Raw genomic sequence first — 110459 nt, 5'->3', positions numbered from 1 at the left:
GTTTAATACCTGGCAGCCTTTTCTGCTCTGTCCAAAAGAGATAACTGTGTACAGGCTCACTTAACACAGCCAGTTTGAGATCAGGGCAGGAGCCTCTCTAGACAATGCTGTAGCTGTGCTGTAATGGTTCATGCTCAGCAGGGGGGTTGGAACTAGATGATCTTAAGGTCCTTTCCAACCCAAACCAGTCTGTGATTCTATGATTCTATGGCTGTTCTAATCCATTTTGCTAGAAGGCTGGCACACCAGCAGCAACCAGGTATCCCGTTTTGTGGAAAGCCTGTGTGTCCCAGTGCAGTAGGAAAACATTTCTCTGGGAGAAGGGTATCCCTGGTGCCCTGCTGCTCTCCCACAGCTCCCATGCTTAGGAGGCAGCCAGAGTTCCCGGACATCCTTGGCAGGGCTCCTGGCTGCTCCAGGGGAGCCTGGCTTCTCCCATAGCCTTCCCTCTGAGATGCCCCACCAAGGCTTTGTCCAAACCTGTCTGGCTGCTGAATGGAAATATTTCCCAATCAAAACCTGCTCCTCAGAAGATTCCTGGCTGCCTCTAGTCACTTATTATGTACTGGAAACACTGCCCTTGGGACTCGTTTTCAGGTTAGAGACATGGGATCGCTGTTGCTCTTTTTCTCACAAATCCACTCATGTGCGAGAGCAGGTTGCAGTAAATGAAATGGATGCACTTGCTCTGATAATGTGCCAGCATGGCCCAAAAGCAGTGACCTGCTTATTGCTGATTGCTTCCTTGCAGTTGTAAGAGTTGGAGATAGAAGAGGCATATTACAAATCCATCTGCCTATGGCCCTTCAGGCCTGTTCTATGTGTATTTACTGGTGGTGTGCTGGGTCTATTTTTAAATGCCCTGACACCAGGGTTATTGTGCTGTCCTTTGGGAAATTGCTCTGTAGTCCAAGTCAGAAGCTGCTATTAGTATTCCACCTGCATTTCCTCTTGAAAGTTCATTCCGTTATTCCTAGTGATGGATGCTCTTCAAATACCTGCTGCTCATTATGTCCCAGCCAGGCTCCACCACTCAACCTGTACTCCTCTTTCCTCCTCCAAGAACTTCTCTGTATCCCCGATCGCTGCTGCTCCCTGTCCTTCCCATAGTTTGGCACAGAATGAGCCTGATAGTTCAGCTGTGCAGAGTTTTACCAGGGATCCGACTGACCAGGGAGCAGCCAGGACCTCTGGCAATGCCTGGTCTGTGGAGCTGCTCTTCCCTCACAGCACATGGAATGCAGGAAAGGTGCAGGCACAGAGACATGTCTGAAAGCATTGTCAATGAGCACTCCTACCCTGCGGGGAGTGAATGCCTGCCAGGGACAGGACACAACAACATCTCCATCTCAGCAAAGGCCAAACTGGGCAATGGAGGTGGGTGATGCTCTAGTATTGCCTGTGCTGCTGTACTGGGGATGGGTGAGGGGCAGAGGTCTGTGCTGTGGCAGGGAGCTGTGGTCTGTCCTGCCTGGAAATCATTTCCATGAGTTGGAGCTGCAGCTCTGCACAGAGGGAGCCCCATGAGCAGCACGGGGGCTCATCGGGTTCAACGCATGCTTGGGGAGTCTGTGTACAGCACTTGGCTGGAGCACCATTGTGATTGTAAGAGCTCTGTTCTTCTCACCGAACAAATCGTTCCTACCAATAAAGAATGAAAAGTCCTCCTCTTCTTTTTCTATGCTATTCCATGCGGCACCAGAGAAAGGGATGACACTGGGATGGTGGGAGCAGAATGTCACTGTGCTGCTGCAGATGCCACAGCAGCTGTGGGGAGGATGCTGGGGCTACCTGGGGCAGAGGCTGGATGCAGGCAGAACATCCAGGGATTTGAAAAAACCAAAGTGCTCCAGAGCAGGTTCCAGGGCTTCTCCACAAAGCCTGCTGATGCTGATGGGTTGCAGTATCTCCAAACATTGTGATAATAGGGCTGTGTAGCAAGGCAGTCTGTGTAGGTACCTGCAGGTACAGTGGAGCAGAGCACAGAAACCAAGGGGGAGAAAGAAGACAGATGAGAGTGAAGAGACTTCTAAGGGTTTTGCTGTATGACAACAGAGGAATCCTGACTCTCTTACATAGCAGTGTGTCCTGAGGGCTGGTTCCTTGCCCAAACTTCAGATCAATGATAGAGCAGAAGGTTCCTTAATTCCTCCTCTCTATTCTTCCCAGTGATGTGGGGCACAGTGGCAGTGCTGCAGGCACTGTGGCAGACAGCATCACAGGTTTCAGAAGCAATTGTCAGGGGAAGATTTCGATCCCCAAACAGCAAAAGAATCAAAATGACACATTTCCAACAGAATTAATGATTAGAAAATTAATCATTCCAATTTAAAACATTGGAGGGCCTCGAGTGCCCTAATGCATAAAGATACTCAAGGCAGTGGTTGTGTACATCCATCAGCATCCTGTTCTCTGGCTGCCGGTGAGCACAGGGCCTTGGGGAACACACACACTGCAGGACCACTCTGGAGGACCTGCATGCAGAGCTGCCAGGGGAATCTGGTATGGCTTTTGTCATACCAGAGACAGCTTTGAACTGCTACATGACTGTATGCAGGTCCCCAAGGTGCCATACCTCCAGTTTTCAGTCTGGCTGAACCACAACACCTCAGTGTCTCATCCCTGCTTTCTAAGGACATTTCCAAAGTCACTTATGGTTCAGACACGTGCCAGACATGCACACACAAGAACTTGCCCATCAACATCAAAGAGGCTTGTCTAACCTCTGCAGGCCTCCAGCAAGCTAACAGGGTGGATTTTCTCTATCTCCCAGACTTGGTATCTGGATTTATTGAGCTCTAGGGTCAGCTTTGGAATTTGGAACTGGATAAATCCTGAGCCTTATTTGCTAAGAGCACACGCAACCACACTGCCCCCAGACATCCCAGGATGTGTCCAAATGCCTTCCTCAAGTTCCTGAAGCTTTAAAACAATCCAGAGAAAAGAGCTGTGAGGAGATTACTGCAGCACATAACTGCAATAAACCTCTTCTTCATCCTTTCATGGTTAGAGGTATGAACATGAATTATGGCCATTTAAACCTCTCGAGAGCAGTGTGTAGAGCAGCTTTCTCAAATGGCTGGTAAAAGACCTTGTTAAGCTAAGATGTCAGTGCTCGCAAATGCTGCTGTCTGCATGAGGTTATTTTGTGAACCAGTTTAATCCTTTCAGGAATCAAATGACCACACCAAGCAGCAGATTCACTTGTTGCTCCTTGTTTTCTGACCTGTTGTTCATTCAGGGCTCTGGCACTGTCACCTCTTGCAGCAGATGAGACACCTCATAACTTGCAGATGTAAACAGGTTAATAAAAAGCTCCACATCTGGCTGGCTTTCATGCTACCTGGCAAATAGCAGAGGCTGCAGGGAAGTCAGGGGATTTTCATGTGCAGCCAGCAGAAAAACAGGAGGAAATCAATGTTCCCTTGCTCCAGCTGTAACTTTTCTGGTTGTTTTGTTAGCTGCCATGCAAGCAGGGCTCCCAGTCCCCATAAACCCTTGAAGGATGCCTCTCTGCAGTGCCCTGTTGCTTCTGGGCATGGCTTATCCTGGAGGATGGAGGAGGAGCTCTCAGTTCCCTGAAAGCCATGGTCCCGCACAGCTGCAGCCACATCCCTTCATTCAGTGGTCCTCCATTTCTTAGCATCCCTTTAGAAATCACACACTGAGCATAAGCAACAGGTATTTTCTTTTCCTGCCTTAAATACCTTCTGGAGGATGTGTCCCTTTCCTTGGCCATGCTTTCTTGGCCTGACACCATCCCAAAGGGTGCTGCTGCCACAGCACTGATACTATCCCTGAGTCTTTCTGATACTGCACCAGCCCCATATGGTACCACTCTGTGCTCCCAAGGCAGAAGCCGATTTCTGGGTCCCCCAGACACATTCGCTTTCAATTCTATAGGCACAAATCCAAGTAAATGTTGGATTAAATAACTTTGTATTGGTAATTCACCGTAATTTTTATTACTATGGGAAAGCATTTAAATCCCAGATGCTCTGTTTTGGTCTGCAGGGAAACTGACAGAAGGGCTCACCTTTTGATTGCAGGATCCTGATGCTGAGGGGAATGGTTTTGCCCCATCATTTGGAGAAATGATGGGGGCTGGGTTATTTTGTCAGTGAAATTCATAATGAAAATAGGAATCTGCACAGACCAGGCTGTCATCTGACATCAGGAAACAAAAAACAGGAAGAAGGGGTGTTACAGAAATGGAAATTACAGTAATTAAACCACAAAAATAACAGCAGAATGTTGGCATTACAAACACCAGGCTGGTTTATCAATGCTGCTTCTCTAAAGACTGTTGTGACTGGAAGCTGAAAGGATTGAGAAATATCTAATGCTGTTGTTAACCATTAACTATTTTGCCATTAGTCTGCACTGCAGCCTGCATGGGGAGCCTGTGTTTTTGAGAGTTAATCCTCATTCAAAGCCACCCAAGCCAATGGAAAGGCTGTACGGGAGGGCAGGGCTGAAGATGACTATGAACTGTGTTTGCCACTGCAACAGCAGCCAGGCAACTGAAGAAGAGAGCTCCATGGCTCTGGGTATCACACAACCCACATGGGAAAGGGTCTGGTCCTGCAAAGCTCAAGATCTAAATAGGTGAACAGGAATAAGTTGGAGAGTAAAAGCCTGGCAGAGGAGACATCGCAGGGGTAACAAACAGCATCGAAGTGTATACCCTGGTTAAGCAGAGGTCAGCTAAACTCCAGGGAACTATGAACATCCTATGCTAGGATAAACTGCCTCTCTAGACAGGCTATTTTTCTACCAAGCTTAGAAAAGCGCTTTGGAGTAGCTCAGCTGGAGACATCTGCATTTAGTCAGGCAGATCCTGAGCACTCCCTCTGCTCTGCAGCCTTTCCAATGGCCCTGCACTGGTATGGGAGCAGGGATCTGGTTCTGTGGCAGGAGTGTATTTTGCCCCTGATGCCAACCTTCCCAGGGCAGGGAAGACAGCAGTGCCCTGCTCTGGGAAACTGCACATTGCTGTTTGCACCCCCACAGATGCCTGACTGCTGTGCAAGCCTAGCAGCAGCATCAGCTTCTTGCAGAGCAACACGTGCAAAAACTGTAGAACCAGAAAGCAATTGCACAATGAGCACCCAGCTCACAAGGGCAGATTCTGGGGAAGGTTGTGGAAGGTTTTTTAATAATTTAAATATTCAAAATCATTTCAGATTTCTTTTAAAAATACAAAGAAGTCACATTTTCATTGCCACATTCTTCCCCTTTCTAACGCTAAATGAGTGCACACTGACCTGCTGACTGTTGCGCTTTCTCCTGCACTTCTTCAGTTGGAGAAGTTCTGTGCTTTTTCTTTTTAACGCAACCAAGGAGAAGGAAGGGAAAACTGAGACCACCCCCAGCATCATCTAGATAAGGGCATGTGGGGACAAAGCAAATGAAGAGGAAATTAATCTTTTCAGCTTTCTTTTGTCATCAAAACCAAAGCAAAATGAATGCGTCAATGCAAAATGAAGTTTGACACATTTCAAAGATTCCCTTTTGAAAGTGTAATCTGAAATGATGGGGTTTTATGAGAAGGTGGTTTTGATGGAATCTGCCTCTTTGATCCCCAAACTGTGGCTAACCACAGCTAAATGACACTCACAGCTCCCCATCCTGTGGCTGTAGCTGAGTACTTCCCACTGATCCTTGTACAAACTCCACTGGTTTTGGCAAACACCCAGTGAATCTCACTTGGTGATTGAGCCCTTGTGCCACAGATATCCCACACCCTGCTAGAAACCAGGCACAGGCGGAAGAGGGGGACCCATTGCTTGCCATCTCATACTGCTCCCTGCATCCCAGCGCCTGATGCACCCCAGCTGCACCTGGCAGTGAGCCACGGGATAACAGCATGAGGAATTGTGCTGCTTTGCCCCCGCCAAGCAGCACTGTTGGCCGCTATGCTCAGGATGGCACCTGTTGCTGTTGAGGTTGGTGCTATTTCTGGAGCATGCATGAGGGCAGGAAGGATTAGCGTGCCCCAAATTCAGGAGAGCCGGGCTTGTTGTGAGCCAAGAGGGCTCAGATTTGCTCACCAACAAGGTCTGAGGGCAGAAAGGGCTCCACTGCTCCTCCTTGGGCATGGAGAAGGCCAGTCCAGAGCAAGATGCTCAGAACTCACCCCTGACAGCACAGGGGAGAAGAATGGCAAGTCTGCAGCAATCCTGGGGTAGCTGAAAGGTGGCAGGCGAAGGCTGTTGGGGTGATAGAAGCAGACAGGTTTATCTGCAAGATGTCACTGGAAATATGTCAGGGGAAAAAATTCAGCAGATGCAGAGCTGAGGAGTTGAAACTGTGACGCTTCAGCACATGAAGAAATCCCGGATACTTCTCAGGAGCAGCAGAACAAGCCTGTCCCCAGAATAGAAATGAACACCCATTTCATTAGCAAAGACTTCCCTGGGCTTATTTAAGCATCGATTCCTGCAGTGGTTGTGCGCTTGTAGCGCAGATTAACAATTACAGAATGTACCAGAGCAGCGTCATCACAGCACAGCTGGGAACTGCGGAGCCAACCGGGGTGATGCTGCGTCAACTTGGCAGCTGCATCTCCAAGGGTACCTTTAATAGGAAAGCACTTGCTGGATAACTTTGAAGGGAGCAAACATGATTTAAAGTCAGGTTTATTCTATGCTGTGAATTCCCCTTGACACATGTCCTGGGTTTAGCAGTAGCAGTCAATTTTTCTCCTTAGTAGCTGATGCAGTGCTGTGTTTTGACTTTCAGCCTGGCAACAGCGCTGATAACACAGATGTTTTCAGTCGTTGTTCAGTAATGTTTACTCTGACCAAGGACTTTGTGAGTCTCATGCTCTGCCAGGGAGGAGGGGAGGCCGGGAGGAAGCAGAGACAGGACACCTGACCCAAACTAACCAAAGAGGTATTCCACACCACAGCACGTCATGCCCGGGGAGGTAACGGGTGTTACCTGGAAGGGCTGGCTCTCTTCTGGGTCTGGCTCATTTTGGCAGGTGTTATCATATTCTCTTCCCTTGTTACTTCCCTTATCATTATTACTATTGGTGGCAGCAGCAGTGGTTTGTGTTATACCTTAGTTACTGGACTGTTCTTATCTCAACCCATGGGAGTTACATTCTTGTGATTCTTCTCCCCATCCCTCAGGGAGTTGGGGGGGGGGGTTGGGGTTGGGATAGGGTGGAAGGAAAGAAAGGGAGGGGTTGAGGAAGACTGTGTGGCTGTGTTTAAACCACAACAGTTCTAGCTGCAGTCTAGCTGCCTGGGGGAGCAACTGCCTGAGCACCACCTGCTTTTCTAGGGCTATTGTGTCTTCTTGCTCTTCACCTTCTGGTAGGAGATATGTTTCCTCAAAGCCCATCAACACCTCCATTCCTTTGCTACAGACTGCGGAAGGAGCCTTCCAGCTCTGTGCTGATCCCTGCAGCCTTCTGCATGGCTGCTGAGAAGAAACAAAATCTCTGCCTATCCAGGGGCATGTCTTCCATGACATTTCATGTCCCCTCCTGCCCAGCCAAATGACGGGTTAGGTACTCCTGGTCCCAGACACTGAAGAGGACCCATTTGGGGTTATGTCCTGTCCATTGGGAGGCTGAGCTTCCAGATTTAGCCAGAGGAGGGTATCAGAGAGCAACGCAAAGGGGGCTTCCCTCCACCAGCACAAGCTTTCTGCAGCTTTCTCACTTTGCCATGGCCGGAGAACCATCCTGGTGTGTGCAGCCTAAAGGCTCCCCTGAATGAATTGGGATCAGCTCACAATACAACCTGGTTCTCTGGGCTTGAATGCTGCACTATTATTAACTTGGCTGAGGAACAGGAAAACCTTGCACATTTGGCCAGGGCTTGCTCGCTTTGTGTATTCCCCCATCTTCCTCTGGGACACCAGGTGCCACTATCAGGAACAGGATATTGGCCTCAGTGCAAAGGTAGTGTCAAGTCTTCCTCTCCTACAGGCTGTCCTTGTTCAGAGAGGAGCTTTCATGCAATACCACAGCACTGGGTTCCTGCCTCCCTTCAAGCAGGGATTTGGACTGTAGGAGTTTGTGTCTGCAGAGGTGTGGGCACTTAGAGGTCCCAGCAGCTCACTGTGTCCTCCTGGCCTGCCTGCAACACTGCTGCTGGCAGTGCTAATGCCACATGGGGGATGCCGGCATTTCCAGAAAGATAAAATAATGGCCTCATGACTATTCATTCCTTTGGTGCCGACTCTCTTGTGCCCACATGAATCCTAATGTGCTGATAGGGTATGCATGTGGGTGCCTGGGTGTCCCTGAGGAACTGGCACTGATGCAGTGTTAATAACTCATCTTCATTTCCACTGAGATGTTGTTATATGTGGTGTGCCTTCACTTTAACCTGCTCTGAACAAGCTCTTCTTCCAGGCTGGGGTTTCTCTCTGCTGATGGCAGAGGCTGGCTGCAGTGGGGCAGAGAAGTCCCACAGACAGCCTGGCACTGAGGGGGCTGTGGGCATGCCCATGGCAGAGGGGTTGGATCTAGATGATTGTTAAGGTCCCTTCCAACCCAAACCCTTCTATGATTCTATGCCAGCACTGCTCACTCCTGCTGGAGAACCCCAAAGACGGGATTTGAGCAGCCTGCTGTATGCATCCAACATTTCCCCATCTGTTCCATGGTGCCTTTATGTACAGCAAGGCAAAGATCTGCTATTGCACCTGCCCAGGCAGACAGTGCTCTGCAGAGCAGGGCTGGGTATGGCTAACAATGCATCCCCAGGCAGAGGAAGCGTGGTTCATCCCCTGGTTGCTCATCCCATGCCCTGTTTATAGTCTGAAACCCAGGGTCTGTTTGTCTGCTCCAGCCCAACATGCTGTGAGCTTCCTCCCTCTGATCCGGGCAGGCAGCTGCAATGTGAACATGAGGTGATTTTAATTAACCTCAGAAAAAAGAGTCAGGCTGTGTCTCTGGGGAAGGAGAGAAAAGAGAATTTGCTCTGTTGGTTCCAGAACTGCTCCTGCCAGCTGAGAGGTGTCTGGGACAGCAGGGAGGTGGGAAAAAAGACTTGAGAAGAGAGACTTCCAGAGAGACCTGGGCTTGGAGATGAAACACAGAATAGAGTATATCTTACATGTAAAATACCTGCCACTGCAGGAACCCAGGCTGCTAATTGGATTGACAATCCCTTTGATCTTAGATATACGTCTCCTGGCTGATTCATGCTGAGACATCTTTCTGACCTTTTGAATATTCAGCTTTTTTGGGGGAGAAGCAAACAGGGAGCAGCTCTCTTTTAACAGCCTGAGCAATAAAGCAGTCACTGCAGCAGTCCTCCTCATTTTCTTCAGCATGATGTGTCAATATCTGACTAATGAGTGTTGTCAGTAGCTGAGTAACTTAACCCGCCAAGAGCGTGACTCTACCACAGAAAGATGGTCTCCTATGAACAGTGGTGCCAGCGGGCAAAGGAGGAGGACCAGGCCTGATGGCACAAGTGGCAGCTGTTGTTGAAGGTCTTCAGCAAATGTGATTTCATGAAGTGGGTGCTGAGATGAGCTCTGCTCAGAGCTGGGGACTGTCTATAGCAGCAAAGTGAATAACAAGGTGAGGAGGAGACAAAGACACCAACATCATAGAATCATAGAATAGTTAGGGTTGGAAAGGACCTTAAGATCATCCAGTTCCAACCCCCCTGCCATGGGCAGGGACACCTCACACTAAACCATATCACCCAAGGCTTCATCCAACCTGGCCTTGAACACCACCAGGGATGGAGCATTCACAACCTCCTTGGGCAACCCATTCCAGTACCTCACCACCCTAACAGTAAAGAATTTCTTCCTTATATCCAATCTAAACCTCTGCTGTTAAAGTTTTAACCCATTATCCCTTGGCCTATCACTACAGTCCCTAATGAATAGCCCTTCACCAGCATCCCTGTAGGCCCCTATCACCCAGCCCCCTGGTGCCTCCTGTGGACGCAGAGCATGGAGCCCTTGGAGCATGGCTGCCATCTCCAGCCCTCTTCCCCAGGCAGGGATGTGGGTGGCAAGCCACACCAAAGTGCATGCACCTCAAGGGAGAAAGGTCTTATCCTCACTAGCAGCCCTGCTGTACAGTTCCTATGTAGATGGGTCTCTCAGTGGCACTGTCACAGTGTCCCCTGGCATGGTATTCGCAGCATGAAGCATCCCCTCGTGTCTCTATGGGAGGACCAGGGAGCTGACAGACTTGTGTGTCCTCTTGGCATGTAACAAAGGTTTGTTTGTCATGGGAGCTCCTAACAAGCTCCATTAATGTTCCCCTGGGAGAGGCTGAGGCTAAAGTCTTTGGGAGATAAACAGAGCTTCTGTCAGGCTGAAGGGATTTCTTTTTGCAGCAGCAATTTATCCTTCACGGCATTCCCAGTACTTATTGCCTGGCTTGCCTTCTGGAACAGAAAACTCCAATGTGGGGAATTCTGCAGGAGCTCTGTGGGCTGGAAGGGTGCCCCTTTCAGGGATGCTGTACTCATAGACATGTATGTGCCTGTTTATCAGGATGGTGTTTCTTGATAAGCCGCATCCAAACCGAATCTCACCTCTCATTTACACGGAGCAAATCCAACCCCACTGCAGCCCCTGCAGGGCTCAGACCCAGCCAGGCCCTCCAGAATTAGTCAGGTTTTGCTTTTCCCGGGACACCTCCACTGCTCGTGCTCCCCCATGACCTCACATAACCCAACCCCAGCTCCCAAGGACCCTTCTTGCAATGGTATTATTAGAGGGGAGAAAAAGGAGCCTGACTCACCGTGTCCTGCTCCCACGGCTGAGTTTCCTTCCCACCTCGCTAGCAGGGAATGCAGCCTTACATCAGGGTGGTTTTTCCATCCCTTTTCAGGGTTAATCTCTCCAGGGCAGTGCCTGCTGGAGGAGGCTCCCTGACTCCTGCTGCAGCAGATGTCTGTCTGATGACAGAAGTGCCCTTCACGCCTGCCCATAACCTTCATCTGCTGCAGCCTGGTCCCCCAGGGGCAGGGAGTGGGGACACAGGCAGAGGTCCTCAGATCTCCCATTCACACACAGCTTGAGTGATGCATACAAAGGGATGGGAGACCCAGCAAAGGGCCCTGCTGCTTTCTGCCAAAAGCAGACGGACAAAGCTCAAGCTTCACCCATATGGATTTCCCCATTTTCTACCATTTTCTCCACTCCAAACAGGAATTCTGAGTGGGAAATTTCCTGCTAGCCCTGGATGCAGGGGCTTGGGATGTATCCATACTCCCTGCTAAAGTGCAGGGATAAATCTCAGTGGAACATATATTTCTGTCTTCTAGTGATTAGTGCAGCCTTCAGCAACATAAAATGTTTCTGCTGATGGAACAGAATTTATAAGCAAAAGGATCATTTACTACATTAGGAGCTGAACCACAGATCTTTCAACCTTCCCCATAACCAAATTAAATCAATGTAAGTGACCATTCCCCCCCATTACAGGGGCTCCCCAAGGACTCCTCCACAACAGCTGGGATCGGGACAGACATCTCCAAGTAGAAATCTCAGGACACACTCATTCCCAAAGCAATGTCAGCCACAGGACTGAGGAACTGAGGAATAAAGACTAGGCTGGCATGTGAAGTGTAATGCCGTTTGCAGAGTAGGGCTGGTGAGGAGATGCTCCCCAGGAGCCCAGGGTCACCAGCAGCACAGAAGGAACCTGTGGGTCATTGGGAGTGCCTTGCAGAGAGCAGCCATGAGCAGCTTTGACAAAGAGCCAAAAAAAGAGCAAACTTCCTCAGCTGTAACCCTGCAGCTCAGATCATCTCCAGCTCCCCAACAAAGGTGTATGAGAAACAAACGAAGGCTTTATACCTGGGGCTGCCTTTCCTCCATTCCTGGCAGCAGCTGCCCCTGCACAGATGAGTCTAAATGTATCACAGCTGGTTTTAGCATGCAGCTCTGATCCTTGCAGCTGTGCTGTGAAGGAAACAGGAGCTTCTGCTCTGTCTTTTCAAGTAGCTCTGCAGGTGAGTGAAAGCAATGTGGTAATTGGGGAGCTTTTAAATCCAGAGGCAAAGGCTTAAGGGACAGAGATGCTGCAGGGACAGGGAGGAGGAAGGAGGTTGTTTTGCTTCTTGCACAGCTGGAGTGAGAGGTGTTATGTGATGGCATCTACTGCTGATGCGTGTGGAGCTCATGCTGGCTGTGATGGTTGTTTTGATAGTTCTCAGTGTTTCAGAGGAGGTGAGCTTGGAGAGAAGAAAGTAGGGTGGGAGAGCCTGTTTGGATCTACAGGCAGTGAACTGCTCTTGTGTTGGCAGTTGTGAAGGAAAAAGTCTTTTTTGTTTTTCCTTCCCCTGGGAATGTGATAGTGAGCAGTGTGGCAGAGGGCTGGGGCCCAGCACTGAGGAGCCAGAAGTGGTTTTGGGGTGCTTTCATTGCCTGCTTATCTACAGATGACTTTAAAGAGCTGAAAACCAGGGCTAGCAGCACCATGCTATGTGACTGGAGATGTACCTGCTAGTAGGCATGATTCTATTGGAGTCCTCATCAACCAAGCCATCTGTAGAAGTAGCTTTGTTGCTGCATCATCAGCATGTGACTGGCTTTGGTCCTGAGCTCCCTATCCAAAACCCCTAATGGGTTTGAAAAAGCTCACTCTTTGGCATGTAAAGCTCCCTGAAGATTTTCCCTGGATCTAGTCTGAGAGAAGAAGAAAAAGCCTGAATTTGCAGCTACAACAATAAGGCTGGAAGCAAAAGGTGGATAATCTGTCCAAACCCAGCTCATGGCACGGCTATGACAGTACTCAGGGTTCACCGAGCTGGTCCGGCATCTTGAAACGAAGCACTAACTCCTCCCTTGGCTCATTTCTTACTTTCCTCTGTTTCTTTCTCACCTTTGGGTTTTAAGGCTTGTAAGTGAAATGCGTCTCATGTCATGAGGACTTAGAACCCCTTGCCTTTGTAACCTGTTGGTGGGGAGCTGGCAGTGGAGTGGTGATTTCATCTATGTAAGAAAGCAGGATTTCTAAAGAGAAAGTTATCCTGGATGAAGCAAAGCATGCTGCATCTGCAGTGCTCCCAGCCACTGATGACTTGATGGGCAGGCTGTGCTGGACCCTCACTGCCCACATGTTCCTGTGATCAGCTTAGCTCCTGCCACTCAAAACTAGGGAATTGTGACCTATGGCAGTAATTAAGGAAGATAAAAACTGCAGTACTTCCAGAAATACCTCTTGTGGAAGAGTAAATCTAGTCACTGTTGGCTTTATCCTGGTGCAAAGGGTTGGAGCCAGGCTAGAACACCCCAAGTGCATGAAGGCTTAGGGGTTTCAATCTCCCAAAGGGCTTGACATCCAGACCCACCTGTGAAACTCAAAGCATTGTGCTTTAGCAGGTCAGAACCCAGCTGCTTTGCCTAGTTGTATATGACCAGCACACAAGCTGTTTCACACATTAAGGGAAGTCTTCGTGTGTAGACACTGAATTCATTTCCCTTCTCACCCTCACTGGTTCTCCCTGTGGGACAAGATAGCAGCTCAGTTTCGCAAGGCAGAAGCCCTAACCCTCTTCCTGTCCCTGGGGAGGGGCAATGCTCAAGGTGTGCAGCTGGGTCCAAGCCTTCATGTGGAAGTTCCATGTAAGCTGCCAAAAATAGGCCTACAGAGTCCAGGCTGGAGCTGTGTGTGACGAGGAAGCCACTTTCTCATTCACACTTTCCACTAAACTGCATTTTTCCATGTGCCCTGCTCCAGCAGACCTCATTTGACATGATGTGAGTTCAGTGCACGGGGCAGGGAGGCACCATGCAGGAGGCCTCTGTTTCCTAAAATATCCCTGACAGGTGCCTTAATGTCCTGGCACCAGAGTGGCACCACTGAGAGAGGGCTATTAGAGATCCCAAAATGGATTTCATCTCATTGAGTCTAACCAGATGTAACCCCGGACCTCGAGGTCACTTTTATTTGTCCATCTTCTATTAGGCACAGAGACTTGAGTGCAAAAAGATGCCCATGACATGCATACATGGCAAACATCTTGCTGCTAATGCACGTAGCTTTGGGCTGTGGCAAGTATGCTTGTGTTCCCATCCCAGCACAGGCAGAGCACCAGCCCCTCCTGACCAGCCAGCCCTGAGAATGGCAGGGCTCTACTGCTGCCTGCAATGGATGAGTCTTGCTGAGTTGCAATCTGCCTTTTCTCTGCTGCTGCTCACAGGGTTTTGTGCTTTTTCAGGTCAGGCTTTTCTTCCCAAATCTCTGATTTCACATCTTCTTTTAAACTGCCACTAACTAGTAAAAATACAGCAATTTCAGCAAGTTCTCACCTCATTCTTCCTTTCTTAATTTGTGTGGTCAAGACCTCATGTACTGTCTTAAAGATAAGGCAAGAAATAAATGCCCCAATTCACCTATAGCTGTTGCCCCAGATACACACAGTGATTGTATCCTACTGGTCCTATGTGCAAACATGTTCGTCCTTCAGATTTAAATCTATGTTTCCTACAGAGGCTGGGAATCTGTGATGGATGGATGGACTCTCCGAGGAACTATTGGAAGGCAAAACTGCACAGTGCATTGCACTGGGTTTTGGAGGATTTCTTCCCAGCGCAGCCAAGAGGATGTTTGGAACATCAACCAAATCACCTCAGTTCTGCATATTGTCTTTTGACTTTCTCTGTAAAGGCATGAAGTTCTCTCTAGGACAAGCACTGGGTTTTGTGATTGTTATTCTCCCTATCCAAGGAAGCCCCTGGGATGGCATCCACAGATTGATACTTTGCAATTGTCTGCCTTCAGTGGGATGTGTTCTGTCCCCTGTCCTCCAGCCTGGGGGTTCTGGGCATGGTCTGCTCAATGGGCTGGACCTGCAGGAGCTGCTCTGCTTGTGATGGCTGTGGGGGAGAGGGCCACAGAGATGATGGTGGGGCATGCAATACATCAGTTGTCTGATTAAGCAGGAGGATGTGAATGCCTCAGAGATGAAAGCTTTTATTAAAAGGCAAGAGGGTAATTCTTCATTTGCAAAATGACACAATGTTCCACAAGGCAAAAAAAAAGGACCAGCAACGTAACTGAAAACAACCCACCCAACCTCAAAACAGTAAATCCAATCAAGCTTTCCTGTTAAACGCAGGCTTTGAAGAACATTGTATTTAATCATTAACACTGCTGAATCAATAGGAATAATGTGAAGTGACTCTGAGCAGCAGGGGCAGTTCATGTTTACAAAGAGATGAATACTGATGCAGCCATCGCAAGGGCAGCCTGAATGCTGCAAAGCAAGTACCTGGGGTGGTGACAGAGGACATGGGCCACTGGGGAAGGGTCCCCACAGCTGAATGCAGGGAGAAGTGCACTGAAGATATGTAGGAGGCTGGACTCTGCCAAGTGCAGCCCCAGGCTGTGCTGTTGTATAGGAGAGCCCAGCACACAGTTGTTCTACATTCCACTCTGTGCTGCTTACTCTAGCTATTAACAGACCACATTCACACCACCACCCAGGACTAAGTGATATTCTCCCTGTCCCTCTGCAGGCTCAGCTCCCAAGATCAGGCAGTTACCTCATCTGGACCTACTGCCCACACTACGGTGACAAGGAGATAACTCAAGGCAGACTTTGACCTGATGACTTGTCCTGATGGGACTGTGTGATGAGCGAGATGACAAGTGTACTCTCACAATTCAAGCTGCACTTGTAGGTTTAGACTATCCTGCCTGCCTTCAGCCCTAGCTTCTCGCTGGCACAAGGGAAGTCCCAGGGCATTAGAGTGATGCTATCTGCTGTGAATCATTTGGTAGAGAGCGGTGGTGGGTAGGTGTTGCTGTGTGAATCACACAACTCTTAATTGCAGCCTCCGCTTAAGCAGGCAGTGCTCAAGGTTTTGTTTAGTTTTGTTTTTCCTTTTTGCCTGCCCATTTGACAGTGGCTATTCATTAGAACAGGTTTTATTTGGACATTCTGAGAGCCCTGGTGCCTTTGGCCCTGGGGTGCCAATAATTTTTAATGAATTCTCACGACTTTCCCCCAGATGGAAATGAACAAAAGCACTGGAGGAAAGGGGATGAATTCCAGTCTGTGGGAGAGCTTTGCAAACAAGTCAGATGATTAAAAAAAGGCAAGGGTGCTCTTTTAATAACAGGTTTTGTCAGGATTCGGCCAATTAATTTCAAAGAAAAATGAGCCATTTTGTTAAAGCAGCCACTTGAGCTTCCTCTTCTGTTCAGGTTCTCTTCAGCTTCACCATGCCTTATGGCTACAGCATCTAATACAGAGGGTTTTAATAGGGGGACCAGAAGAGCCCTCCAATTCCCACATGGGCTTTGCAGGGGAATGGCTGTCATTACTGTCATGCCATGGTATTCCAGCTCCTGCTTCGCACAGCAGCTTTTGTAAGTGTTATAAGTAGAGAAAGAGATGCTTCAGCAGAGGGCAAATGGGGGTGACCGTGAGATCCAGAGCTCACCTGGGCACTGCTGGAAGGACAGCATGGCTCAACCCTCTCTGGTAGCAGCCATCACACAAGCCACTGCCCCACTGGCACACCACAGTAGGTATCACTGCCATGTGGACTGAAGAAGCATCACCCACCATCCACAAGGTTGCACTGGTGGGAGAAGGTTCAGTTATGGGATAACCAAAGGAGAGATAAAATGCACTGAAAATCCATAGGAGGCTGTTCTCTGCCCAACTGGCAGCGCTCCTCCTGCACCCACGGGTGCAGGCAGCAGCAGCCCCGGCTGTGCCAGGTACCGTGTTCTGATGTGAGCAGCTCAGAGATGCTGATGGCTTCCAAAAGTTTTCCATCACAGCCTCCAAATCCCTTCTCTCTCTAACATGGTTCATGGCTACAGCATTACCTGGCTGCCTTGCAGTACACAGGGACTGGCACCAACCGTTTCTGTCCTGCCTTCTGTGATGATTTTATTCCCTTTTCTCTGCATGGCTCCTTCCCCTCAGCACTTCAAACTTGGGGGAAAAAAACAAAACAAGCCAGAAACCATGTTTCCTGGTGAAAATAATAAAATAAATAAATACACCAATCTTACCCGACACCATTAGCTTGGCACAGCTTGGGCAATTGCATTCTCCCCCACAGACGTTTCCCAGCCAGCCACTGCCAGTGCTGAGGGAGAAGATGGATATGTTGAAGAAAAACCAAACAACCCAACTCAGGAAAGTTGTTGGTTTATTTCTGAGTGTTGGAATGGGCTCTCTGTTTATGCTGGGTTTCAAATTCTTTATCCATGTTTTTCCAAATGCCTTTTCTCCACACATACCCTCCCCAACTTAACCAACATGTTACAGTACAAGAAGTCAAGTTTGAGTTTAGAGTTTAGCCAGAAATTCCTGGTGTTTCTGTTTCTAAAAAAAGGCATCAGAAATGAAAAAGAAAGCTGCTTTAGACAAATCATTAACACAAAAACTGTCAGCCACTTGGAACTGGTGGCTGAATCCTCTCTCTGTTGTGAAAATAGACTGTTTTGATGGCTTTTCCCCAGTCTGAAACAGTTAAGGGCAGTATTGATCCGGGAGGACAAAAAAAACCTAACAAAAATCTAGATGGCAATTGGCAGCTCTTTGAAATAAAACTTTTCTGTCTCTCTAATCTCCCAACCTGCAATCACACGAGTAAGCTTCATTAACTGGGGGAAAAATAAGTAAAACATACAGCTTCAATGAGAAAGTTAATAGAGTGATCGGAGTGTGCCTCTGTGCTGGTTTCTGGGTTTATAGACTTAAATAAATGACAAAATGAGAACATTTACCAAAACTGTGTTTTGCTGATTGTTAAGGGAGGTGTTAAAGACTCGCTCTACAGAAACAAAAAGAGGTCTATCAATTTGGCATACTAAAAAGCTCATACATGTGGTTTGCATTGCCTGTACTTAGATATTCTGCAACTTTTCTTTCCCTCTGCCTACCTTACTGCATGGATGCAGTGCTGTTCCACATCAGTGCCTTTCACCACCCCCTTATCTTCACAGCTTTTGTCATGCTTTCTCCCAGCCCTCAGGGCTCTGATTAGGATGCTGCCCTGCTTTTCCTGCAGGTGCTGCTCATGCAGGCTATAGGTAGCATCCCATATACCAAAGTCCTTAGCAATGCAGTCAGCAAAACCTGATGCTCTCTTGGGAAGCCAAAACACTATAACTCCAAATGTACCCGTTCCTTCTTCCCCCAGATTTACATGCATGACATATGGAATATCCCTTGGGTCAGCTGTTCTGGCTGTGTCCCCTCACAACTTCTTGTGCACCCCCAGCCTACTACCTGGTGGGTGAGGAGCAGAAAAATCCTTGGCTCTGTGTAAGCACTGCTCGCTCAGTGAAAGCATCCTTGTGTTACCAACACTGCTTCCAGCACAAATCCAAAACATAACCCGATGCTAACTACTAGGAAGGAAATTAACTCTACCCCAGCCAAAACCAGCACACCAAGCCGGATCCCAGCTCTGGCTTGGTTTCCCTTGGTTCCTGATCAAGCGCACCCAGATTGATGCCAGTGCTGGGAAATATCAAGGCAGCTCTGGCAGTGCATACCCAGGGAGCTGAGGATGCCCAGAACCTCTCACCTGCACACAGCAGACAGCAAATAATCAAGATATTACATTTAGCAGGTTCTTCTTGAAGATGAAACTGCAGGTTAGCTTGCACTGTAATCTGCACCTTGTTTAGAGGCTGTCAGCAGGCTGCTGATCTGATCATTCCATTCCTACTGCCTCCCCTTGTTGTATTTGTCAGTCAGTTTTGTGCTCAGCTTCTGCTTGTTCCCCACGTACTCACTGGGAAATGAAGAGCTGTGTTTATACCAAATGGGTTTATTGAAGTATCAGAAAGCAGAAATCAATTTACAAACGAAATTATATGGTACCCCAAGAATCAGCTGCCAAACACAGAGATTGGCTGTTAAATTAACAGCAAGCCAAGATAAAAGGCAATGCAGACCATAACATCACTCAGGTACAATATACTCCCTAAAATTTAGAGCTCACAGGCACACTGATCCATTTCAGAACTAGAGAACCAGCAGAGGGGTTTTCAAATCAATGTTGCAGGCCTCACAGCAGGGCAAATGCCATAAAGCACTGTTTGCATTCTGCAATGGAGGACTTGATCCTACCTTCCTATGTCCCCTGTGAGCCTGGGACAGCACCAATGTGCGCACTGCCCATGGCACGGGCTGCAGAAGAGCACTGATAGAGTTTCTGCAGCAGGTTCTTTCACTTTGCAGATAGGTTTGAGCAGAGGCAGATTCAGCACTGCCTGCTCTGCCTCTTGGGCAGAGGCTGAGGACCTGCTCGTGTCCTCCTCTGGCACCAGCGGGACCAAGAGTTGGTGCTCCCCTGGCTGGTTGTGGCACAGGGCTGAGAATGTGCATTGCTGCAGAGCTGGGGAAATGACATTTGTTCAGTATCTAAATTAACAGGAGAGATGAGGCTGGCAGAGAGAGCCCATGGCAAAACAGGATCAGCGCAATCATCACCTAACGCATGACTAACGGGCACCTTGGCTTTCCCAGGGCAGTGCAACCCAGCTCCAGCACCACAAAACCGATGTAATGCTGGAAATCACCCTTGAGGGCTGCAGTGCAGGTGTGCCAGCATGGGACAGTCTCTGGAGCGCTCCCTTTGCCCTGTTCTGCAATGGGGAGGGTCCCTGCTAAAAGCCAGGGCCACAGCACACTGCTGGTGGTCACCTTAGACAGGAGGTGTTCTCTGGGCACGATGCAGCAGCAACGCATTGTGCTAAGTGTATTTATTATCCACTAATAGAGCTGTCCTGGGCTGGCACAAGCATCACCCTGTGCCCCCCGTTCATCCTCAATGACAGGAACAAGATGCCCAAAGTGTGGCTTTCACACAGGGCAGCACCTTGGGCTTTGCTTTCTGAGCTCATATGGCATTTTCACATGTTTTGCAGGGCTTCTGCCACTTGCTCTTCTGTCCTCTAATTAACTGAGGGGACATATGATGGAGTATGACTTGCACAAGACATGACAGGACCATTGAGTGCTTCAGTGTGGCATTCCCCTCAGGTGCCCTGCAAAGCAGCAAGTCTGGGGCAAGCTTTCAGAGCTAATGTGCTAATATACATTGAAATACAAGCGCTTTTTAAAGTGAGACTAGCACGTGCCAAATGAGACTCAGAGCTCTTTAACCCTGGGTGCTCCTGTATCCCTAAGTAACCAGTGCTGCAAGACATCAGCAGGAGAGGTGGGAGATCTATGGCTTCTCTGGGAATCTGCTTCTGGTTAAGGCAGCATGACATATACTTCTGAAAGCTGCCATGAGCACTTGTATCCCAAGGATGTGGGCTAGAACTCTCCTGGAATGTTCCAGGCTTTGAGCTAATAAAGCTATTATATGTTAATTAAGTTACAAGTATCTGATGTTAATCTCTTTGGTTTTCATTGCCTTTTGTTTATGAAACTAAATACACTGATGCCTAATAATAATAATTAAAGATTGGCCGACGAGCAGGAAATCAATCCATGTCTCCTGGGCATTCACCGAGTATCAGTCAGTTAAAAACTATGATGTTTTTTATAAACATGCAATTATGGTCTCACTGAAACTGCATTAACAAATGCAGCTGATACATGCCTGTATGTAAAGTAGCTCTGGTGGGTGGCAGTGATTTCTACAGGCTCCAGCTTGGGCTGGAAGAGATCCAGGCTGACCCAGCACAGCCCTGCCTGGAGCAGTCAGTGCTCTGTAAATCCTGTTCCTGGCCATCAGCAGCATTTCCACCTGCTGGCCCCTACTTGTGTTTATCTCAGGCATTCTCTGGGTTTCGGATGCTGTCCCTCACAAACCCATCCTCTGGGCCACCCTGCTGAGTGCAGATCCCAACCTTCCCATTACAGCCTGCCTGAACCCTAAGAAAATGAGGAAAATGCAGAAAAGCCTCTTCAGAGTGAAGCTTTCCAGACTGACTGTGCAGAAGAGAACACACTGAGCTGATAGAGGGTTATCCCAGAAACTGCCTGTCTGAACGTTTCATTTCGTGATGAACCAAGTAAGCCAATGTCTCAGCATCACTCGTGCTGCTCAGACACCTCAGCCCAGCTCTGACAAAGGGGCTGTGGGACATCTGCAGAGTCAGACTTCCCAGGTTAGATTTAAAATCTATTTCATTATTTCTTTGATGGTGTCAAACTGCTGAGAGCTGCTGAATGTGGGGGTGGGAGGTACAGTCATGGCCAGGCTTGTCCACAGGTCACTGAGCACTGATAACAAGTCCATGGCTACTCATGGCACATTGGTGGGAGCTGCAGTCACAACCCTACAAGCCTTGCATGAATGGTCTGTCACAGAACAAGAGCCAAGGAACAGGTGTACTGATTGTCCCTCACCCTCCAAAACCATCCCCATCAGCAGTTCTCCCTCCACATCCCATTCCTCCCCTGCTGCTGCCTCTGTACCCCCAACCAACATCCTCAGCCAGCTCCTGCCCTTGTAAATGGCTTCTCTCATTGTACCTTGTCTTACATAAGTTCACAAAAGCTTTAGGACAGGCTGAGTTTCTTGGTATAAACACATCATCTTGGCTAACCAAAGGTAGCCAGGAAAGGGTTGAGTTTATTAATCAATGGAACTAAACATCAAACACATTTCTTTGTATATGGGAGCAAAATCAAAACCAGCGAGTGCAAGAACAATCTGAACTGCAAAATCTAGCCAGTTTGGAGAGAAATTATCTCTTCTCTCCTTAAAAAGCTCCCTTGGTACATATTTAATAGTTACAACCCTTGCTGAGGTGCACTTTATATGTAAGAATATAAAAAGGGTCTGGCAACCTGGACTTGCAGTAACAGATTAAAGAAAGATCAATCTATTCCTTTGAAAAAGGGAAGACAGATGGGTAACTTGATTGCAGACTCTAAATGCCAGCCTGGGGAAAGCTTTGTGATGATAAGGTATTCAACTGAGTAGCAGAAGACAGAGGCAGATCCAGAGCTTGGAAACCAAAATGAGACAAATAGGAAGCAGGGTGAGAAATATCAGAACAGAGTGCACAGGATGGAGTGATTCACTGTTACTTGCAGGCTTTGAAAATCAGGACTGAATCTCTCTCTGAAAGGCTAAAGGAGGAGATCTAGGGCCAATAGGGAACGAAGTGTTAGTGCTGGGGGAGCCCAGACTGATAACTTCACAATTAATTTGATTGAAAAGTTGAATATTGAGGAAAGGTTTGGGTTTGAAAGGTGGGACAGGGAAGTAGCTGAGGCTGTAACCCAGCAGCTATGGGTTACACATATGGGTCCACTACCTGTTTCCAAGACCTTTGAAAACTCCGTCCTGCAGCAGGGAAACACCACGGATCAGTCACAGTGATCCATGCCATGTGCCATGTTCACAGCAGCTCTGAGCTTGCCAGCCTGAAGGGCATCTCCTGAAGCACCTATACCTGGTCTGGGGCTGCAGTTCAGTCCCTGTGCTTCCATACCCATAACAGAGCACACAAACAGCATCAATTACAGCATGCATCCCAGCACATAGCACAGACCATGGAGGCTGGCCCTTGGTTGCGCACTGGCTGAGGCTGGGCAGGAAGCAGAGCCCCTTGAACCAGCTTGCTGCCATCAGGAACTGCTATCCACACTCCAGGGGTGAGGACACAAGTGTCTGGGCTCAGTGGGATCAGAGGAGCTCCTCGTGCCTCACTGGATGAGCTTTCTGGGGTCCAGAAGGGTAATTTAAGTGTTTACACAGTTTCAGTGTCAGAACCTGATAATGACCATAATTTACTGCAGTTTAATTGTACAAGAAGCAATGCATAAACAGTTATTCCAGACATGCCTTGACTCGAGGTGTCCCCTAGCTGAGTAAATCCAGCTTAATTAGTGGTTCTCAGAGTAGAAAGGGACAAGGCTGGCTGTGCGCCACGTTCCCAAGTGAGTTGAGTGTTAGCTCATCTCTCCATCTACAGGCTGCTGTGGGCTGAGATCAACACGCTTACCTCACTGCAAGAAGCACAGGGCAATGAGGTGGTGACATACAGCTCTGTCCCCTGTCACTCTCCATCCTGCCCCTCCTAGGCAGGCACCAACACCCCATCACATGGTGACACCACAGTAGCTATCTGCAGCCCTCTGGAAACTGCTTGTGCTGCATCTTTCCTCCACTGAAGCACCGCTGGAGGGGTGACCAAGAGATCTTCCATCCTGAATGAGAGCTGCAAATCATCTCCCCTCTAAGGACATTCTAACTTACACTTGATTTCAGGCCAGCATTTCTCTCCATGTACCCTCCCTTCCTGGTTGTGAGCAAGATGGGACAGAGCAGGACCATTGCCTGCTCCAAAGCCCAGTGTGAATGGGCTACCAGTGAGCTGAGCAGCTCAGTGTACTCATCCCAGGCAGCTCCCCATGATGACAGGTACAAGTGGGCTTTGCTCCTGGGCCTGAAGGCAAGTCCAGGAAAGGCTGTACTGGAAGGTGGATGGATGCCAGAGAAATTCTTCAAATCCCCCCAGCTCCCAGGAGTCCATTTCCCCTTCTGCTGCCTTTATCCTCTTCCTCTCATACAGATACTGGACAGCGTTACCCTGCATTACCCAGCCCAGGTGTGAGCTTTTTGGAAAGAGACACCCAAAGCAAGGCAGGGAAGCCAGATGTAGGGAGGAAAGATGAATCCAGATGTGGGATGAAGAGCTGGCTCTGAGGGGATGGAGGGGACCTCCAGGAAAGCCAGGGGAGGGGAGGAAAGGCACTAAGGGCTCTGTTCACAGCAGCAGCTGGCCCAGAGGCTGCCTTTGTCCTCACCATGGTTCATGTTTACTTTTCGCATCAGCCAAGGCCTCTCACCCTTGTTTGAGGGGAAGGGAGAGGAAAGGGCTCGTTTCCCTCAATCACACAGGAACAGCAGCTGTTGTTTGGCAGGGGATGGGCTCAGGATGCCTGTGGGAGCAGAGCTGTGGCCGAGAGGCTGCTCGAGGCTGCCTTTAGCCTAGAGAGCAGGAAATGTTAATGAGCTGCTAATTATTGCTGAGCTTCCCTCTCTCTCCATGCACCCCTGCACACATGCACTCTCCCAGGTCAGGGGGTGTTGGCAATGCCTCACCATCCAAAAAGGTGCATTCTCTTTGCTGTTTTCTTTCTTCCTGGTGGTCCTCCCAGACCCACCTCCCATCATTTCCCATGTATTCTTCTGCCGTCTGAGCAACTTCATCTCATCCTTTGCAGAGAAGCTGTGAATGCTTCCCCTTCCCTGTAGCTCAGGCAGTGCAATCCCCTTGCAGAAACACCATGTCCTGTAATAGATATTTACACCGTGTCTTTTGCTGTGGACACTTGTTCCAGCCTGGTAGGAGGCTGGTGATGGGTTAGAGCAGTGCTGCCCAAATTAGACAATGCTTCAAGTTGTTCTCATCTACCGGGATGAGCCTCCTGTAATCCTGGGAAAAGCCAGATACTGGCCATTTCAGATTGCCAAATCCAGCAAACCCAGGCCCCCATGGTAGCACACATGGCAATATGGGCTGGGGTATAGGAAACAGCATCTACAGCTTCCTGGGTGCCTTGCCCTGCACCAGAGCAGAGCTGGCTAACAGCATGGAGTGCACAAAGACAAGTCACTTCCCTGCTTCCTCAGGCTGAAGCAGTGGCAGTGTTCAGAGACATGCTGGCTCCCGCAGGCACAGGCAGCCAGGGCCAGGAAACCCAACCAGGCAAACAGAAAACAACCAGCACCCAGAAAACAACAGCATCAGCTTCCTAAGGCTTTCCATTCCAGAAAGGAAATGTTTAACAGTTGGGCATTCTTCAGAACACAATGGGGAGGAAGACAAACTGCAGCAAGAGCAGCGTTACAAGCAGAAATGGGCAAAGGCTGCATGTGCTGCTAGCGGCTCCAGAAGATCCCTCAGCATCCCACTGCAGAAGTGACAGGTAGGCATGGGAAAGGCTTTGTGCCTGATAAAAACCAGCATTAGCGACAGCATCTTATCAACAGCTGTGATCCAGGAAAACACCATCTAGTTGTGAGCCTGGAAAAGAATGGATTTGCTTATGGATGAAGTTTACCTGATCTATAATAAGACAACCCAGCCTTCAGAGCTGTGTTCTTTAACTACAGAATGGGAGGAGGGGAGCTTGAGTGAGAAAGGGCACTTAGGGGCAGGGTAACTGAAACAGGCTCAGCATACTCCACAGGCCAGCAGAGGAAATGAGAGAAGGAAAGCAAAACACGTCCAAGGGAATATGCAGAGATAAAAAGCAGAAGAGAGATAACTGCAAAGAAAGGTCTGTGGGTGGTGCCGAGAAAAACACCACAATGGAAAATGATGTGCATGCGGTTTCTGTACAGCCACCATGGCAAAAGGAATTGTTATCCTAAAGCTTGCAGGGCACAAAAGCAAGGGAAAGAGCCACCCTGTCAAAGCCATGACTGAAGGTTTCTGTTGTGCCCTCGGGTGACAGTGCAGGTACTGCAGATGTACAGAGAAATGAGCTCCCAGATTGGTGCAAAGGAAGGCAGCTACCTGTGGATCAGCCTCAATGTCAGCCCCAGCATCAAAATGGCACCAGGACATCAGGGCAATTGTGAGTCAAAAGAATCCTCTTCAGCACTCTGGAAGTGGAGATGGCACAGCCCAAGCAGGCAAAGCCTGAGGTGTCTGCGCTGGCACAACCACAGCAGGGAGGACATTCACACAAGGCCAGGGGAAGCAATGCACTCAGAGACTTGGGCAACACCTCCACCTCACGCACCTGGTGCCATCAAACCCCAGAGGAAACCTTTGTGTGCTACAGGCAGAAGAAAGGGCACAAGGAAGTCCTACTAGCACAAAGTGCCCAAGGTGGATTTCCAGGAGGAGGAGCTTACAGAAAAGGTACCAGTAAAAAGAAAGGAATTATGCATACAGCACAGCTCTACCCAGGGCAGATGTACTGCAATGGAAGTAGAAATAAAGGAGGGAATTAAGTACATTGGAAGAGAAGCCACTCCACCGAGAAAGTAGAGCTTATCATCCATTCTCGATCCTTCGTGTAACATTTCCCTTCCCCATCAGCCAGATGTAGACAGACACGAACCTGAGTTAAAATGCAAATGGAAGAACAGGACTGCCAGCAGCAGGGCTGGCAGGGCAATGCCACAGCAGATGATGTTCTGGGACAGGGCACTGAACCACCAACCACCACAGCCCTGGCTTCAGTCTTTGAGGATGGGCAGGAGGAGGATTCAGCTTGGACAAAAGCAAGATGAAATGTTCAGTGACTTCCAAAGGCCTTCCTGCCAAAAAGCAAATGCAAATCACCAGATGTCCCTCCAGAGACTAATAGTATTTGTAAAGTACCCAACAGACACTCTTGCTTAAGTGCCTCTTTACCCATTGCATCCTTCTTGTGAAAATACAACAGGTAAGCAGGATCAAGAGATTTCCAATCTGAGATGAATACTGAGAGCACAGAGGGACAAGGCATCAAGAAAATAGTTCTGTGCCAGTTTTTAAGGCAGGTTTGGGAAGAATCTGAGAACAAACTATACTGTTAGTGCTCAAGTCTACTGGTTCATCAAGACAGAGTCAAGGAGATTTAAGAAGATGTAAATTCCAGACAAAGATACTGGGAGGAGGAGTTCAACAGGACACAGGAGGAAAGCACTGACAGAAGCCAGAACAGGCTCATAACCCTACTCTGTAAGAGCAGCCAGGTACAAAGCAGAACCTGTCAGCCCCAAAAACTCGAGCTCCTGGAGTGTCAAATGGAACATAACATGATGCAGACACAGAGGGCAGAGATGACCCAGAAGGCAATGATACTCCTGCCTGCTTTGGCTGCCCAGAGATACACAGCATCCCTGCAGGTGCTTTGCACTTCAGCAGTGCTCCAGTGTGGTCTGTCCCAAATGTAGCTATTACCAGAGCAGAGTTTATTCTTCTGTCAGATCATGAGATAGACAAGATGGGAAAACCCAGCTGAGGGGTTAGGGGAGTCTGGGGGAGATTTCAGAAGGACACAAGCCTGACACACTGGAGTCACATAGGAACTTGTGCAAACCCTTCCCAAAGCACTGGAACAATGGGGCTTATCACTGTCCTACTTTCGGATCAAGCAGAGCTTAAACCTTGGACAGCAGTGAATAAAAGTAATGCTGCAATTCAAAAACCAGCTGCAAGGAACTGAAGGTGTCCCAGAGAGAATTAAACCTTAGAGTTAGAACATAAATGCTGCAGCCGCCGCTCCCCACACACTGATGTGTGTTTATGCATTCTTGTGTGGCCCCAACACCACTGTCAGAGCAGGTGCAAAAGAAAGAATAAACCCCAAACAGCATAGCAGAATAAACCAACCACCCCATAACAAGTGCACAAAGGGGATTTGGTTATGTAAGAATTTATCCTTCCTCTCTCAAAACTGTTGGATGCTCAGGGGCTTATTTCTTTTTATTCATCCCCATTCCTGGCCTGTATCCCAACAGCTTCCATGGCAGCCAAATACAGGCTTTTTAATTTTTATCCCTCTCCTGTAGTGTGACAGGAATTGTTGGAACTTGTGCTGTTTCCTACCCTTGTTTCCAGTGCTGCAAGGGGAGTCTCTTGCTGCCAGGTTTCCTGCCTCTGTTTCCCCTCTGCTGGGACAGCACGCAGGAGCTGGGGACCATTAGTGCACCCTGGCACCATCATGTTTGCCTGCAGAGCTGGAACAAGACAGGAACATGGAGCTCTTTGCCCATTAACATGTACCCAGGAGAACCAGCTGCCCTTCCATGTGGCCCTGTCACAGGCACACATGGCTTCTACCAGCTGTATGCTTGGAAGGGGTAATATTTTCTGTGCCATATTCATCAGTTCACTCTCTCTGCCCTCTCCAGTCACAGAGAGATGTTTTCCCTGGCAAAGCCCAGCACAGGATCCAGCACTTGGTCTCCCATCTATCCTGGCAATGCCCATCAGAGCAGAAAGTGACTCGAAATCACTGCTGGTAAAACCTGGGGATATCTGGGTGCCCTGTGACCACTGAGCAGAGATGACAGCTCCAGGGTTGACCCATGCTTGATGCTTCTCCCCCCTCCAGGGACATAATAAGCTCTCAGGACAGGGACACCAGCAGTGCAGACATAGCCCTCTATTTCAGCACACACAGATGGGCTGCATTGCCCTGCTGCCCACCTTAACATAGTGTAGGGAAGGGAAATTTTGTGTAAGCACATGCAGATACAGTCAGTGACTCTTGGCTGTTGCTCAGGCTCCCAGCATCCACCTCTGATGCGCCTTCTGGCATACATATTTATGATCTCAATTATCACTGAACAAAACCCCAGGTTGCTGTGAAAATAAATGACTTTTAATCTAAATTGCCCAGTTTACATACTTCACTCACCTCTGCTTAGCACAACAGCTGGTGTTTACCAACTTTCCATTACTATTCCAAACAACACAAGAAGATACGGGCTGGAGAGGACCAGCCGGCTGCCTCTGAGATGAGCTCAGGTTTACCTCTGCCTCAGACTCACTGCTCTTCCACATCACTGATGAGCTTCCAGCAGGAGCAAGCTGAGCCAGAGAGCAGCCCCTACCAAAGGCCAGGGTTGATAGAGATGGATAGATGATGTGACATCCATGGACACCAGCTGTAAAACCTGGGCACTGAGCTCTAAAGCAGCTCTGCACAGCCACAGTGTGGTTTTAGCAGGGGTGGTGCAGCAGCATCAGCTTGTGGTTGATTGCTCTGGTTAAAGGAAAGCCCAGGTGTGGGACTTTGAGATGGGTGAAGTGGATGGTAAGGAAGTAAGGAAGGACTCTCCATCCAGCCCAGCCTCTGTCCAGCACAGACACAGTGAAGATTCACTGCACTGTTCAGTGAAGGAATGATGAAAGATGTCTGCTGATAGTCATTATTGTTGTCTTTCTGCAGGGAAGACTAGTCTCCATGTAAACCCAAATAAGTGCAGCTATCTCTACACTTCTGTTCACGTCTGTATTTATAGTTATCAGCACTTCCTTTTCCCTAACGCCTTGGGAGGCTCACACCGGAGCTGAGACAATCCAAGAATTATTCTTATCATGGTATTTCCACTGTATGAGAATGAGCATATGTTAAAGAAATCCAGTCCCTCTTTATTCCAGGCCTTAAATGTCCCTCCTGAAGCATTGAATAAAAATGGGATTAGAGTGCCAGCAATTGCTCTATGGTCAGCTTACATCAGGACTGGTAGTATTGGGGCTTGGACAGTTGCACTGGTGAAGGATTGGAGTGAGATGGGTCAGCACCAGGTCCAGACACTGATACCCAGATGCAGCAAAGCAGTGAGGTTCCTACAGCACCATTCACTCTTTGGAAGTGTTGGAAACGAAGGTGCTCCTTCGGCAGCTGTGTGAAGGCATGTGCTGCTGCAAGTGGTCCACAGCAGTCCTATTTCCAGTTCGGCTGGCTAAGGATGGAAGGAAAGAAAACTCCTGGGATCAGACATGGAGCTGATAGTCACAGATGGCTCATAAACCAGTCACAAGCCACAGCAAGATAATGATACCTGGGTAAGAGGAGACTTGATCCTTCCTTTTCCTTATTTCCTCCTCTGTCTGTTTGGGCTGATATAAGTGCTGGTGAAGGAGGGCTGGATACTCGTGGCCTATCCTAGGCTAAATAGCTGATGTGTTTCTACAGTCCTGCTGTTCTTGGAGCAACATCACAGCTCTGGCCAGGCTCTGCACCCTGCAGCACTTGATGCTTACATGGTCCCTGTGCTCCCTCCCTACATACACACATGGGTGCTCCCTGCTGCATCTAAAAGACAGACAGCTCCAAGCCCCAGGAATGATGGACATTATCCTTCCGCTCAGGAAGGGGTGGAGGATGATAACCCCCAGCCTGGCTGCCCCAAGACCTGACCTCTTCTGGCACGAAGTCCCCAAAGCATCTGTTTCTGTGCCCACAAAACTGCACTGGTAGCTGGAGGGAGGTTGCATCCTCACCCTCCCTTGGGCACAAGGCCCAGAGGCTGCTGCACACAACTGACTGCTCTAAGTTTCACTTTATTCCCAAGTATTATTGCAGAGCTTGATTAGCCCTGGCCACCCTGACCCCTCATTCCCCTGGGGAACATCCCAGCTTTGTCACAGCGTGTGGGAGCAGGCAGGCAGACAAGGGAGAGGGGAAATGATGTTTTATGGGATGTTCCCAAGGAGCAAGTTTCTTTTTTGAACTCCAGGCACCACAGATTTGTTTGCTGTGATTTAAAGAGGACACATTTGGTTAAAACTGATGGGCCAGAGCTACAGTCCCTGCAAATCAGAACATCACTGTTTGACTTCATGGGGCTTAACTGATTTAGACCAGCTGAGACACTGACCCTCTGTGTTTAAACAAAGCCCGCTTTTTCTCACTGGTGCTAGGCAGCATGGCCTCAGCTTTGGCTCTGGAAGGGGTATTTTAGCAGGGATGTTCTCTGCATGATTCATCCTCCACTGGACTTAACTTTGGCAAGAACCACAACAACCACTGGCAGCTGGTGTGGGTCTGGGGGCTCTGCCACAGATAGAGGCACAAGCACACAACCCGGCCAGTGGTGCAGCACCAGCCTCTACAGCCACTGGTGACAAAAGCACCACTGGGATCCCTGGGCAGAGGCAGTGTTGACCTTGAGCCTCCACTCATCACAGGCACCTAAAGAGCACTGCTGAGGAGCAGACAGGCTGGGTACTGCAGTCAAGCTTCTGCAGGGCTGGGCAGCATCCCTAAGTGAGGTGCTGGGGATGGCACTTCTCAGTCACCTGGACTGAGAACAGGCAGCCCTGTGGAGTGAGGCAGGAAGGTTCTGGGGACTGGTTCTCCCCTGAGCTTGCTGTGTTCTAAATGGGTCGAACATTTACCTTCTCTGTGCTCAGGGCTGAAGCTCCCCAAACAGCACTGCAGGAATGCTTGATAAACAAGCAGTAAGCTATTCATTGCCCCAGTGATGGATGCCTCGCAGGGATTAGAGGGGGAAAATGAAGTCAGCGTTTGCAAAGAGCAGTGAGGAAATGAATGTTCCGCATTCTGCATTTCCAAGCAGGGGACCTCGGCAGGGAGATGGAAGGACTGGGAGCTGGGTATCCTTGGGAAGCCCTCACTGGGCCACTGGTTGTCAGAGCAAAGAGATGAGCTGGAAAAACTGCTCGTTCTTCACTTGGCACCAGTCAAGACTGAAAAACGAAGTCAGCCTTAGCCAGGAAGCAGCACTTGCCCACACGAGGCTGCAAACGTGGGCAGTTATTGCTCTCTGGTGGTGAGATGGGCTATGGAGGAGAGCTGCTGCTGCTCCTCCTGCTTTCAGAAGGCACCTCGGTGCCTCCTGTTCCTCCTGCTTGCTCCGCAGAGGAGTTTTTGCTTCTCTCCAGCCATGTAGGTCAGGGCACTTGAAGGCAGTTTGCTTGCTGCCTGCAGGCTGCTGGCTCCTCCTGGGGCTGGCAATGGCCCATGCAAAGGCTCTGCAGCTGCCTCTCCCCAACAGAAGTTCCCTGTGTCCCATCAGCAGCCCTGCCCAGGGGCGGGATGTGTGCCACGCAGCATCATCAAGTCCAGCTGTTAACCCAGCACTAAGTCCACCACTAAACCATGTCCCCAGGTGTCACATCTACATCTTTTAAATACACATTTATCTTTTCAGTACCTCCAGGGGTGGTGGCTGCACAGCTCCCTGGGCACCTCGGGCCAGTGCTCTTTTGCCATGCAGGACCCACATTGTGCTCATGCTTTAGATGCTGAAAGCACACATGGGCTGTGGGGCACAAGAGGCCACCACAGCTGCTCCAACATCGCTGCTGAGCTGAATGGCAGGGTTGGAGTGAGGGTGAGCTCTACCTGCCCCTGAGCTGCTGCCCACCTGCAGCCAGGGCTTGCCCACAGCCCCTTTCACTTCTGTTTTCCCTAATTCTGCCTCTCACTGCCACAAGCTTTGGTGGTGCTTTGTGCCAAAGAGGTCCAAGGCTTTACAGAGGTATGGGTCACAGACCTGTGCAGAGCAGACAGGACAGAGAACAGGTAGGAATAAATAAAGGAGTTGCTATTCAGGTTAAAACACATTTGGGTTGGGCTGAGCTGCCCATGGGACCTGAGGTGTGTGTGGCAGCTGGTACATGGCAGCACTTTCCTGTCCCCACCCAGGCAGGGCACCCACACTCCAATTGCCATCTGTTGCTCATCCCTACTGCACTGCAGATGCCAGCACTGCTGCCGGGTCCCCATCCTGCCCAGATGCCCAGCCTTGATGTACATCCCTGCTCCTGGAAAATGAGGGCAGGGTCCCAAGCACTTCACCCCTTGTCTGTCGGGGACAGGAAGACCAAACACTGTGGCTCCTTACGATGCGGTGCTCCCTGGGGCCGGTTGTCCTGCAGAGCACGTGGACCCGTGCCAGTGGCACAGCACGATGCTGTGTGACAGCTCACATGGAGTCCCCAGGCTGTGGTCGGTCAGACGACATGGCCACCTTCACTCAGCCACCGGGGCCGGAACGTGGCACAGCCCTCTGTGCCCTCAGGTCCCTGCAGGGCACCGGGGATGTCACCCAGCTTGGCGTGGATGAGGCCCTGCAGCCCCTGGTCTCCCAGCTCAGTCGCAGCAGCGAGGGCCAGGAGGAAGTAGGCTGCTGCATCCTGTTCATCCTAATGGTAAAGGACAGGGTGGGCGTTAGGAAGTGGTTTAATTGAGGGTCACAGGGAATAAGGGAGCTGGAGTAGAGCCCAGTGGTTCCAGGCAGAACATGGTGACATCTGACTTCATTGATATGGGGCTCCATACAGCCACAGCCAAGTGCCAGCACCTCTTTCCAAATTGCTTTTTCCCCTTCAAAACCTGGCTGTGTCAGCATTGTGTGCATGCATTCTAAAGCTGCAGATAGGATGGAGAGTCACAGGATGCAGCTGCCTACATGTGCAGATGTAATACTCTTACCTCCAGCTCTCTGTCAAGATCAGAGTGCTCAACACAGCATCATGGAAAAGCTTCCTACCTTCAGTTTGTGCAGGGTCAGGTTGCCAAGGTGGCAATACACCTTGCAGTAGTACAGGGCCTCTCCAGAGCACTGCAGCAAGGGGGGACGCAAGGCAAGGGTCTTCAGGTAGCAATCTTCTGCCATCTCATACATATGCAGGAAATAGTACACAGTAGCCAGGCGGTGGAATGCAACCAGCTCTTGTAATTGATCTCCTGGAAAAGAGTTGCTGATACAGTCACCCTGCAACAGCTCACCACACATCCCGTGCTGAGCTGCTTGGGGGTGCATTTGCTCAACAGCCTGAGGTATGGGTATCTTCCTAAGGAGACACTGTGTTAGTAGGTGGTTCAGAGAAAACAGAGCCATGGGCAGGGGTGCCGATACCAACACTGGACAGATTGTGCATGGAGTAAATCATTCAACCAGGGGATATCTTTGGTGCTGCAAAGGGGCTATTTACAAGACTGGCTCCATCTCAGACATTTATGCTGGCGTTTTGCCCATTCAAACTATTTCTGTAATGGGAAGGGATGAGTTTATCAGAAAAGCCAGGGCAGAGAGGAACTGTTCAGTCCTGTGCCTTCACCAGACTTCCTGTGCTCCGGTGTAGCAACAACCCTTTGCTCAGGCAGTCCCAACACCACCATGGCAAAGCACTCCCATGTGGCTGTCATGCAGCTTAAAAAGGGAAGCAGTATTAAAAAGATGTTACCAGTTAGGATAAGAGTAGGTCCAGCAGTCTCCTGAGAGCAGGAGATCCCCCTTTCACATGCACGATGTTCCCATGCAGAAAGACAACCGTGTCTGCAGGGAACAGCAGTCCCCGTGCCCTGTGTGTGTGCATCACTCACCGACCCTGATGCTCAGCCTGGCTGCCAGTGTGGCAAACTCCAGAGCCTTCTCGTAGCCCTGCAGCCTGATCTGCAGCTCTGTCAGCTTATTGAACAGCCGCAGCTCTGTCTTGGAGGCCTTCAGTTTTCTGGCCAAGGGCACAGCACCTCCCTGAGGAGAGAGGACAGTGAGTCCAGGCTGTTCTTGGAGGTATTGGTACAGCACTGCCCGCAGAGGGGTGATAGAGCAGCAGGACATGGAACAAGTGCTTGACACAGTGGACAGATGATGGAGGGGTTGAGTACTGCAGGTTCCGGTCCTAGCTCCTTCTTTCCCTTGAAAATAGGTTTCATATCCCAGAGCGTGGCTCTCAAAACCTGAGCCTCACATCTCTGCCCTTCCTCAGATGCCTGATATTCTGACCCTGAGCATGCCCCCAGGAGCAACCAGCTCACACCTAACAGTGCCAGGGTTTGTAATGTAAGGATCCCGCTACCACCCCCTAGATGATCTCTGGGGTGAGCTAAAGCCAAAGTGTCTGTGCTCCAGGCTTCCCCCCCTACAGCAGTTTGCACTCTGGCATATCCAGAACCATCCCGGCCCTCTCCATCCCTCCAGCCTGTCTGCACAGTGCTGCAGCCAGCCCAGAGGCCAAGCTCCCCACAGCCACCACAAGGACAGAAATGCCTGGGGGGATCAGTACCCTGTAAAACTCCACTGCTCTCTCTCTGTTTCGACTGCCATTAAAAAAGGTATCACCTGCTTTTTCATAAAGGTCCATGGCCAAGGAGATGTTCTCCACTTTCAGAGCAGTCTGAATGGCTGCCTACAAGGAAAATGGACCAGAGTGAGTCTTGGAAAGAGGTATCTGAACATAGAAATTTGTGTGATTAAACAAAACCAATCCATCATAAACATGAGCCCCAGTGCTCCAAACAGCAGGGAAACAGGTTGGCCAGCAGACACATATGGGTAGCTGGGTAACAGAGTGAGGACTCAAAGCACCTTCTATGTGTGTCTAGGCTGATGCTTTTCTCAATACCCTAGCACAGTTCAGCCTCAGCAGACTCAACCAGCTTTCTGCTCTGCTGACTCTGGGCACTTGAAAGGATTTCCCATCTTTTAATAGAAGCTGCTCCCTGAATGAAGGAGCCCTAAGATTTTATGACCTGCTATTCCATTATCAGCTCAGCTGATAAAATAGAGATAGAGATGGAAAGAAACCAGTAGGCTACTACAAGAAGTCTCCAAGCACTTCCCCGGCATCTTACCCCTTATCTATCTGTGTTTCAATGGGAGCCGGTACCTGGCACCTCCAGCTTCCTTTGGCACTCCTACATCACTTTCTCACTCAATAAACTCACAGACTCTCACCCAAAAATCCTCTAAACCCAGTGTATGAAGGCAAGATAGGAAATTTAGTGCTAGATAGCACATGAGTGTAAGGCAACAGCTCCTCCTTCCAGCAGCAGGTTTACACTGCTCATAAGAACTTTCTCTTCCTGGTCTTGCAGCTGGAAAAGTCTCTTGCTAAGGAGCTATGACGGGAATGCAGCTAGACAGGATGGGTATAGGACTGCTTCAGCCACCTCCTCTATACCTGAAAGTACATTTCCACCAGCTCATCTTCCTGCATAAGATAGTAGAGCCTTCCTGCCTGCAGCCAGGCCTCTGCTGCTTTCGCAGTCTCCTCAAGGTCAATGAAGATCCTTAGACTCTGTTTGGTGCAGTCCAGGGACTGTCTCAGAGCCCTGTGATGGAAACAGGGAAAAATCCGTTATAGGGAAACCAGAGGACACCTCCAGCAATGAGCCGCAGAGCTACAACACCTCTCCATTGGCACTCCTGTCTTCTGCAGCTGCCAAAGGTTAGAGACAAAAGGACAGCTCTGAGCAAGGTAAAACTGTGAGAGTCTCCATGCTTTGGTGCATGTGTGCGTTATCATCTGGCAGCCTTAGACCAGCCCAGGATCCCAGTGCTCAGCACAGCATCAAGGTAGCTCCCAAAGGTGCTGCTCCCCACCTCTGCTTGTTTAATCTGATAAAGGGTTAGGGTTAGGGTTAAGGGTTAGGGTTTTGCCCACATCATCTGCAAACCTTCTTTGTCCCCTGCACTAAGCCCCAAAGTTACTCCCAGTTATAAGTCAGGGAGTGTGTGCACCTAAGTTTTCCACACATCATCTGGCACCCAAGCCCACATCCCTACCTAGTGCCTCTCCCTCGGTGCAGCAGAAGAGGAACATCTGTGGCTACATGTGCAAGAGCTCAGAGCCCCTTTCCAAGCCCTTGGTCACTGGAGGACATGGGGACAAGCAGCAGGACAGGCCAGCAGGTTGGACACACTGCCTGCAGAAGGCAGCTGTGGCCAAGGGAGCACTGGGCACTGCCCAGGGCATGTTTGTTTGCTTGGTGTCTCGCCTGCTGGTAACTGGGCTCCAGCTGTCCTTGGAGCCCAGGGAATGGGCGCTTTGTGATCTTAAATAGCATCATTCACATGACAGGCGTCTGCTTCCTAAATACCTTCCCTCTGCACTCACTGTGACCTAGCAAGGCAAGGTTAACTTCCAAGTTAGTGACAGCCCCTGCTCATTTGTCCTTCTGGAACATGGGAGCTAGCTCCACTATTTGACACATTTGCCTTCAAAGACTGAAGAAAGTCTGTGGTCTGTCCAAGTCTCCTTCTCTCCCCTCCCACCTAATCTAATCAGTCACCTGCATGTGTCAAACAGGAGATTGAAAGGTGAATTGATACAGGGTCTGAAGTACCTCCCTGGGGAAAATACTTCAGCAGATAGGAAAGGCAGACTCAGCAGCTGGAGGCTGAAGCCAGACTTATTCAAATAACAGATAAGGAACCTATTTTTACTGGTGAATAGTGGTTAATCACTGGAAAAAGCCTCCAAAGGAAGTGATGAATTCCCTGTTGCTGGGTCCCCTCTGATCAAGGCTGGATGTCTCTCTGGAAAACTGTGTTTGGCCAGAACCCAGTTCTGTTGTGGCTAACAGCCACTGCTCCTGCTTTGAGTGAGCACGGACCCTGCTCTAGCAGCACCTAGCAGCCACAGACAGGACTTACTCAGGTGTGCCCAAAGCCTGGTAGAGCTGGCTGAGGGTCTGCCAGACGTTGCCTTCCAGCTCCCTGTCCTGCAACTGCTGTGCCAAAGATACCCAGTGCTCATGGTAGGTGATGCTGGCCTGGAGATTGGGGGACACTTTGCTGTAGAAATGGCAGAGAGACTCAGTGATGTGAAGCTGACCTGCATGGTACAGGGAAGGGAAAAGGACAGGTCAGGGGACTGCATTAGGGTGCTGCACACAGAGCTGAACGCTGCCTTGGTTCCCACCAGCACGGCTGTACTCACTCCTCGCGTTATGCCACTTCAGGGCAAAAACCAACGCCAGTTCATAACAGAGTTTGCCATCCTCCATCCTCTGCCTGTTCACCATGGCCTGTGCTAGCCACAGCAGCACCCGCACCAACTCCATCTCCAGGTCTTCACTGCCCTGGAGCTCAGCGTAAAGCTGAGCCGACTGGAGCAGGTAGAGCTCAGAGAGCTGGTTCGCCCCATGTGAAAGGGTCAGCTGTCCCAGGTTAGCCAGGGCAATAGCCTGGTTCCTCTTGTTCCCGGTCTCCTTGGCTTTGTGCAGGGCCCGGAGATAGTTCTCTGCAGCCTTTTGTACCTGCCCTTCTCCTTTGAGGGCAATGGCCAGGAGATTGTGCACCGCTCCACCCTGAGTCATGCTGTCTGTCCCATGCAGAGAGCGCAGGAGCTGCCACATGATGTCTGCAGCAGGTCCTGGCTGGCTGTGCAGGAGATACATCCATCCAAGTGACAGAGAAGACTCAAAAGCCTCCTCCTCTCCCATCAGTCTACTGACAGTTACAGCCATGGCTGCGTAGCAAACCGCCCCATCCAACACACCATGCTGGAGGTACATTCTGGACAAGATGGTACACAGCGTCCTCTGGATGGGCACTGCTCTGCTCTCACCAGAGAAACGCAGTGCTTGCTTGAGATAGAAACAGGCCAGTGCTGGGATGCTGCTCCTCTCCAGCTGGCTTCCCAGGAGTTTGGAAGTATTTTGGAGGATAAAGCCAGCTCTCCAAGTGGGTGTCGGTGTCCCTTTGATGCCAGTGGGAACAAACAGCCTGGCGGAGGCCAGTGCAATATTTGGCAAATACTTCTTGTCGTACAGGTAGCTCAAGATGGGGGTGGCATCCAGTGGCATAGAACTGGTGTCCGGGCTGACTAAAGTGGTGGCAAGACACTGAAGATGCTCGGTAAAGGGCAGCACCTCATCATTTTTGCCCAGTTGTAGGAAGAGTTTGACAATAAGGAAGCAGACCCTTGCCTCCAAGGGAGCATTACCCACAGCAATGGCTTCCCTCAGGATGTACATCATAACCTCCAGCTCGTTCTCAGAGCTGAAAGGGCGGCCAGGCAGGCAGACAAGCAAGGCCACCATTTTTCCCAGCAGGGAGGAGAACTTGTGCTTCATGTTCTGCTTCAAGTAGATGGAGGCAAGGTTCACATGCAATGCAGCCAACAGCGGCAGGTCCCCAAAACCCCTGTCCAGGACGCTCATGGCTTCCTCAAAGTAGACTCGAGCCTGAGAGAACTTGACCTTTTTGATGCAAAGTTTACCCAAGAGGAAACAGAGCCTGACATGAGCCCAGACTGAATGAGTTCTCTTGGCCCAGTTCCTGGACGCCTCAAGGTACAAGATCAGTTCATCCTCATCGGAGAAACCATAGAAAGTGGAGTTGAGAAAGGAAAAACTGAGGTCATAGAGGCTTTGAAAACTGGGCATGTAACTGTCTTGGTTAAGGAAGGTCAATATGGGGTCAAAGACATCAGCGTCTTCCATATGTCCAGCATTCAAGTCAATGAAGAACTTGGGATCATCAAAATCATCCAGCTTCTCCAGGAGAACATCTTCCAGTGTATGAGGGGCTGATTCACTCCCTGGGCTAGACAGCTCAGAGGTGCTATTGGTAGCCAATTCATTTATTTCCTCCCAGGACTGGAGTAGCTGAATATCTTTACAGCCACGGAGAACAGCCTCTGGAAGGGACAGGCATCACAGTGAGAGTTCTCCCATGTCAAAAGTCACCCTCAAAAGTCATCATAAAAGCATCCCATTATGTCCCTTCCACATACGCACCTGACGGCACTTTCGGGAACATGGCTGTATGTTCAAAACCATCTACACAAAGAGACAAACAGAAAACAAAAAGCAAGGAGCTCTCTAGGCACTGCCCAGCACTGCTCCCATGGGCAGCCATATGGCTGGATATGTAAGGAGAGGGGAGACTCACCCAGCCGGTACACAGAGGTGATGTCCATGCGTGCCAGGTCACTGAGGAGGGTGGTGAAGTGCTGCTCACCACCATTGTAGGGGATGCACAGGAGCGGGGACTTCTCTTCCTCGCTCAGAAACACCAAGCCTTTTCCCCTAGGATGAGGCGGACATCAGGAGAAAACAGTCAATGCCTGCCTGTCTCCTGACACCACAGCTGTCCTGTAGGCTGGGCTGGGCTTTCCCACTCCTCCTCTTCCTCCCACCAGAAAAGCTCTGCTGTAGATGAATACAGTCTGGACACCTTCCTCATCAAGGCTCTCAGATTCATGTTCTCATGGAGGAACCTATGGGTATTAGAGGGAGTAACCTGATGATCTTTGTTGTCTCCAGAAGCCCTTTCTAGATTGGGGTATCCTCTGATCTCTCTGTTCTCTGTAGTACGAGAGAAAAGTGCTGAACACTTACCCTGAGTGTGCATGACCCAGGAAACCCAGCAGACCTGGCAACAGGTTTGGACCTCTTCCTCCCACATACACTCTTGGAGGAGAAGCCTTTTTGGATGGGTACTGAACCTGACCTATGTCTTTCAGCCACCAACAAAGATGAGTGCCAAGGTCATCAGCATGAGGCTGTGTCACCTTCCCTCCGTGGACAACTTCTGTCTGTGTCCTTGGGAGGGTGTTTGATTCTGCTCAGTGAGGAACTGTGCCAGCAGTTGTTTGCCTCCACCTCCCACAGAAAGCAAAGGGGCAGGAGGAAGCAAAGCAGGACTTGGTTTTCTTGGCAGTGATCGCTCTCTCCACCCTTGACACACTCACAGCTCCTCAGACAAAGCCACGAAGTCAAGAACATTTCTAGGTGGAACTGTGAAGCCAGTTTGTCTGGTACACAAATGTCCTGGGCTTCCTTACCATGAAGCCAGGCTTAGCCCAGGGCCAGATCTGTTCCCCTCCAAGAATCACCTGAGACACGTGAAATACAATTGCTTTGTCTGAGCAGAGCCTCCTGCAGCCTGTTGGCAGCAGAGCCTTTCCAAGGCTTCTGGACAGACCTCGAATGAATCCCCTGTGAAGGTCTTGCAAAGCAAATCACCTGCCCTGGACTCTCACATAGCCTTGACTTGGGACTTGGAGTCTTCCCTTCATTTTCTCCTGAGTTTAATTTAATTGACATCATAGCAGTAAACTTACAGAGGTTCGCAAGCCTCGGGACTTATGTATTGAGCTGGGACAAATCCGATGCTCCCACTGCTGAGGGATTTGCCCACAAACCATGGGAGTCCTGGAATGAAGAAGCCAATGACTTCTATGCTGTCTCCTTTGGAGAAACTCAGTTCATCCCACGCTGCTCCTCTGTGGTCCTTTGTGGCTGTGCACCTGCCTTTGACTGGGAAACCAAGGCAAAAAAAGGGCATTTCAGTGTAAGGCCACTGTTAAAACCTCCTCACTGGAGAAGACCTGGGCAAGGAGACACTGTGATTTCAGCTTGAGAAGGTTACCTCCTTGTCCCCTAAGATTTATTGTGCTCTCAGAGTCACATCTCTTCTTGAGAAGAGGATTATAATAAAAAACACAAAAGACACAGACAAAAGCCACATAGCTAAATACTGAAACCTCTGAGAGCTGCAGTATGGAAGGTGTCTGGAAACATGAAGCTTCATAGAAGCTGAACTGTCTCAGCTCTCTGCCAGGAGTGAATCTTTGGCAGTACAAATGTCCATCACACTGCATGCCAAATTCACACCTGCAGTGACTTCTCAAGTCCAACATGCACTGAATGATGCCCATGTGTGGGCAGGAACATCCTGGAGAATGGTGGGCACAGGTTTCACATGAACACTGGTGGGAGACTAACTATATAAAACTTCAGTTGTGAAAGAATTAAGGAGTGGTACAATTGCAGTAGACTAGAAAACCCAGTGGCAATAGGATATTACCAGCAGCCCTGTGTACTCTGTATTGCTCACATCTTCCTTCTAAGTGCATGCAATTTGCAAGCTCTGGTCTCCATTCAAGAGAGGCCAAAGATGCTGCTTTCCCTTAAAACATCTTGCAATGGAGTGTCATCAGATCAGATGGGTCCTTTGCATTTGTGGCCAAACCCAGGTTTGCAAGAGCTGAACCCTTCCCTGGGAAGGGCAGCTATGTTACACGGGTGTCACTCACCAATTGGCTCAGTGCTTGTCCCACTGATCTCCTGGGAGACGCCAAAACTCACAGCATAGTTCTTCAGAAACCACCTGCAAAGCAAAAGGGAACCACACTGATCCTCTCGAAGAAGCCCTGCCCTCAGGTCAGCACCAGGGATGGTCTCATGCAAGCAGGACAGATGTTCTGTCCCCTGGAAGTGCCAGAGCTGCTTTACAGCATGGCCTGTCCAGTAATTCCTTGTAATGGTGTTACTGGGCATGGGAGGCAGTTTGCATCTCACATCTGCAGCTTTACACCCCATGGTAAGAGCAGGACAAGAGGAGCTGAGGGTGTCCTTGAGGCTCATCCATGTGTCCAACATGAAGCCACACTTTGACTAGCTAAATCTTGGATTATGCCCCAGTTATTCACATGTAAATCTAAATAATCTCAGGTATGACCTAAATCAATATCATACAAGAACGATATCTGAAGTATGTCCTTGCACTGTCCCTTTAACAGGACCTGAATTGGTTCCAGTGGTTGCCTTTATGTATAATGTATATCCTCACAGAGCTTTGCAGCTCTTGACCACTGCTAGAAGCAACAGCAACTTCTCATTCCAGGCTTGGTGCCAGCTCATGCATCAGGATCAGGGAGGAATCTTGGCTTGGGCTCTGTTAATTGTCCAGTCTACTTACTGGTAAAATGGGTGAGGTATTGGCTCTAGAGCTGTCACAGGCACCAGGCCTCGCTGACCCGTCAGTAAGGACGTCCCTTCCCACTTGGACTCCTCTCCAACACTCTTCACATGGATCAGTTCGTCCTTGCAGAGCTGCAGGGCTTCCTCTCCCTCCTGCTCCTGCTGCCAGGCACCAGGAACTGCTCGGGAATAAAAGTTACCTGCAGATAGAAAGAGTCGTGCCCAGGTCAATGGTGTGAGTGCAAGACATAGCCCAGCACAGGACAACACAGCCCAGAGGAGATGCTTTTGAGGAAGTCCCTACATATGCAGTCCCTCTCACCTTCCTGCAGTAGCAGACCCATATATATGGTGGCCAAGCGATCTTCATTCACAGTAACTCTGATCACTGTGTCCTCCATCAGAGCACAGTTTAGCCAGTACTCCTGGTCAAAGAGGAGCTGCTCCAGGCAGCTGCCCACATACCCTATGAAACCAAGAGGGAAAGTAGTGTTAGCTCTCCATGGGGCAGGATGAAGTGCTCTTTGGATGTCTCCCAGCCTGCCAGCTACAACCATGCTGTGGAGCAACAGCTTCTAATTCTCTCTCCATGCCAAAAATGCAATAGAGGGATTACCCAAAAGGCATCCTCCTGGGTCTTGTTCACTGATGCAGACAGTGGTTTCATACATCTGTAGATGGACACCAAGGCTTTCTAATTAATATTCTTCATCTGTCCACCCTGTTACATCACTGGTTTTTTTGGTGACAAAGACTGTCTTCTCTAAAACTCCTCCTCACACTGTCTGTTTAGGTCTTCCACACCTTGGAAACATTACCTAAAGTCAGATACGTGGAGAACTTCCAGACTTCTTCTAGGGTTTTGAAGGTGAGGACGAACCGATCCTCCTGTGCTTGCATGCAGACCAGCCTGGCTGACAGCTCCTGAACATGGAAGATAAACAAAGATTAAGGGACAGTCCTGGGACTCTGTCAGGGGGTCTCCTTTCTTAGTGTGGGAATAATAATACCCCCTGAAATGAGACTAGGCACTCATTTATTAGTGTAGTTGAGACCGAAGCTATGCGATTTAGTTGCCTGGGGATGGTGCTGCAGTCAACAGCTCCAGGCAGCTCAGAGCCTCCAATATAAGGCTCCTGTCTTGAGGCTCAGCTTTGCATCTGCCTCTCACCTGTTACCAGTTCATCTCCCCCATCATTCTGTTTCCTTACAGAGTCCCCATGTGCAGAACGTTCCCTGCAGCAGCCTTGGACGAACTTTCTTTCTCAGCTGGGTTCGGTATCCCATTATCACATATCCCATCATCACATATCCCATCACACCAGGACCCTCCCAGTACATGCCCTGCCCTGCCAGGCTGGGACCCTTACCTTGAACAGGGCACAGACATCTCTGTCATCACTCTCTAGGGCCCACAGCTTCTTTCTGGCTGCTTCCTGCAGCTGGGAATTGAGGCACCGGGAGGAGCGGCTCTCAATGGAGAAGAAGAGCGAAATCTCTGGATAAGGAAATGTGCAGGGATAAGGGGGAGAAGGAGCTCCATGCACACAGAGCTGCCTCCCTGCAGCCAGCCCCACCAGTGCCTTCAGCCTGGTTGTGATGCTCAAACAACACAAACCCAACCCCTCATCCCCATTCAGAAGCAAAGCTGAGGAACCCAATGGATGACAGGGGGTCAGTTAACTGCAGTGCCAGGCCTTGCTGCATTCAACCACAGAGATATGGGTGATGCCAAAGGCAGCATCTTACCTTGTGGAAAGCCCTCCCTGGCAGCCAGCAGCACCAAGGGGGTGCCTGGAGAACCTTCTGCTGCCTCAGTAGCGGGGTTGCTTGGCTCTGATGCCTCAGCCTTACCTAGCAAGAGGGGCACACACAGAAGAGGCAAATTTTGTGGCAGAGGTCTAGGATATTCTACTGTTGTGGTTGAAGCCCAGCCAGTAACTCTGAACCCACGACATGTGCCTAACCACACCACCTGAGAGCAAAGCCCATGGGTTGCAATGCAGATCTGAATCTCATATCACCCTAAACTCATGCTCAAAGTTGGAGTCAAGATCCATGGGACTGATGTGTCCTAACTACATGACACACTTGATGCTGACTTACTTCCAGTGCTGGAGTAGTGCTGAAGTGAGGGGATCTTCCTTATTGCTCCTGGGACAGACCCTCCCTGAGCAGATTCGGTAGAAGGATGACCTCCTGACACAGAGTATTTTGGAGGAGGCCTCAGAGCGAGAGAGCTTCCCCAGTGCAGGACAGTTTGCTCATCAGTTTGACATTCAAAATGAGATTTTGCCCCCTGCCTACTCTGGTCAATGTCTGAAACCCAAGCTGCAGTCTCTGTGCTTCACACATCGTCAGTTATTGCCATAAAGGATTCAGGAACTGAAACTTCAGCTGGTAATTATGCTAATGAAGGCTGAGGCACATAAAATCCAGCTTGCTCTTCCCCAGCTGTATTGGCTGTGGAGGGGTAACAAGATTAAAAACCAATTTCTGTCAGTAATCAGATTGGACTTGTAAGATAAACACGTACCTGGAGATCTGGAGCTGGAACATGCAGCGGCTTTTGTAAGTCACTTCTATGACCGTAACTATACTCTACCATTGTTTTAATGAGCCAGCTTTGCAAATCACTCAAATAAACTGTTATTTGCACACAGAATTATAATCCTTGTTTATCATTAGCAGTAGGAAAGAATGGCCCAAGGCTGGACCTGTAATGAATGAGCTTTTCTTTGAAAGAAAAGGCTCTACATGTCTCAACAGCTGATCTGAGCACACTTAACAAAGGACTCCATCCAGCAACTCACATCCCTTCTACACATAGAGGAAATGGAGATGGGGAAGAAAATGAGCCGGAGGCAGAGCTAAATGTGAGCTGGCTCCTAAGGCTGGACTGGATGGGACTGCTCCATCCCTGCCTCTCTTTCCTGCATCCCGGCAGACCCTGGTGGGCAGGAGCTGGGTCCCCCTTCCCCAAGGACAGGTACCTGATGCCATGGTCTTGTCCCACCACCATTTTCCCTGGTGCTGCAGATGGTCCCAGCAGGGCAGGAGCACGGGTGAGCGGGGGCAGCAGGAGTCACACTCTTCCCCTGGGAAAGACAGGAGGTGGGGAGAAGCATTTGGATCCCCGGCAGGATACTCTCTGCCCGAGAGGTCTCCAGAGGATGTGCCAAAGGAGGAGGCAGGACAGACACTGCCGCCTGTGGCATGACAAAGCATGCTGGTGGGTCTCCACAGAGCCAGGCAGGGATGAGGACTTGCTTGGGTGAGAGGAGGGATGGGTTTCCTCCCACAGCACGCACCGATTTGGTGTTTATTTCTGTTTGGGCCAGGCTCAGAAAGGGAACTGGGAGCTGTTTCAAGAGACCAATTGCAGCTGCTGGCGAGAAGCTGTCCCCAGTCGTACCAGTGACTCATTTACCTCCCTGGTGCTGACATGTTTTGTAACGGGGGGCAGGAAACAGCCCCAGCCCGGAGCCAGGGGCAGGTCCTAGCACTCAGGGCTCTGGTGCCTGTGGCACCCGCTGGCACTCCTCTCATGGGGACACACGGCTACAGCTGCTGGCCCTGAGCCACCTGCAGCCCATTAGCACAGCCCTGTTAGATCATTTGGGCATTTCAGCATGGGAATCGCTCCTCGGGGGCTGGCTGCACCCCATGGGCTCTGCAAGCCTTGCGGTGTTGGGGTGCTCCTGGGCAGCAGTGGCAGCAGGACAGGGGTAGCAAGGGGGCTTCTGAAAAGCCAACACCATGGGAATAAACCACCCCCCTCCCTTAGTCATTCTCTCCCCTCCCTGGCCAAAGTGCCCTGCCTCATTCCCCACACACCCAAATCTAGTGACACAAGTGCCCAGCAAAAGGAGGGGACACCAGTGGCCATCTCGGGAAAGGCAGGCGAGCAGCCGAAGGGAGCCAGTGCTCAGCTCCCCAGTGGCCCCATCAGTGGTGTGAGCTTTGGAGCCACAGGTCTCGGAGTCCTGCCATGGCATCCCCAGGGACAGCTTACCTGTGCATCCCAGGGACAGGTCCTGGTGCCAGGGGATCTCAAGGCAGCAGCCCATGTGTCCAGCAGCACCCGAGCCCCAAGCTGGGGCTGGTGGAGCACTGGCAGGGGGAGTGCACTGCTCGGCACCGTGGCTCGGCCCCGGCCACAGACAATGCACAATGTGCCTTTTGAGCGGCACCGTCTGCCCGCGAGGCGGGGGCGATGGGCACAGAGCACAGAATGGCTTGGGTTAGAATCACAGCATCATAGCATCATTAGGTTGGAAAAGCCCCTTAAGACCAAGTCCAACCTTTAACCCAGCACTGCCAATATGCTAACCGCTAAACCACGACCATGTCCCTCAGTGCCACATGCACATGTCGTTTAAATGCCTCCAGGGATGGTGACTCCACCATTTCCACTTAAAGACTTTGTTCCAAGCCCCCTGCCACAGGCAGGGACACCTTCCACTGGAGCAGCTTGTTCCAAGCCCTTGTGTCCAGCCTGGCCTTGAACACTGCCAGGGATGGGGCAGCCACAGCTTCTCTGGGCACCCTGTGCCAGCACCTCAGCACCCTCACAGGGAAGAATGTTCTCTTAAATCTAATCTAAATCTCCCCTCTTTCAGTTTAAAACCATTTCCCCTTGTCATGTCACTACAGGCCCCAGTAAAAAGCCTATCTCCACCCTTCTTATAAGCCCCCTTTAGGTATTGAAAGGTTGCAGTAAGGTGTCCCTGGATCATCCTCTTCTCAGCTTTTCTTCCCAGGAGAGGGGTTCCAGCCCTCCAATCATTTTCATGGCCCTCCTCTGGATCCCCTCTGACAGGTCCATGCCTCTCTTGTGCTGGGGGCCGCAGAGCCAGATGCTGCACTCTGGGAGGGGGTCTCATCCCACCGATTGGTGTTGCTACACTGTGCTGGCCCCACCATTGCCATTAGCCTGGGCTCTTGGGAGTGTGTCACCCAGCCCACGTGGCACATTCCTGTCATTCCTTCTGCCAGCCAAGGCATGGGAAACCCCATGGTCTGCCCAAGCTTCCTGCTGGGCTCTCTGGAGAGTGTCAGCACTGATCTCCACCACCTCCTAAGGCAGCCGTGTTCCTGACTGCACTGCAAGTACCCACCTCACCTGCAGAGCTGCCCCGCTGGGGCTTGTCCAGCATCCTCCATCCAGGGCTGGCTGTTTCTGGACCACCTTCCTTCCAGCTGAGCTGCTGCTCTCCCTGTTTCACAGTGAGGGTGGCTGTCAGCACTGCCTGCTCCAAACCAACCTCAGCAGAGCAGGGCCATGGCCAGGCAAGCCACAGGTGAGTTCTCTGCAAGCACAGACACTGTGGGCTCCTGCAGGGCTAGCAGGGCTCATCTCATCTCTGGGATCACAACTGTCTGAACCCCAGGTGTGAACACCAGGAGGGACTAATTTGGTTGCTGTTTGGAATCCTTTGGGCTGCACAGGATGAACTCTCGTGCCCTCTTTGCTCACATGCTCTGACCTTCGCCAGCATCCAGGACCAGGACTCAGGACTGGCTGCTTGCTCTCACTCTGCTATGAGTGGCTGGAGTCTGCAGAGGATCCTTGGGCAGAGCAACACAGCCCCTGCAAAATAAAAACCAGAAGGTCTAGGGATAGAAGTCACAGACAGGGAGGTCTTCAGCAACCAGCAACCAGCAACCAGCCAATGCCAGTGCCACCACAGCAGTGACTTGCTTGCTGTGGAGTGCTCCAGGAGCATTGCTGGCTCTTCTCAGCCATGCATCCCAATGCATGACAAGGCCTTGAGCTTCTCCAGAGTAGTGGGTAATTACCCCAGTGAGTAGTTTTTCACCAGACAGATTCCTGTGCCATGACGGGGGCTGCCTGGCACCCCTGCAATACCCCTAAGGCAAAGCACAAGCTCTGGGACAGGCTGTGGCAGGATGGAGTCTGTGCTCCTAGAGCTGACTGGGAAGCCTGTAACAAAAGCCTACCTACCCATGAGCAGCCTGAAAGCATGGGGGTTTCTCATCATCACCAGGAGAAACCAGATGTCAAAATGTTGGGGTTGGCTGGAGAAGGGACCATCCTCATCCTCCTCCCTGCAGCTCACCTGACTCCTGAGCCCCAGACACCAGGGTACAAAGCACTGCGGCTCTGTCCTGGTGTGCTAAAGGCAAGCTGATGTGTCCTGTGCAAAGCTGTGCCTCCGCAGGGAGCTGCACAAGGTGAGTGCTGGGACAGGCTGGCACTGTCCTCCCTGTGGCAAGGACCCTGTCTGTTCCTGTTGCACACCAGCCCTGGAATGCTCCAAATTTAGAAAGCTCCCGCAGCCAACCTAGGGATGCTCTGAAGGTGCAGGAACAGGAGGGTTCTGGGATGGAATCTGGCACATCTTTACATGAAAGATGTTTCTGGTTTGGGCCCATGTTGTCAGGGGGGTTTTCAGACAAAGCTGTTTGCTTCACTCAGAATGCTGTTGGTTTTAGCAATAGCCCACCAGCTAGCATCAAATTCTTCTACCCAGTGGACAATATTATTTCTTTTAGATCAAGTAAATATTATGTTTCATTTCCTAAACAAGGATGGCTTCCTTTGTGGCTTTGAAATCTCTTTTTGCTTTTAAGTTTACCTATGTAACCCAGTGACCAAACCCACCCCCCTACAAGCAAAGGTATCAGGCTTCTGTTTGACCTGAAATGGAATTTTCCTTTTGCCCAGCAACTCGAAAACTTCCCGTTCCGCTCCCTACCCCTCTGCTTACCCCCCCTGGATCTCCTCTGCTGAAGCCCTCACCCTGGCTTCCCTGGAAAAGACTGGTCCTAGTAAGTAGAGAAGCAATTTCCCAGGGGTCTCTGCCTGTGCCGACTCTCCAGGGTCTTTGCTCCCTTTGTGAACCTGGTGCAGCCATACCAGCCTCTTCTGCAGGCAGGCACCAGAGCCTCACGCTTCCCTCCCCAGGGCACAAAACAGGAGGCAGGGTGACTGTCACGGCACCCTTGTCTGTGCAACGGAGCTGCTGTAGGCACTGCTGGTCTCCAGGGCTTGTCATGCAGCAGCTCCTTTCCTGGTCCCAAATACACTTTGCTAAATTCAGTGTGTCTGCTGTGATTTCTCCTGCCCTTCTCCTATCGTTTCCTGGGTAGAAAGAACCCAAACCAAACGTGTCCTTCCCCAGTGTGCCCATCACCATCTGAGCCTCAAATTCAGCCACGACCAAACCCGCAGACTTTCTCCCCCAGCCTGTATTCATGCAGCCGTGTCCCTGCTCCGCACTGCTCCAGCCCCTGCGCCCCGGCCGTGTCCGCTCAGCTGGGGACGAAGGGCGCAGGCAGCCGACCGGCACCCAGCCAGACACGCAGCGCGGCGGCTGCCGGGGCAGAGCGGCTGTACTGACCTGCTCCTCCGCTCTGCTCCTCTCCCCAGCACCGCTTGCCTCCGCAGCACTCTTGGCCACGAAGCTCCAGTCCCTGCGAGCCGGTCCCCGGGGGACCGCTGCCGGCGCCGGGACGCGGCCGGGGCTGTGTACGTGTTCGCGAGGCAGGCGAGCGTGCCCAGCTCCGCCACTCCCTTGTGAGGAAAGGAATTTCTTCCAAGAGTGCCTTATCATCCTGGGAACCTCCGCTTCCCAGCAGAGGTCAATCAGTTACCCAGAGGTATGCTATAAACAGGCTGCGGCTCCCGGGGGAAGCATGAACGCCCTGCAGACACCTTCACACCGGCCCCGCAGCAAACAACGGCTGGAGAGGGTGACCATGGTCAGGGCTCTGCTCAGCCCCAGTGTGACCACACTGACCGCGGCTCCTTCCCATTGCAAGCGCTGCTTTGCATGAGCAGCTTCTCCCAGACTGACCTGTTGCTTGCTCCCAGCTCCAGTGTTGCATCCGTGGGGCTTGGGACCTTTGATCCTCGCTGTGCACCAGCTGCCTCTGGTACAGCAAACCCCAGGGAGAGGCTTTACCTGCACACCGGTGAGGTGGCAGAGGCACTCAGCTCTGAAACCCCCTTCTCTGGCAAAATGCTAATACATGCACACAGAACAAGAGATCTGTGGACCCAGCAGTATTTATGCACCAGCTTCAACTCCACAAACAAGGCTAGCAGAGAGAAAAACAGGGGTTATCTTGTTTTTCTTTTGAAAACAATGAAAGAGTTAATATCAAGCTTTTCTAATACCCCTGTTTCCTTCTGGAAGCCCTCAGCAGTTCACCATTCCTTGGCAGGTTCAAAACGAAGCTTCTTGCTTCTCATTTTGTTCTTTAAAAATGAACCTGAAAGAAAAAGGAAGTCAGCCTAAACCTGCCCTCGGTCAAGGAAAGAAAGCAAACAAACAAGATGAAATGTTTATTTCCAGGTCAAACAAACTCCTGTTTCATGGGTTTGATTCCCCGAGGTGGGTGGGGGTCTGTTTTGGTGTTAGGTGGAGCAGTGCTTTCCTTCCCTCCTCCTCTTTGCCCACCCAGGCTGGGCACTCACTGCAGCCAAAGGCACTGCTAGGAGCAAGCAGGGACAGTAGGGATATTTCCTCATTCTTGAACTCTGCTTTTGCTTTCACCCTCTGCAAATGGGCGATAAGCACCTTACCTGTGCCATGCCCCTGCAGTCCCAGGCCCTTCAGGCTGCCTGCTTGGCTGGGGGGACAGGAGAACGGCAGAGAAGTACCTGCCCCTGTGTACCTTCACTCACACCCACACATGCCCCAGACTGGGTGGCATCAAGACAGCATCTTTCCTGGTGTGCCGGCAGCTCGGGAAGCAGGGTGTCATATTTGACTGCAGGACACGGGAAGTGCAATGGTTTTGCAGCAAAACCCGCACGGCAAGTCACTGAAGTGCAGGCAGACAGGCCTGGCTTTGAGATACATCTTTTCATCAATGGCACTCACTCAAGATTTCCCTTCCACTGTCAACCTTTCCACTGTTACCTTTCTCCATCCTGTGTAGCACACAACAATCCATAGTTAACTGCCTGCATCGGGACATTTGCTCCATCCCGCAACTATAGAGTTAAGCAGGCTCCGGGGCTGAACTAAGCTGAACTCAGCGCTTACTTTTCAGTAATGCTGAGGCCTGCTCCTCTTGCATTGTTTTCAGCCAGAGGCAGAGGAAGTAAGCACTGTTGGAACATGGACCCTGTGTGTCAGCAGCGCCTGGGTGGGTCCAGAGGCTGGGACCACACTTTGGCACACACAGCCCTGGGAAGCCATGCAGGGAGCAGCCCAGGGTGCTGATTCGAGGTGTCCTCCCTGGCACTGGGGTGTGAACCCAAAGCATCCTCCTTGCTCCCTCCAAACATGACCATTGCTTCAAACGGAGAGTGCAGTGTCACCACCCAGGGGAGCCTCCAGACTGCCTGGAGACACAGCCAGGGAAGTGCTGGCCACAGATAAGGCATGGGAAGGAAGAAGGAAGGACCAGAGCCAGCCAGCTGAGCTCCAGGGGCTGAAGATCGCTGCAGCCCCTGCCTGGCACTGTGGTGCTGGAAGCATCCTTTAGTTCAGCCCTGTGTAAACACCTCGGGGTTTTTCCAGTTCAGCTTGCAGGAAGGTCTGAGGTGTCAGGGAAAGCCCCACTGTAATGCTCCATGTGCAGGTGCCTTAGAGGCACCGGTTTCACTATAGAGAGCTCAATGATGAGGTGTAGAAGAGCAACAGGAATAGCAGTTGTGAACATGCAGCCTCATAGTGCTGTATCTCAAGGCCCTTTCACGCTCTTTTGGTCATTGCATCCCTTCCTCAGCCACCCTGCCCACCGCAGTCACTGCTCCAGCACACTGCCATGCTTGGGCATCCTTACATAGGAGCAGGCAGAGCTATGGTACCTTCCAGCACTACTGCTGCTTTGGCAATGGCTGCAGTTGAAACAGCCACAGCATCACACATCATAAAAGTTTTAGGCACAGGACAATCAGGGAAAAACTCTTTCTGCCTCTAGAACAGGTACTCCCAAGGTCGCAGAGGTAACCCAGACCTCACATCCTCTGTCAGATCTGAGCTAACAGCTCGTGAAACCTGCATGCACCCTCGGGAATGCTCCTCCCAGCTCCCTCTGACTCCTGTCAGTTCTCTCCTGCCTGCTCCATGACAAGGTTGCAGGGATGAGGGATGCCAGGCTCTCAGCCCCGCGGCAACTCCATCCTGCACAAGGACACCTGCACCCTGGCAAAGGGCACAAGGGGACACAGAGATGTGTCATGAGCCCCTGACGTTCCCAGCTTGTCCCACGGGCTCACACCATGCACCTATCCCAGGAATCAATCCCACCAGGATGGACTCACAGCCAGCAGTCAGATCCACCCCATCTTCACAGTAGAACAGGGTCCCCAAGTGGTAGAAGTGTCTTTTGGCCGTCTGATCTCTCCTGACTGATGGAAGAGCTGCGGCAAAGAGGTCCCCCAGCTCCTCCCTTCCTGCTGCCCCATCCAGTCATGGCTTGTCCCCTTGGCCTCTCATCCCTGCTCTTCTCCCAGACTGGAAGTATTGGCCAGAACATTAAATGGCCTTAACCCTATCAATAATGCAGGATAATTGATGCAGGTAGCTTGTAGACTGCTGACAGCCTCTAAGGGGCACTGAGACCTCCCTGAGCATGGCCAGGCAGGATCTGAGGGCTGGATAAATGCCTGCAGCCCATGCTGGGATGCTGAGCTCAGGCAAGATCTGACTGGGAGCTCTCCTACCTTTCCCACCTCTCTGGACCTAGCCCCAGGTAGTCCACAGCTACCACACTATGCTGGGACTGCAGATAAGGGTCTCTCTGATGTGTCCCCTGTGTGTTGGGGAGATGCTGCTAAGCCAGAGGCTGTGCTATTCCCATCCAATCAGCTGGAAAAAGGTGATGCCGTGCCTTTCCTTGGGGAGGTGCTTGGAAAGCCATTGTGACAGGGCTGCATGCCCATGAGAAGTGAACCTGAGCTGGTTTCCTGAAGACTGCAGACTGGTCTGGGACTTGCTGCCAGGCCAAGTTCACCACTAAACCATGTCACTAAGGGCCTTGTCTACACAGTTTGTGAACACTTCCAGGGATGGATATCCCATCACTGCCCTGGGCAAACTGAATACCCAACAGCCCTTTTGGTGAAGAAATTGTTCCTAATATCCCACCTAAACCTCCCCTCGTGCAGCTTGAGGCTGTTACTTGTTGCCCTATCACTAGTTACTTGAGAGAAGATGCTGACCCCCACCTCACTACAACCTCCTTTCAGGTAGCTGTACAGAGTGAAAGCATCACCTCTGAGGATATTCTCATAGGCTTTGAAATGCCAGTGTCCAGCCTCTGCCTTCCCCACTGTGACCAGTGTCACCTTAGGGGGCATTGTGCTGCTTTTCGGGCTCAGTGTACCCCACTAGTCCCACCAGAGTTCATTAGCTGATCGCTAGGGAGCCAGTGGAGCCGCGCAGTGTGCTGGCTCTCCCCATCCCGAATATTAATTGTCAGAGCCATTAGGTGGCAGCAGCTACCGCTCCTCCACTGTCCCAGACATGGGAAAAACAGCTTTGGAGCCAGGCCCCAGCCCTGCTGCCCACAGCACCAGCACCAGCAGCCTCAACGTGGTCCACATGTGAACCATGGGTATGGTATGGACATCCCATAGTCCAGGATGGGACTGCAGAACCGGGCTTTCATGGAAAACAAGGGAAGGCTCTGAAATAGGGGACCTCCGAAACAGCAATGATAGTGGGGACACAAGTGCAACCATCCAGATCTGGAGGACTTGTCCACATAAGATGACCCTGTGGAGTCCATCTATAGGGGACTGCTGTGAGAACATGGCTGGGAATCGCTGCTTGCTGATTTACAGAAGCATCCTCGGTGCAGGGTGCTGAGGAGCAGCCAGCAAAGCCACGCTCGTTGCCAGCAGTGGTTTTATTATCTCTGTGTTAAAGACACTGTGGGTCAGGTAACAGGCAAACCGCACCTGGGATGTGCAGCCAAGGTTCATTCAGGTTCTGCAACATGGAGAGACAACTGAAAATCAGAAGGAAAAGCTGCTCGGTTTTGTTTTTCTCCTTGGAGAGGTTTCCACAAGAAATGTGTTTCATTTGGAAATATCTCTAGCAAATCAAGCTGTTCAAATAATTCATTTTAATTTCCCCTGTATTTCTCCCTCCCAGTCTCTCTTTGCCTCTATTATTCTCCCCTGCTTTTGCATTTACCCTGTTCCTATTTTGCCATTGAAACAGAAATGAGCAGGATGAGGAAGGAGAATGAAAAATGACAAAGTGAGCACAACTCCCCAGAGCTCCAATTTTTCATTTTTCAATTTCACCACAATAGGAAAGTGGTCACAAACCCACGTTTTGTCCATCTTTAGATCACAAGCATGTATTAAATTCCAACCTTGGTATTACTTTTCCTTTCAACATCCACAATATGAGTTGCAAGGGGCTCAATTGCCATCTCCTGCACATATAACACCAAGGGCAAATCCAGTGCTGCTTTCCCCACTGGCAGCCCAGCAAGTGTTGATATGAGCAATGCCCATCACGAAGCCTGAGCAGCGGCGTGATTCATATGAACCACCTCATCTAATTCACACAGCTCAAGCTCAAGTTTAACCATACAGTAAAGGCAACATATATACAGAAATCTTTTGATAACTTGGGAAAAAAATCAATATTTTTATACTTTCCTTTAGAAGAAAAGGAAGAAAATTGATTAAGATATTAATTGCTTATGCTGATCTAGGTCTTTTTTTGAAGCCCTTAATCATCCAAGCTGCTTGTGAAGGTGTTGGTCTTGATGCCATTTCCTTTTAGAAAGCAACAAAGCATCCCAGTGAGGCTAAGCATCTCGTTTTGATATTTTCAGTGTGGAACAATTTGATTTTCCAACTTACAAAGCTTTGCTGCTTTAATTTTTTTGTACATCAAGCCGAGGCAGAAATCAGAACGAAAGCTTTCAGTTTAAGCTAATTAATCCCAACGCTTTGATCCAAAGCCCGTTGTGTTTTCTCAGTTTTGTTCTCTGGGAATTTATTTTCAGTGTCTGCATTCCATTTATAGGCTTAGGGGAAAAGCCAGATTTCCTAGAAAAGTGATAACCCGCTGCTTACCCGGGGCTGCCCGTTCCGCAGCATCTCACATGCTTAGAGGAGTAAAAAAGAAGTTATCTTTTCTCAGTTGCATTGTTTGGCCTCCTTCTGAACAGCATGGTCTGGAGACCTGGTCTGACTCTGCTGCTGGTCCCCCAGATTCTCCCAGAATCACCCTGACTCTCAGTTTCCTCATTAAATAATATGAAGAACAAAAGGGAAAAGGAATTATCATGATAATGCCACTCCAGCAATGAAAAAGAAGCAGCATTTGCAAGGCAAAAGCGCTCTTTCTGAGAAGGTGATGCTCCCCAAGGAGCTCTGGCAAGATGGGAGCTTGACCAGCCAACTTCCATGAGCACAGAGTTACAGGGGCTGCCTTCTCACAGGGGTCTCGTGATGGGCAAGGCTGTCCACTAACAACGTCTTGGGATCCTGACCTAATGGAGGGAGGATGTTTCTTCCTTCCATCAGTCCTCACTGCTTCAGGGCAACTTAAAAGGGAAAACTAAAAATAAACCCAACTTCCGATGACCTTTAATGGGTTGAAGCATATTTGGCAATGGGAAAGCAGGTCAGGCACCTCGGGGGCAGAGCTGCAGCTGGTGTACATCTCCCTTTGCATCGCTCTGATGATGGTGCTTGGCAGGGGCCAGGTTTTGGGGGCAGCTGTCCCCAGTGGGTCCCCAGTCACCCCAGGGCAGGGCTGCACAGCACAGTGCACACCAACTCAGTTACACACACAGAGGGGAAATGGAGCAGTCCCAAGCTGATCAACCTTAAGCAGTAAGCTCTGTTATTGCCTGGGAGACCCATCTTTGCTGCATGCCACAGCAGAGTGCTCCTTGGCTGTTCTACCATGCTGCTGTGAAAGAGGTCTACACAGGGATGTTAGCTGTCCTGAAGGGCTAGAGAGTGAAAGGCTCTTACAGGTTTTAGGACAAACACTGGTTTCCAATGGCCCAAAGCTTTTGCCATCACCCCTCCCTTTGGCAGATCATGCAGCACATCTCTTCTCCTGCTGTCCCGATCTTTCAAGAGGAAAGGTGAAGGCCCAGCACTCACAACATGCAGGACCTGAGCTTCTGAAGCACTTGGTTTTACTCATGTGCTTTTGATTTGGGAATGTTTGTTGTATTTGATGTAGACTTAGCCCCTGTGATGATGTGATGGATGATGCCACAGGACCTGTAGCTCCTACTGTGCACGGTGTACTCATCCCCTCCTGGCCTTGCAGCATAGCTACAGGTTACAGATGGGCTCTGGTGCACCAGCACTGCCTGGAGCAGATCCAGCTCAGGACCATTCTCCACTGCCTGGGTATTTCTGGTTTGTTGGGTTTTTTTTCTGAAACTATTTGCACAGCACTAAAATTAATGACTGAAAATGTGAGTTTGCTTGAAAATAATCTATCATTTGATTATCGCTTTAATGCAGGCAGCCTGGGGAACATCTGCCTCTGCCTGCCTGTGCCTTCTCCTGCCGACACGAGGAATTGCTGGAAAGGGCTGTTGCACTGCTGGGTAAACTGGAAGAAAGCCAAAGCAGCAGCAAATGACTCGATGGTTGCTGTGACTGAGGAAGAAGAGTGGGGTCCTGAGCAGGTCCCACCATAGCCTCCCAGGGCTCCCTCTTAAAACACAACTTCACTGCCTCTGGTCCCAGTTTCTGTTTTCCAGGCACTTCCAAAGTAAGATGCTGATCTCCATCATCTGGGAAGTAATTCCATCATCACTGGATGCGTGTGCCTGGCTTTGCACTGGGGCAGTGGGCAGCAGCACCTGACCACTCCTGCCTTTGCCTCTGCCAGATCCCACCTCACAGGGGAGGCAGGAGACAAGAGAAAAACAGGTGGGGAGGTGCCCAGTGAAGCAGAATTTCCTCCATCCCATGACGCAGACCATGTGCTGTGCTATAATGGGGTCTGCAGACCCCTTAGGCTTCTCTGCTGCATTTTGGGAGCATTACAGCCCTGGTCTTAGAAAATGTCACCAGCTTCTGATGAGTCAGAGTCCTGCTTCTCTGCAGCCTGCCCAGCGCCAGGCTGGGGTCCCCATGGGCATCTCGCTGCCGTTGTTTGGACTTAAATCTTCCTGCAAAAGGGGAGGCTTTGCTGCCAGCACACATGCAGCAGGGCTGCGGGGGCACGGGCTGGCAGGGATGCATTGGGCTGGTGCCTCTGGGACAGACAGACACATCAATGGTACAGTGCCCAGAGCAAGGGCAGCAGCTGGGATCTCTGGTCAAGGCATTTCCACTCCTCCTGTGACTGTGATTCAGGGAAGGTTGTTCACCAGGATGATTACCAGTTGAAGGGGAAAGGAAGGGGGTGGAAAGCTTGGGGTGCCTACAGAGAGACCTCTGAAAGCTGTTTCGTGTGACTGCATGTCTGTGTGTGTCTGCAAACACATATGTGTGCATGTGTCTGTGCCTAGGTGTGCTGAAAGGGATGTTATGGCTTCAAGTAAACCAGAAATGCCAGAGCTAAGGCTAATGATGGACCATCCCTGCAATGTATTTTGAGGACAGAGATGCTTACATGATAGTTTAACTCTCTAACTTCCCCTAACCCTGTCTCTTCTAGCCTTTGGACCTACTAGCTAATATTTCCCTTGGAGCCTCAGCATTCCTCCCCAAGTCACACAGGAGTGAGGATAGATACCCTTTTCCAGGGGCTTTCCCTAGGCACCTGCTCTGCAGGAGTGGACAGGGCTGCCCCTCCAGCCCTGGGGACCAACATCCCTTCTCACGGACAGTGGCTGAGCACAGCCTCACATGGAAACAAATGGCCACTGATAGGAGAGGCTGTGATCCTGGTTCATTCGAGTTCCTGCTCTTGTATAGCACATTCTGAGCCCAACTCCTGGTGATGCCAGCAACCTCCAGCTCTCACAGTATTCAGCCAGACAGTGTTCAAGTGAGGCATCAGGGAAGGAAGAGGCAGTTGCCAACTGAGTGGGCAAAGTTTGGTTCAAGTGACTCTCAGGATCTCACAAGGCCATGGAGTCAGGGATGAGAAACCCAATGTCCAGGGAAGCCATCAGTAAAAATAAATGAAATTAGCACCTGGTTTTCTTCTGTCCTCTTACCCCCATCACTACCGAGTCCCCTTTCACTGAGCAATGCAGGGTCCTGCAGGCAGCAGCTTCCTCTGCGCAGCCTGAGCTACGTGGTACATGCTGGGTACTGAACGAGCAGGAGCCTTATGGGAAAAATACGCATCTAATAACTGCTGTGAAAGACTGTGTTGCAATGCACAGACACAAAGGGATGAAAGGAGGCTGCCTTCACATCCTGACATTTCCTCATTTCTGACTTCTCCTCTCAGGCATCCCCAACATCCTTTTACAGCAGCTTTTGCAGCCGGTTTCCTCTGTCAAAGAAAAGGAAATGGGATTTCCAAAACACCCTGGGACAGTGCTGACAGTGATGGTCTCTGAGCAGTGCCCTGCACCACAGGTCCCTGTGTGGGATCTGGTGGCTGAGGCAGGGAGGTGATGAGGGCCAGAGCTTCCTGCTGTCAGCTCACCAGTGCCAAACCCCAAATATCCCCTCCTGAGGGCACCTGAGGCCCTGCCCTGCTGGCAGCACCCATCACCCTGCCCCATGGCACAGCTCCACAGTGCTGGGGTCACCCATCTGGAAGGGGATGAATGGGAAGAAGATCTGCACTGCTGCCCCCTGAACTCCCCCGAGCACCCCATCTGCAGCCCTCTGCCATCCCAGCCTCCCAATTTCAAGTTGTTCTGAAGGCAGCAAGTTAACAAGATTTGCAAACCAGGTCAGCAGAAGAAGCTTAATTAGCTCACTGAACCATGGGGACCAGTTCGCATCATGTCTGCTTTATTGACTCTCTGAACGGACGTTATTGATACAGTAGGTATGAACCTCACCCTGATGGGGTCCTGCGTTCTCCCCTTGAGCATGAGACACCCAAGCACTTGTCAGGCAGAAGAAATCTTCATAAAAGGCCCCAAATCAGCACTGTAGGACAGCCCAAGCTATCTGGCCATGCTGTATCAGCAGCACTGCTTTCCCCTCCAAGCCCTGCAGGTATCCCCACTGCTGGTTCCACTCTTCTTACCCAGTCAAGGCCTCTGGGAGAGAATAGAGCCGAAGGGGACAGGCAGCAGGGCATGCAGTGAGCTGGCTGCATCACCGGCAGCACAGGCATAGCTCACACGACCTGCTACCTGTCTTGTCATGTCACTGCAAACATCTGCTGCACACATAGAACAGCGAGGGAAAGGGAAGCAAAAGGCCCTCTCAGAGCAGCATTCCAGCCCCAGGAGCGGGAGAGATGCAGCGCCTGTCACGCTGCATGAAAAACCCCTTTCATTAGTGGCAAGCCTATAGCTTGCCTCTTTGAATCCCAGCATAGCTTCCCAGGGGCTCCCAGGCAGAGCAGGCACAGCCCCATCTCCCCTCGCACCCTGGGAGCAGGTCCGCTGGGTAAGGCTTTATTCTGACAGATAATGTCTCACAAACAAAACGAGGAGCTAATGGCTTTGAAGCCCTTCCAGGAATCCTGATGTGCTGCCAGCAAAGCTGCTTGCTGATCATGGGGGAAAAAGCCCCCTCTCCATCCTGCAGCCAGTGCAGGCACCCACAGCCCTCTCCCTGCTCCCAGCATGGGACAGGCAGCAGGCTGCAGGATGTGTCCAGCCTGGACAGCGGCTGGAGGGGAACCGTGGCACGAGAGGAAATCCAGATTTCAGCATCAATTGTACACACACACACACCACCTCTGTCCTGGGACAGCATTCCCTTGCAGCTCAGCCACCACAGGCCAAGCTGGAGGGTGAGCAGTGCGGGACTGCAGCCGTCCCAGCAGCGCTGGGTGGGCAGCGAGCATCACCGGGCAGGAACGGGCAGCGGGCAGGGCAGGGAGCGGGCAGGGCAGGGAACGGGCAGGGCAGGGAACGGGCAGGCGGTGCCCGGCAGATGGCGGCGGTGCCGGCCCGGCTCGTCCCGCAGCCTTCCCCCGGGTCGGCCCCCCCCCTGCCCCGCTTCGTTCCGCTCCGTTCCGCTGCCCCGCCCGGTTCGGCCGTCCTTGGGCTGAGCTGCCGGGGCGGGGCGGGCCGAGGCGCTGCGCGTCCCCCGCCGCGGCTCCACACCCGCTATAAGAGCCGAGCCGAGGCGCAGCGCTCCGCGCTCCGCAGTGCATGGCCGTGCCTCGCCCGCGGTACCGCGGCTCCGCCGGGACCCTCCCCCGGGCCGGCCCCGGTGTCCGCCGGGCCCCCTCCCAGCCGCAGGCACCCTTGACCTTGCTCTTGGGGAGCCGGCGGTGCGGGGCTGCACTGGGATGCGTTAGCCGGCGGATCGCACAGAGGTATTCCTGCTGGGAAGGAGAGGCAGCCTCCTCCCGCTGAAGGGAGCGCGGAAGGAAAAGAGGATTTAAAGAGCATCTTTGCCCCCTTTGTTGGATGAGAAGGGCAGAGGAGGGACCAGCAAGATGAGCACTAGCAGTAAGTATGGCATTCCCTTGCCATGGCTGTGGGAACGGGGCTGATATTTGCACTGGTCTGGCTGGGAGGAACTGGAAAGAAAATGTCACAGCCAGGTTGACAAGCCTAATAGGATGGATTTTTATTATTTCCTGCCTGGGTTTTGCTTTCTGACAGGCTCTGGCATTGCTGGCTCTTCTTTCATGTGGGCAAAGCCATGGTGCTTATCTCTGCTGAGTACTTTTGGCTTGTATTTCTGGGGTTTGGAGGGCAGATCATGGAATAAAATGTTGATACGCAACATGGTGAGAGGGAGCCAGGAGCACTCTGACGGGCAGCAGGCTGACTCGCTGATGCTGCTGCCTACATATAAATGGACATGGGGGAACAGCCGATGGGGAGGAGGAGCAGGGTAAGGAGAGACCCAGAAACCAGGGGCCTGAGCAGAGCACAGGTGCAGCACTGAAAAACATGTACTTTCTGCAGCTGGGGATGTGGGTGTTTCTTTTGTGTGAGCCGGGGACAGAGGCACTCATGCAGTATGCATGAATTCCTAAAGCAGAGCATGGAAATGTGCTGTGTAAGATGGGAACTGGCACCTGGTACTATTCTGGCTACTTCGGGTTTTGTGTCCTTGTTACAAAGTCTGGAAAGATTGATCAGGTTTGATTGAGTCACAGTCAATTTCTTATCCCTTGCTGATACGATGTGTGGCAGCAGTGCCCACCTCACTAGCACAGCTTTGAGCTGTTCCTTTAAAACCAGTGAGCCCATAGCCAAAGGTGTCGATGCTGAAGGCCACCTGAGGGTCGTCCTCCTGGGATAACCTGCCTGAGGAAGGCATCCTCCCCTGCTGTGGGTCCTAGAGGCTATATGAAGACAGGAGGACTTCCCCAGGCAGAGAGCAGCAGGAGTAGTGACTTCTGCATTGCATTGGCTGTTGAGGTTTCTCAATCCGAAGGCTTGGGGTGGTTCCCAAGCAAAACACCGTGAAAAATGCCTTGGCATGCTGCAAGGCAACAGAACAGGTGATTCCAGCTCTGTTGGGCTGTGTCAGAGCCGAGAAAACTTTCCAGGTGCCCTCTGCTTCAGACACGCCTGGGACCAGGAGGGAGCCTCCATCCTGGGGAATGGGGTTGGTGGTGCCTGGGCAGGGAACAATAGGGACTGATTCTGCGCCTGCTGGGTGCTGATAACAAAGGGTGCTCCTCTGCTTCTCTGGGTAATGAGCCCCTCTGGTGTAGAGGGCTGGGATGTGCTCGCTGGGGTCAGTGGCCACAGTGGTCAGGTGGGACTGTTAAGCTTCCTCTAAGCCAATTTTAACAAATGCATGTTGGTTCCTTTTGGGATTCCTTTCCAGCCATAATAGCCAGCTTGGCTGCTGATAGTGATAAGGGCTGTTTATGGCACTGGTGTGTTATAGCTATCTGATTGTGCAGCAGAGCTCCCTCGCTGGGTCCTCCCCCACATGCAGAGAGGTGCCAGCAAACCCAAATATGCTGCTTGCCTGTTGCTCTGACATGACTCACAGGAGGAGGCCACCGGGTGTGCAGCAAGCACAGGGCTGGGTGTCTCTTGGGTGGTGCTTCTCTTCCTGCCACTGCCTTGCTCTGTGACCCTGGGCACATCATTGCTGTGCCTCAGCTTCTGAGTTTGCTGTCACCATGGCTCTTGCCCAGCCCTTTGGATGCCTTTGCCATCTTTGCCTAAATATTGCCATTAGTTCTTAGTAGCCAGGGGTTTTAGTAAAGGTTTGGGGACTCTGTAACATCTGCTGACCACTTCTGTGCTGTTGATCATTTATGGATTGCTTAAGATCCCTTTGGGACCACAGGTGGTATGAGGGCTGTGCACTGCCTGGAAGGCAGTGGGCTCTGCCCTGTTGTGCTTCCAGACTTTTTCTCAGTAGCTGATGGGTTCAAACCAGGACTTGCTGTACCCAAATGCTGGCTCATGTCTCTTGTTAGCTAAGGCACGATCTCCTAGCTGGTTCTGTGAGCAAGGCATGGGGTGCCATCTCTCCCATCAGCATGTTCTGTGACTGGTGTGAATGTTGCCAAGAGCTGTCTCCTCACTGCTGCCTCACCCAGCTCTGCAAATCCTTACCCAGCCTGTATCCCTCAGGTTTGTGTGCCTGGGAGGCAAAAAATGAGCTCAGAAGCCTTGTGCCATTACCATCTGTGCCATCTCTATTTCATTCTGCTGATGCTACCTGGTGGTGACCTGCAGTGGCTATTGCATCCCTTTGCTAGTGGCCAGTGGCTCAGGGGAGCTTGGTGCCGCTTGCTGGTCAGAGTCTGCCCTGCCTGTGGCTCTGCCTCCCAGGCATGGCCAGCTCTGCTGCTCTGGGCACTGATTTTTGTCCTGGCTTTTGCCCATTCCCTGCAGTGACCAATGGCTCAGATGTGGTGGGATCCAGCCAGCAGCTCTGCTGCACTCCAGCCCCTGGTGCACAGCACTCTACCTGTGCAGATGGGAGGAGAGAGGGAGATGCAGGAGGAGGGATGATGAAGCCAGATTGTGCATGGGCTGATCATGTGCAGGTGTATCTATGGCTGCAGGACCAAGATTTTGGGGCTGACAAATCAGATGAGCAGCTGAGGAGGAAATGCCACCATCTGATCTGTGAATTCCCACTGCTCCTTTCCACTTCATGCATTTAGAAAACACTCCTATCCCATCTGAGGCTGACATGAGGCAGGAAACCTGCGGCTGAGGGCCATGGCTGGCCCCAAGCCATGTTGTTGTGCAAAACTACCTGTGAAGCCTCCGGGGAGCTCTGTGCAGGGTTTGCTGGGCTGTATAGATGTACCTCTGGACATGCTTTGTGCACATCACACAGGAGGCTTGCCAGCCCTTGCTGAAGGGACAGAGGTTTGCTTTTCACCCTGCTATGGGTCCCAGGCTTGGTGGACCCATGTTGTCATCTCTCCGTGATGCAGGAAGGCAAAGCCATATGGAAATGTGCTTTTAAGGTGAAGAGGAAAAGGCCTTTGATCTTGAGTGTAAACTCATATCCTGAGGCTGCAGATGAGACTAGGTGGCCCTGAGGGTGCAGGGGTTGTGCTGCTTGGGAAGGTGGCTTCTCCTCCTCCTGTGCTCACAGGTGTGCAGTGAACATTTGGAGGGCACAGTGTTGATGTTTACATTGGTGATGGTATTTATACCTCCCACTCTGCTAAGAACTGCTAATTGGTTGCAAATGGATTCATACATTCATAAACAGGTCAATCAGTGCTGCTCTGCATTTCCATTGAGGCTGGAGCCTGTAGCAGAAACCCTTGCCCGAGAGAACACCTCTTAGTTTCATCCCCTGAAATCACCTACGTTCTGTGCTCAGCCTCAGACTGTTCTGGTGTAGGGATTTTAACATGACCAGTGCTGTTGTTGGTGCTCATTAAAAGGCAAAGGGTTGGAGCTGTCATCTGCCATGAGGATTTAAGACTCTCTGAAATAAGTGTGAATAATTCCTTCTGCTGTTTTGAAGGTAACCATCAGGTTTGGGTGCTGCAGGTCCATGCAGGGAGTACAGTCTGAGTAGGGGCCGTGGGAAATGGCAATTGCACAGTGTCTCCTTTGGTCCAGCTCTGTTGGGGTGGGAGGGGATGCTGCTGGAAGTCTTGGCACGTGTCTTGTCAGGAGCAAGGTGTCCCTGGTTGTTATAGTCACCCTGGTCTGAGCAGCTGCTGGGGGAGGCAGGTTTGGCAGGCTCTGGATCAGTGTTGCAATGGGTGATTGAAACTGGTTCGCAACCTAGAGCTCTTCCAGACTCCTTTCTGTCTCCAGCATGTACTGGAAGACCAGAATTTGTCCCCTTGATAAGCGAATTCGGGGGTGGGGGGGGTGGGAACTGGTACCGTGTATCCCACATTCTGTTCCATCTGAGCAGCTGATAGCCTGTTGGAGCATGGAGAGCTCTTGCAGAGGGTTTGGTATGTGAAGTGGGAAGTTGCTCCAGACCACCCCTACCCCTGGACCTCTCGAATTCTTCTCTGAGGCTTCCCTAATTGCAGAAAGCTGGGGAAGATGACATGAGGAAAGGTTGGCCAGTTAAACATTTGATCAGGAAGGCATCATAACAGGTACTGGTGAATGCAGCATGTTTGCTTGGTTGTTTTTCATTCCTAAATCATGCTGCCTCTTACATGGTGATCCACTAAGCATAATTACCCAGTAATCTCTAGGCACGTGTGGTTACAAGGTGTTTACCAGCAAACTCTATTAAGTCCCTGTGTAATTAAAGAGGAATCACATGGTGCTGCACATCTCTGGGAGCTCCAGCTCTGCTCTGCACCAGCCAGGGTGATTCACCACGTCTCACTACCCAGTGAGGTAGGACCAGCTGAGGAGGACATGGGGTTTTTTCCCCTATGTTCGGAAGTGTATTGAACCCAAAGGGATCAGCCTGTTGGTGTGGTGAGCAGTGGTAGTGTCTTCCCTGTGAGGAGGCTCTGGGTTTTGTGGGGTGACAGCAGGCCTGGGGGGTTATGCTGCAGGTGAACCTTTACAGTCATAGCACTCATGGTTCCTGGTCAACATTGATTCCCATTTCATCTTTGCAATGCTCAGGCTGCCACAGGCATGAAGTGAATGGAGGACAAAGCACATCTCCAGTGAGGGAGGACCCAGCAGAATGAGATGCTGACTATGCTCCTGGGTGTTTGAGGTGGGCTCTGGATAAGCACTCATGGTCCTCACCCCTGCTCCCCTGATTGCTGCTGGACAGGCTCTTCACATGCAGTGGGGAAAGAGGCAGGTCTTCAAGTAGAGCTCTTCTTTCTCTGCAGCATCTTGTGGAGGAGAAGAGCTTTCAGAAAGGCTGGAGTAGACTCTGTTCAAGGTGTGGGTGCAGGTGGGATAGCAAAGAGAGGAGGGACATGGATACAAGAGAGTTTGCCTTAGATTAGAAGCTACCTTCCTAGCATGTTCTCTCCAAACCTAGCTATGAGCATTGCCTAGGGTCCATGCTTCTTCCATGGAGGGCTCTAGCACTGTGTTCTGCAGGATTTGGGCACCAAGGAGAACTCTGGGCTTTACACCCACATCTTGGTCCTCTCAATTATCACTCTGCTGCCACAAACAACCTGATAGAAATGGTCCCCTCTGTTCTCCCGGGCAGCCTAGCAAAGGGATGATCATCCATTGGTTCACTTTGATGCCAGAAAATTGAGAGCACTGGCAGCTTCTCCCTGTCCTGGAGCGGGTGGATGGACTCTGTCCTCTCACCAAGCTCTGTTCAGGCTCTCCTGCAAGCCATCTATCTTGGCAGCTTGCACTTTGAAGAGCAGAAGCCATGGAAAGTGTCACTGCAGGCCAACAAAGTGCATGCTGTAAGGTCAGTTGAAGCAATTGAATTAATTCAAGGGCCTACCACGCTCTTATAAAATAGCAAGTATTCTGATGACAAAGTGATGATCAGTTTAGCCAGATAATGGTATTTGTGATTGCCAGCAGGCTGGGCTGACGACAGACTGTCCTGTTATCAGCAAGGAGTCAGTTGTGCTGCCTTTGCAGCAAAGCTGCACAGAAGTGAAGGCAAACCCACCAAGTTCCTGCCAGACCCTGCAGTCCAATCGTGATGGTGTCGTAATGAAGTGGTTGGAACAACTAATTATGTATTTTTAGACCAAATACATCAGCATTTCTCAGTTGTGAGCACTGCAGCACCTCCGGGAAGCATCCTGGGGATAGACTGGTGATGGTGAGGACTCAGCTGGGAAGCAATGGAGAAAGGAGAGAGCTTTGCAGGATGAAAGGGGTCTTGGAGTGACCACATAGGGAAGGCAGAGCCCAAATTGAGACCCAGGAAGTTTGCTTGTGAGCAGTTCAGGATACGCATGGCAGGGGGTCACATCCAAAGTCCTCCTGTGACCATTGGCTCTGTCCCATGCATCTGTAGGCTCAGGAAATCACTGAGGAAATGGAAGAGATTGAGTGCACTGATGCACAGCCCTGATGGACATGCCTTGCTTTCTAGAAAAGGAGTATGGGGCACTTAACAGGACCAAACTGATCTAGCATGCAGCAAACTGCACAGTTCCCATTTATTCAATGGTGGGTTGGGTTTTGTTAGGCTATAGTTTATACCTGCATGTTTAAGTTTGGGTATAGTCTTCTGAATGCTTTATCAGTAAGGGCCGTAAGCCCTGGTCTGGGAATTGATGTGCTTTCACCACTGCCTGGGGTAAAGATCTGAAACAAAAAGAAGCTGGTGTTACGGTTTCCTTATGCAGCCTATCTGACCTTCCTTTCTTCTTACCCTTTCTAAACTGGCAATGTCCTCTGAGCCCTGAGCATCGCTTGTTTTTCACTTCATGGATGTCTTACTCTGCTTTCATTTTGAATCATTTTGGTTTTGAGACTTGAACAACTGTGAAAGTCGCTGGGATGAATGTTTCTCTAAGGAACAGGACAGCCTCAGAGGGGAGCATGGACGTGAGGGTTTGAAGCTGTCCTGTTGGCTTCTGTGTTCTTACTTGGCAATAAGTGTCATGTTTTGGAGAACACTGCACTGCTGTGGGGTGAGAAAAGCTTTTCTAGCACAGTGTCAACCCCAGAGCCCTTCCTCAGCTCAACTGGAGTCCATTGTAATCTGAACTGAAGTTTCAGGATTTGACCTGTTCTCACAGTAGTGAATTACGTTACTTTCTCAGATACATGCAGCCAGGCTGCATGAGCCAAGCTGGATGAGACCTAGACCAGAACTCAGACTGGGAGCTCCCAACGTGCACGTGTCAGGCTCTGCAGTTCAGCACCCCACACAAACACACTTGCTTGTGAAGGCACATTGCAAGGCCCTGCCTGTTCTTCACAGCATCTGTGCTTTGTACTACCTAAATCTGAGGATCTTGCTGCTTTTCTCCTGGCATCCACCCCTGTGGGACCCCTGCATACTGCAGTGTCCCAGGAGCACTGCCCAGCCCAGGGGCACTTGCTTGTGGAGCTATTTTTAAGGCAGCTGAGGGACCGGGTGGGTTGTTCCACAGCTCAGCAGCACTTGCTGGGACATGTTGGGTGCTGTGATGGGATCTCCCAGTCACAGCTGCTCCCCAGCCTGGGATCTCAGTGGAAGCAGGGAGCGTCCCAGTGTTTTACTCCTAATAAAGGACTTTCCCTGCTGAAATCCTCAGAGGAGCAGGAACAGGGAAGGAAGCTCTGTGTGAAACCCATTTCTGCTTCATGTCAGAAGCTGCAGCCCATCCAAGCCGTGTGAGCTGCCTTTCCCAGCAGCCCCTCTCCAGAGAAAGGGGTTTCCTTGCCTTGGCCATGAGGCAGGGCTGGATCAGGGCTTGTCTGTCGGGTGCTGCTGCCCTGCCTGTCTCCTGCTGCTCTGATTCAGCTTGCCCCTCCCCAGTAAAATAACCTCTGTCTGGCCTGGCCACAGCGGTGCCCAGCTGGGTGGTGAGCGGCTTTCTCAGTGTGCCTGCAAGGTCTGCGTCAGCCAGGATGCCTGTGTGTGACTACAGGAGCAAACAGGTCTGTGGTCTGCCAGGAAGGACCTGCGGCAGGTCCCTATGGTTTATGCTTGCCCTGCAAGCTGGAGATCGATGGTCAGGTGCTGAGTACAGCACAGGCATGGAAAGGCTCTCCTTGCCTAGCCTGAAGAAACGAGGACTAGAGCAGGCAGAGGTCCCAAAGTCCCTCTGGAGGTGGTGCAGACCCCACTTGGTCTCAGCACCCAGCTCATATGCCTTCCATGTGGGGCTGTGGCAGCCAGGTCCAGGCAGCACTGGGCAGGCAGTGTGCTGTGCATCTCAGTGCCGGCTTCTCCTGCCATCCGAGCAGGCAGCTCTGCTCCGGATTTTCTCTCTCTCAGCTCATATCGCGGCAGTCCTCAGAGTGTGATAGAGCACAGGCTTCCCCGCTCCCTCATCTGCGCTCAGATCACGGCTCAGCGCTGGTCCCTGCAAACCCCTCCCTCCGCCTCGGCTGTGCCGGGGGCTGTGGGGTGTCGTTCCCCATCGCCCCGCTGCCCCCTCGGCACCCGCTGCATCAGCTCGCAGTGCTCGGAGGATGAAGAAGGTGGAGCAAGGTAAGATGAGCTCCCCCTAACCTCCTCCTGCTATAAATAGCCGCGTCACCCAAGCATCGTCTGGGAGCGATGGGAGCGGGTCCGGGCTCCCGCAGACCTGCCTCTGCTGCAGGCACACCTCGCCCTCGGTCAGCAGGGCTCCCGCCGGTGGCACGGAACGTGTCATCGCATTAGCACACCACGGGACACCGCTCAGGTTATGCACAGCTTAATCCCGCTGGCAGCCGCCGAGGCTGGAGTCCTGTGGCTGGGTCAGGCGTGCCCTTACCCCGCTGGCAGCGGCACTGACACAGCTTGCATGGGAAAGCTTCCTCCTGCGGTAGAGCTTTAGCAGCTCTGCCCTCGGCTCTGCCCGGGTGCTGGCATGGATGGGGCAGGGCAAGGAGGTGTCTGGTGTGTGTCAGTCTCTAGGCAGAGCCTTGGTAGGGAAGGGGAAGGCAGCTGTTCCACAGGGAATAACCAGGTCAGGGAGAGAAAAGGGGGGTTTGTGGTGCTGGTACAGCACCTGTGTGGTGCTTGAGTGTTTCTTCACTCCATCCAAGCTGGGTTGGAGACTGGGGTTGGTCAGGAAAACCATGGTCCTCTATATATTCTGGCTTTTGGCAGAGATGCAGTTCTTGGGGTAAACTGTGTCTTTAGAGGGAGTTTCACTGACACCACCAACATATCCCCCACCCCTTGACTATCAGCCAGCATGGGAGCCAAGCAGTATAGCAGCTTACATGAGCATGGACATACAAAGAGAAACACAGCCATCTTCTCAGCAAGGAAGCCCTCCTTCATCTGGTGGCAGATGCTGAGGCACGAAAGGGGATGATGCCCAGCTCACAGCCTTTTATTCAGTAAGCAAACCCATCCCTTCATACACCCACAGATTCTACTTGAGAAGACTTGCCCCATTGTCCCACCATCTGTCCCAGTTGCCACCCTGGGAGAGGAGTGGGTTGAACCTGATCCTTCCCCTTTATGATGGGAGAAGCCTGACAGTGCTGGCCAGGGAGAGCTGAGGATGAGCGTGGATGTTCTCCCCTCCCCTGCTTCTGAGAAAAGGAAAGTCACTGCCTGCATAGTGAGTTATGTGGTGATGACTGCTTATGATGGGTTACATATAAAATCCCTTGCATCCCTGAGGATGCTACCAGTTGAAAGCTTTTATGGCATTTTAAAAATAGCCACAGAGGGAGAGAGAATGAGAAGATGGATAGGTAGGTGGATCCCTAATAAGGAGAGGAGAGGAAACAGCTCAAGAGGGAATGGAAAGACTTTAGTGAACGGCATGTGAGTGATTACTGAGGGAGGGGGTGGTGTGGTCATACTGAGCTGCATGCCCAACGGGAATGGGGAACCCTATAAAAAGCCTGGCTGTGAGATATGCTCCTTGCACGTGTGGGGAGAGGGATGGGGTGAGCATCAGCTCTGTCTCTCCTGTGGGCGCTCGCTGTGTTCTACAAGTAGCCGTTAAAAATAATCCCTGACTCTTGGATGCCTGGGCTGGGCTGGCTGCTGCTGCTCTTGCAGCTCCAGGCTCATCTGTGCTCCATTCCTGCCTCCAGGCGCTGGCTGACAGCTCTGCCTGAGAGCTGATGGATGAGGTTGGTCCTGGCCCTGGCTTTTCCCAAGGTGGCCTTTCCCCACCTGGGCTGTGCTCCAGGAAGGATGCTGAGAGCTGCCTCTCTGCTCTGGCTTCTGGCTCCCTGCTGCCTGACAGCTTGCAGCACCTGGGGGCAGGATCGGGTGGTGGGGCTGTGGCTGGATGAGGATGCAGCTCCCAGCGCCTGGCTGGAGCAGTGCTACCAGGGCTGCTGGCAGGAGGTCTCTTCAGCAGGACAGCCCTGCTCTGCCTTGTGTCACTGCCAGCACAGCATCTTCCTGGTCCCGGAAAGTGGCTCCAGGCCCTCCCCTGTGCTTGTGGCAGCTCTCCCCATCACTCAGGGAAGATTACACAGAGCGTCTCCAAGAAATGCTAATTGCTTTGGCTTGTGCTTGGCACAGCAGAGCCACTGGGCACTCAGAGCTCTTAGTCAGCTTAGAGATCTGCCAGATCCTTCCTCTCCTTCCCCTGGAGAACTGGTGGAGTTCTGCTGCAGCCGTTGCTGATCCCCACATCCCTGGTTCCCAGCTGAACTTCAGGCTTGCACCCGAGCTGGCCCAGAGGTCCTGCATACCCTGTGGCCCAAGGCAGGATGTGCTGTCACCAGGGCACTGCAACCTCAGGGTGAAACACCCCAAGCTGAGCCCCCAGCAGGCACAGTGCTGGAGGGAGGGTGGCTGGAGGGGCAGTGGCAGTTTCACACCCTGTGGGATGCTGCTGGTGCTGCTCTGTACCCCCAGACCACTCACTGCTACTGCCCACCCCCGCTCTGCCATAGCAGTTGAAAGCTCGGTGCAGCTGGGTTTGTTTGGTGCAGGCTGCTGGGAAGCATTCCTTGGCTTTGCCCCCACTCAAACTGCAGGGAGAAAGCAGTGCTAACAAGACTCCTCTGTCAGACTTGCCAGCCTGTCACATCCAGGCTGTCTCCCTCTTGCTTGTCTTTTTTTTTCCCTTCCTGATCAGCTAGGCAAATACCCAGGGAAGCAGAGGCTGGGGATGGGTTATCCCTGCCCCATTCCAGGCTGGGCAGTGGTGATGCTGGAGAGCATGTGCTGCCTGGTCCTTGCACTGGCCTCATACAGGGGATTGCCACTCATAATGTGCTGATCTCATTGTATGTCTCAAGCCCACAGCTTGCTTTAATGCTGTAGCATGGGAGTCCAAGTGCAGCCCCCTCTGTGGGTGCTGAGGTCTCTACCCACCTCCTTTGCCAAACCCTGGGGCAGCCGCTTGCCTGGGGAGGGTGAAGAGGTGCCTCTTACCCTGCTTGGCTTCTCCTGGCTCCAAGAAGTTTCTCACTGGTGTGAAATAACTTCCGGAGGAGCAGCGGGTGGTTCTGAGCCAGCAGCACAGCCCAGGAGTGCCCATGGCCCTCCCCAGGGCAGGGGTACCCCCAGCCCCTGCTCCTGCCTTGTCTGCCTATCGTTGTGTTGCTGTGGGAGCATCCTGCAGCAGGTGGCAGAGCAAGGGCTTGCCAACAGAGGTCATCTGCGGCTGCCCTGGCCTTCAGTCCTTGCTTGATTGGGCAAAGGTGGCACAAAGGGTCTGGTCTGGGACATAATTCTGCTCCTTGGCAGGAAGGTTTTGGCTCATTTAAGCCAAAAGTGTGCGCAACAAAGCACATGTTCATTTTCCCTGTTGAAAGGGGACTTGTTCCCTCTGGAAAGTGCCAGCTCTGCTGGGCCTGTTGGCTGCCTGTTAATTGTCGCTAATGAGGAGCTGGGAGCTGTGGTTTTCAGAGGCTGTTGGGGACAGACCATCGGTTCAGCCCGGGAGGGACATCTCAGTGGGAAGGGAGCCGTGACCTCGGCGCGGGTGAGTTTTGCTGCACGAATGGGTTTGTTAGTGGAGAATGCCCCAGTTCCTGTGCCTACAGCACAGGGCAGCAGCGCTTAGCCCTGACTCCAGAGTGGGGAGCATGGAGGGTTAAGAGGATCTCTGGTGCTTACTGTACACAGATGGATTTATTTACGTGTATATATAGCAGAGAGGTGGGATGGGGAGGGCTGTACCCACCCTGTCTGGGAGGGAGGTTGAATCTCTGTGGCTGGTCCATGTCAGGAGCTGGGCAGCAGGACGTGATGCCAGGGCTTGGCTGTTTGCCTGCAGCCTGATGGTTGAAGGCTGTTCTTCCCCTGGCACCAAAGGCTTTTAGCAGGAGACAGCCGTGTCTGCCTGCCTGCTGCTTCCCGTGCTGCAGCCCCTCTGTTTGAAGTGGGGTTTCTGGGTGTATGCAGGAGCTGAGCAGAGCAGACGGCAGGGAGAAGGAAGGGACAGGATTATGTCTGTGCCCAAACCCCTTGTCTGCTCCTAAGTTTATTGTTCTGGATGTGCCTTGTCCTGCCGTGTCCCCAGCCTGGTTTGTCCTTGCCCAGCACCAAGCCCTGTTTGCCACTTGCTGACCCCATCACTGGGCTGACCCATGTTCTTCCATCCCAGGCTCAGGATGTGGCTGGGGAGATGATTAAGCTCCCCGAGAGTGTTGTACAGTGTGAGCAGTGGTGCAGGGGTGTGCTTCACCTGCCTGTGCTGCGGCAGGGACAGGGGTCCTCTCCCACAGGTGCCCATTGCCTGCTGCCCTGCTCCAGCTCCTCCTGTAGCATCTGTGCTAAATACCTTGGAGTTCCTCTCACCTTCCCTGTGCTAAAATGGCTGAGCTGTTCCACCCACTGCTTTTCCCAGGAGTTTTCTCAGTTTTCCTCCTGTTGCCATCAGGCTCCCATGTACAACCAGCCCTGCTGACCACCTCCTGCTCCCCATATACTCTGCTCTCATCCCCATCACCAGTGGGCTGAGACACCACTCTCTTTCTGCTGCAAGAGGCTGTTTCTGTGTTTACTGTTCAGTTATCGCAAGGGCGACTCAGCAGGGGGGAGCTTCCCTCTGAGGATTTGTTATTTCATTAGAAAAACCAGCCAAAGTGGGATGTTATTTTTCCATTCCAGCTGAGAGAGGCTGTAGTTGCTGTTTTCTGACCCAAACTCTGATGTCTGTTTTTCAATTCTCTGCCTTAATGAAGTGGGACGGAGAAGCAAGAATGGAACATGCTTTGGCAGTGGATGCACCTCGTATTCTTGCAGTACAAGGGCTTACAACAGTGAATTTTAGTGGTTTTGCCTCTGCCTCTTACCCTGACCTTGGGTCAGGGGTTCAGGTGAGCCCCAAGCCATGCCACAAAGTGTACTTCACCCCCTACTGCTTCCAGGGTCCTTTCACAACCAGCCATGGAGGTTGCCCACTGTGTCCTGGAGGGACCTTTGCTGGGGCTGTCACAGCGGTGCCAACAGACAACATCTCAGTGGTGCACTCAGTGCACACCCTGGGTCACATTGCTGAAGGTCACCTCAAGGTTGGCACCCTCAAGGCAGCTCTCTTCCATAACATCCATACTTGCCCATCCCATCGCTCCCTCCTGCCCCAGCCTTTGCCCCATGACTTCAAACTGTTTCCTTTTTTTGTCTCCCCCGTTCCTTTTCCTCTGTTTCTCTGTCAGCTTTGTTCACTGCTGTGTACCAGGGTTGCCATGGCGACTGCCAGAGCATCTCTCTGCATCCCGGAGTAGTGGTCCTGCGCCTGCCCTGGCAGTGTCAGGATCACAGTGTCCACCTGCCACCTCCTCCCAGGGATGGGGGTCCCTGGGACCATCCCTGTGACACATCCTGGGGTCTGGGGAGACAGTGGATCAGGACATGGGGTGGCTTCACCAAGTCAGGACTGGGCTGTGCAGTACCTTGTGCAGGGGCTGTGCAGGGAGGGGAGCTGGCAGGGCTGGCTGCACAGCACTGCTTCATTCTCCTCTTGCTGCCAGAACTGTTCATCTTCAATAAATGTTGGGGTTTTTAGTGTGCAAGTGCTACTTAAGGAAAACAGAGGAGCTGCTGCAGCACAAGCAGTCCCTTTGGGTTTAATGGGCAAGACAACCTGCCAGCAGAGCAATATAGGATTGTATAAATATGAGCTGTTCCCCATGTTCCAGGACATGGGCTTATTCCCAAGAACAAGAACAAAGATGCACGTTTTTCAATCCTAGGAGCCATGCTACTTCTTCTGTTGATATCATCACCTGTAACCATGCAAGTGACTGCAGTGACTTGGCCTTGCCTTGGCCAGGCTCAGAGCTGTGGGTTACAAACCTCCCTTTGTCTTTGGGCAAAGCATTATCTGGATCCCAGATCCAGTCTTTGCCCAGGACTAAGGCTGGTAGTGGAGACTTGGAGGCATCCCCTGGCCATGGTCTGTTGCTGGATACACGAGTGTGGTTTGTGGCCTTCTGGTGCTGATTTGCAGACAACAGTGTTATCTCTTCAGTATTTGTCAGAGCTGCTGTGCCCCTTTCATGAGGTAATTAGGATGACATGTTATTAGCTGATTACTGGGGAAATGTATATTTACTGAGGATTTATTCTGGAAACAACATTAATCTCCTGTATAGTTGCTAAACCCCCATAAATAATCTGATTTTGATAATCAATTGCTATCACAGCCCCCCCATAAATCTTAATTAAATGCACATTTAATTCACATAAAGTTGCCAAATTTGCTTGTACATTTCTGTCCTGCTGTTTGCCTCAGGCAGATGTCTGTGTATGCGCAAGCTGAAGTCTGTTTATCAGACAGCCTGAAACCAGAATATGGTTTGCCAAGGCGGAGCAGTAACAGTAACACTTCTCTCCCATGGTCCCACATGGAGATCCCAGGGCATCCCTGCTTCCCACTGCCAGAGCTGCTCAAACACAAGTGCTTTGCAAACATGGCTGTGCAGGGTCCTGCCCTGGCTGTTGGCTGTGCTGGGGTTTGTGGTGATGCACTGGATGTGATCCTGTGTAACCTGCTTGTGGTGGCCCTGCCTTGGCAGGGGTTGGACCAGATGATCTCCAGAGGCCCCTTCCAACCATAATGATTCTGTGAGAGCAACAGAAGCAACCACAGGAGGCTGTACCAGGAGAAACCAGGCTTGCCCAATGCACACACATGGGTGTGCTCATGGAGGGGCAGGGAGGAGAGATGCGGTTGCTGAAACCCATGCAGAGGCTTTCAACAGTGCTGGCCTGGCATGGGAGCTGAGGTGCTGCTGGCTTGGTGGAGTCCTGACCACCCCTGGCCCAGCAGCAGTGACTTCAAGCCTTAGTGCTAGTGAATGGGTCAGGGGGGAAACGAGCAGGGACATGCAGGGAGAAGAGGGCTGGCTGATGCCTGTCATCAGCTGGGCTCTGTGTGTTGTAGGGACCACATCAGTGGTGTGTGCCCCAGGGATGGGTGGGCTTCTTGCGACAGGGCTCTGGAGGTGCTGGTGATGTGGGTCCATGCTGGGAACCTGGCAGGAGTGTGGCAGACCTCCCACTGCCTTCCCTAATGTGGGGTTTAATCCATCATGTGCACTTCTTGGGTACTGAGCCTCACAGCTACAGGGACTGATGCTCTTTAGGGTGCAGAACCTCCATCCCTGATGCCTTTGCTGAGAGTGTCAGCTTGGGCTGTGATGACCTTGGTGATGGGGGCTGCACTAGGGGAGCCATAAAAGAAACAATGAAGCTGTTTGAATTGCTGGGAAGATGTCTCTATGAAGATCTCCTCCTGAGCCTGGCTGGAGCCCAGCCTGCTAATTATTGTGGTAGGGGAAATACACAAACATACAGATGGCAAGGAGAACAAAAACTGCTGTCTTTTAATATTGAAACTCAGTTTCCATCCAACTGAAACCGACACATGGCAGAAGCTAAACACTAACAGCTTTGGGTGAGCACCTCAGCAGCCTGTGCAAGATCTCTTGGAGCTATGGCAGAGCATAGAGTGGGATCTGCCTTTCCCAGGGCAGAGGATGGACAGGAGCCCATGGCAGCTGCTGGAGGAGCAGGGAAGCCAGGCTGTGGTGGTGACTGGCTGTGCATACCTGTGTGAGCACACGCCTGTGTGATAGGAGCCAGCCATGGGCAGGTCTTCAGCTGGGTGGCTTGGAGCCTCAGATGTGTTCATCTCCACTGTCACTGCGGTTGGGTGGCTGCCCATCATGCTCAAGGGTGCTGCTGATAGGGGATCATCCCCCTTAGGGGTATCTTTCTGTTGACCCTTGCAGTGCCCAGGGGCTGTGCTCTTCACAACTTGTACAAGATGCACTATCACACAGCATTTTACCCTAATGTAGGCATTGAGGATGGGATCAGAGAGACCATGACAACCAGCCCATTTCCTAGCACCATCCTGAGGAGCCCATGGATCTGTGTCTGCCTGTCCTGTAGTGCTTGTTGTGCCTGTAACTTGTGGGAGGCCATAGGGCTCCCTGGCACGGTGCTGTCCCCCACTGCACCCCACTGCCTGCACAGCCCTGGTGCCTGCTGTGCTCCCCTCTGCCACTTGTGCATGACCAGATGAGCTCCGTAGGGGGTGGGCACAATCTTTTTATGACCACTTAAAGGTTCCATTTGGTACCTTTAACAGAATTAGAGCGGGATCACAGTAGATTAAGAAAAGCAGTAAACACCCTCTGTGCTGTGTGGTACTTGGCTGCAGGGACCTGTTGTGGGATGGTCTGTGTGAGTTGGCTGCAGGTGTCTGTTTTGTGTCTTCCAGCAGTGTTTGCAGGCAGTAGGATGGCTCAGCAGGGCTCCAAGGGGATGTGGCAGTGCTCTTCATGCTGCAGGCCTGGGCTGTGTTGCCCCCTCCCAGAAGCACAGCTGATGAGATCCCAGTTGTTTTAGAAAGCACCTTCCCAGGATATCAGAGTGGATACAGGAATTTGGAGCCTGCCGGGGAAGCTCCTGATGGTGTCCTGCCCACAGCCCTGAGCTGTAATTCATCCCCTGGAATGGGCCTGCCTGGGGTCGGCCTGTCTTGAGCCTCCTGTCCCTCTGAGCACGCGTTGATAGCATTGAGATTGCTCTGTAACATATCACCCTTCCATGCATCCTATTTATGGGGAGATTGTCCCCTCTGTGACGCCGGGGCTTGCTTTGCCAGCTGTCACCTCCACTCCAAATTCCCATTTCATTGCATTAATATCTATACAGTGTCTCTGGATGGAGATTTGATTTCAGTTCCCTCCCTGGAGTAGAAGGAGTTAAAAATAGCAAATCCAACACCCCTCATTCCCTGGCAGTGACGCAGTCTCTCAGGTTGGAGTTACAATGCTAGCATGAATGTGGTTTAAAATAAAACAAGTGAGTGCACTGCACTCTGCAGAATAGGAGAACAAGCTCCAGTGACAGGGAGTTGTCCTCTGGTCTTCTAATGTCTGCCTGCAAAAGGCAAGAATTCCTCGTCCTTGCAGTGCTTGTATTGGCCAGATAAATGATGCTATGTGCAGAGTGATTAGTGGAGTAATACAGGAGGTATTCGGCCCATCGGGAATCAACTGATGGCAGAAGAAACCAGAAAGAAATTAGCTCAGTGCATTATGGTTTGGGCTGTCTTTCTACAGCATCACACACAGACCACCTTGCCAAGTATCAGCTGGATGGAGTGATGGGGGCAGAGAGGTGCTGGGCTCAGCAGCACTGCGCTGGGTGCAGGCTGACCCCATGGATCCTCTCCAGAAGTAGATACTGGACTATGCAAGCAACAGTCTGCTGCAAGGTGGCAGGTTGCCAGCCTGGCTCCATCTCTTCTAACAGGGCTGTTTCTCTGATCTGGCATAGAAAATCCTAAATCCCCACATTTTTTACTCTCCAGACACTGCCCTAGTTTAAAAATGCTGGCTCCTGGCTTGCTTTGTAATAATTTAAATATAGCATCCTTTATGTTATTGATGCATGCACCATATGTTTTGAAAACTGCAACGAAATCCATTGGGCTTGTGGGTGGAGGTTAAAGGGAAAAAGCATTTCCATACGGGAAGCCGCAAATACAAAACACAGCAGCAAACAGAAAAATCCTGCCATGTCTCAGCCAGGAATAAGCTCCTTTCTATCCTGGCCGTCTCCAGCGTCCTCATGTGCGTGTGAGGAGCGAGCCTCAATGTTTCCATTGTGTCAGCTCCTGTCCTGGACACCCTGGCACTGACTCCACAGCCCCCTCCAAGGCCCAGTGGGAGATGCCACCGTGTCAGAGCCTATCTGACAGCTCCTTTGCCCTCTCCTTTCCTCAGAAAGCCCCATTGCTGCTTTGGTTTTGGGGTTTTTTGTTGGTTTTGGGGTGGTTTTGTTGGTTGGGATGGATCCCTCTTGCTGAAGCTCACCCAGGCTCCTGCATCCCTGGCTGCTGGCCACGGGTGGGCTTTGGCAGGGAGGGGAGAGTCTCCCTGTGCTCCCACGCAGCACTGCCTGCATCCCAGCACTGAACACAGACTCTATTGAGCAGGGAATTTGGCCTCGGCAAAATGATGAGCTAATGGTTTTCATCTCCTGGCCGGGACCTCGAGTTTTATCTCTTCTACCACGCACATCTGGCACCCCTTGACTCCAGGACCCAAAGGCATCCTCTCGCATGGACCCTTAAAAGCTGTCCAGCCTGGTTAGAGCAGGAAATAGCATCGTGTGGGCTGGGGCTGGGTGCAGCCCCCAGCCAAGCCGTGCTCTCCCTGTGTTCTTGCTGTGTGAGCTGTTTGTAGCTCACCCACTTGTCACGCATCATGAACAAGATCTGGGGGAGGAGATGGGCTCTGGCCAGTGCTTGGCTGCCTCCCTCGAGACCACCCAGGTCCCTTCCCCAGCCAGCATCACCCCAGGGCAGCAAAGGGAGAGGCTGGAGTAGCCCAAAGCTCCTGCTGGGGGTGGCAGCCCTGGTTTGACCCCACACTTGGAGGATGTGTGGGATGCAGTGGCCGTGTGTACTGAGGGAGGGGAATGCCACAGGATGCTGGAGGAGGGGATGTGGAGAAAGCTTTTGTATTTGCTCTGCAGCATCTCACTGCAGTGGAGATTCAGGGCTGGGGCTGTGTCACCCCATGGGGCACACATGCACTGGGGATGACAGGGCCCAGCAGCAGGGCAGGAGGCTGCTACAGAGGTGTCCTCCATGGAACGTGGCCTGAGGTGGTTGTCCTGCACCTGGGATCCACAGAGGGCCACCAGGAGCAGCCACGTGTGTCTGTGACTGCTCAGGCTGGGTTTGTGCTCACCCAGATCCCTGTTCCAGGGTAGTCCCCAGCCTTGCTTTGGGCCACAGGCAGCGCTCAAGCCATGGATGTGTGATGTGTCTGTGTGCAGGATGCACTCATCTGCCTCACACCCCCTCACTCATACACAATTTAGTTGTATCTGTAACAGCTCGGGCAAGACTCTTATTAAGCTGAACCAGATGTAAGGATGAAATCCCATCTTCAGCCTCTCAGCAGGGATCCCTCCTCGCCTGCCTCAAATAAACCTTTCTGCAGCCCAAAATGCTGATCTCAGAGAGTGCCGCACATCTGCTGGTGAGGCAGTGGCTGGTGGGAGCGGTGGCAAACGCTGTCAGTGGGATCAGCCCTGGCTGCATGTAGCAGGCAGAGGATGCCTCTGGCTGTGGGTCAGGGCTGGGATGCTGCAGAGAGGTGCAAGAGGGCAGGAGTGTGTTTGCAGGCTCTCACCATGTCCCTTGTCATTGGGTTTGTGTGTAAAAGGGGAGTTTGTGCAGTGCTGTAGGAGCCTGGTATTGTCTCTCCTGGAAGGAGTCATGAGGCTCTGGATCTGAAGGGCTGTGACCCCCTGGTGCAGAGCTGGGATGCACAGCATGAAGCCAGGGGCTCTCCATAGCTCCTGCTGGCTCCTGTATCCCTGCATCACCCTGGGCTTTGCTCCTGCTGCTTATTGCTTCATCAGGCCTTCTAAATTGGGGCTGACCCTGTGAATCAAGAGGCAGTCCCTCAAGATGGCTTTCTGGGCCCAGATCCAGCATCTTAGCTGATCTGAGTAAGGACCGGATTGCATGTGTGCAGGCATCTGCTTGGGGCATGCGAGTGCATGTGTCCCCAGTGTTGGTAGCACACCTCTGTCGTCATCTGCTGGGGTGAGAGGGGGAGAGAAGAGCTGTGGGCAGTGTGTATGCTCTGGGTTCATCCCCTGGGGATCCCTGCTCGCTATCTGCATCCTCCATCTCTCCTTCAGCTCACACACACGTGCCCCTCACTCACTCTCCCCCATGGCTTCTCTGCTCTGTTTTTCTTGAAAGCAAAGCAAATCAATAGTTGTCTGCACTCCCGGGCAGCTCCACACAGCATCCCAGCCCTGCACCAAGCACCAAACCCATGACCCAAGCTTGGACTGAAAGTATCTCTTGTGCCAGGGACCTCAGTGTGGCTGTGGAGAGCTCAGTGGAACTGGGATCTGGTCCTGCAGTGATGCCGCAGGGCCCTGCAGGATTGCTCATGGGGCCAGAACAGCTCTGATGTGGTCCCCTCAGCCCCTGCTGCACTTGATAGCTGTGCCAGCCAGGATGCTTTCCTGACCAGGCTGCGTTTGTAGGGAGATCCAGCAGAGCTGGCAGCACAGTTCACCTTGTAGTCATTAGGGGATGGAGATGCTTATCCCACATGCTGTGGAAAGCATCTCGCTTCCCAGCGCTGCTAGTCCCAAGTCACTGGTGACTTCATAGCACTGCAGTGGGAGCTGCATCACCAGGGAGTGATCCTGCTCACCTCAGAAGTATGCTTGGCACTGCCATGGTCCTTGCTGGTGCCCCACTGAACCTGTGCTCTGGCAACCAGGAGCCTCAGCCACCTCTGGGTATTACAGCCAGGGCTGGCCGTGTGATGTCTGCTGCTTCCCAGCTTCACTATGGGGAAGCCCCCCCTTCACCGGGCTGTTTTGGTACTCCTTCAGGAGCCAGATCTTGTGTCAGAGCTCCAGGGCTATGAATAGATAATGTCCTTGCAATGGTTTTAAGAGGAAGAAGGAAGGTAGCTTCCTGGCTTGCAGAGGTGCAGAGCATCCTTGCTCCTGCTGGGAAATGGGCAGAAGGGGATGCTCACGACTGTCCCGATGGAGCCAGCTCAGAGCAGGACCCAGGACTCTGGCTCCTGGAATTGCCATACTGTTCCCTTCTGTTTCAGCATCACTCCTTGCTCCGGGCTCACGGCAGCTCCTGCCCTGGGCAGCCATGCCTTTTGGCCATTATTAATTAAAATGCAATCTACCCTTTCTCTTCCTCTCCCTGAGACTCCAAGAACTGCTAAAATATTCTCAGGGATAATAGGGAGGGGAATTAAATGGGAGCTGTGAAATTTGAGCTGTGCCTTTTGGAGATTTATTGCCATTCCTAGAGCCTGCGGTTCCCTGTTGAGTGCTACATCTCCAGCCCCACGCTGGGTGGAAATACCATGCCCGCCTGCGAGACTGGGCACGCCGTTAAGATGTACATGCAGCTGCGGCACGGTCAGCCTCGGTGCAGATATAGTGCACCAGGTGCTGCGGGATCTCTTTTCCATGAGCTACTGCAGGGGCTGAACTCCCCATCTCTGCCCTGTGTGGTTATTTGCAACACGCGGTGTCAGCTCCAGGATGCAGGCGGAGGTCCCTATGGGACAGGCTCTCTGGGTGTGATGCTGCGTGTTGAGATGAGAACAGTATTGCTTATGGAGGGCAGTGCTGGCTGGCAATTCCAAGAGGATTTTGCCTGTACTCGGAGCACTGTGCTCAGGAGGCTGACTGTGGAAGGTGCAGCCCCAGCCCTTGCCCTGCCTGCGAGGGGGATGCTGGATGCACAGCCTTCCTTCTCCCTCATCTCCAGGCCTTCCATCCCTCCTGCAAATTGCTGCTGGGAATGGAAGCATGTGCCAGTGGTCTGAGCAAAGGGAGTGCAGTGGCAGGGGGCTGAGCATCCCACAGATGCTCAGAGGGATGAAATGGGAGGAACTGCCTGGTGCTGTCTGTTAATCATTGCTGATCTTGGCTGCATCCCAGTTAGGGGGCAGGTTGGGCCTGACATGGGGAGACAGCAGCCACCCTCCCTTGGGGGTCCTGCTCACACCCAGTTTGCGGGTCTCTGTAGCCCAGAGCTCTGCTGGAAGGGGCTTCTGTGATGCTTGCAGACAGGCAAATGTGCTAGCACCAGGCATCCTGAATGTGACTGCAGTTCAAGGAGATCTTGTTGCCATGACAAGCTGTACAAGTGTTATCTGGGAAAAAGACCCTGGCAACACTTGTTGGCGATGGGGGGATGCAGCCGGTGCAGAGGGCACATCCATACACACCATGCCAGCCATGCAGCCATGTGGCTGCAAGAGCAACATGTTCACCCCTACACACTGAACTCATAACATGCATTACCTTCCAGTGTTACACCCCCAAGACCTGCTGCCTTGCTCCAGCCCCCTCCTGCGCTCTGTGCCCCTCCAGCTCGCACACACAGGGGTGCACAGCCATGGTCCTGCTCCCTCACTGTTCTCTAGTCCATGTGCAGCCATCCCAGGAAAGGGAGGATGTTAGTGAAGCTCTTGAGAGATGCCAGCCCTGTGTTGCAGTGATTGTATGGCAGTGCAGGCTTGTGCCCCCCAAGCCCTCCCCTTCTTCATTTATTCAGTAGCAGGGGCTGGTGAGTGAAGATTAAACTCTAAAGGATGGTTGTTCTGCTGTTAAATACCTGAGTGCCATGAGTGGGTGCTGCTGCTGGGGTGAGAGCATCGGCAGTGAGGGGTGCAGCCCAGCTCCAGGCACACACCCCATGGCACAGAGCAGCATGGGGCTGGAAATGCCCTTTATCCTATGGCAGGGTGTTCATCCTCCTCCTTTACCTGGAGAGTGGCAAAAGGACCTGTTTCCTGGATGGTGCTCTGGGCATGACCGCTGCAACCCCGAGGATGCCATGCACAGGTCTGTCCCCTTGGTGCTCCCTGGCTGCTCCCAGGCAGGATGGTTGGGGTTGTTGGCACAGTGTGCTCCCTGCCTCGCCAGCCCAGGGTGTAGCTGTCAGGCTGGGGAGGTCTGTGAGCACTACACAAGGCTTCCTGTTGTCCCGCTGCTGTGTGCTGAGGTCTTCCCACCTCCCTGCAGCTGCAGGAGCCCAGAGAGCAGCTCCTTCCTCGAGAATCTGTAAGGATCACAACTGCTTTCAGCAAAGCAGTGACGTGCGGGGCCCTGGATGCACCAGGGGAGGTACAACTGCTGCAGCCAAGCGGGGTCTTGGGTTTCCCCCGATGCAGCCCTGCCTGCGCCAGGGAAGCAAACATCCTGCGGGCAGGCAGGGCAGCAGCGGGGTCAGTGCGGGGAGACAATCACTGCTTCCTCAGTGCTCGCATCGGGAGAACAGTTTCCATGAACGCAGCCAGCAGTGAGCTCTGCTCCATGGGCAGGGCCCTCACTGTTCTCTGCTGCAGCTTCTCCCCGTTTGCCTTCTCTTTCTCTCCTCCTTCTTTCCTTCCATCTTTACCCTTGTCCTTTGTCTCTCCCTGTGTTCTTTTGATCTCCTTTCATACCAGCAGCAGTGTGTGTCCTCCCACGGTCCAGCTCCCACCCAGCACATGGTTCTGCCATGCCTTTGCTGTTAGCACGAGGCTTTGGCACCCATTTGGGCACCTTCCCACGCCGCTGGCCAACCACAGCAACTGCCACCACTTGAATCTATGTGACAGTGACAGTTTGCTGCCTCCTACCAGTTCCAGCTTGACATGAGCTCTGGGGAACTCCCCAGCATGGGGAACCCCCCCCTGCACTGGCTGCTTTGCTTCCCAGCATGGTGCTGGGAGCATGGGGAACAGAGCAATAGGAGAGGCCACTCCATCCCTCTGTGTGGGTGACACTGCCCATGGGGTGCAAAGCACAGTGCTGTCAGCTCTCTGCTGTGCTCACAGCCCTGTCCCTCATCATTCCCTCCTGTCATCCCACCGAGGCAGGGCCTGAGCATCCTGAGGCAAGGTTCAAATCCACAGTGAGCACCAGGATACAGGGATGGAGCAGGACTCACTGAGCCTGCTGCAGGGTTTCTCTGGCTGCCAGCCCTCCTAGGAGAGGTTGTGGAGCATAGATGAGCTGGGCAGTGGCACATGGGGAGCAGTGAGGGTGCTGCAGGGTGGGAGCATGGGACTGGCCCCTCTGCTCTGAACCCTTGACCTATTTCTGCACAGAAGGGGCTTGCACAGACATTAGCTGCAGTTATCCTCTGTGGTACCCAGCCATGCTCGTTCAGGTCCTCCCTGAGATACCCAGCTAAAGAGGACTCCCCCCTGTCCTGTGTGATGCCAGATGCATCCCCACCCCGGTATCCCCACTCCAGCATCCCCATCCCAGCCCTGTCCTGCTGTCACAGCCTCTCCTGCACTGGCTTTGCTGCTCAGCTCCAGTGGCTGCCATCCTCGCAGCACCCATACCTTGTCTGTGTCCTGTGTCATGCCAGGGAAGATGATGTGGCGCAGGAGTGACAGCAGTGAGGGCAGGGGGACAGCATGAGGCAGGTGGAAGCAGTAATTGGTCATGATCTAATTAGGGAAGCCAAGGGCTCGATTAGGAGCTGTGGCTCGGTGGAGGGGTTTTAGCTGTAAGTCACAGATGGCTCTGCTTGTGAACTGCAATGGTAGAGGAGAGGATGGCGTGGACTTGCCAGGGGCTTGTAATTCTGCCTGCATGATGCTCAGTGCTGATTAACGGGACTGTTTCCTCATGGCTTGGAATTACCCCAGTGCCTGGTCTGTGATGAGGGTGGTCCCCATTGCTCCCAGCCACACTGCCTCACTCCCTGCCAGTACCCATCACAGCACACTGCTGTGCTGCACATGTGGGGACAGCAACAGATGCAATGCAAACATCAGGAGAAGCAGCTGGAGCCACTCCAAGCTCAAACTGTCCCACAGCAGATCCATGGTACCTGCCCCCAGCCCATGCCTTTGCTGGGAGCACCAGTTTGAAACCATATATATTAAGTAAGGAACCGTGTGACATTTCTGGCTTTTACTTAAGGGAAAGGTCAGAACAGAAAACATTTTGACCAAAAGTCAATACGTCATTTTCTCCTTGATCAAAATGACTTTTATCTGCGGAAGCTGGATGGAAAGCAGTGGCCTGAGCACCACCACGGCCTTGCAGATGTCACAGCACATGTCAGATGTGCCCCCGGAGCTGAGCATCCTGACTGCTGGCCCCTTCCTTTATCTCAGGGGTGATTTGGCTGATCCATCAGCACTGGCATGGCAGGGTGCACGTGCCCACACTGTGTCCCCAACCCACCTGCCCACTGCCAGCAGCCCCCAGCACCGTTCCCCATCATCACCACCACAGCCCGGCAGCCACACAGCTGCAGCAGGCTCATTCCTGCATGTCAGGGTTGGAGGCAGCCCCACAGGACACCAGGCTGCAGCTCTCCCACATCTGCCTGCAGCACCGGCATCACTTGGCTCCAATCCCATCTTTCCCTTCCTCCCCAAGGGGTTTTTATGGCTGTGGCCAAGCTGTTTGGCCGCTGCAGGACAGCAGGCAGGAGCCCTCAGGCCTGCTGATGATGAGAAACCCATATCCCACGGCTGCTGGAGCTCCCACCCTTCCTCCCGGCCACCCTTGGGGCACAGCACAGCTCCTGAAGGGGAAATCCTTGCCCTTGCCCTTGGGACTCAGGGTTGGCTGGGTCACCCTGCATCCCTGCTGCAACGAGGGGATTTGTGTACTGGCTCCCAGCACCTCTTTCTCCCTGCATCCCAGTGGGGTTTCTTTTGCACCCTTCCACTCTCCACCCCCAGCCCGTCACATTGTGTCCCATCAGCCGTGCTTCATCCCAGCCTCTCCCTCAGCCTCCAGTGCTTCCAGCAAAATTCCTTTCTGGCCAGTCATTGCCGCCCCTCGGCCTCGACGCCTCCGGGCCGGCACACACTGATGGGGCTGGGCTTCCTCTTCCTGAGCTGCTGCAGCCCCCGCCATGCTCCCAGCCTGCTTCTCACCTTCAACCATTGCAGTGGCATCAGCCTTCCTTAGGGACATGAGAGCATGGAGTCTGCCAGCCCAGCCCACCTCAGTGCCCAGCTTCCATCATCCTTGCCAGGAGAGTCACATCCCATGCACGGCATCCCTGTGCATGGGGATGAAGGTGAGAGGATGATTTACAGCCCCACTTGGGGCAGGGGATGTGCAGAGGATGACTGTGGTCAATTGCTCACCGCAGGGAGCAGGGAGAAGTGGGAGGCAGTGGCTCCTGGAAGAGGGTTCAGCACTATGGAGCTGTGAGGACTCTTGATAGCATCAGTCTGCCCTGACACACTGCTGCTGCTCCCCCTCACCTCCCAGCATCCATCCCAACTGCCAGGCACATCCCCAGCACCCACGAAGCTGGATCCCATGCTGACACCCACAGCACCCAGCAAGGACACCTCCCCTGCGTGCAGCCTGCATCCACTTGCTCACATCTCACTGCACGTGCCCGAGCTCAGCCCCCAGCACCCACCCAGCTCAGCTTCCCACAGTGGCAGCACCTCTCCTTATTAATTAAAGTGTGAATGCTTTGCTCTTCCACAGTCTCCTTCACCTGTGGCTCTCCCAGCATTGTGCAAATATTAATTACCGGTAATTAATTAAATCAGGCCTCCCCATCCCCCTGTGGAGATGCTGCCTCATAAACATGCTGATAGCAAACAGGGTGTCAGGGCAGATGCTCCCAATTACCTGTTGCTAATGATGCACACTCCACCTGCAGCAGTTTCTACCTAATTGATCTTCTGGAAGGCTGATGGGCTGGGAGGAGGAGATAGGTGGGAAACCAGCAGGACCTGGTCAGATCCCAGTAAGGGATGGTGAACAGTTCTTTATAAATGCTCCTGGTGTCTTCTTTCAGCTTGTGCTCCTGAAAGCTTGATCCTGGTTTGCTGCTGGTGGGGTATGGAGCCTTTAACCCCTGAGCTGTTTTGGGGGGCTATGCCCTATTACTGCATTGGTGTTTAGCTGCTATCCCTTTATGATGGGGATCATCTCCCATCAGCCCCATCCTCCTGAAGGACTCGAAGTGTTTCAGAGGCGGTGTTAAGGGTTCGGTATTCCCCCATCCTGCTGCTCCTCCGTGGAGGGCTGGCAGGAAGAGGATAGGAAGGCAAACAAGGCTGTTGACCCTCCTGAAGCAGCAGGTGGGTGCTCTGGGAATGAAAGAGGAAGATGCCCAGGGATGCACAGCAGGAACCTGCAGACTGCTCCCTGCAGTGTGGCTGGGAGCATCTCTTGGGCAAGGTCCCTCTTCCCTCCTGGAGGACAGAGCTCCTCTACATGCTCTTAGGTGTTGCTGGGGGCACTGTCTCCCCCCTCGCAGGTTACAGGCTCCCTTGCTTACGTATGGCTGCCGCTGTCTGTCCCTAAGCCTACGCAGGGCACGGATCCCTGACCGGAGGTGCCACCGTAATCCGGATCAGTGGGAAATCTGTTGGGTGCGCAGGCAGCCCTGGCTGCACCCGCAGCAGATCAAGCACCACACAGGACATGGGGCATCCCGGCAGGAGACCAGCCCTGGGCAGCCTCTTGCACTGCATCGTGGTGCACGAGTGTATTAACTGCTGAGCGAAGCCAGCTTAATTCCCACTCTACAAGCAACAGCAGCAGCAAACTGGGGTGAGATTAAGGCATTCTTCGGGCAGCTCCCTCGCCCCCAGTGTATTCCAGCCTGAGAGCCACTAATGCTACTTACATTATTACTGGATTATTTGGGTGTAATGAGCTTTGCCCCGCTCAGCTGTCCCCCCGCTCAGGGGTGTTGTGATGTGTAATACTTCCTGTGCAGGGCCACGAGGCGGGCAGCTGCCTGCTCACAAACAACCAGAGCCTCAGCAACACAATGCGTTAATGTTCCCAGAGCGAAATTCCAGCGTGGACCGGAGGTTAATCACAAATCAGGGAGCTTTTGGCATAATGCTGAACAAAGCTGGCAGGCGGGAGGGTGACGGTGCCTAAACGGGTCCTGACCCTTCTGCATGGGTACAAATAGGAGTGACCATATCAGTTCTGGCTGTGCCAGTGGTGTAAGGCAGCTATAAGCATCTCTTCCATCCTGGCTCCTTTTCCTCTGCCTTCCTTCCCATCAGAGCTGCCAGTGCAGGGGCTTGGCAATGTGTTGCTATGGACACCAGGAAGTTTCCCCTGGAGACCAGAAGCCCGGAATAAGTGATGCCTGCATTTTCTGACATTGATTTTTTTTCTCCTTCCTTTTTTTTTATTATTAATGTTTGTTTAAGTGTTGATTAATTCCAGCCTCTCATCCCACCTCCCTCCTGCTTTCTCCTCCAGGCTCTGTGGATTGCCATGGCTGTGTCCCAGGGCTTGGCTTCTGCTTCATTCTAGGCAAGGGTGTGAGCATGGGTGTGTGGGAGGAAGCTTCAGTGCTGTAACTCTTGCTCTGCTGGAGACCCCTATAGAAGAGATACCCCCTTTATTCCAGACATCCTGTTAGGATCAGGCCTGGGTCCTCCCAGGCTGCTGCAGAGCTCATGCGCGCCCACCAGCAGCAGCCACCCCTCTTCCCAGGGATTGTGCCTCCCTGCTCCCTTTACAGGTATCCCTCATCATATTTAGGATCTCAAAGTGATTTAGAGCTGGTCTAGTTAGTGTGCCTGCTGGTCTGCACTCCAGACCTGAATCCTGTTTGTAGGTCCTCTGTTAGCACTGCAGTGCCCTTTAGTGCCTTGGATACCTCTGCTGGCCTCTGAGAGCTGCAAGAGCACGGTCAGAAGGGAAGTCCCAGCAGCTCTTGGAAGCTCCCATTGAGGCTGGAGCCTGAGCTTTGCTGAGGGGCACACAGGAAAGAGCTCAGCTTTCCTTGCAGCCCTCAGGTCAGACTGGGCATAGCAGGATGGAGCTGGAGTGGTCAGGGAGGGTCAGCCCATTTTCCCAGTGCTGCACGTCCCCAGAGCATGTTCCTGAGCACTTGGCACATGGGATGGGGTTTTACTGTGAGGCATTCTCAGTGTCACTTTGACTTCTCTTTCTTTGCTTTTGAAGCCAATAATGGGCTGTTTCTGTTCTCTGCCACATGATCTGCCCCCCTGGTGAATGAGGAGCTTCTCTGATGAGTGATCTCCTCTGTCCTGTGTCCTTTCCTCCCTGCTCTGGAGGGAGTTCTCATACCAGGTTTCAATCAGCTGCTTCTCTTGTTCCTGGGAATGCAGTTCAGCACTAGGTCAGAAAGTCTCTGCTCCATTGAAATCCTGCCCTTACTGCTCGAGCTGCCCAAATTGCATCTCCCTCTCTGACATCTTACACAAGCAAGTCCTTTGCTGCTTGGCCCCTGCCTGCCGCAGTTAGCATGGTGCCACCTCCTGAGAGCAGCCCCTGCAGGGCAGGGAAAGAGGAGCTGCTCTTTAAAACGTGTTCTGTGTGTGTCTGGGGATTGTGCTGGGGCAGCAAAAAGACCTCCTGCTCCATATGGTTCATCCTCTGGAGCGTGGGGTGAAGCTGCCGAGCATCAGCCCTTCCTGGTGGTCAGCGGAGCTGCAGCAGGAGGTGACAATGGAGGTGAGACCCAGCACCATCTGCAGCAGGAGGTCGGCTCTTCCCACTGCTCCAGGGACCTGTGTTCTCCTGTCCCCCCCTGCAGCCCCCAGCTCAGCACAGAGCCTGCCCGTGCCCTGGTGCGGCTCCGGAAGGAGCAGTGGGGCTGGGAGTGCTGCTCCTCGGTGAGGAGGTGACAGTCCCACCAGGGCCCAACGCTCAATTGCTGTGATGTTTGAAAGCTCCTTGAAAAATTACTTCTTTATCCAGTTCCTACCCAAACAAGTGGAAGCTCCACAAACACAACAGTTCCTTCCCATGCTGCTGCCAAATCAGCGCTCACTGGCCTGTGGCTGAGCAGGTCAGCAGCAAGCCAGGACTGCCAGAGAGCAGAGTGGAGCAGAGCAGGAGGGTAGCTGGTTCCATGTGTTGTCCTTTTGCACTTGCCTAGGAGATAGGAGAGCTCTGTGTGGCTTTGGGGTGATGGTGTGGGTTACCTGGTTATGCATGCAGGGACAGGGAGCAGTGCCTGGGCACTTAGGGCTGCAGACCTGTGAGCCAAACACAGGTTCTCTTGTGGGGACAGGGAAGTCCTGAATCCAGACAGGAATATGCACCCAGCTTGGAGTTCCTGTGTGCCAGCACAGTCTCTGCTGTCCTTGCTCTGAGAGATGCCCTGATGTCTGGCACTGTGTTGCAGTCACCGGAGGGCTCCTCCGCAGCCTGGAGTCAGTGTGTGTCCCGAATGCTGACAGACCCTTCCTCTCTCTTGCTTCTCTCCTCTCTGCCAGCAGTTCCCTATCAGCAGAACCCCTACACCCCTGGGAGCAGCTCCACCGTCATCCAGTGCTACCGCTGCGGGGACACCTGCAAGGGTGAGGTGGTGCGAGTGCAGAGCAACCACTTCCACATCCGCTGCTTCACCTGCCAAGGTAGGAGGGTGCTGCCCCAAGAGCTGCTTCCCTTGCAGCCCTGGGTGCAGCCTGGAAACCAGGAGGCTGGTTGCAGACATACCTGGAGCACTGGGATGTGGTCACACAGCCAGGGGTGGCCATGGCGTGGTGCAGGAGGGGAGGCAATGGGGTTGCAGCGTGCAGGCAGTGTCCCTGTGTGATGGCAGAGCCCCTGTGAACAGGGGTGACCAAGATCTGAGCACCATCACTACCCTCAAACTACCTGAATGTCAACAGCCCACACTGTGCCAGTCCCAAATATTCCCACAGCCCATGTGGGATCTGGGGATCCCTGTGTCCTTCAGCCTCCTGCCCCCATATCAGGAGGAGGAGATGATTCCAGCCTGGCTGAGAGGTGGGGGAGATGCCCCGAGTGGCTCCTGATGGGGCTGGGGGTGGGTGATGGATCACTGCCACTCACACATGGGATGATGCGGGATGCAGATTGCTGCAGCAGGGACACCGCAGCCCCCAGGGGCTGGCAGATAGAGAGGCTGCCTGAATCCTCCCTGTGCACAGGAGGTGCAGAGCTGTAAAAGCCAACGGCCCAGAGCTGATGCTGAAGGGCTCCTTAGCACGTTTGTTAAAGCAGCAGCCCTAAACCAGGCCAGTGTCTGCTTCTATAGGTTGTAAAGCATCCCATTACCAGGGTTCTGGGCTCCCAAGATCCCAGCGCTTTGTGCTAAGCAGGACATAAATCCCCATTCCCTTGGTCATGCATTGCTGCTCCTCCCTGGGGAGCAAGGGCTTTGGCTGGAGGGGACTCTTCCCTGGGCCGTCTCCTCAGGTCTCTAGAAGGAGTGTGGGTCCAAGGTTGCCCTTGGGGCTGCTCCAGCTTGGACAGGAGGGATATAGCAGGAGCTGCACATCCAGACAGAGCTCAGACAGCCGCCGGCTTCAAAGGATCCAGGAGCCAGCAGGGAGAGCTTGGCAGCACTCACTGCCTGATTTCCAAGTGAAAGGGAATAAATAATGAGAGGAAATCCTCCTGTCTCACCTTCACTCACAGCTCTTACCCTCTGCCACCTCTGGCTGCTGCCAGCTCCCTCGCCAGTCCCACGGCTTGTTCCTGACATGTCCCTGCGAGCCTGGCCTGGCTGGTGCAGCCCCTGGGGAAGTGTTAGGGGTCCCACAGCACACAGGGCCCAGACCTGACACAGGGAGTGCTTCTGCTCCCTGGTGCTGTCCGAGAGCTGGTGCCTGTCCCTTGTCCCTGACAAGTAAACGCATGCCGGCTGCTTTAGGGAGCAGTGGGTGAGGATGCTCAGTGGGAGAGGAGCTGCATCTCTGCCCCACGGGCCCTGCAGCAGCAGGTCCAGCTCTGCCTGGGGGGGGGTGGCTGCTGTGTGGGCTGGCCCATGGGTGAGGTGTGCAAGGACAGGACCAAGGGGTATATGGGGATGAGGGGTAAAGCAGAGGCCAAGATGGGCTGTGCCAGTGGGTACTCAGTTGCTCTGCAGTTTCCCCTTCCACCTCATCACTTTGCAGGATGGGTGATGGACATCATACAAAGACCCCAGGACCCCTGTGCCACTCCTGAGGTGCCTTCCAGGGGCTGATGCTCCTGAGGTCTCTCTGTAAATGGCAAAGACATAGAAGGAAAATGACACGAAGGGCCAGGGCTTGCCACGTCAGCTTGGATTACCCTGATGGGCTGTGCACCACCCATGGTTCCCACAGCAGGGAAGGAAGTGAGGTTGAGCTGGTCACCTAAGGAAAAACAAGCAGTGAGAGCATCAACACCAGTTGCTCCCAGGACCTGTTCCCAGCTTCATGTCCAGGCCAGGGAGCAGAGATGGCTGACCATGGAGAAGGCCATGCCCCAGGGCGTGGAGAAGACCTTTCCCAGCTGCCCCACTCTTTGGCAGCTCTGTACTGGGTTTCCTGACACTGTCAGTGTCAAACGGAGGGGCTGAACCCACCCGGGTGCCAGGGGTCCAGGAAGGAGATGCCATCGGCTGTTTGTGGATGGTGAGTGGGAGCTGCAGGGGCTTCCCTGTGTGAGCCCCCAGCCCTGTGTGTCCGGGCAGCACCATCCTGCACCCCACTGCAGCCCAACACTGACATCTTGTGGTGCTGGGCGAAGGCCCCAGCGCGTCCGGTGGGAACGGAAACCTGAGGTACCTGGAGGAAGCTGCGTCCTCAGGGATGCTGCTGGGGGGGCAGCAAGAGGTGGGCTCAGAGGTGCCCACTGCCCCCTTGACGGTGCGTGTCCCCCCTGCAGTGTGCGGCTGTGACCTGGCCCAGTCTGGCTTCTTCTTCAAGAACCAGGAGTACATCTGCACGCAGGATTACCAGCAGCTCTATGGGACCCGCTGTGACAGCTGTGGGGACTTCATCACTGGAGAGGTCATCTCTGCCCTGGGCAGGACCTACCACCCCAAGTGCTTCGTCTGCAGCACATGCAGGTGAGTTCTGCCATCACCAGAGTGCATGGCCCCCTGCAGAAGCACTGTGCACCAAGGACAGAGCTGTTTGCTACCCTCATTTCCTGCTCAGCAGGGGCCTCCTCTGGGCTTTTAGGTGGGTGTGAAACAGTTCTGACCCTTCCCATTGCGCCCAGGAGAGCTGCCATGGTGCTCCTGCCCCAGCTCACGTCCATGCTCACTGCCTCCCTTGGTGGCCCTTGCTCCTCAGCACCATGGGTCATGCTAGCCCTGGGGAGGGAGCTCATAGGCAGCACCAAGCACCGCATGCAGGGAGCAGCAGCTCACACCTCCCCACCTCTGCTTGGCCACAGGAAGCCGTTCCCCATTGGAGACAAGGTCACGTTCAGCGGGAAGGACTGCGTGTGCCAGAACTGCTCCCACTCCCTCATCAGCACCAAACCCATCAAGATCCACGGGCCCAGCCGTAAGTTGAATGCTCTTGTGTTATGTGATGGTTGCAGGAAGGGGCTGTGTGCCCCTGGGTGGTGCTGGGCTGGGCTCTGGGGCCAGCATGCAGCCCTGCACAGGGCCACAGGCATTCACAGAGGTTTGGAGGAGGAACAGGGCAGTCCTGCAGCTCCACCTCGCAGGTCACTGCTGGGTTTGGGAACTCCCTTGGTCTGTCTGTGACCTGGACCGGGGCCACCAGCCCAGCAGGAGCTGTCTGAGGCAGTGGGGTTTGCTCTGAGGCACTGCCCAGATGTTTGTGTCCAGCTGCACCAAGGTCTGTGTCCAGGTGCCAGCCCCAGCACTGCTCACCCACTGTCCCAGTGCTGCAGTTACTCACTGCTTCTACAAGGACTGAAAGGCTCCTTACACTCATCCCCTTGCACTGATGAGTTCAAGCAACAGACAGGCTCTTTTAGACAGATTTGGCTTTGCTTTTGACCTAGGTTGTTCCTTGGGATACCTTTGGTTCATGCCATGCTTTGTCCCCCCAGTGTTTCCGTGCTAGTGGCTCCCTGCCCCAGGCCACTGCAGATCATCTATAGGTGCTGTGCTTGGGGGCTGGTAGAGCATCACTGTGGCGCAGAGCTGCTGCCACCCATTCACCCTGGTGGCACTGGTGGGGGCTGTTTGGGTTATGAGTTGGTGCTGACGGGTCTCTGGGAGCCCTCCCAAGCTGACTCCCCCAGCTCTCACCATGGCCTCAGTGGAGTTAGGGGACATGGCAGGGTTTGAAGGAGCACCAGCCAAAGGACACTGCTTCCCCCATCTTCCTCCATCAACACCTTGAGCTGCCCAGAGGCAGGCTGTGGCCAGCTGCAGCACCCTGCTGTCTCCCATCACAGGGTCAGGGCAGCAGGCAAGGGAAGGGCAGCCACATGCTCTGCCTCTTCCTATCTCTTCCCATCGCCTTCCCAACAGCCCAGTGCTCCTCCCTGACTGCAAGGGAGGGTTACCTGAGGGCGCCGTGCTTTATTCATAGGCATCAGCCAGCTGTATCTTGCTGCCTGCATGTGCCCCTTGCTGCCCAGATGACCCTGGCAGGGAAGGTGTGCCTGTTGGAGGCAGTGCTGGTGCCCTCTGCGGGCAGGACATCCCTAGAAGATGCTCATCCTCTCCCTGTGAGCAGGACCTGGGTGAGATGGAGCAGATCCTGTCTCAGCTGACTTGCCCAGCCTGCTTTTGCCAGCGGTCAGAAATCCTCCTTCATTAGCTTTGTCCAGCGGACAGGGACTTGGTGCAGAGCTGCCTGGGATGGGCTGAGAGGTGAAGTCTGCTCAGGCTGCCAGTGCCGTGCTCCTGTACCCCCCGTGCTGCAGTGGAGAGGGAGGTGGCAGGGAGGGGGTTAAGCCCCATCCAGGCAAACCTGCTGCCCAGGGAAGAAGAGGACAAGGAGGAGTCAAGGTCAGGGGTCCATGTGCTTCCTGCTCCCAGCCTTGGCAGGAGCCAGGGGAAGAGGGGAAGGAAGGGAGTCTTGTCAATACTGCAGCGGGGCCGGACGCGGCTGCCGGAGAGCACAGCCCTTCCTCTGCCGCACGCACTGCCGGTCACTTCCCATTGCTCCTGCCCGGATGGAAGCCCCCTGGGACCTGCCAAGGCAGCTTGGCCCTGCCAGTCCATGATCTTGCCTCTGGTGGGTGCTCGGGTGGGATGGGTGGGTGCCAGTGGTGCTATGGAAGTACCAGCTCCAGCAGGAGGCTTTTCTCCTGCCTCCTTTGCTGGGAGCAAGCAGAGGTGGCACATTCCTATGAAGGAATGATTCCCCATGAAGAAATGATCCCCAAGAGGCTGCTCCTGGAGTGGTGTCAGGAGCAGGTGTTTGTAACACCAACATCCCTGGGTGCAAGGTGTGCACCAGGTTAAGCAGCTGGGGTGCCTTGGTGTGGGTCAACAGATGTGGGTGTTCCTGCTGTGGTGCTGAGCCCCACAGGGAACTGCGGTGGTCTCACACCTCCCTTTTCTGTCCCCCCAGACTGTGCAGGCTGCAAGGAGGAGATCAAGCAAGGCCAGTCGCTCCTGGCCCTGGAGAAGCAGTGGCACGTCAGCTGCTTCAAGTGCCAAACGTGCGGGATCATCCTCACCGGCGAGTACATCAGCAAGTGAGTGCCATGTCCTGGCAGCAGGCTTGGCTGTGCTAGCCATTGCCAGGCTGTGCCCCTGGGGCTGCAGCAAGGGGGTGCCCAGCCCTGCTTACCTGCTCTCACCCCTGCTCCTCCCTCTCCCAAAGGGATGGCATCCCATACTGTGAGTCCGACTACCATGCCCAGTTCGGCATCAAGTGTGAGACCTGTGACAGGTACATCAGCGGCAGGGTCCTGGAGGTGAGTCCTGCGGCTCCAGCCACCCCATCTGGGTCTGTAATAGGGACCATGTATGTCACATCCAAAGGTGCATGCTTTGGGGAGGTGTGGGAGCTTCATCATCCTGCACCCTTGTGATAACCTTGATCTCTCAGGGCTTTTCCTGTGGTACAGTGTGATCACCTTCTCTGGAGGGTGGCAATGGGGAAAGGAGCACCACCATGCTGCAGACCTTTGGAAGGGTGGTTTGGGTGCCGGAGCTAAGCAGCCAGAGCATGTGGTGGCCTGTGTGAGCTGGGACACATCTGGAGCCCAAGATGTGGGGACACAAGCCTTAACCATGCTGCTACCAATGCCCAGCTCTGGGGTGTCCCCACCACGCTGGTCCCAGCCTTCTGAAGGTATCCTGTGCAGGCAGCCTGCCTGTTGCCTTGGAAACGCATCCAGCTCAACTGCTGCTGCGGAGCCTGGGTGAGGGGCTGCAGCACCCTGTCCATGGGCAGCATCCCCATGGCACATCTCCTGCAGGGCAGCAACCAAAGCAGGGGTCCCCTTCCCTGTGCTGGATCCAGAGGGGTTTTGCTCATCACACTGAAGGCAGCAGGAGCTGCTTCAGCAGAGCCACTGAGGGATGCACGGATCCCACAGCAAGGCATGGGTGCAGGTGGCTGTGGAACTGCCTGCCAAGAGGTGGTCACCCTGCTGGTCCTGCTGGCCTGAGAGCACCCAGCCTGGCCAGGGACCATCTCCTGAAGTTGGAGCCAGGACCAGGAGCCCTCCAGCATCTTCCCCTTCTTCAGAGAGCAGCCTCTGTTGAAGGCTTTCTGCTGACTCCAGGCTCCAGCGGCAGCCCCAGTTCTGGCTGCTGCGAGTGTGAGCTCAGCACTGCAGCAGCTGCCCATCATGGGGCACTTGATCAGCAAACATCCAAGTGGAGCAGGGTGAAGCCAGAGGCTCCAGTGACACGGAATCCCTGCTGCTGCTCCCTGATAACCCTGTGCTAGGACAGAACATCCCCAGCCACCCCAACAGGGAAAGCAGGCTGGGTGTACATGATGTGGGATGATCAGTGGGTGAGAGGAGCCAGAGGGGACCTGGAACCAGCCTGGCTAACGCCACTGGTGCCTCTGAGCCACTTGTTGCACTGCACTCAGGTTTCCCTTATTCGGTGCATCCACAGTAAAATCAGACAAGCATAGGTTGTTCCTGTAGCTGTGTGTCTGAGACAGAGCAGCAAGTGTGGGGTAACAGCCCTGGGTGATGAAAAGGGGACCTCTCCCAAAGTCTGTTTCTGCTGGCTCTTCTCCTGCCAGTAGCTGTAGTTCTGTCCACCTCCCCCTGTGCCCTCCAGCCCTCGACCTGCTCCCAGCATCTTCCCTTCCTGGCTGGAATGAGCTGACCAAAACCCATGGAGATCCCATGGGAGCCGAGATGCTCCAGGAAAGAGTCCTCTCACATTAGCACCTTGCACGCTGGACACATGGCTGTGCATGGGAGCCCTTCTTGTGCAATGGGACTGTGTGGGCTGGAAGTAAGGTGCTTTGGTGCTGGGATCCCCATGGGCAGAGCCAAGGTGCCACCTCCTTGCATGTGCCATCATGGAGCCAAGAGGAGCATGGGGTTTGGGTACTGGAGAGCAGTGCTCAGCGAGCATCCCTCAGCTCCCCATGCTCCCCGGTGCATGCCTGCTCACAGTATTGAGTGATGTGTAAAACCAGAGGCTTTAATTGTCTTCTCTGGCAGAGCATGAAATGGAAAGGGCGCCTTAAAATACTTTTAGGCTGCAAGGAGCCTTTCCATGCTATCCCAGCAGCCTCCAGGCTTTTCCAAGGCCTCCAAGCTGTGCAGCCAGGCTCGGATGATTAATAAGTCTTGAAGGGACCCCAAGTGATAACGAGCAGGTCTCTTCCCTTTCAGCTTTTTATGAGCTGTAATATTAACTACTATGAAAGGAACAAGGTCTGGAGAGTTGCTCCTCAAGGAGTGGTGTGTTTTGAGATGCTGAGTGGGTTTTGGAGGTCTGCATTGAAATGGAAGTTGGGAAGTGGGGGAGCAGCCACTGTCCCTCTGCATCCACACCCTGGTCTGCAAAGCATCCCCTTCTGGCACAGTCTGACCTGTGACAGCAGCCCATATAGTCTAGATAGGAAAAGATGCGTATATATGGGTTTGGTTTTTCCCTTACTGTCAGCACACCAAGTCTTTGAGAGTACTAAGAGGGTCCAAGAGCACCAAATGCTACCCACATTCAGAGAGGGATCAGGGAGGGCAGCACATCAGAGCCCCACATCCCCTGCTTTAGCTGCCTCTAGCCAGCTGGAAATAGAAGCAGTGGGAACTGCAGGTGCACTGCCTTGAAACATGTAGGAGCTGGATTAGTTTTCACCCCTTTCCCTGTTTGCAGGCATGTTCTGTTGATGCAGCTCAGGGTGCCTGCTGTGGGTGCTGCTGCTGGGTACCTGATGCAGAGGGTGCTGGCTTGTGCTGCAGTGGGCAGCTCCAGGCAGGGCTCTGCACACAGGGCATGGGGCAGGGCAGGAGGAGCTGCTTGTCCTTAGGGAGCCTGGGGCAGAGCCTGGTGGTGGTGACCTCTCTGCTTCTCTGTGTTCACAGTGGGTCTGTCCCTGCAGCCCTCTCACCAGTGGCTCTCCTGCCGTGTTATCAAGCTCTCGGGTGTGAATCGGGGGTGTTTGGGTTGTGGGCTCAGTCGAGCCAGCTCAGTAGTTGCACTGCTGCAGATGGCACAGGGAGATGCCTGTGCACGGGGCTGCCCCTTCCCCGGGTTGGGTTGCACTGCAGTGGGTCTGAACTCTCCCGCTCATCTCCCTTGACTGCCCTGAACCCTTCCACTCTATTTTGGTATAAACCGGAGGGGGAAAAGCTGCTGGCTGCCATCTGCACCCCAGGGATGTTGAATTCCAGGTTGATTTTTATGGGCAATCAATTGGCAGATTCCCAGTTATTCTCACAGCAATTTTTCCTGTTGATCTTCATGTTTCAGACTGGCTCCAGCCCCCTCTACCATAACCCTCTTTGTCAGCAAGAGCCTCATCTTCCCTCTGCTGCCTTAAATCATCATTCCTCTTCTTTTGGATTATTATGGGAGTAAAATGGCCTTTGGGGTTGAGTTCTGACAGCGCAGCCCAGATTCTTCGTGCCTTGAGCCAGCTCCTGCCTCCCAGCCCAGAAAACGAGCCTGTAATTGAAGTGCAGGCAGACACTTTGAGTGGAAACAAGCTACCAATTAAAGCTATTATCCCTGTCAAAGAGCAAAGGGAGCAGCCCAGCTCCAGCTCAGCTGGGGAATGCCTTGTTCCTAGCGCTGAAGTTTGTGCATGGCTTCGTAGGAGAAGAAATGTTTCTTGATGGAGAGGGGCTGGCAATGGCATCCAGGGAGGGTCTGACATGTTTGTGAGGTTCATCACTGGGGCCCTTCTTTTCCCTTTGCTGCTTCCCTGCTGTGACATCCTGGGCCAAAGCTGTAGTAGGGAAGGAGCACACCCGAGTGTTTCCAGAATGCAAGGACAGTTTGTTAGGGGTGAGGTTTGTAGGGGCATCGTCCCTGGGGGTTTGGGACTTCTGGCTGTGCTTTCCTGTGTGTTGGACAGCTCAGGGAGGGCAGAAAGCTTCCAGTCTGACTTGTAGTCCATGCGGTCAGAAGATCAGTGAGGAAGCAGTCTCTAGTTTTCTCCATGCATTGTGGTAGTCCCCGAGCCCCCTGGGCAGTTTTGTCCCATTCAGTTTGTCTGCTGCAGTGACGCCAGGGCCGCTTGCCCTCAGTGGTGTGAGCAGGTCACCACGTCCTGCCTTGATCAGAGCCCCTGTTCTGTGCTCGGCCCTGCAGGCAGGAGGGAAGCACTACCACCCCACCTGTGCCAGATGTGTCCGCTGCCACCAGATGTTCACGGAAGGAGAGGAGATGTACCTCACAGGTAGGGATCTGCTGCGGTGAGGAGGGACTGCCCTGCCCTGCATGGCTGGGGGTGTGTGTGCTGTTTGCCAGGGCATTTGGGGTTTGGGTGCCCATGGAGGTGGGTGCCCAAGGAAGGGTGTCCCGGGACCCCTTCCCCACTGCCCCCAACCTGCCCAGGTTGCGCTGGGAGCAGCACCGGAGGGGTCAGGCTTCTGCTGGGCACAGCTGAATGGTTTGGGTGTGGGTTTGTTTTCTGCAGGAGCTCATTCCCAGAGCACCCTTAGGGGATATTTCCAGTGCAGAAAGGAGGGTTTGGTTTTGCTCAGTAACCTGTGCCTGCTGTCACCCTGAGCCGCTAATGATCCCACGGGTAGCAAAGGGGGAATTGCACACTGAGAGCACTCAAGTGGGGATCCCAGCACGGCCCCATCATGGCAGCAGGATAGGTGTGCTCAGCGTACCTCCCAAGGCTTGGTGGCTGTGCTGGTTCCAGCCCTGAGGGAACTGGATGCCACAGGCTCAGTTTTAACATGCAGGAGCTGCCTGGCTGAGCACTGGGACTGTGTCAAAAGCATCCCTGGGTACAGTTTAATAGTGCTGGCCATTACATCTCAGTGCTTGGAAGCTGTTGCATTTCTTTTTCCCAACAGGCACATGCCTGTGGTTACACCGGTTACAGGAGTGCAGCCTGTAGCTGCAATGCAGCTGCTGCTGGGGACAGGGGGGCAGGTCAGTGCTGGAGGTGGCAGGACAGGACAGGTCTCCCCATGGCAGGGGCAGCAGGATGGTCCCTGGCAGCAGAGCTCAGCTGTGCATGGAGCTGATGAAATGCTTTCTCTTTGCTGCGGTGCAGGCTCTGAAGTGTGGCACCCCATCTGCAAGCAGGCGGCCAGAGCAGAGAAGAAGCTAAAGGTAGGCACGAGGGTGATGGGCATCTCCCAGAGGTGGCACTGAGCAGGGGGTGTTGCCCCTGAGTCCCTGCTGGAGGTGAACAGTTGTGGCACTGTCCAAGCCGGGGGTGGCTTCCTAATGGTGGTACAAGCCATGTCCCTGCTGCCCAGAGGAAGCAATCTGCTTGCTGCACCCAGCACTGCCTGCGCAGAGGTCCCTCCTTGTGGTGCTCTCATCTGTCCTCTGCTTTTCTGCCTCCACAGCACAGAAGGACGTCAGAAACCTCCATCTCACCCCCTGGTTCCAGCATCGGCTCCCCGAACCGTGTCATCTGTGTAAGTACAGCTCTGCCCGTCTGCATGGGGCAGGACGGATGCTCCGGCCACAGGGAAGAGAGCAGCAGTTCCCAGTGCTGCTCTGCAGTGTGGGGTGTCCCCCAGGGACACAGCCCAGTGTGTGGGGCCAGCAGGGACAAGCCATGTCCCCTCTGCAGCAGCATGCCATGCTGCCAGGCCCACGGGCACAGGCCAGGAGCGCTCAGAGGGGCACAATCCCCACTCCCAGCTCCTCTGCCCCTTCCCTCTTGCTGCCTCTCAGGCATCTCCTCTTACCTCTTCCTGCTGCTGGGGTGTTGGTGGGCTCTGTCTGCTCTGTGCTGGTTCCACACTGTGCACTCCAGCCTCCCCCTTTCTTGTCTCCTCCTCTTCCTTTCTGTCTCTGTCTCTCCCTCTCCCTAGGCTAAAGTGGATAATGAGATCCTTAATTACAAAGACCTGGCAGCTCTTCCCAAGATTAAAGCCATCTATGAAGTGCAGCGTCCTGACCTCATTTCCTACGAGCCCTATCACAGATACACGTCGGATGAGACACTGGAGAGATATAGCTATGGGGAGGTACTGAGTCTCGATGCACCAGCTCTGCAGGGAGCTGGGCCCCAATTTAGGGTGATGGAGAGAGCTGCATGTGGGTTCACTTGCTCCAGTGGGAATACTGCAGGGAGACAGGAGGGGGGTAAGACCTCTCCCAGAGGCTCCCCATCACTGGGAAGAGGGCCAGAAGGGTAATCTTTACATTGCTGCTATAGAGTAAGGAAGAAACCAGTGACCTTATCAGCTGATGGCAGTGCTGTGGGCCCAGTGTGCAGGGACTGGCAGTGCTGTGCAGGAGGCAATGTCACCCTCGGGAGTGAAGTGGCAGGGAGCTCACCATGGCAGCCTGCAGCAAGAGAGGAGGAGGGCACACAGCACATGTGCATCCCTGTGGGATGGAAGGAGAGATGAACAGCAGGCTGGTGCACTGAGCCCCAGCACAGTGTCCCTGGAACATGCAGGGCTGCCCCTGTTGTATGCTGGTCCCACAGACAGGGGAAAGGGGTTTGGTCAATGTGTTTTGTAAGTATGTGATGAGATGATGCTCAAGCAGCACATGGCACGGGACTGCCTTGCCCCACTCCCCCACGCAGACTGGGATTGATGGGTGATTTCAGCAAGCCTGTGGAAGGGGTTCTGAGCAGCTCAGAGATGGGGACCTGAGGTGGACCTGGAAGAGGACTTTGCAATGGCCTGCAGGAGCATCTCTTGCGTCTCTATCCCAAGGCTTGTCACAAGTCTGGTTGCCACCAGTGATGGTGCAGGCAGTATGGCTGTGGCCTGCTGTGGAGCACCATGGGGCCAGCAACCAGGTTTTCCCCTTACAGCCACTCCAGGTCTCTGAGCAGGGATGCAGGCTGCTGACCTGGGAGGTTCCATCCTCTCACCAGCTCCTCTCCTGGCTGGGGGCTCTGTACCCGTGTCCTGCCACAGTTCAGCTCTGGCTGTGCCACCAGCTGTACCTGCAGTGAGGCTGTAACGTGGGACCCCGCTCTGTCCCTGCTCCCTTTAACCATGTGCTGTCTCTCTCTTTCTCTCCCCTCTCTCTTTGCCTCCTGCCGCCTCTAGTCCTTGGGGACCCTCTCCCCGTACTCACAGGTAATGCCCCAGCAGGCGCTTTGGGATCTGTCACCTGCTGCCACTACAGGTGTCCCTGTGCCCAGGGACCACTGGGCTCTGCTGAACATCCCCTGCCCGGGTGGAGATGGGGGGACCAGGCCCAGGAGGGTCCTGTTCTTTGGCCCCTGGGGAGAGCAGTGTGCAAGCCCTCCCTGGCAGAGGACCTGCATCATCCCTCATCCTGCCGGCTCTAATCCTGATCTCTCCATGTGTTTCCCGGTCCCTAGGACATCTATGAGAGCTTTGACACACGGCAGAGGCGAGCCTCCAGCCCTGGCTACATCGACTCCCCCACCTACAGCCGCCAGGGCATGTCCCCAACCATTCCGAGGTCCCCACACCATTTCTACCGCTCAGGTGAGGATTTCAGCTGCCAACCACAAGGCTAAGCTGAGCTCAGACCCCCACATGGAGTCGGAATCACCAAACTGACCCCTGCTTATCACAGCGGACCTTGGCAGTCTCTCCTCTGGCAAGCAGGCAGGAGGCCTGGGGGGTCTGTGGGGGGCTGACAGCAACAGGAGCTGTGGGGCAGTGACCAGCTCTGCTGTGTGCCTCTGCTGCCTCCCCTGACTCGTGAGCCATGAGAAGAGGCCAGAGGGGCTGTGTCCTAGCTCAGATCTGAGCTGGGAACCGTGGAGGACGGCAGGGTGGTAAGCCCCAGGTCCAGTGAAGACCTCTTGAATGGCTTGTTGTCTCTGGGAGAGGTGTGCATGAGAGCGCTTATGCCCAGTCAGTGCTGTAAGGGGGGGTCCTTACACACATACATGCACATGTACACATGTGTGTGCATGCCCTGGAGCATGTCAGGGGGAAGCAGAGTGTGTCTGTGCCAGGTCTGCTGCCCTTTGGAGCCAGGGAGGAACGACTGGGAAACTCTGAGGTCAGTAAGTCCAGAGGTCCTGCATTCCCTGCACTGCACTGCCAAGGGCCCCTCACTGTTTGCCTCTGCAGCACGCTCGGCTTTCCTCTGCCAGCAGCAGGGCAGCCCTGCACAGCACCCGCACACAGGGTTTCCTCTGCATCCCGCTGCCTCCAGGGATGCGGGAAATCTCCTCTGCTCCATCACGTCCCATCCTGGATCACAGCCTGGCACACGTCCACGTCACCACATGGGTCACTCTCTGCTCTAACTCTGCTGCATTTAACACCCGTTTTCTTCTGCCTCTTCTCTCTCTCGGTCACTTATGGCTGCTTCTGCTCGGCACCGCGTAGGCACCGAGAGCGGGCGCAGCTCCCCCTACTATAGCCAGTTAGATGTGAGGTCCTCCACTCCAACCTCATACCAAGCGCCCAAGCATTTCCACATCCCAGGTAGGCTCTGGGGTGCCCCGGCCCCGGGGAAGTGCCGTGTTTGTGGCATGCCAGCATGTGCCGTCCCTGCTGTGTCGCATGCGTAGCTCCGCCGCCTGCCTAGAGCCAGCTGGCAGCAGGATCTACCCCTGGTAGAGGCCATCCATAAACAGGACCTGCAGCTTGAACCCTCCTTCCTCCCCATCACACCCAGAGCTGCCCAGAGTCTGCTTGATCCTTTCAGTGTCCCTCTTATCCCTTTTCCTTTATCTTCCTCTGCTCCCTACGTGGAGATGAGTCCCTTGCAGAGAGCCTGCCCCTTCCCCTGCCTCCCCCCCAGGATCACAAGCTGAAGCGTGTCTCTGGAGGCCTTTCCACCCATCCGCTACAGATGACTATTTTATACTCCCCATAGGGCCCGCTGCTCCCTCCCCCCAGAGTCTTCTGGGCTTGCCAGATGCCTGCTCCCCTTCTGCAGGGATTGCAGGGGGACACCAGGTAAGGGCCACCACCCGCTCCCACAGAGCCCACGGGGATGGGGATGGAGGGGCAGGGAGGGAAGCAGGCAGCTGCCCATCCATCCTTCAGCACACGCAGGGGGGCCAGAGCCCCACAACATCCTGCTCAGCTGGAGCATCTCCTGCTGCCCGTTGCCTCCTCCATGATGTAGAGCTGATGCCCTGGGACAGACCATGAGGATACCCAGAGGATCCCCACCATGGTCCCCTGCTCCCACCCCACCCCTGGCAGGGTTCGGTCCCGCTGCCGGTCGGTGGTTTATGGATGGCCCCGTCCCTGCTCCGCTGCCTGTCCCCTGCGCAGGGGCTGTAGCTCTCGGCGCCAGGCTCCAGTTGCTTTCCCTCCCGGCTCTCTCTTTTCTCTCTCTGCTGTGGAAAGAGGCTTTGGCTGATGTGGTTTTGCCCCAGGCAGCTCGCAGGCTGTTGTTCCGGTGCTGGCACCCCGAGGAGCTGCAGCAGCAGCCGGTGGCTCCCGGCTGTGCCGCTCCCGGGGCTGGTGGTGCATGATGGTGCCGGGGTGTTCACTGCATGTCCTCGTGCGCACCGTGTTTGAGGGCAGCCCCGGGACCTCACTCCTGCTGCCCATCCTGCAGCCTGCCGGGCACTGGCCCGGTGCTGGGCTCCTATGGGATGCGTGGAGCCAGAGGTGGTAGTGTGATGGAGACGTGGTGTGGGTAGCATCTCCTGCAGGACCTGTGTCCCATCAGCACTCAGCATACCCACACTGACATCCCCTTTTCCCTTCTTTCCTTCTTTCTTCCCTTTCTTTCCTCTACCAGCTGCCGGCGAGAGCAACATCTACCGGAAGCCCCCCATCTATAAGCGGCATGGTACGTGTGGTCTGCATGCTGTGCACTGGCCTCAGGATACAGGCAGGGTACCAGCACAAGGCTTGGTCTAGCTCAGTGGCATTTAGGGGCAGGGTGGGACATGGGAGCAGGCATCAAGGTGTGAGATGCTGGGGTGCTGACCAGGTGAGCTGGTGCTCCTGCTTCCCCTCCAGGCAGCAGCTGCAGGGCTCAGTGAGAGAAAAAGTCAGCTTTGGACTGCATCCTTGTTGGGAGAGATGGAGGCAAAGGCTGTCAGTGGGACTGGGGTCAGGGATAGCTGTGGGAGGGGGAATGAGGCTGGTGGCAGAGGGTGCATTGTCCCCAGGAGCATCACTTGCTGATGCCAGGAGCCAGAGCAGCCTCACGAAGAGGATGAAGGTAATTTGCAGTTTGACATGGAGCACTGGAGAAAACTCACAGCTTATCCTGGATGGATGCTCCAGGGTGAAAAGGGCCTGGGGGGTGTTGAGGCATGGGGAGGAGGCATGGGGTGGTTGGTGCCTCAGCAGGGCTGGCTTGCACTGTCCCTGCTTGCTTTGGTGTGTAGAGGGACAGCGGCTTCCCCCAGGCAGTAACTTCTGTGTCTCCTCTTCTCTCCCTGGGCTCTCCTTTCTCTCCTGCCCAACTCCCACTGCCCTGCTGCTGGCTGCATCTGCTGCTGTAAGTAGCTGCCATTGGCAGGGTCCCCTGTGCCCGCTTGGGGTGGTGGGATAGCGCTGCCACATTGCCTGGCCTTGGTGCTCCTTCCACTTCCCTGCTGCCTTCCCTGACAGTAATCCACTGAGCCCTTTCCCTGTTGCAGTCTTCTCCCATCCCCTCCTGCCTGTGTGGTTATAACCCCCCTCCTCAGTAATGGGACAGCTGTGGGGGGGCTGGGGTGGGTACTATGCAGGAACCAGAGTTTGCTGTGGTGCTGTGAGCTATGAAACACTCAGATCCCTTCCCAGTCGCATCAGCAACAGCCCCTCTGCTTGTCACCATCCCCACTGTCTGCCTCTGCACCTGAGGTCTCAGCACTTTGAACATGGATTATTGCTGTGCTGTTTGGTGGCCACTGGGGAGAAGGGAGGGAAGAGGATTTGCCTTCATCCCGGGATGGATCTTTGCAAGTTCTGCCAGTGGACTCTGAGTCCTCACTGCAGCTCTGCCTGCTCCTATTGCAGACAACCCCTCTGCAGCCACAAAAAGCAAAACCAGTGAAGACATCGCACAGTCATCCAAGTACAGCCCTGCCTACTCCCCGGACCCGTACTACCACTCCGAGTCAGAGTACTGGTCCTTCCAAAGCTCCCCCAAAGGTAACAGCCTGTCATTGACCTGGGGGAAAGGTAAACCCATTCCTGCCCCATAACCCAGCCATTCTCTGTGGGGGAGCCACCTCCAAGTTGGGTCTGGACCTGAAGGTGGGGTTAGGTCATGATATATGCCAAAGTGACCCCAAAATCCTAGCCCTTGAGACTTGATTATCCCCACACAGCTGGGAACTGCCTGCTCCCTACCTGCCTCCACCTTCATCCCCATCTGACCCCTTCATTTGTCTCCTTGCAGCCCCCCGGGCCCGGAGGTTCTCATCAGGAGGCGAGGAAGATGGGTACGACCGGGGCATGCACAAGGTGAGCGATGCCCTGGCAGGGGAGAGCCAGCACCAAGCTGCCCCCATGGCAGTGGGCTCTGGGGAGGAGACCCAGCCCAGCTCCACCACCCAGGAAGGGGCCACCACCATCCCTGCTTCCCTTGGCCATCCCCAGCATGGGATCTGAAGGAGGGGTGCAGAGCAGCCTTTCCCCCCACCCAGATCCAGAGCGGCATCGGCCGGCTGATCCTGAGGGAGGAGATGAAGGCTCGGTCCAACTCGTATGCAGACCCCTGGACACCCCCTCGCAGCTCAGCCAGCAGCAGAGAAGCCCTGCACACAGTTGGCTATGAGGGCTCCCTCAATGGCTGTAAGGACTCTGTCTGTCTGTTTGTCTGTCTGTCCATCCCACCCAGCAGAGTCCCTGGGGAGGGAAGAGCAGGGGATGGGGAAGGGATGGTGGGAGATGTGCTGAGTACCAGAGTTAGACTTGGGAGGCTCTTTTCCTCTCTGCAGGGCTCCATCCATGCCCTGTGCCCTGGCCAGGATGGGGCACTGCCCGATGGGTGTTGCAGTCTGTCCAGCAGCCTGGTGCAGTGCCTCGTGGGGTGGTTGGTGTTCCCTTGGGAATCTCCCAGCACAGCCATGCTGGGCTTGCTCTGACCTGTTTTGGGCTCACTCCTTTTGACTGGCTTCAGGGCTGCCATCCTTGCACAGCACCCAGGGCACTCAGCCCTCAAGCTCCAGGGAGGGTGCTGGGGAGCCTGACAGCACAGCTCGCTCCATGCTGTCCTTCCTCATGGTGCATCATGGAGCTGGGGTTGGTGGAGATGCTCAGGGATCCCCAAGCAGGACCCACGGGGCTGGCAGCCGGGCAGCTCTGCATGGTGTGAGGTGCCCGGTCACCCCTGACACCCGGCTCTGCTCTCCTTGCAGCTCCTCGGATGCACTACCTGGCTGACAGTGGTGAGTGTGAGCCTGCAGCCCTCCACTGCTGGTCCCTGGGGTGGTGGGGTCCAGAGCCTGGGCTCTGGGATGCTGGGACCAGGGAGGGAAGAAGGGGAGAGAAGAAGGAGGCCTTGAAAGGCCAGGGTAGAGCTGAACCAGTGCAGAGCTGGTGACAGAGAAACTGAAAGAGATTGTGTTACACTGAAGGGGGAGGCAAGAGGGCTGCCATGGGAAAGGGATTTTGGGAAGAGGAATGTCCACACAGGAGGAAGCCAAGCTGGAAATGAGTTGGAGCTGGAAGGAGATGGAGCTGGGTGAATGTGGACCTGGGTAGTGACATGGGAGCACAGGAGAAGGGTGGCCCAGAGAGTGCTCTCCCAGGGTGCCGGCTTCATCCCTGCATTTTCCCTCATGCACCTTGGTGGCTTCTTTGCAGATCCCCTCATTTCTAAGTCGGCCTCCCTCCCTGCCTACAGGAGGAATGGGCTGCACCGGGTAAGTGCCTGCTGCTGCATCCTGCTGCTGCTGCACATCTCTGCACCCTTCAGGTGCCCTCCTGGGTGTCCTGCTGCCTGCTTCTCTGCTCTCCTACTGTCACTGCTGGTCTGGGCCAGTCCAAATTGACTCTTCCTGGGGACCATAGTGCCCTGTCCAGGCAGGAAGGACAGAGGTGCCTGCCCTGAACCTCCTGCAGGCCACATTCAAAGGGTTGCTGGTGTTACTTCCCAGGGCAAGAGCTTTGCTTTATACCCTGGGGCACTGATTACTGGGGTTGGTCCTGCCTCAGTGTGACCTGGGTTTGTCACTTCACTTTCTTGTGCCTCAGTTTCCCCACTGCCGGGGTGGGGAGCAGGTCATGCTTTGGGGTGAGTGGGTGCCTTTCTCCCTGGGGACATCAGAGGTGTTGTGCTGAGCATCTAGAGGGGACCCCTCTTATTGCTCCCTCCCTGCATCCTTCCTGCAGCCTCCCAGTGCAGAACTTTTCCACTACGACAGCACGAATGCCGTCAATTGGGGGATGCGAGGTAAGGCCGTGGGCCAGGGGACCCTGTAGGCACAGAGCCAGATGCCTGGCAGCAGAGGGGCCAGCATGGCTCATGTCTCTTGTCTTTTCTCTCTCCCTACAGAGTACAAGGTAAGATGCTGCTGCTCCAAGGAGCTGCTGCCAGCTGGAGGTGCAAGTACCAGAGATGTGTCCATGTGTCCTCAGGCCCTTTAGGAGGGAGCTTTGCCCTCTGCTCCCCAGGCCCTACCTTCATCCCCCTCCATTCCCCACCTGACAGCCCTGTCCTGGAATTGCAGGGCTCAGACCATAGCCCTTCCCTTGCTGCCTCCTTGGCTGAGCAGAAGTGTCTCCTTGGTGGGGAACAGAGAAGGGTGGTTGTGCTGGTGGTTCCCCCACACACTCATTCCCGGGTCACTCCTGGTTTCACAGTGAACAGGCAATTCCAGAGCCACCACAGTGATTCAGTGTGGATCAGGGTCACCATGAGACCAAGTCCCCCCTTTGCCTTGTCCTGTCCAAGCCTTGGAGGAAGCTGTGCCACCCAAACCCTGCTGAACATGGCTGGAGGAAGCTTTATCCTCATGGCTTCCACAGCCTCATTCCCAGGTATGCCCAGTATGTCCCATGGTCTTCCTGTCCCTGTGCAGATATACCCCTACGAGCTGCTCTTGGTGAAGACGAGGGGAAGGAACCAGCTGCCCAAAGATGTGGACAGGACTCGGTTAGAGGTGAGAAGAGCCTTTTCCATTGGGGATAATCTCGTCAGGGCTCAGAGGGACCCCATCCCATGGGGTGTCCCCTTAGCCCCAGCAGGCAGTGTGGGGCTGTGAGGGGCTCATGAATGTGTGAGGAGCATCTCCATGGCTCCCTAGGAGCACACATGTGCCAGCACACTGTCACAGTGGTGCTGCTGCTCCGCTGGCCAGGCAGAGCTGTTCCCCATGCCCACAGCATCATGCACTTAGCAGGCATGAGCTGGGTGCTCTCCTCTCCCGAGTGAGCACTGCTGGGGCTGTAGCACCCCAATGCACACAGCAGGGCAGGGGATGCCATCGGACCCCCCGGTGGTGGCTGTGGTCCCCATTCCTGGCCCAGCATCCCATCTCTCCCCAGCGACACCTGTCCCAAGAGGAGTTCTACCAGATCTTCGGTATGACCATCGCTGAGTTCGACCGCCTGGCGCTGTGGAAGAGGAATGAGCTGAAGAAGCAGGCCCGGCTGTTTTAAATGCAGTGCACTATAAATATATACATACCTATAAATATATACATAGAAAGATCTCTATCCTGCAGCTCTGTATGATTCTCGGTGCTGTACGTGGCAGAGGTGCCCTCTGCACCCCTGAGAGTGAATTGGAGTCTTGCAGATCATTTATGCTCTTGGTTTCCTTTTCTTTCCCAACCCTGTTACTGTGTCTGTTCTTGGGTTCTCCCAGGGGCTGCAGCCACAGGGCCTGGAAGCACTTGGTGTCTGTCACTGCTGAGGTGGGGATGGCAGCGCTGCACTGGTGACTGCTCCTGCCTGCTTTAGGGCAGCAGCAAATGAACCACTTTTATTTATAATGATTTTACTCCTCTAACCTGTGTCTCCCTAAATCAAGCTCAACCATTTGTGGATATAGGAAACTTCCATCTCCAGCAGCAGTTTCAGTGATAAAGCCTGGAAGCTATTATTAATAATAACACAACGGTGGGAGTCTTTTCATTTTCAAAGCATTTTAAGGACAGTAACTGCTGCCCATAACTATCCGCATGGCAAAGATGGGGAAACTGAGGCAGGGCTCAATGCTAGCTCTTAGGGAAGCCTCTCCAGCCCATGCTGTTCAGGGGCAGCAGGGGTGGGCACAGGGGATTCAAGAGGGACCACTACCTCCCAACTGTCCTCTGCTGAGTGCCCCAGATGGGGAAGCCCTGGAGCCCAGCTGCTAATGCACATCTAATGGTTCAGTCTGTGCTTTCCCAAGTGATAAATGGGTACGTGTGAAAGTAAATCCCGTTTCTGTCACAGCCGCTGTCTCCAGAGGGCTCTCTGCAGGTCTGAGGTGGGCGAAGTTGTCCTGGGGGTACCAGGGACTGTCCCCGCTGCCACCTTCCCTTTCACACCCCACAGGTCTCCCAAGCCCAGCTTTGCTCTGAGGTCTTTGCTGGGGAGGGACAGTGACAGCGGCATGAGCATCATGACCAGGCTGG

General features: G+C 53.2%; 2 protein-coding genes across 2 annotated transcripts; one reads left to right on the top strand and one right to left on the bottom strand.

The window, feature by feature from the left end:
- Positions 1 to 31009: 31009 nt before the first annotated feature.
- SH3TC2 (SH3 domain and tetratricopeptide repeats 2) lies at positions 31010 to 45889 on the bottom strand. The gene is made up of 18 exons (XM_034066892.1): positions 45835 to 45889; positions 44788 to 44917; positions 43569 to 43675; positions 43190 to 43317; positions 42638 to 42743; positions 42142 to 42285; positions 41818 to 42019; positions 41153 to 41226; positions 40178 to 40373; positions 39004 to 39140; positions 38850 to 38891; positions 37046 to 38749; positions 36760 to 36940; positions 35285 to 35435; positions 34388 to 34510; positions 33705 to 33855; positions 32869 to 33065; positions 31010 to 32521 (listed from the first exon to the last, which is right to left on the bottom strand). The coding sequence occupies exons 1-18, from the start codon at positions 45887 to 45889 to the stop codon at positions 32330 to 32332; spliced, it is 4020 nt and encodes a 1339-aa protein (XP_033922783.1). The 3' UTR covers positions 31010 to 32329.
- Positions 45890 to 59991: 14102 nt separating this feature from the next.
- On the top strand, positions 59992 to 109915 carry ABLIM3 (actin binding LIM protein family member 3). The gene is made up of 23 exons (XM_034066801.1): positions 59992 to 60290; positions 89973 to 90113; positions 92359 to 92542; positions 92875 to 92987; positions 94983 to 95109; positions 95238 to 95331; positions 99155 to 99242; positions 100077 to 100135; positions 100378 to 100449; positions 100852 to 101007; positions 102052 to 102081; positions 102330 to 102459; positions 103318 to 103416; positions 104693 to 104743; positions 105907 to 106041; positions 106292 to 106356; positions 106539 to 106686; positions 107253 to 107282; positions 107701 to 107759; positions 108229 to 108289; positions 108392 to 108399; positions 108918 to 108998; positions 109384 to 109915. Exons 1-23 carry the CDS (start codon positions 60278 to 60280, stop codon positions 109495 to 109497), a joined length of 2058 nt encoding a protein of 685 aa, XP_033922692.1. The 5' UTR covers positions 59992 to 60277; the 3' UTR covers positions 109498 to 109915.
- Positions 109916 to 110459: the final 544 nt, after the last annotated feature.

The sequence above is a fragment of the Melopsittacus undulatus genome, chromosome 10 (genome assembly GCF_012275295.1).
Source record: "Melopsittacus undulatus isolate bMelUnd1 chromosome 10, bMelUnd1.mat.Z, whole genome shotgun sequence".
Classification (NCBI taxonomy): Eukaryota; Metazoa; Chordata; class Aves; order Psittaciformes; family Psittaculidae; genus Melopsittacus; species Melopsittacus undulatus.
Note: the sequence above shows the minus strand (reverse complement) of the source record. Positions and strands in the feature narration are given on the sequence as shown.

Coding starts and splice junctions, on each gene's coding strand:
- ABLIM3 (XM_034066801.1), top strand. Junction 107,283..107,700: donor GCACTACCTGGCTGACAGTG/GTGAGTGTGAGC, acceptor GCTTCTTTGCAG/ATCCCCTCATTTCTAAGTCG. Junction 107,760..108,228: donor GGAGGAATGGGCTGCACCGG/GTAAGTGCCTGC, acceptor TCCTTCCTGCAG/CCTCCCAGTGCAGAACTTTT.
- SH3TC2 (XM_034066892.1), bottom strand. CDS start 45,889: ATGGGCTGCTGCCTTGAGATCCCCTGGCACCAGGACCTGTCCCTGGGA. Junction 43,318..43,568: donor CAGGGAGGGCTTTCCACAAG/GTAAGATGCTGC, acceptor TTCCTTATCCAG/AGATTTCGCTCTTCTTCTCC. Junction 35,436..36,759: donor CAGGCTTTGGGCACACCTGA/GTAAGTCCTGTC, acceptor TTTCCATCACAG/GGCTCTGAGACAGTCCCTGG.